This window comes from Thermobia domestica, chromosome 7 (assembly GCF_964235325.1).
Source record: "Thermobia domestica chromosome 7, izTheDome1.hap1.1, whole genome shotgun sequence".
NCBI lineage: Eukaryota > Metazoa > Arthropoda > Insecta > Zygentoma > Lepismatidae > Thermobia > Thermobia domestica.
The window spans coordinates 131,766,713-131,910,891 of NC_137460.1; the positions used below are offsets into that span (position 1 = coordinate 131,766,713).

General features: G+C 35.7%; 1 protein-coding gene and 1 pseudogene across 1 annotated transcript; one reads left to right on the forward strand and one right to left on the reverse strand.

The window, feature by feature from the left end:
- The first annotated feature begins 16,349 nt into the window (after nt 1–16,349).
- Nucleotides 16,350–16,652, forward strand: LOC145689336 (protein GVQW3 pseudogene; annotated as a pseudogene).
- A 15,249-nt stretch (nt 16,653–31,901) lies between these two features.
- Nucleotides 31,902–103,348, reverse strand: LOC145689337 (putative glutamate receptor). The gene is made up of 9 exons (XM_081763484.1): nt 103,253–103,348; nt 88,964–89,275; nt 83,458–83,558; nt 71,755–71,928; nt 66,113–66,348; nt 62,279–62,496; nt 61,394–61,653; nt 41,602–41,695; nt 31,902–32,054 (listed from the first exon to the last, which is right to left on the reverse strand). The coding sequence occupies exons 1-9, from the start codon at nt 103,346–103,348 to the stop codon at nt 31,902–31,904; spliced, it is 1,644 nt and encodes a 547-aa protein (XP_081619610.1).
- Nucleotides 103,349–144,179: the final 40,831 nt, after the last annotated feature.

A 144,179-nucleotide genomic window follows, 5' to 3' on the forward strand; every position in this document is an offset into this window, starting at 1 on the left:
AGACTTGACTGACTCTTATGATGAAGTACTTTTGGGAGACTGGGATTTATGGAGAGAAAAGTGGAAATTAGAAGAAAAATTTGGAAGTGTTCTCGCTGCATTAGACGAATGCGATGAAATTATTTGACCAAATATAAGCATATTATGAAAAATACTTGCTGTGCTTCCTGTTTCTACAGCTTCAGTTGAACGAAGCTTTTCTAAACTAAAATTAATTAAAACACACTTGAAGAGCACAACAAGTGAAAATAGATTGAATGGAATTGCGTTAATCTCTATTCATAGAGACTTGGCTTTAGAAATCACAAATGACCATGTCATCGATCATTTTGCTGGATCTGGGAATCCAAGACGTTTGCAACTCGCTTTATAAAACCTACGAGTATTTTATATAAAATGTTATTGTTTTCTACAGTCGTCTTTATACAAGAGCTTACATTATCCATTACGATACTTTGACCAATTGCCTTCGTTGTATACACTATTATAGATATGGAAACAAATTATACTAATGGAAAGAGGATTTTGTTTAAATAAAAAAAAACTTTTGTTTTAGATTAAGCTCGATATTGTTAATTTAATTTTTAAGTGCACAGTTGTTTTTCGTAGATAAATGCTAAATGGAATTATCACTTTACAAAGTTACGTTTTTGTGAGAGATCGTTGATGTCGTTCTGAATGGTTGTAGCAAATATGCCGAATGTACTAAAGATTTTATTGTTAAGGCTACTTGGTTTCTTTCCTAAATTACAAAAAAAAAGTTGCACATCAACAGGTAAAAATATTTTCAGGGGGATTCATCTAAGCTGCGACTAAAGTAGGAAATGTAATGTTATACTAATTGCCCCTAAAATTATGCTAATTTAGTAAAAAAGGAGCCCGAAAATATTTTTGTGTATGCCCCTGCGCATCAAGAATGTGTGTCATCTCTCCAGCGATTTATTCCAATCTACTGTGACATGTTATTTGACAAAAGTTCATTGAACTACTGTATGTACTATAATCTTCACAACTGATTTCAGCCCCCACCAAAATAAATTCTGCGTACGCTACTAGGCCAAACGTAAGAATGCTGCACATGAACACTTTAAATCTTTTGATCAGCAATTTTGAGATTAGCTCCCAATGCTGTCCTACTAGCCAGCGAAGCAATTGCAGCCTATTTTTTACTTTATGCACAAGTTTCTGGAAATGAGCACTCCATTGCAATTTATTACTGTATGTTATTCCTAGATATGTACCTAATTTCGATGGTTCTAATCTGTGTGTTCCGATAGTGATATCGAGCAGATTATGGTGAACTTTACTGCGACATTTAGGTGATATGATAACTAGGGTCTGATTTTAGGGGAATTATTCTCTGCTCGAACATATTTGGCACAAAAAGTAGATGCTAGCGCCTGCGAATGAATAAATCTTCAATTAAACCCTTCAAACATTTACAAGCAAATTAAATCAGAAATTAATATCCTTGGATTATTGCAAAGTTTCCCCAAAGAAATTCGTACAGTTTCATTATTCATAATCTTAGTTATACCTACATTTCCAGTATGTAATAATGATAATTTTGCATGTTCTTATTGAAGTTCTTTTATTTTTGATAGAGTCAGTGACTTTATAGAGATATGACTCATATTTGGAAAGGAAAGCATTACACAAACACTACATTTTGCACTACTCGCCCGTAGAAATAACCGCCAGCGATACATATGTTTCTTTAGACAGGATAGTATTCTCCCTAATTTCTTCAGTAATTCGAACACTAACTAGAGAATTCGATATTAGTCTATATTTGCATCTGTAACAAGTGTACGTACTTTATAATGCGTAAATAACCACATTAATTCTGTAATATAAATTTGTAAATTCTGTGAGAGGACCACTATCGTTTGTGCATAAATAATAATATTGCACAGATGTCCATGTTTTAAAATGTTAACTTCATTATCCAGAAATGAGACATAGCCCTATATCAATGCATAGATCATGTAATACAACAGCATGAAAACCTTGAGTGTAAATTATTATGTGCAGTTTATGAAGAAATAAGAGAAACTACTTTAACATTGCTGTATTGTAATGTATATATCTACATTGTCTGTGTACGTTGTCACTAACAACTTATGACCTTTATTCATCTGAAATATTTTTTTGTGCAAATTGCATGTATCGTACTGTATATCAACGTTGACGAGCATGCTCCTAATAATAGTCTACTAAAATTGACATACACTCGTAACTGATGCATATACTCTTACTATACACATAGTCCTGATGGTGACGTAAATATACTCCCATCCGTTACGCATATACTATTGTAAAGTGATAACGGAGGGTATTCGCATATTTGTACTACTTACATAAATTATTTATCAGGATTTGGCACAAGTAACTACTAACATTAAAGTTTTTTTTTTATTTCGGTTATCTTCCCGTCAAACATTTCTAGAGTAGGAAACTTCTTAGCTTTTACTACCAGGAGTCAAGTTTTCCACATAAAACTAGTAATTAATCATACATTGTAATAATGGGACTAATTTGGTAGTAATATTAACCTAAACTAGATCTCCATTTCTTACGTATCGGTGGCGGGTATTACCAGTGACCCTAATGTACGCTACGTGTATCTTCAAGAATTCATTCACTTTAGTCCTCCTTATATTAAGGCGACAACTGGATATCTTGATATGAAAATTTGTTAAAATATGACAACACTTTGCTTGCGACTAGGTGCACACGCAGCATATCTTTATATGTTGCTTCACTGCTACAAGTGTTAGAAAGTTGTCATGGGATTTGTTTGCAATATAGGCATAAAAATCGGGAATTGGATACATGAGAAAGATGACAGCTTAGAATCACTTCAATACCAATAGTACAAAGAAATGTTAGTGCATTGTTTTATAGGTACCAACATCCTAGTCAGAAAGAAATTAATATGATTTCTGCTTATCTTGGAACTTCTCTGTGAGGCTATTAAAACTGTATTATTTTGCTTGCGTTGAGTCTTAAATTTCAGTAACTGAACAGGTAGTGTATATATTGACCCCTTTTTGTTTCTATTCATAGATTAATCTGTTGCATAAATCATCTAGGATTGACAGGATCCTTATCGTGAAAATAATGAATGAAGTTAGCATTTGTAAGTAAAAGAAAAATATAGCAACAGATAAAACATGATAGCATTTATTCTACATAATACTAACAGTATATCTGTTGTTACTTAGAAGTAAATGCTATCACGTTTTATCTGTTGCTATTTTTTCATACCTACAAATGCTCATCTCATTCATTATTTTAACGATAAAGATCTTCTCAATCCTAGAAGATTTACGCAACAGATTAATCATCGAATACCTCAACCTTTATTTTCATCTGCGTGGCTACATGGGAAGAAACTAATGGCTGTCTTCCTACGATGAGACTTACTAAGTAACTACTTTTATGAGAGAAAAATATGGCTTTAGAAAAATATTTAAAATATCACATTTTAAAAGAATTAAACAAATAGCATTATGTATAGTATCACTTCTCTCAAATAGATTAAACTAATTTCAAAACAATTTTAATTTTCAGTTTTAGTCATTCTATAATGTAATCAAATACCCATATCAAATCAACAACTCATACAATAAGATCGTAAACACGCACAAAGCCTATTATGACTTAGCCTACTTCGCTTTCTAGTGATACTCACTGATTCTCTTCTTCAAAGTTTAACATAGCTCCTCACATATTCAGTGCTTGAGACGTTGCGCGGTGCTATCGAATTTGAGGTGACAGTTCAGATCCTATAAAAGAATACTATAATAATTCTCAGCTTGGGTTTATAGGTTTTTCAATTTTCCTATAGAAATACTTCTCCGCTTCTAACTTTGAAAATCAGTATTGCCAATATAATTATCGTTTAGACCTTACCAATAAATTTTATACATCAGTAATGTTTTGTTTTGTTAGTCACTAAAACCATGGTGAAATTCATGCATTCTCTGAAAAACTGATACTGTTGATTTCGTCCGCTTCAGAGACATACCACTGAACATTCTTTAACATAGTTGTGGGAGTTTTGGTGAAAATATACAGTTTCCAGAATATGTTTTGTCCTTAATTAAACAATCTGAAGTGAGCCATTGCAACTATGACTACCTCACAATCCTCATAAACTTATTCAAGCGCAATGTCAGATTAGGAAAATTTTAGGAAAAAAGATATGAATCCATTATTAAAAGTATTTTTTGTCTACAAAATTTCTTTGTCGTCGAATGCCTCAACATGGTACAGAAATAAGTATTTTTTCGCCAGGGGCAGCATAGATCAATTTTCGAACATCGATTTATCTCATGTTCAGTGGTGTTTCTTCCAGTGTTGAATTCATTCATTTTTCCCTGATGAGGGGGGAATATGAACTCTTCAGGTGAGGTTCTTTTTGTATTTTTGCAAGAAAGCAGCATATTTAACAATTCTATCTACATGCACATCTTACGTAATACTAACACTAACTGCGCATAAATATTAAAAGTAAGATTATAATTAAAAGCAATCTTTTATCTGAAACATCACGCAATCATAAAGACTGATAAAAATGTATTTTGGAAAGGTACTAGAAAACAGGTCCCCACATATATGTTAGTAGCTAGGTTGTTCTTTTTTGTATCAAAGTTTAATATTTAATTCACATAGTATTGCCGAGAGAACGTTAGCGAGTGAAGGCGGGTTAGAGCCCCGCAAGACACGTTGTTTTCAGTCTTTATTACAGCTAAGTGGGAAGGGGGACCTGTGTTCTAGAACCTTGCCATGTATTTTAGAATAAACTTTAAATGCTGTTTACAGTTATACTTGTTATTATTTCGTATTTACAGTAGTTACTGTTTGTTATTAATGTAGAAATTTGGTAAAAGATAATTAAAATAACTCAAATATTTTAATTTTCCCGAAACAAACATGCATAGAAATATTTTAATAGAAAAGTTCTCATTCTTCCTCATACTTCTGATTCTTTCTAAATCAAGCGTATTCGCCTTGGCTTCTTCGCTGTATACACATCAATAACTATGTTCACGAAATCTTCAGTATTACCTGCGTCACCTTCAATAGCAATCTTCATACAGCAGTGAAGAGTATCCTGTCCCATTCTATTCCTTAGTCAAGTCATGATTCTGTTCATTGTGCTGTTCATCTTTTTACACCAGCTATAGCCACGGGGATGCACATTATACATTCACAAAGTTTTTTTCAAGTTAGGATGTCCAAAGTTCCCTTTCAGAAGAAATGATGCTACGCTGACATCACTATCATCTACATATTTGAACAATATATTTGAAAGATTGTATATCTGTCTAAACAGCATCATCATCTAGACCAAAACACCTAAAAAGAACTTTTGTATTGTCTTGAGTTAAATCACAGAGTTATTGAAATGATTAGAAGTATGGCGACAATGTTATTAACTAAGACGATTTATCATTAAACCTATCTTTCATTTGCTGCAGAACGGAATCAACGAATCGTTTTGCACTTCTGAATGTACACTGTTCTGGTTCATCCTCACACACAAATATTTTACACTGTTTGCAGCAGTACATAAAATTTGTACTTTCCGATGAATAATACTGTTTTTGTTACACGGTGTGCACTCCTCTGCTATAGAATCTAGATGACTCATAGTTCCAGAAAGAAGTAGAGACAATTTCGACAATTACAGTTTCTTTTTGCAAAATTGTACTCAAATTGGATACGGCACATAGCACTTAGTTTAAAACAGCCACACTAATGATGACACTTGAGTTCATCATACTCAGTAGAATTCCTCCTGCTAAGCTTGAGAGATTAGCACCATCTTTATAAATTTGTTCACATGAAATCATCACTGATTTATGGGATATAAAAACAGCATGCACTCTTCGATATTAACTTAACCAACAAATGTCAGTAGCCTCAGGGATTTTGAAGTTTTTTTCTCGTAACACAGAGAGAATTTCATGTAGGATTTTCTCTCTCTTTGGAGAACGATGAAAAAGATTATAAATATTTTTAACTACGTAAAGAGTGCGTTTTACTGGAGGGAAATTGCACCTTGCACTCGTGACAGCAAGTGATAAGACATGAGCTCTACAATGTATAAAAGGTATTTCTGAACTTTTCTTTTCTGACAACTTAGCCCGTACACCAGAAACCGAACGAAAAAGATTTGAAGCACCATCAAAACAACATGAAACCATATTTTCATATTTTAAGTCTCTGTTTTTCATTTCAACATCTATAGCGTTTGTTGTTGTGTCAGCAGATGTGTCATTCAACTCTGTTATAGTTACGAATCTCTCTTTATTTCGCCTCAATCAGTAACATAGCGCACCATTAACGATAGTTCACTGACATTGTTAATGTTTGTTGTTTCATCGGCCATTAAGGAAAAATACCTATTTGAGAGAACACGTGAATCTTCATTGTCAAGTACTTCTCCTATGCAAGTCCAAAATTCACTTGCTGTTGCTTTACTGACGTATGTTGACGTGTCACTATTACTGTCAATCCAACTGCCTAGAGCGCTGTTGTGTTTTCTGATCAATCTGGAAATCGAGGATTCATATTTTGAAGTGTGGGGAATGTTCTCCCTTGCAAGATAATATACGGTTTCAATTAACGATGATAACGACGCCCGATTCAACTGTGTCTGAGATTCACTTTGTTGAATAACTCGCATATGAACTGGATGTTTTTCTCCCTGAACCCTACATGTTTCCATATCTAGAGATTTCTTATGTTTGTCAGAATTATTATGTTTCTACAATTTGCCTGAATGTCCAGTGGCTTTCTTAAAATTAGTAAATGGTGCAACAACAAAATTACCACCACTTTTCTGCAATGCCTCCAAGTCATTCTTCATATGCACTTCGCATACTTTACACAATGCACCACCGCACACTGCATCGAAGTATAACAATCCATAATTTGCTGCCCATGTCTTTTGATATCTAAACGTCTTTTGATATCACCGTTTAATTAACTTCAATTTAGTTAAAGAAAGGTTTGTTTAACAATCGTAAAACTAGGGATGCGTACGAGACAAGATTCGAGGCTAACTCGTCTCTAAAATTTGCTGAAAAAGTGATTTCTTGACTCAAATTTTGTCAGGAAAATTCTGTCTTCTAGTGTCGTGCGCAGCCCTATGTAAAAAAAAAAAACACTGACTTCTTTTAAGGCGAAAAATGGAATTTAAATCAGTGTATTCCAAATAATGCCAGAACTGTTTATTTTCAAGAACCGAAGTTTGTTGACGTCAGAGACATATGGAATAAGAGAAGGATTTTCCCTGTTTTTCTTTCCTATCTCAATTTGTGCTAGTGGCACCTACTAATACATACCTATAATGTAGGGGTAATTTTGTACTTACTAAAATATAAGTCTTTTATCAAGAGTTGACAATTCCATGGTCGGCCAAACTGTCCCATAGCGTTAAGAAACAAAGGCTCCATATACTTTTGGTATTCTACCTTACATGTTATAATGCTTAATATTTAGATAGAGTGCGTCTCCGTCATTTATATATATATGTATGTATTAAGAGATATGACTTCGTCTTCGGGGCCGCGGTGGCTCAGTGGTAAAGCGTTCACCTCTGGTGCTAGGGGTCTCGGGTTCAAACCCTGCTCCCGCCAAGTGAACTTTGTGGTGGACAAACACCGTGTGCGTGGGTTTTCTCGGGGTTCTGCCGTTTCCTCCCACTTTCTTCATTCCACCATTTCATTCATTACTCATTATCACCGTCTCCTTTAGCCTAACCGTCATAATCGTGGGACGTAAAACTCAAAATTTCATTTTTCATGTTTTTTCATGATTCCGTCTTCACGTGCACGGAAAGAGAGGCAGGTAATTGGGTGAAGTAATTTCTACATTTTGTGATTGAAATTTTGAGAGTTTCTCCGGGGGGAGATTCTCCTCGGGCTACCCCCTGAATTCATCCCTGGAGATATTACTTCCAGAGGGTTCAGGCACAACTCCAATGTTTTGTTACTACCGCTCCGGGACTAATAATATTAGATTGCGAATACTTGTTACTCTTGTGTGTAGTGTTTTCCTCAGCAATTAGTTTCCCAATGTAATGCTCTTACATCTTGAAATTCTCCTCAAGGCAAAATTTTCCAAAATAAAATCTGGTTCTCTTTCAATTCTTGTTAGATTAAGGCATATTTACTGCAAACCATAAAAATTGTGCTATTGAGTTCAATGTTTTGCCATATTTCTTTTATTATTTGTACTTCATATCTAGTCTTGGGTTTGTGGACCATAATATTTGTCAGAAGGTATTTCATCAGTAAATAAAGGGAGATGCAGTTCTTTATAGATGGTAAAAACAAATAAAAAAATACATATTTTTCGTTGTCTTCCTAAAAGTCATTCTCATTGCTCCTTCAGTATTGATTTACACCGTATGCCAACTTTAACAATGTGGGCTATGCCCATATATGTTGCAATTTGAGAACCATATTATTAATTTTAGAAAATTCATATATAAATTGAATACCATATCTTCATATGACAAACTTACTTTTTCTTACGATTTCAATTTAATGTATGACGGAAGTGAACTGTTCTTGATGAATAAACAATACTTAAACAGAAATTGGGTAGATAAAAGAAACTGATAGTGGAAGATCATAAAAGGAGATAATCAGAAAGTGTGCATTTAGTTGATGTTAGTTTTACCCTCTATCCGATAGAAAAAATTAACTTGTAACTTCCTTAGGAAGATTCTTCACGGAAGGTCTTTCGTACAGTTGCTAATATATAGTCAGGATAGGTCATACTATTATGGTGGATTCCTTCTTTCTATACGGATAGTTTTACCGAATGATTCACGTGCGGCAAAATTAGAATTATTTAGTTGTACTGAATCGATATAGTTAAAAATTATATGCTTTTACTCCGAAAATGATTTTTTAAAGTTTCATTTACCTTAATTCTGCCAGATAGGCTAAAGAAGATGTTGATGATAAGAAAAGATAAAGCAGTAAAATAAACAAGGTGGTCAATCCTGAAAAAACAGAGAACTCGGTGTTTCTCCACCATGTAATTCAATTACCGCGATCTGGGAACTATACAGTTACCTCAGGAACTAGGGATGAATTCTCCGACTTTGAGCTTTAATGACCCCACATTATGAATAGAATTTAAGAACGTGGACTCTAAACAAATGCTTTTCCGTTGAGCCTTAAAAATGCACTGTTTAACATGTTTAAGAATTCTTTCTGCTACATAGAGATGAAAGGGATGTGCAACTTGATATACTGGTTTCCATATCTACTAGTCACTACCAGAGATGTTCACCCTCGCGAGGGTGGCCCTCTCGAGGGCATCCTCACCCTCAAGTTCCCTCGCCCACAGTGACGCGAGGGCGAGGGAGCGCGAGGGTGAGGACAAGTTTTGGCCGCGAGGGCGAGGGTGCGCGAATGCGAGGACAAGCTTCGATGGCGAGGGTGAGGGTGAGCGAGGGCGAGGACAAGTTTTGGCCGCGAGGGCGAGGACAAGCTTCGATGGCGAGCGTGAGGGTGCGCGAGTGCGAGGAAAAGCTTCGACGAAGAGGGCGAGGGTGCGCGAGGGCGAGGACAAGTTTCGGCAGCAAGGGTGAGGATGCGCGAGGGTGAGGACAAGCTTCGATGGCGAGGGTGAGGGTGCGCGAGGGCGAGGACAAGTTTCGGCAGCGAGGGCGATGGTGCGCGAGGGCGAGGACAAGTTTCGGCAACGAGGGTGAGGATGTGCGAGGGCGAGGACAAGCTTCGATGGCGGGGGTGAGGGTGCGCGAGGGCGAGGAAAAGCTTTCCCCAGTCAGAATTTTTAAACTATCCTTTATCTTCAAGTCAATAATTGTCTGTTTTGCATTATTACTTTTCAACCACAGAGCAAAATAATTCAGTCACTCTACTCCTGTTTTAATGATGTATGGCAGCGTGTAACAAATTGTTGCGAGGTCCTGGGCAAGAAAAGTTTGTGATCACCCTTTCAGTTTTTAATTGCTAATTATAATAAAATTTATGTAAATCAATTAATCTATTCATTTAATTATTTGTGCTAAAGAAAACAAAGGTTTTTTCTCTTACGAGTACTTTCCCGTTCCACCATTTCTTTCATCATTCACTTGCAATTTCATCCATCTCCTTTAGCAGATACATAACTCTGGGGCGCTAAACTAAAGATTTCATATTTTCTTTCATTACTACAATCTTAAAGTTTGCACGTATTAAAGTTTGCACGACATTATTAATTGTTGAATTGGTGGATTTATAAAAGTCAGTGCTAAATCATTTTAGGCTCGATAACCTTTCCAAGGCCCCTGGAGGCGCTAAGCTCTGAGCGTGCCATTTAGGGAGGAACGGTGGCTCAGCGATAGAGAAATTACCTTTGTTCGAAGGGTCGCATGTTCGATTCCCGTCCAAGTAAGTTCGTGGTGGAGGACATCGTGTTCGTGGGTATTCTGGGGATTCTCCAGTTTCCTACCACATTCTGTAACGTGCCTTAGGTATGGCTCCGTCGTGGGCCACCGGCCGTTAATGACCAGGACAAATATCTATAAAGGGAAACATGCCCTACAATAATAATAGTTAAATGAGGGAAATTATGTGAGATCCTCCTAATGCAAATCTTAACTATATTTTCTATATGAATTCTCATCTATAGGATTTCTACGTATTTCAGCTTAGCAAAACAAAAAAACCATAATATAAATAATCAGAAAGATGCCATTAGGATATTGAAATAAAAGGTTATATATGTGAATTGAAAACTTTATAACAATAATTCAATCAAGCAATATCTACTTTCAATGGATTTGAACAAGAATAGTGGTTTCAACATATGTAAATTTATATCCTGATATATATATTTTTATACTGGATAAAACTGTTTTTTACTGTAAATATATTTAAGGAGTCTAATAGAGTAGCAGCATCTACCCTACCACAATTCCATATCATTAATTTTCTTTAAAAAATTATATTCAGAATTGTTTTAATAACACACCGTTCTATAATTCAAATAGATATAAAATATATTTAGTCCTAATTAATGTAATACCTTAAATCAGAGAATATAACAATTTAGTATAACAACTCACCCATTTACAAAAGTGATATCTTATTCCATTCACTCCCGATTTAAGTAAGTGGGTGTCACCGTACAGATCTTTTCATCCACACAATATCACCAAACCGAAATAACACTATTCAGAAATTAGATACCAATACTTTAGAAATATCCGAATATAGATTTCTTTTTCAGGAATAAACGGTAAAATTCACTAATTCTGAAAACCCGTAATATATATATATATAATAACCTTGTACACAGTTGAATATAGTAGAACAGATAGTGCCCACTTGCACAGTAGCAATCGAATGGCTAAGCCATCCTCTTCAAGCACCGTCGTAGGTACGTAATTCACCACTTTCCGCCAGAGGCGCTAAAAAAAATGTACATCTTTATTTCGGGTTGCATACTCGTCAGGCAATACACTCCAAGATTTTTTTTTTTTTTTAAGTGTGTATAAAATTTCCGCACGTAACAATTCTCATTCAACTATTTCTTTCATCATTCACTTCTGTCTTCTTTAGCACTTAGCTTGCATAATCGTGGGATCTTAAACTAAAGATTTCATTTTTCATTTGCCTTTACGTATTTGTAGTGTAAGGAATCTTTGAGACAACGTTTGAAAGATATCATTTCATAATTGTGGGAATTACTGAAAATAAACTTTCCAACAATGATAGCTGTCAAAAATGAATCAAGACCAAAGTGATAAAGTGCACAAATTGGCCCCTAGGGTAGTTTCTTAACACAAAGTTTCATATTTATGGCAATTATTGAAAAAAAAAATTTAACATTGTTAAGATAGGACAAATGTATCTCTATTAGTGGTGAATATTAACAATATTTGAGCATCGAAATTAACCTTACAAGCACATTGACACATTTCAGTTTATATTTTAAAATACCAATTAACTTAGATTCACATTTAAATCAATGAAGTCATTCATGTTATAGGCTAGAGTGGGTATATATTTCCGAGTTATAGTTCAACAATAGTGTTCTGAAGTATTTTATTTGTTTGCTGACGGAGTTTCAAAATTAAGCTCTTTAGATCTTTCACTTTGAATTTGTTCAAATTCCTCAATTACGCTACATACATCAGGGAGGGCCAACGTGTTGACTGTCAAATTCTGACAGATAGTCCGGGGCAGTCACTCTACCGCCACTCATCAAACCTTGATTTCACCCTCACCCTCATAAGAGCCGCCCTTGTGTGGCTGAATACTTATGCATCGTAGTTCAAGGAACATTTTGAAGTAAAGGCATTGGATACTGTTGATAAATGATGTAAACGTCACTATCGACCGAGATCTCCATTGTAACAGTTGTTCCATTTTAGGTGTTCCACAGTAAGTTATACGATGATATGTTTAGTTTCCTTTCTTTAGGACGTATGTTAAGCAAGGGCGGATCCAGGACGGACTTCTGGTGGGGGTGGTAGGTTGTAATACTGCTACTTAGAGCTACTTTTAAGAGCTCCAAACTCTGGGATGCGTTTTATTTGTATATATAAAATAAAGAAGTTTCTTCTTCTGGGGGGGAGCTATCGTTCCGATCGCCCCCCTGAATCCGCCACTGACGATAAGGAAATAATTCAACAAATAGGTTGAATAATTGATGCTATGATCCCCACGAAGGAGGCCCTCTCGAGGCCTCCTTACCCTCAATTACCCTCGCCCTCAATGATATGAGGGCGAGGAAAAGTTTTGAGCACGAAGGCGAGGGCGAGCGAGGATAATGGACAACTCCTATCGCGAGGGCTAGGGTGCGCGAAGGCGAGGACAAGCTTCGATGGCGAGGGTGAGAGTGCGCGAGGGCGAGAAGCTTCGACAGCGAGGGTGAGGATGCGCGAGGGCGAGGAGAAGCTTCGACAGCGAGGGTGAGGGTGCGAGAATGCGAGGAAAAGCTTCGACGGCGAGGGCGAGGGTGCGCGAGGGCGAGGACAAGCTTCGATGGCGAGGGTGAGGGTGCGCGAGGGCGAGGACAAGCTTCGATGGCGAGGGTGAGGGTGCGCGAGGGCGAGGACAAGCTTCGCCGGTGAGGGCGAGGGTGCGCGAGGGCGAGGGCAAGTTTCGACAGCGAGGTAAGGGCGCGCGAGGGCGATGGACAATTCCATTCGCGAGGGCGAGGGTGAACGAGGGCGAGGGCCAACTGCTACTGCAAGGGCAAGGGTGAGTGAGGTCGAAGTAAAATGAACATGTATGGTCACTACAAGCCGGTTGGTTTATGAAACCCTCTGCTTAGTTTTTCCGAGCCACTCTCATAATAAATATTTCACATAAATACATCCAGCTTCTACAGACTAAGGTTTGAAAGTCCCTGACTACATTCTAAATTTGTAATATAAATTCATTTTACCACACTGACGAACGGGTTTTAATACAAATTTCGTTTCCAATTTAAACTTCCGTGAAAGTTCTTTATCATCAACCTGTGCAGAATTTCGTAAGGGGGGTTAAGCTCCCAAGTTTACATCATTTTAAAAATTTTCTATTTATTATTTATTATAGTAAATGTTTTTTTCTTCTTATTGTCCTAATAAAAGGTTGTTTAAAACCCGGAAGCTGTATATCCATGTTATTTCCTTTATTTACGCCACCGTTGTTAATAGTTTCTGTAACGATTAAAATCTGTAATTTCTTACGTATATTATAATGTAAAGGAGATAAAAGTTTCTAATGAACATTATTGTTATTTTAATCGACTTTTAACAATAGCTTGCCTTCCTCAATCTCTAAGCTAGAAATTCACATAATTTCTTTTTAGAAAATATCTACCTATTATCTAAGTATCTTAAAACATACAACAGTCGCACATTTTTATTAATTACTTTAAATCTTACCTAAAATCCTACATGTACTAAGAGTCTGCTAGATCCCAGTGAATAATTGGAGTAATTTTTTATTTAATTTCATATATTTAAATCTATATTAAAGTTGAAAGACACTATGTTTCAGACTCTTAATCTCTTGAACCACCCTATCGATCTCAATCAAATTTGTAACGTAGATATGGTTCTTGCCTGGTAGTGTTTTGTGTACTCACTTTGATTGTAGAGGTGAGGGAGGAGGAGGAAATATATAAAGATCAATCTGTATAAAATAAAAGTGACTATGTTTGTGACCTAATAACACCCAACCGATATCAATCAAAATTTCAAAACAACTGGATTTCAGGCCTCGAAAATATATTGTCATTTCACTTTGATGGTAAAACTTAAGAAGGGGTAAGGGCTATGTATAAAAATATATAAAAATAACTCTTGAACGACCGCACGTATCTCGATCAGATTTTCAACATAGATGAGGATCGGGCCTAGGATGGATTTTACTATTTTACTTCGATGGTGCAACGTAGAGGAGGTGGAAGGGTATTATATATATATTATACGGGAAGGGTATTATATATATACGAGGACCGACAATAAGATAATGAGAATTTTTAAGCTGATGCTGGTAACCCTGCAGACTGAAACCGAAGCCAGCGTGTGAACTTACGCCTGCTTCACTAGCACAGCATGTGGCACTCATGAAATATTACACATTGTGAAGTTAGAGCAGTGCGGGAATTAGACAATTTATATTGGGGAGGATAAAATTAGGCCAACTTGACGTAAAGTCTGAAGGTGCAATAATTCAAAATGCGATAATAATGCCTCACCCCCGTCCATACTCATATAAATATGATATGACATATGTAACAGATTCATTAATCCAATAAATATACAGACAACAACTATGTAGGCCTATATATTGTTTGACATGCTAACATTCCTGAACGTGTTTAAATGTTGTAGTGACTATTGTGCTCGTATCTCTGTAGGGTTTCTTTACATAATAATTCGGCCCGAGTGATAGCCATGATCACAAGCATTTATTAATTTTTTGCTCATATTAAAATTGTGCTTTATTACACACTCTCTCGCGAAAGGAAACCTCTTCATTGTTAGGAAAACCAGTATAATTATCAATTAACCCGGACTTACTTTTTAAAAAATCTACGTATTAGCCTACCATACGAAAAATGGATTGTTGCTGGTCCCGATTTCTGGCATCAAGGTCAAATCGAAAGCCAAATATTTAAATACTCTCAATTCAAATTTCGGGCTTTCCTTCTACTTCTCACTAATGCTGCGATCTCCAATTTTTTTTAAAATATCGATTGCATGACGGAGCTCAGGAATTAACACTTATAATTACTTTACTGTTAGGTTACAGCTGAGTTGATTCACTGTGTGCTACGTTATAAAATGAAGTATAAACATTACATTGAAATTTTCCAGAGAGCATTATTGGAGTGGACAGCAAACTGTACAGCGAAAAGAAAGATAAAAAGTGATGGGTTAACTTTAAAAAGCCCGCTCCAGTTGAAGTGCTTATATAGACACGGACAATGAATGACACGGAGAATCAGTCGTATTAGTAAATGCTGAAACAAATCTTATGCGCTTACTCACCTTCACTTACGTGTCTGCCCCCTACGGACGCATCCTCAGCATGTACGTTAACGTATAACCACGAGAGATTATATAACTCAGATTTTGATTTTGAGTTTAACGTCTCGTTTAGAAGCCAAGCTATATGAGAAACTCAGATTTTGAGTACAGATTCAAAAGTTTATTTCCGTAAACTGTTCAGACAATAGTCGGCCACTTATGTTATATTAAGTCCACTTGTTCTATTTATTGGATATTACAAATTTTATGCAAACTTGCAAACCAAAATAAAATATAACAAAATTAAACAAGATGATAATCGATACAAATGTAGAAGATGGATATGGCATGCCCAAGTATGTTAGAAAAAGCTATTTGTTGGCTTCTTGGCCAACCGTTAAGAGCATTTATAAATCCATATGCTACTTTGTTACGCGCAATTCCTACGTTCAAATTCAAGAACGATGACGAAATGAATGGTATGAGGATACCGTTGCAAGTAACAACTGCAGTTATAATAATATAGATCAACTAACCGACAGTGAAAATAATGTTGAAATTAGAAATGACTAAAACTGAATAGTTTACATCGCTCATCTCAAAATACGTCTATCAGATTAAACTTACAAGAAATGGCAAAAATCAGTGAAATTTGGCGTTATACTAAGCATTGTTTGGTGGGGAGAAAGCGAGCATCCCCAGTGGTGATACTTCAGTTGATTTCTTTGGGGAAGAACAAAATGTGATTGAGGGGGAAAATCCCCCTCAATCTCCGGTAATTCGCACCCTGAGTTAGAGTTTTAAGAGTGCGGTTTGTTTAGCCCCCGTCACAACAATGGAAGCACGTAATATTGAGCAGCACTATCCAATCTTCTTATGTGTGAAACTTGGTGAGACTGACGCGGTAACGTACCGGAAGCTTCAGCAGGCCTTTGGGAAAGGCAGAACAAAAATCGAAACTGAACACCACAGTAGGCGACCCACAACGACACGACAGGAAGAGAACTCAGACAAGGTGATGGAACTTCTGCGAGCGAATAGACGATTAACCGTGAAAATGATTGCGAATGAACTGAACATGAATCGACAAAGAGTGCGTCTGATATTAACTGTAAATTTGGGAATGCTAAAACTGTGAGCCAAACTGATTCCGAAAAATCTCACACAGCAACAAAAAGACGACCGGAAGACTGTTGATTTTTGTTCGACCAAGTGGAATCTAACCCGGATTTACTGAACAGAGTTGTCACTGATGATGAAACCTGGTGTTTTCAATGACACCAAACGAAACGTCAAAGTGCGCAATGGTGTTCGAAAGATTCACCACGACCAAAAAAAAGGCCGCATGTCGAAGTGGAAGGTGAAATGCATGGTTTTGTGCTTTTTTGACTCCAGGGGAATTGTCCATAACGAGTAGGTACCTACAGGACAGACAGTAAATAAACATTTCTAAATAGAAATTCTCGAAAGATTTCGGAAACACGTCCGTCGTGTCCTTTCAGGTATTGCTGACAACTTGATTCTCCATCACGATAATGCACTAGCCCATACTGCCTTGTCTGCTGGGCAGTTTTTGACTTCAAAAATTGATTACAGTGCTGCCACACCCTCCATATTCACTGGATATCGCCCCCGTGTGATTTTTTCTATTCCCAAAGGTGAAAGCAGTTCTTAAAGGACACCATTTTGAAACAGAAAGAGACATTTAAACAGCTGTAACACGTGCTTTGGCAGGCATCCCAAAAGATGACTTCCAGAGATGATTCCAACAATGGAAATGCCGATGGAGTAAGTGTGTGGAGGCACAAGGGGGGTACTTTGAAGGTGACCACATTGTGGTTGGTTAAAAATCTATGTAATATTTTTACAATTCTCGTTACTTTATTCTCAAACACACACACACACACACACACACACACACACATATATATATATATATATATATATATATATATATATATATATATATATATATATATATATGAAAATATAAATGAAAGTATCTGATGTTGTGTCTTCATTACTCTTTAAATATAAATTCAACCATGCAACTTGAGAGAAGAGGAGATATAAAAATGACGAAAATGAATAATCCATATTGTCGAATTCATAGTTCTTGATGTCGCTGAGTTGAACAATGACTTTTTCGATCCCCTTTATATCTAAATTCAGCCCCGGAACTTGGGCATGAAAAAATATCAATATTAGTGTCAAATCCATAGTTTTCGGCGTCGCTTAGATGAACACTGACATTTCCGATTCCGTTTAGGTCCAAATTCAGCCATGCTACTTAAGAAACGGGGAGGAAGGAGATAAATAGAAATGATTTTAAAAAAATACCAATATCAGTGTCAAATATGGGAGAGTGACAGTTTTGGGAGAAGCTGAAATGAAGAGTGATACATCCAATTGAATGACACGCAACATGCAGGAGGGGCTATATAAAAATCGAAAATTACCCATATTAGTGCTCAGTCCATAGTTTCTGTAGTCGGGGAGATGAAAACATTTTTTCTTTGCCGTTTAAATCCAAATTCAGCCCAGCAATACATATAATGATCGAAAATGACCAACACCAGAGAGCGCTTTAGTAATAATAAAACGCAACTGACTAACGGAACATATTACTATTTACTTAAGTTAACTCAGCAAAGAGGGTAATTGATGCTAGTATATTACTATCTTTTATCAGAATTAGACCTTACAGAATTTACTATAATTACTAAAGTCGTAAGCACATTTCTATTATTCGTCTTCTTACCTTCGCTTTACAGCCACTGATTGTTGAGGAAAACCAACTTTAATGGGTTTAGTTTGAAGAGAACAAATCGATCTTCATTCCACGGTTCCGTGAACCGTTTCTACGTGTTGAAATCGATCTTAGATATCATCAAAGGTCCTTTGAAGAACATGATAAAGGCAGTACCTATTATGGATATTCATGAATTATTTTTGTCGTATGATAATATCTGGAAATATTATTACCAGTATATAGTACCTGAGTATTGCATGATATACAGACCAAAAAGTTAGATTTTCGTTCCCTATTGTCTCCCTGTAAGATTATAAAACAAATTACTTATTTTATACGTACAAAAACATTTATAGAGTGTTTTCGTGTATCAATAAACACAAAGAAAGAGCAGACTAAATCAATTGAAATTAGGTCACATATTGTTTTTTTTATATATATACAGAGTGTTTCTGGAGCAACCAAAAAGTAATTATTTTTATCATTCTCACGTCAATATAATAAGTAAGTAAAACTGCGCAATTACGCGTTTCAATTGCCCATTTTGATCACAAGCTCATAATTACGTAGGTAAGGACACACGAGAATTGGTTCAAGCCAATTTCAAACATGATATCGACAACTAAGTAGGAAATATCCGTATCAACCATTCTGCCATCACAAAATCTGATGTGGAGGAAGTGCACCCAAATTTCCGCTTCCCATATAATTCAATGTCTCTTCGACAAAATTTCAAAATCTTTTTAACTTTTTCAAGTTTGCAGGTGGACTTCATGGTGATCAGCTCGGTCTCATTGTTTCTTCAACAACAGCTCAACTTAGAAATTCCTCTTAAGCATTTCAGATATGCAATATGTTAAATATACAAATATGTCAACGTATTTCAATTACGCATATCCAATAGCTGAAAATTAAACAAACAGTTCTGTAACACGAAATTTTATCTAATTTTTGGCGCTTTAAATTAACAGTTATTTGATGTATCGGAGAAACGTTGTTTTAATGTTATTTCACTAGGGGATTTTCCTGCACATCATACATTCCAGGCTTACTCGGATTCATTTCTAGTAGAAATATAATATAATGATCCGGATGATCATATTTAATATGTTCAACCAAGATACCCTTAAATACGAGACACACTCACTTTAGCTGGAGCTTAGTATTCTTAATGAGGCGCCCACTAGAGTTCCTATCTATAAACATGCTTTCGCTCATTAACTTTCATCGAACTTTGCTCGTTTGAACTCCTAATTTATCTCGTTTTATCAATTTACAATGCCTGTGCTAAGACGTGTCCATGTCCAAGTATTAAACTCGAGGTCCATTGATCATGTCCTTGAGAGAATATAAAACTGACCATTATTTAAAATGAAATTAAAAAATGATCTATGTCCAACTCATCCAAATCTCTGAGAACGTAGTGGATGATCCGCATCGTCAAGGGAACCTTCGTAATACGTATTGATCTTCATGCACTACAGACTTTCTTTTTTCTCGTTTTCTCTTCGAAGTTTATTACTAAGCTATCCCCCTTTATATATTCCATTCTCAGTGTAATAGTTGTTCGTTTATAGTTGTTAGAAGTTCATAGCTCAGAGCATTTTAATAGTGATAATTCTGAATGTATTACTTGTACTATCAAAATTCAACGTATTATTGGACCATTTAAGCCGGTATTTGTGTACCACATATAGCTGACGGTTCTCTGCATTACTTACCAAATAAAGCAGTAACATTGAATAAATATCTGTTACACAAGAAAAACATATCTCGAATCAACACAATCGCTATATAGGGAGCCGCGGTGGCTCAATGATAGAGCGTTCACCTCTGGTGCATGGGGTCTTGGGTTCAAAACCTGTTCAAGTCAAGTGAACTCTGTGGTGGACAAACACAGTGTGCGTGGGATTTCTCGGGGTTTCTCCCGTTTCCTCCCACTTTCTTCATTCAACCATTTAATTTATCTCTCATCACCACCGTCTCCTTTAGCCTAACCGGCATTAAAGTGGGAGGTAAAACTCAAAGATTTCATTTCATTTGATTTTACAATCGCTATATGTCAGGCAAATAATGATCAAATTTGGCATCAGTTTGTTACTACTTAAACTCCATTGCCGTTTGCAGTGAAGTCTTGGAATGCTGGTCTCTTAAACCAACCTTCTGACGTGATTAGATGTACTTTTAATAACTCTGCACTGGCATTGGTTTATATATAATTCCCAGCACTACTTCTAAAACGATATATTTTTTAAGGGAGGGTGAAGGCGTGTTCCTCAGCTGCTCACAATCCCTGCGATGTGTGATATCAAGTGCTTCTTACTTGTTGCTTATGAAACTCCAGAGAGCATTGTCTGGTGGTTCCAGATCGGGACTTCTTGGAGGCCAGGCAAAGGCAACTGGTCAAGATGCACAACCTCTTCGAAACCCGCGGCCAGGAAACGTCTGATTCAGGTAAATGCGCACGTTAATCGCAAAGTGCGGTTGTGCTCCAACCTGCTGTATCACAACATGTCTTTGAAACCATTTTCTTCCAGTTGAGATACCAACCACTCATTAAGAATCTCCAGCTAAAGATGTTCATTAACATTTTCTTTGAAAAAGTAAGGCCCAAAAATGTGTGTTGCATTCATTCCAGCCCACACTATCATGTGTGTTGGGTTTCTCTCCATCTCTTTGTAAAGCCGGGTTTTTCTTACACTACATTACAACGTTCGGAGAATGCATACTCTTGTAGATAGCACATTCGTCTGTGAAGAGGATACACCACGGGATCGTTTGGAAGGCGACGCTTTAAGGAGAGTTCTGCATGCCTGTTTCCACGCATCCATGTCTGCGTCACTCAGTTAATTCACAGGGATTGGATGGTAAAATCTTCAATTTTTGATCTTCTTATATGTGCCTCATCATGGTGGTCCGAGGAATATCAAGCTCCGAAGATCTTTTACGTGTTAATTTTCAAGGCGACTGCTGCACAGACGCTTTCACTTCACGGCCCGTTTACCTCCGTTTTATTGGTCGACAACCTCGCGAAAGGTTTTTCACAATGCCCATTGCATGTTTTCCTCACCCCAACATTATCGCTTTTCTTGGTGGATTAATACCAAAGCGATGTGTGAATTTCGTTTTAACACTTTACATGTTGTCACCTGTGTAACGCCTTTCGTAAAACCAAACAGGAACAACTAATCTTTGTTCAATGCTATATGGGCTTTGATCACACATCGTTGATTATTCCAAAGTCACTGCAAATAAATATTACCAAGCGGAAAACGGCAGAAAACTAATGAACATGGATAGCAATGTTCCCAGACAATGCCAAGCAATGTTACCAAACAAATGTGAGTAAAATCTAAAACCGTCAGAAAACGTTAATTAGAGGCACGCTCACTTTCGGATCACGATATATATATATATATATATATATATATATATATATATATATATATATATATATATATATCGTGATCCGCATATATATAAAGATTGCCTTTTTACTATATCTTTCTCCGCATTTAATAGTTTATTCACCTTGTTCTATAAACTACTCCAACATCGTCTCCGTCTCTCTGTCAAATGGTAACACAAAATTTCTGTAAACCGCACCACAAAAGTAAAATCCAAAAGGGGAAGTCACTATTGAAGCGCTGGACTTTTAGCAAAGTTGGGTTGAAATAGTAACACCACATTTTAATATGCATGTTGGTACGAGTTCCTCCACATTCGCACGTTAAGATAAAATATGTGTACTCTTTTCCTTTTTTTTCACTGACGAGGGAATCTATCCAAGTGTAACTCTGACTTCGAGTCGGGACTAAGGCCGTTGGATACCTTGTTCCAAAAGAACATGAAATCCAATGAAATGGTTATTCTATGGTCCATTGGTCATTCGAAATCACACTTATACTTGGATAAGGTTCGTTGTGCGACACTGTGAGAGACTGAAGCAATTCGCTTTACTTCAATACCTTGCACTTTTAAACGTGATTTTCTGTTTTGCTATTGTCGCAACTTAACGAATTTTGAAGCGCATTCATAGATTGTCTGATGTATGTTGTATTGACATTTTGACCAGTTGATCGTTTGTACAGGGTTATCGTAGAGAGTTGAGATTTGTTCTATCTTCTTTTATTTAACAATAGCTTTCATACAATATGTACTTGACCCCTCGGTTCCATTTGCATATTTTGAGTTGGACCCCGCCTGGGACCCTGCGAGTGCCCCGAGAACAAAAATTTTTCATTCAAAAGGTGCTGTGCTCCCCTCACTAATTTGATATGTATTCACTGAGTTTCCTTACTCGACCATTTCCGAAAAATCTGACTTTATAATGAATAGTATGGAGCTCAATTTCTAACTTTCCACGTTTATATTTCCGCAACGGTTGCGATCAAGGTTGTATTACTTTTCTTGTTATGTTCTTTTGGGACAAGGTATCCAACGGCCATAGTCTCGACTCGAAGTCAGAGTTACACTTGGATATGTTCCCTCGTTAGTGTATTTTCCGTTTACACACAGACTAATATGGTTTATCATGAGTCAATTTTTTTATGTGGCAAATTGTACTGCTTTTAAACCACCATACCAATATGACCGAACAGAAACGTGGTAACATTTTGGTTTCCCAATATCCGGATTATTGTTGTTTTCATAAGGACGTCAGTGAAAGGCCAGTATTTCGGTAACGAAAATTAAAATGGGCAACATATAGTACTCATGTTACAAAATGCCAAAAATGTGATAAATTAGATTCAATAAGACAACTTAAGGTTTTCAACCTCTAGCCACAATTAAAAATTGAATAATCTATTAAAATTAATTAGATATCGTGAAAAAGCTAAACCAATAAAAAATTAAATCAGTGAAACCTCTGAATAATGAACACCAATGGGACATGAATTTTGTCCCTTACTGATAGGTGTAGGTTACAAAAATTTAATTTTTCACAACGGTAATTATACCCAGTAATATACAGAAAATACATTATTATGAGCGTAAATACGTAAAATTCAATATGAAAATAGGGTATTTAGTACGTATTTGAATTACTGGGAGGGATGAAGGAGAGATTCGTTTCGTAAAACAATATTATTGCATGCATGGGAGGGGGAGTTTTTCATTTATTTCAAATTCTCAGAACATTCCCAAAAGATGTTAGGAAGCAACTAACCAGGTAAAGTTCTTTGTTTAGCGAAAAAGGCATACTTTTCCTCTACAAGTGTAACAAAACTCATTAGCAAGTGTCCTCTGAGAATTGACGCGGTATTATTCGTTGACGGAATCGATAAAAGATAAGTTATTGGGATTGTATATGTTTATTGACCTAAAATAAAGCCGGAAAAACTCCAACCCAGACTTGTTCCTGTATCATAAGTAAAAGAAAAATGTTGCTTTCCCCCCCAAAAAAAAAAGTACGAGAGGAAACATTCCTCTTTGAGAATGTTATTGTAAAACAATCAATCTTTGTTTTGTTATCTATGAAATTGTCGGGAAACATGCAACGCCCAGAGGAAAAAGGACTAATAGGAAAGGGAAGATCTTTCACATGGAATTCTTGGTCATACAACTAACCCTGTATGAGTGTTATTGCTTATTGAAGGTTTTCTGGGATTTCCAGAAGAAAACAGTTTATTGCGGGCAGGCAAAATAAGAAGAATTTCAAGTTCAGCTTGAAACTGTTCTGTTTGATGGTCCACCAGGTCTAGACACATGATAGATACACTTGTGGGGAAAATACTTTCCTGGCTACTGTAACATATCGCAGAACCGAGAATAATTCCTGTCCGTTATGAAGAGGTTATTGAAACTTTTGGGGGGAAAAGGACTGTCCGCGTCCGTATGTGAGAGTGTCAGTAAAAAGGGAGTGTTTTGTTCCATAATAGAACATATACTTATGCCGGGACATAAAAATCTGTCCGTATTGTAGAGGTGTCCGTTATTGAGAGGTGTCCGTTAAGGGAAGTTTCACTGTATAAAATATTTTACGAAACACGATTAAGATAATATAAAAATACGTAGATAATTTTCAAATCCACGATAAAGGAAGAAAAGGCCACTAAATGTCTTTTTTTCCCACAATCTAACATTTTACATAAACCCGAAACGTTTTCTGACGTCTGTGATTACTGTATGAGACAATTTGCCTAATATTCAGTGACAGAATACGTTCTTCAATTTTTTAGCGATACGAGATAGATAGAAATATGAGATAAGAATCCTCTTTAAGTAAACAAGTCATGGTCAATAAAATTTTGGCAATTAGTATAAGATGAAGTATGCAATCTGTCCTAACTCCTTCCGTAGAATAGGGCCCTTTCTCGTCGGAAAACAGTTAAAATTCTCAAGAACTGTTCTAAACCTGCCAGCATTCCTGGGTACAAGTGTGTTGATCTATATGGGGAAGGTATAATCTTAGAGCAGTCAACGGTCATGATGAAAGGGCAAAAATCTGTAGCAAACATATAACACCTTACAAAAATTACCAGCAATCAGAAACTCATAGACAAAAACATTCTATTATAGTCTAGTCGGAGAATGCAAAACATACCTGTTGTAATGTTGACCACTACTCAAAGGATATCGGAAAGGGGAGAAAGCGCTGAACAAGAGATTTCTCCTCACAAGGCAGGACTATGAACAATGTAGAAATCAAAAATATTTTTTATATCTTTATCATAGGCACAAGACAAAGGTTCTGACCCACTAAAGCAATATAAGGAAGTTTATATACACCAAGATACAATTGACAATATTCACTTGCACTCTTACAACTAATTTGTTTATGGTGGAATAAGGGCTCTCATTGTGATGAGAATCATACAGTTCTCAGAATTTATGAGTTGAAGATAAATCACAGTGAGAACAGAACTTACAACTATGTTTATGAAGTAAGTGAAATAATTTCCTTAATTCAACAATCGTAATTGTTGTTTCCTAATCAAGCTAGAAACAGCTTGAGTGTTTCGTAATAAGCCAAATTGATGTACAATCTGTGATAGACAGTATAGTTTGCTGTAATTCATGTATGTGATTTTTGGATCTTTTTCAATGTCACTTTAATAATAGGTTCAAACATTTAAATAACTCTTGTTTGTTGTTCTTCATCTAATTGGTATTAGAAAAGTTGGAGGTGAAGATGATACTTGTCATTGCGGTGAATCTTGGCATGCCATATAAGCTTGAGAAATATTTCTTTTTCGATTTTTGAGCTATGGACTGTCGAGTTTTAAGTCACATTTTAGAACAGAGAAAACACTCACTTAACTGAACTAATCCCATTGAGATCAAACTTATGATCTTTCCTGATCTTCATGTGCTACACAAGTACTTTCAATATTATGTTTGTGGGCTTTTGGTTTTGATTTATGAGCAGTCAAATTTAGAGTCTATTTTTTTAAAAAGAAAAGGAATTATACTGAAAGTAGCAGATTACCATCAAACTTAGTGTGATGATAGAAGTTGGCACGCCATGTCAGCTAGCAAAAATATTAGATTGTGAAAGCTTTTGGTTCCCGAGTAATGGCGGTAAAATTTAGGTCAAATTTTCGATAAGAAAAAACAATACATTGAATTTATTCGATCGGACCTAATCTTGTCATGACAGACCTAGCCTCACACATAGACGGGTTGAATATTATGTTGTGCGGTATTTCACTTTCAGTAATGTGGGCTCTGACACGTTAGTTATATTTTAGTAGGCAAATAATACATCAAACTAATCGAATCAGGATTAATTTTAGATGGAGATAGAAATTGATATGCTACCTAAACGTGTGATATGTATACAGGGTATTGCTGCCCTGATTTTAATGGTCCGATTTTAAGTCATATTATCGAAAGCAGTACACATACACCATACATATCCATGTAGGACAGATTTTAACATGGTTATATAACTTGACTTGTTATAAAAGTGTGATTATTATAGCATGCAGTTCTTCGATTTCCAAATAAAACATAGTTAAATTTCAGCTACTTTTCGGAAACGAAAAATACATCAAAAGCACCTTATTGGAATGAAACTTGGCTTGGTAATAGATTTTGGTTTGCTATATACATGAGTGAATTATGATGATCAATCTTTTGCTTCCCTAGTTATAACCTGTAAAATCTTAGATCACGTTTAAAAAGCATTTCAATTAAAACCCTTATTAATGCACGAATAATGAATAATGAAGTTCTTCATTGTAAAAGAAATGGAAATTAGGTAATATTTGGCAATTAAGCCTTAATATAGGAAATATAGAAGAAAATAGAATACATTTTACTGAAATCTAAGAAAATCTCATAAACTTCACTGTATTCATTTCTGAAAATATATTTAACATTAAAAGATTGGCATTTTATGCAACATTGGTTTTCCATACGTTTGTGCTCGACAGCCCAATAAGAAAATAATGCTCTCGTCATAGTGATGGGCAGTGGGAATATTCCAGGTGGGAAGGAATTTTAAAAATGGGAATATTTCCGGGTTTTTTCCTTGGCCTATAAATTCCCGGAAAGGAATTTATTTCCATTTCCTTACTTTATCTTCTAAATTATAAGAACTCTATTACCAACTACTTTATTTTAATATATTATGATTTACTTCTAGGTTTTAAAGAATTTGGAGGTTAAAATATTTAAAATTATTTCACTGTACTTTATATAACTAATAATATGAATTTTTAAGTTCCATTTCCATTTGCACTAAAAGTAGAATATTTTTTTTAATATTGGGGGCAAAACTAGCAAACAGTAGGATGACATACGGAAGAAATGGGTTGATAGTAGTGTTCAAGTAGTCACGAAAGTATAGAACACAATATTTTTAGGGCAGTAGGGGATTTGTTCAAACCGTAAAGGTAAGTGGAAGTGATTTATGTGAGAAAAGAAAGTGAATTCTTGGTAAGGAAGATAGAAAACAACATGCCCTCTGGGGCTCTAACCCGCCTTCACTCGCTGACGCTCGCTCTGCAATGCTGTCTGAATTTAACGTTCGTAACGTAATTTTTAACGTAAGAAACCATAAAACTATCGCATCGGAATAGAATATTGCAAAAAAGTATCTGGCCCCCCAAAGCCAAAGTAGCAAAGTACTAATTTACAAATGATGAAAAGGAAACATTTTGTAAAGAAATGTAGAATTATGTAGAAATAGAGATGAAGTACTATTAATAAACCCTGAACCGCCGTTAGTAATAGACGTCGGTCTGTCTTCTATCTCTGACTCGAATTTTTGAACAGGTACTCGGACTTCTTTTACATGTGAATTAACGCATGAAATTTCGAGAAATGGGTAGCAAGAAAGGTGGCAATGTTACATGCAAAATTATAAAGATAGAAAAGTACCTTGCAAATATTGTGAACATACATATTTATGTGCAAATATTGACAAATGGTGGGACATGTGTGTTCTGGCTGTTACCCAACCTAATTTGTTTTCTAACATTTAAAAATTTAATATGTTTTTAATATCAGTAGCAGAGTCAAGTTTAGAAAATCCACTTACATCTAAATTTAAACTGTTTAGCGGTTTAAAAGTATGCGGACTTACTATACCATTTTTGAAACATATTTACTTTCATAGAACATATTGTAAATAAATATCCATTTATGTGTACTCTCTAAATATAATAAAATATTAATAAAATAACTTAACATCGTTCATAATATACATTTTAAATATTCCTCTCGGGACAACAATAATAATATGCCGTGATATAAAAACGGATTAAACTTTGAAATCATAATATAGTAATAGAACGCAATTTTCTTTCTGATTCTACATAAATTCTGGGAAAATTCTCATTTTTGGGAATATTTCCGAAAAGTATTTTCCCGGTAGTTTACCCATCACTATCTCGTCAAAAAAATATAAATCATTGTAGTGACGTTTTTATGTTTAATATAAAGAATCAATAAGCAAATTTAATATAAAATACACGGGCCATATTTTCAACCCCTTTTAAGCTACCAGAGGAAACCAATGTGAGTTACAAAGGGGAGACAAGACGATGTTCTTCATTGGACGTTGCCCTACTCCCTCACAGATAGGCAGACACTGCCGTTCAATTGTTGTGAAGTAACCATACTTACAGCTAATGGAGTGCAACCAAAGGCTTGAAAAGTGTAAACTACGTGATGTATTGTGATTTCTCTATACGTTAATCTTGAAATACTAGAGAATTGAGCAGATAGTTCAGCAAATGGAAACTACGCCTTTCAATAACCATATGATTCGCTCGTGCAGTAAAGTCTTCTAACATCAGAGATTCTCACCCTTTGCCACCCTCATCGTGCATTTTACTAAGTCCTTCTTTAAACTCTCTTCAGCATGCAAATTCCCATTGTAATCCTTACTTTCGCCAATGAATTGTGGTTGTATTATGCCCTTTCTATCTTCACATTTTTTACTCCACAATGACTGAATGGCAGATTTCACCCATCCGAATGGGGTCCTAGAATGTCGAAAACGTCTTGTCTTATTTCCATTTCATCATTACATGTGGTTCTCCTCCACTATCTGAATGGAAATTGAGGAAAATATTACTCGCATGTTTCTTATAATTAAAATGTCATTATGAGTGATAAACTGGAAACTAATATACAGTATATAGTAGAATTGAAGGTAGAAACTTTCGTAATGTTGAAAGAAATAATAAAATTACTTGAAGTATATGGAAATTTTAGGAAATCCCAGTAAACTTTGGAAATTTTACGTTCTATTACGGGGACGAAAATAGAATCACTAATTAGGAACAGAGTTTAACGTACACAAACAAATAATATCAGTAATTAAACGAGTTGAATTTTCAATGGTAGCATTTGTTTTATTACTCTTAATGATCGGTGGTTGATATTATTGTTTTATACGTGCATGGCAGAACGGAAGATAAAGATAATGAAATAAAAGACAATTCCTACAAACACGTAGAAAGGGCAATTGGCCAACTCCCGCTAAGAGATGCGTTGTCGACATTATTCAACTTTGTCCTGAAGTGTGCTACAAGAAAAATCAAAGCAACCAGGACCCAGAACCCGGACCCAGGAAATGGGAATAGAAATCACCAGATAATGGCATATCATGGTGATGTAAATATAATAAAGAATGATAGGAGAAAAGTAGAAAGAAATGCAGAGATATTATTAAATGATTGCAGGGACATGGGTGTGGATGTAATTGCAGAAAAAAACTAAATGTAAGGAAGTTCGCCGGTTTAGCATTACTCCAAACTACGGATACGTCAAAATACCAAGTAATACTTTCGACAAAGTGGATACTTTCAAATATCTAGGATCAATTTTGACAGATCCAAAACATTTCCAAGAGGAAATTAAATGCCGACTGAACGTAGGAAATTAGAGTTATTATTCAGGTCAGAATGTTTTGTTGTCGCGAATTCTGTGGAGGAATTGGAAGCTTAAAGTATGTGAAACGATAATCATGGGTGTATGGTTACGAAACATGATCGCTTACACTGGATCGCTTACTTTCGCTGGAAGAACAGAGACTGAAAGTATTTGAGAATAAATTCCTGAGACGAATATTCGGAACCAAGAGGAACGGGAATTGGGAATGGGAAAACTTTATAACGAGAAACTTAATAATTAATACCATTTACCTAAGATTTTTCGGGTTATTAAGTCTAGTAGGCTCTAGTTGGCAGGTCGTGTAGCCAGAATAGAAGAAAGTAGGAACGCTTTGAAAGTTTTAACTGGAAATCCAATCAGAAAGTGATTATTAGGAAATCCTTGGCACAGATGGGAGGTAAATATTAAGATGGATGTCGCAGAAATACAAATACAAAGTAGAAACAGGATCCAATTAGCTAAGGACAGAAATCAATGGAGAACTTTTGTAAACGTGGCATTGAACCTCCGGGATTCATGGGCTATCCGTGATTTCTATCATTACTATTACATTTTGGTGAATGTACTGTCTCTGACATATATATGATTTTATACTTACAAGAAAATACACTAGAGCTATAAATAACATATCCAATTTGAATGCAGCTTAAGTAGTAATGATCATTATATGACTGTTCTGGGGCTGCATCTTAATAACTTACCGCACGGTTTAGTATCTTTCTTATCTCATTCAAGTATTCTCCATTCGATTGTCCCTTTCAATATTTCATGCTTTCTTGTTTACAAGGGTACAACAAAAATGCACCACATTTCTACATTTATTTCAAAATGTCATCTAGTACTTTGGGGAGAATTAGTGGTAGAAAAAGTGATAATGTATAGGAGAAAAAATGCTTTAAATATTGACAGCGGTCATGTTTAATAATCTTAGAAGAAAAAACTGGTATTAATAAGTTAGATGTTTTGTTTATTTACAAATATCATTGAAAGAATGTATATTTTATATTAGTGTTAATTTTTGTTTATTGGAAATTGTAGTCTAAATTTAACACTACTGCTAATACGAAATAGACGTGTGAATATTTATAAATATGATTCAGACGAAAATATTGTCAAGGTATCTGAAATTGATTGAATCTTTGGAGGGCAAAATAAAAAATACATTTATAATTATTTTAACACAAAATGAAGAAGAAACACACACACACATATATATATATATATATATATATATATATATATATATATATATATATATATATATATATATATATATCATTTCGTGCATGTGTAAACTCGGTTAAGTCAAAAAATGAGAAATTGAGATTTTAGCAAGGTCTTATGTAAAAGAAAGAATATGCATCTATGTGTTTAGTCGCTAAGTCATAGCTTCATATCTAAGCGAGATATAGAAGTGTGCATTGGCAGACAAATGGGCAAAGTAACTGTTTTGCGTGTGTAAAGACGGTTAAGTCAGAAAAACATGGCTTGTCTGACTTTCCACTACTCTTACTTTATGTGCGTAGTAGGTTAAGTCAAGATTGAATGACTTCTCTGATTTTACACCTGATTTACTGGTATCATGTGTGTCCAAATATGGTTAAGTTGAATCGATATACTGTATGAAATTTGATATTATTCCTTCTGTTGTAGAAAAAAATGTTTTAATAGTGTATATGTAAAAGTATACTACTACATTTAGGGGTGGTGCTATTATTAAAAGCCAATAATAGTAATAATACAACAATAGCATCATGTACTTTTCTTTGGACTAAAAAATAAAAGCAGAGCTAAAACTAAATGTCCGTTGCTTTACATATTCTCATTTCCTTTTTAACCTGAGAAAGCTAACGTGTCGTAAATTTTACAAGCGAGCTGTATTATTTTGATGTTCACTCGCCCTCGCCCGGCGAAAATGGACTCATCCGCTGATTTCCGTTCTATACTAAGCCTAAATTGTTAGACAGTATTAACTTTGCTCAGTTTCCGACTGTATTTCTACATGAACTCGTTAACGCTTGTAAGATTTACGATACGTTAGGAATAACGCTTGGAGTTTTGTATTATTTAGAATTATTTTCTACTTCTAGAGTGAACTTACATTTTAGTGAAAGTGTTGGTTTTATTTTATAGTATTTATTCAAGGAAAGTTAAAAAAATAAATCGAAGGGTATTGATGAGAGTTACCTTATTTTAAAATATCTAAATGAGTGTTTTTGAGCGATATTTCGGATCAGGATATTGGATCGGAGAATGAAGAAGACTATGTGGAACATGATATTGTTATAAACAGCGATGATTCTGACAGTGATCCAGACTGAAGACCTGAAGAGCTAGAACTGACGCAAGTTTCAAGTTCGGATGAAGAAGCACCTTTACCAAAGAGAATCCGTGTGTCGACCTCAGATGTTTCACAAGAGACTCCTTTTTTCTTTCCTATAATTAGAGTACAACAAAGCACCAGCACTGTTGATTTATCTACTCAGCATTCTACTCACACAGAAGCTCGGCCTGTTCCTGACCCCTACCTAGTAATTACTGATAAAGTAACCCTTAGAGCAGCGTTTCCCAACCGGTGTGCCGCGGCACACTGGTGTGCCGCGAATGGGCCGCTGGTGTGCCGCGAGAAAATCGAAACAAATTATTAATTCTATACGAACCAAATTGCAAGACAGGGGAAAATGTATATTTATATTTCACATTACTATGAACCTCTACTATAAATCTACAATTTTAAATTTTCTGTACAATTTTAAATTTTCTGTTACTTTTCTGTACATTTTTAATGTTGAAAAACGTATTTATCATTGTCATGACCATTATTACTTCTTTATTGTTGCAGACTATTTCGTAACTTGAAATTTTAACATATCATTCAATAAATTCAACAAAGCAAGCATGCATACAAATTACCTACATTTGTGTTTTAAAAGTATAGGAGATTTGTTTATTTGTTCGTTATTTAGTGATCTTTCCTTTTAGTTAGAGGTTAGATACAGTTTTCGAAAGAGAAAGTGGATTTTTAAAAACCCGAGTCCTATATTTCATTGCTATTGTTTTCTATTTTAAAATTAGAATGAAAAATAAGTATAATGATTTAGCACGGGGGAAAATCAGTGATCGAGCTTTCTTCTCTGTAAGAAGGAAATTAGTAATCACATTAAAATACCACGGTAATTATATATATATATATATATATATATATATATATATATATATATATATATATATATATATATATGGGTGTGCCGCGAGAATTCAAGTTACACCTGTAGTGTGCCGCAAGTTGAAAAAGGTTGGGAAACGCTGCCTTAGAGGAAAAGATGGACATCGTTGGACAAACAAGCCAACGCATGCTGGAAGTAGAGCGTCGGCTGCAAGAAATGTCATTTACGTAACCCATGCCCCACTGGTATTGCTAAAAACAAGTTGTTACCTATTGAAACTTTCAACCTTTTTTTTCACTAAGGAAATTAGAAATAAAAATGTTTCTTATACAAATCTAAAAATTGCTGAAAAAGTGTTAATTATAAGAAACAAAATAAGACTGTTAGTCAGTTGTCCGCTAGTGAGTTTGATGCACTGTCGGGACTACTAATTCTTTCAGCAGCACAAAAGCATAATCATTTACCATCAGAAGAGACGTTTAACCAAGAAATCAATGCTGAGAGATACCACGCTACTATGAGTTGTGACCGATTCGATTTCTCGCTAGAATGTTTACTTTTTGTTGATTCTGAGAATCGAACTGAACAAAGGAAAACTGACAATTTTGCACCCATAAGGGAAATCTGGGAAAATGTTGTTGCCTTATGCCGAAGTTCTTACAAGCTTCCTTCTTAAAAATTGACGAGCAGTTGCTCGCGTTTAGAGAACATTGCATATTTAAGATGTACATTCCTAACAAACTCGACAAGTATTGGATCAAACTTGCTTTGATGTGCAATACTACTACTAAGTACATGGTAGATACTAACCAGTACACATGAAGAACAGTGGATACAGAAGGCTTACCTCAAGCGGAGTTTTTTTGTCAGAAAGTTCTCAACTACTTGTCACGGCTCCAACCGGAATATAACAGTTGACAACTGGTTTACCTCAGTACCTTTGGCAACCTCACTTTTAGAAGAACCGTACAAACTTACACTTGTTGGCACGCTTAGAAAAGACAAGCCAGAAATCCCATAAGAAATGAAAAATCCTAAGGGCAGAAACATTGGAACAAGCATGTTTTCTTTTGGCGGGATGAAAACAATGGTTTCTTACAAAGTAAAGAATACAAAAGTGGTTTTGCTGTTATCCACTTCCCATGTAAAGCCTGCCATTAATCCAGTTTCAAAGAAACCTCAGATAATCGAGACTGATAATGCAACGAAAGGAGGCGTTGATGCACTGGACCAAATGTGTCATCAGATGCCATGCAGCCGTAAGACCAAACGATGGTCCTTCTGTGTCTTCTTTGGGATGATAAATATAACCCTGGTTAATGCTAACTTCATTATGTTCACAACGTTGTGAAAATGGGTCAAAAGCCTCTTTCTAGAAAATATATTCGCCATGAAAATTCACAGCAGTCTTTTGAGCCATGGCTCCAAGAACGGATTCAATACTCAAATTTGCCACTAAAACTCCGGCGATCCATTGCTGATATTCTGAAAATACCGGTGCCATAGAAGAATGTTGGCCAGTCCAAAAACGAGCCTCGCACAATTTGTGGGATTTGACCATCACTCGAGAGGAGAATGACGTCAGTGTATTGCTGCCTCTCCAACAGGCCGATCTGCGGAGAACATCGCGGGAAATGCTGTGTGTACTACGCGGGAAAAGTTTGAACAACCAGACTGGCTGCAAAAATGTTCGCTAATGTGTATTCGTACCAACTGTAGTCATTAAAGTCCCATTTTCTAAAAAAATATGTACGTAACTAAGTTTTTGTAACCAGGCGTAAATTTTACGATATGTTAGCTTTAACGTAACTTTCTGAACATGTTAGCTTTCCAGAGTTAAAGCTACCTTTTGAAACACTAAACTGAAAAGGAAATTCTAGCTTTAAATTTCTAATGAAGCCACCGCAGGTACAATAGAAATTTTTCATTCGAAACATTATTTAATCAGTAATATGACTACGGTCAGAAAACTGACTTATTTCCTTCTGTACCTGAAATTCGTAACACACTCCTCATCAGCAGTTGTTAGAAATACTTTCCAGAAGTAAGATAATTGTCAAGTTAACTAGAAAATGTCATTGAAGATTATTTTGATGACAATAAGATATCTTAAGACATAAAATTGAATGTTTTGATGACAGCGATAAAGATCCTCTTTTTAACCAAGACGACTATTCAGAAACACTTTTGGATTTACATCAAAACATGGATTAAAGAAAGATAACGAGAGAAAGAAAATGATGGAATAAAAAACGAAAGAAGATTAAACTTCGATAACAACGAAACAGAAGATGGTAGTACTCTTACGAAAGAAGTGCGCTATAAGACAAACTCTAAAATTTCTGTAGAATGACATGAACATCTACCCAGCAGTTCTAATCAAGATGTTATGCACGGTCAAGATCTCTTTAGTCAAATTCAAGATATTGGTTTTGAGAAAGAAACGAACGACTTAGTTCATGAAAGCATAGAAAAGAGAGGAAACAAAGGGGATACTAGAAAGGTACGGCAACTAAGAAAACAAACCCGAAACACAGCAAGAAAATATACAACAAAATTAGGAAAAGTAGTGAAGAAAAACTATGGAACTGCTAGGAACATGGCGAATGAAGGGTAGTGAAAGAAAAAGGACGAATACAGAGTAGAACTACAGAAAGACTTTTTTAATATGGGAAGTTTCTCCAAACGGTTCTATATAGTTCCAGTTTGGTCGATATTCAGGATAAGGTTAATAAAAGAATACAGACAAATGATCGTGATAAACACCTCTTTAGACAGACTACTGTAAACAAAACTTAAGTATTAAGGGAAAACTTTAGGGAAGTTGTAAATCATGTTTTAAGGAAACATTCGATGAAACAGGCAACAGAAGCAGAGAGAATAGAAGACATATTTTCTTCATACCAACTTACGAAAGTCAAAATACTAGAAAAAATCTGGCAAAACTTATTTAATAAATTACCTTGGTGTCAGTATGGTGATACTCTTTTGAGCACTGAAATGTCTTCTTTTATCCGAACTGTGTGTATTCATTTAACAATTTTTTATTTATATTAAAGTTTCTATTACACTTTATATTACACACTTACGGCAGTGTATTATATGTTTTACAGTAGTACATTAAATCCCCAAATTTTTGTGCTGTATGTTGCAAAGGCTAGAGTTATATAATGAGACAAAATTGTAAAAATCATCTAATTTGTAATTTATAGAAAGAAAGCAAAAATAAATAAGAACGAGTAAAAGGAAATAATCGGGGGGAAAAGCAACTATTCCAAATTAATTTTCATTGCATAGAAACGATAACTTTTCTTACTTCATTAAATCGGCCTTCAACATTAGACGAGAACAGACATGCAGACAGAGCATAAGATTGAAAAAAATTCAACGAAACTTAAGATAGAAACGCATTGAACAGACTGTTATCATCACCAGGAAATCAATTTTCCGAGATATGGACGCTTCATCGCTCGACAAACGCCATGCAAACCTACAAATAAAACCAACGATTTGTAACATTAATCTTTCTGCCTCCAAAAGTCTGTCGCGCAAGATCTCCGTGTGCGAGCTCATCCTATTTTGTTCAACTTAATCATCGAAAGACAAATTTAATATGAGGAACAAGATATCCAATACGTAAAAAGACTGTTTTTCAATTTCTTTGGAACCTTCAGAGTATTTAGAAAATATCCTCGACGTCCTCCCAGAAAGAGGGAAGTCACCGGAAAACATCGCCCTCACAAAAGAGAAGGGAAAAGACGATTGCTAGCCGCCTATGATGCTGGGACCCCGACTCCTCATTACTCACTGCTCAGGATTGAACTTCTAGCAATTTTGATGTCCAATGAATTAGAGGACTTTCCATTCATCTTTATGGACTAAACAAGTGCCACCGAACAACTTCTACAAACTGTGTAGTAGCGAAATATTTGTGTGAGTGTTGGTGCCAATTACGATAACTGGAATAGAAAACTTTAAGTCCGTAAGTAGTAAGCGTTCATTGACATAAATCTGAATCTATTGCAGTTTTTTACAAATGCCTATAACTCTGCTCTCCCGTCTCAATGTCTGTTTTAGGCTAAGTGTTGTTTTCAGTCCGACTCTAATCAAAATTTTCGTAGAAACTAAATTCCAAATTAGGTTCATTTTAGAAAACAAAGGTACTCGCATTGAGCCTCACACACTACCTTTGCTATTAATGAATGTTTCGTTTTGCTTACAAGTTCCTCCACGAAATTTGTGTACCCTTTATTTACTCTCATCATCTCTTTCGTAGAATAAACTTGAGGATACGTTCTAGATTTGTAGGTATGGAAACCTCATCTGGAAAACAGCGTCTAGTGTGCGCTGTGCCTCAGTAGCATAGGCACACAACGAAATAATCAGTGTAAACAATTTAGAATATTAAGAAAATTGAAATCTGCAAGTGCCATTGTACTAATATTGTGATGTCTTGAATATGATACGCAGCTTCTTCCTAAAGCATAGTGTCTGATTATAGTATTCGTGTGTTCAGTGACGTTAAAGTTTAAGTGGATGATGTTTTAAAGTTTATGTTATACTACCAAAGAACTGCCGAATTTTGCAAGATATGATGTTTAAGTGATACATAGAGTTATAACTTAATTAGAGTAAATTATTTAGAACGTATTTTGCAAAGTCGAGATATACACAAATTCATAGCAACATACAAATCGTAAGTTCATATTTAAAAAGATACATCCATAATAAAACTGATTGTCTAGAATTCAGTCACTTCAGTTTTATAACGTGTTTTATCTTTTTTGCTGAAGTATTATTTTGAATGTTGTTTAAAGATAATTTTTATTAAAGACATACAATTATGTCCTTCATATCATCGAAATATACTAAAGTAAAGCGATGGAAACAAAAGTAACATAGATTGTATTCCGTGAACCGTACCTTAAATCTTGTGTAAAGTAAGATAAGTTACATTGCTTTTCGTGGAAAGTCGGATAAGTCCAAGGTTCAATTACAATAGATTTCTTAATTATTGTCTAAATCCCGAAGTAAGTTTCAGGTTGCCAAAATGAAAGTGTAAAATCGTTATTCTTGCATCAAAATAACAATAAAAATAAATAAAATTATTATGGTTTCATTTAAGGATTTACTGCGATTTTCTCGTTAGTGCTTTTCCTGAGTTATCCCTCTTTACACAAGAACTTCATATATATATATATAATTTTGTTCAATAATATTCAGCAATTGTTCCGGTAACAACATAGAACTTCTGTAATTATTGGTCAAGAGGTTGTAGGGCGTAGTTTTCACACCCTTCTTTTGAAACTAATTTAACACTATTCAGAGATCTGTCGAGCTCACACCAAGTAGTAATCGGATAGTGCTAGGTACATGCTATACGTTGGAGTCCTTTACAACTCCCAACAAAATTCTCTCAATATCTTACAGAATATTAAACATGAATTATGTCTGGCGCCATGTCAGTGTGGAATACAGCACCGTTTTTGTTGACCAATACCGGACACTTCATTTAACTTATCTACACTACAGATCCAAGTCTATTATTATGTTTGGCGGGGGGTAGATTATGATGCTTAATGTTCTTCTAATCCACCCAAATGAGCAGTAATATGTTCCAGGATATCATTGTTTGCCTTTCCAGAGACTCTCGCTTCCTCAGCTCTCCCCGCTTCAAGCATGATCGTTTTAGCATATTGTTGTTATATTTGTTCACTTTCATCAATCATGATCAACCATGTCATAACTGGATATTGTCCTTACGTGTCAATACAAATTAGTAAATTGAAATTCGATCTAATCTTTTTCACTCAGATCATGTGGCACCCAAACGTCGAGCTTTTTTTAATTTCATGACTGCCTAATGCTGATCTTGTAGACTGTTGTAAGAATACCATCCACTTTTGTTGTGATTAGTCATCCACTTGGAGTAGCATCCATAGTATCAGAATTTCTACAACAGAGAAACTTAGCTTTTGCTTTTGATAACATATCTTGCTTATAAACAGAACAAATATCTGCGCATTAGTGCCTTCTTTACCAAAATGAAATTGTAAAATGTTGCGCATTTTAGAGAAAATTTCACTGATCTTCACAGCGCAGTACCTTACGTTTGATTAGAGGAATTATAACCTTTCCTGTACATTACTAGCTTTAACTGTCAACCGTCGAAGAAATTAGGCTGATCCGTTGTAACTACATCCTGAGGTTTAAAACACTAATATAATTACGTGCGCGAAAGGTTTAATATTTTTACATTACTTGATAATAAAGATATATTTAGAGAATAAAGTTTTATATCATAATTATTTCCAATATTTAGGCCTAAACTAGAAACTGGCGTGTTTAGATTTGCCAGATTTCACAAACTAGAAAGGAGTAATTTTTGCCCTTTCAAAACTAAACTGCTCCTCCTACCTGGGTATATTTAAGTTTATGTTCATTAACCCTCTTGAATTACAGAGCAGAAAACTTCTTTTCTACATTTTGTTTTCTTCTTCTCTTTCTCTTCTAAGGAATTACAAGGGTAAAACGAGTGTAAAGAGCAATTTGTATATGCTTGTGATCCACGAAGAAAAGCATGTCAACGTAGTAGCGCTGTTGCTTCTCACTTTCAGCTGCCTTATTGGCATTCGTCTTACATAAGATTTCACTATATATTATAGCACAATCATATGGTGGAAAGAATATAACAGCCTCTTTGTTTGTATAAATTAACCAAGAAAGTTCTGTCGCTTTTTCACCCACCACCTTCTATCACCGATATGTCACCTAAGACGTACCTGGAAGATCAAAAATAGTCCCAATCAGCATCGACGATCTTCTGCCAACGTTTTGGAAGGCCATGGATTCCATCGAGATAGAACTTGGTGGGCCGTGAAGCTAAGAAGGTATCAAGTACATTTTGCATCTCTACTATGGATTTGAACAGGTGTCCTCCAAGGTGATTGTCCAAGGAATAGAACAGGTGATAATTGGATGGTGCAATGTCCGGTTAGTATGACGGATACAATAGTGTTTCCCATCCAAAGCGTAGAATGGTGTCTCGGGCCATCCTAGCCATGTGGAGTTTGCGTTGTCCTGTAACAAGAGGACCCCTTTGCGATTCAGAAGTACTGGATCCAGAGTATTGAGTTATTTCGTACCAAGGCTCAACTGCTGGCAGTACACAGCTGCATTGATGCTCTGACCAGCTAATAGTAGTTCCCGATGCACAGTGCTGCGAGCAGTCCACCTAATACACAAAGGATCTTCTTCTGGTGCTGTGCTGGTTTCGGCTGTTTTGTAGCCGGTTCGTAGGATGCTAACCAATGATGACTGCGCCATGGAATTATGTATAGGACCAAATTCTTATCACATTTCAACACTCTGTCCAGAAATGGATTCTTGCTCAGACGAGAAAGTAAAGAAACGCAGGTGTCTGCTCGCGTTGTCTTCGCGTTGTCGGGTCTAATCATGTGGGGCCCATTGACCTGGCCACTGTTCGCATCAATTCCTGGCGTAAGTTCTTCATTTTCTACATATGTTGGTCTTCCGCCACGTGGTGCGTCTTCCAGTGTTTCATCACCGTTCTTAAACATATTAAATCATCACTGCACTGTCCGTGTAGTCACAACATTCTCACCAAAGGCCTGACATATCTTCCGCCCCGCTGAAGCGGTGTTTGATCCCAGATAGAACTCGTACAGCATACGACGTCCTTTTGATGCTCTGTGTAAGCCCCATGTTTACTCTGTCCTTATTTCTGGTTGGGAACTGTCACAACCAGGTAGTGTGTTATACATGTCCACACCAACAACTTTGCTTTGATTATGCTTTGCAATCATTATGTTTTCAAATCATTTGAAGCTATGCGTCCCTCGAAAGCAGATGCAAAACTTAATTATACATCGAAACACACAAAAAAGTTTGTGTACCGGTCCGCAGGGTATGGATTCGATGTATTTTGTTACGCAGAATCCAAATTTCGAAATCCCAAGACAATCGACCGTGTCTATTTTTTATGGGAGAAAAACTTCAGCGAATTTTCGTACGTATGCCAGCACATACGTTTCCCATCCATAAAACAGAATTGACTCAGTCAATCGTCATGGGATCTCGAAATTTGGATTTTGTGAAACAATATATTTCGAATCTATACCATGTGGTGCGGTGTGCAATACTTCCATTTTTTGTGTGTTGCTGTGTTATCATGCAATCATTATGATAAAAAAATACTTATATTTATCTTACTTTGGAATTTAATTTACCTACATTTTGGTATTGTTTTTCTAATCAATTCTATAAATAATTAGTAAAAAGTATTAAACAAATTCAAACCAAACTTCAAAAGCTCAAAAGTTCAATTGTAGCTTAAAATTATTTGTTTTATTCTGCTAAAATTACACTTTAGATAAGCATATAGGTTACTAAAATATTAAGTTGATATTATTATACTTTCTTCTTGATTTGTTTTTCAAAAACTGCAATCTTAACTTGTAGAGTAAATGTCCATTGTTTATTCTAACATCAGCTTTATTTGTCATATACAACAAAATAGCAGTACAGTATGAAAAAAATGTTATGCAAAGTTCCAACGCCATTACTATTGTCTTACATATGGTTCACTTTAATTTAAATTACCATCTAGCGTTTCGGATTGTCAGTCGATGAGCCACAGCTTTTGAATATTTAGCTTTTGGCACTATCAATGCACGACGTTTCTTTCTTGAGATACTTTTCAATATGAATAATTGTTCACCGAGAAAACAGATGATAGCCACTAAGACACCCACAAACGGCAGCATTAATATCAACACGACGTGACTAATACTCACACTCATTAAATGAATCTCTTGAGTCTCAGGTGGGTAAGAAAACCAACGATCTTTTATTTTCTTCAAAAACCCTGCCTCATCAAGTCGTTCGATTCTGTAAAGAACAAACAAGAGGAGAACTTATTATACAGCATGGTATCTATTGGAAACAAAGTAAAGGATAAACCTGTAATTCTACTCAATGAAGCGGTTGAAAATAAATGCTGCAATTTATTTGGTAAATCAGAGGCGTACCCAAAGTGTGATAATTCCCGGTGATAGAACAAGGTATGGAGAAATAAACGTTTACCATGTTAAGATAAATATACAAAAAATCTCAAATGATATTAACTTGGAAGCAAGAATCATCCCCTTCGTGAAATTCTGTGTACACCACTGTGGAAAATAACAGGCAGAAACAAAGCGATGTTACAAGCAAATCAACTAACATAGTTATCCACAGATACAAAGCAGTGAATCATACATACATGTTTAAGTTTTTAATCCAAACTATAATTAGTTCATTTGTTTATTTCAACTGCCCGATCTATGACGAAGAAGCACGCTTATACAATCATAGAACCAACAGAGAGGTAGAACAAAGGAGGGCAGAGAACTAGGTATGTGGAACAGATTAAAAAGAGTTGCTAATACACAGTGTGGATGACTATAAACGAGATTTAGAGAGAGGGTAATAATTTTCCTCATCGTCGGGAAATTTGTTTGGTGTATCTTTTGATGTAGTATAATTTTCGGTTGAAACATATTAAATAAACAAAGCTTTCAATGATAATGATTTTTTAAGATAATATTAAATCCCTCGTCGGGATGTACCGTTGATATATGTTTTGATATTGTATCATTTTACATTGAAACATTTCAAATAAGGAGAAATTTGAAGAGGGTAATAATTCCCTAGGGTAATATTAACATTCTTCTTGGCGTGTTCCCTCGACGTCTTGCCGTATAGTATTATTTTCGATTGAAGTATTTTAAATAAACGGGTATTGAAGGGAGTAATAATTCCTTAGTTAATTTTTGCCCCTTCTTCGGGATTTTTACTTGATGTTTCTTTTGCTATAGTATGATTTTCCGCTGAAAAATATCAAATAAATAGAAATTCGAGTCACATAATAACTCTCTAAGTTATTATAACGCCTCTTGACGGGGTGGGTATTAAATATATATGTTTTGATAGTGTATGATTTTCCGTTGAAATATTTCAAATAAACGGGAGTTAGAGTGGTTAAAAATTTTCCGGACCATTATTACCCCTCCTTGCAACATTATTTTCATGTATATTTTGAGGTAGTGTGATTTTCTGTTGAAGCATTTGAAATAAATGGGAGTTTGAATGACTATTAATTCCCTGGGGTGGTAACTTCCGGGTATAAAAAAATTCGCTGTTGTACCGGCGCGGAACAGAAATATTTTATACATATATGGTTTCTGAGTCGAAACTAATCTTACGATCAAATAGCTTATGGCCTTAAAACTAAAACGAATGCTGAAGTGGAAATGAAATTACATAGAAAAAATAAATTAGTTTTGTATCAAAACCACTGTACGTCTATCTCCCCAGTCATTATTTCACGGTTATTCAGCATCCACTACAGTTAGTAACGATCTTGAGTTAACGAGTTTTGGAAAAAGTTTTGATGTGAAAATATATTTTGGCTCTCGTCTGAAACACACCGAATTATGGTTCTAGGTTTTCAGAACAGCACTGACATGTCAAATGAATGTCGGTTCTCCTCGTGAAGCACGCCTAGTTAATAAAGTTTATTTAAATTCGGGAAAAGAACCCAAAATATTTTCGATTCCGTTATCAATAACAATTCTACTATAATGTATGCTATTAAATGAAAGATTTGTATTATATTTATCAAATTCAATAAACAATTAAATAAACAGTTTTCTCAACATATAAAGCACGGCACAATGGAAGACTTTGGAGCAAAAACTCGTTAAGTCCAAAAAGTGAAAATGTAAAGGAGATACTCATCTTCCGATATTTTTCAAACTTAGCACCTATATACTAGACCAAAAATAAATCAACACGTACTTTTTAGTTTCTTCCGGAAAATAAGTTAAGTGGGGCAAAGGGCCTGTTTTCAAAAAATGGTCCCCTTGTTTAAAAGAGTCACTTTAAAGAAACGAAATTCTGGCGATGCAAAGATGACTTCAAAGTAGGAAATACGGGTTTTGTCGTTTTTGCGAGAAAAGGGTTGCAGGGGAATTATCCCCTTATAAATGACAAAGAACTGCGCACAATTTCTACGGAAATTGGATTTCGGTGGAATTGCTAAAACCGTGATATGTTTTAGATATGGTGTTCCTGACGTCACGATGAACACACTGACAAATCACTGACCGTTTGCAACTACAGCGCCGCTTCTTAAAAACAACCGAAAATTGTGGTACTCTGAATTTCGGTTTTAAAAAATGACTGAAACAGTGATATGTTGCAGATATTGTGATCCTGAGAAAACGTCTTAGTGGGCATAACCATCAATCACTTATCGTTTGGCCACTACAGGCCACTTTTTAGGAAACAGTCGAAGATAGTGATATTCTGAATTTCGGTAAAAATAAATGACTGAAACCGTGATATGTTGTAGATGTTGTGATCCTGGGAAAAAGTGTTAATGGGCATAACCACCAATCACTGATCGTTTATCTACTACGAGGCCACTTTTTGAAAACAGCCAAAGATACTGATATTCTGAATTTTGGGGGAAAATGACTGGAACCGAGATACTTTGTAGATATTGTGATCCTGAGAAAAAGTTTGAATTTGCACAACCATCCCTCACTGACCGTTTGACCACTACAGGGACACTTAAATAAAAGCTGAAGGTGACAGTATTCCGGATTTCAATGGAATTGCTTGAAACCGTGATATGTTGTGGATATTGTTATTATGAGAAAAAGTCTCAATTTTCACAACCATAGCATCACTGACCTTTTGGCCACTACAGGGCTATTTAAAAAAAGAGCTGAAGGTAACGCTATTCCAGATTTCGGTGTGAATGAAACGGTGGTATATTGTAGGTGTCGTGAACTTGAGAAAAATTGTCTAGGACTTTCCAGGTTTTTCATTTGTCCCGCAAGATTAACATCTGAATGTGGTCTATGCTTAAATGACGTTGGCCGCTACTCTCCCCATCACTTTTCTGGGTTGTGGGATAGGACTTTTCAGGGTTACATACAATTCTACAAACATTCCAGAGTACCCTTACTTCTGCTGTTTTAAAATATGTGGCCCCGTAGTTGCCAAATGGTCGCTGATTGGTGGCTGTGCCTCTTGAACCTTTTTCTCCGGATCAGAATATCTATCCTGAAAATATCTAACAGAATTAATGTTACAGTCTCAAGTAATTCCACCGAAATCCAGAATACCGTTACCTTCTGTTCTTTTTGTTTTTATTAAAGTGGCCCTGTAGTGGCCAAACGGTCACTGATTGATGGCTGCGCCTATTAAGGCTTTTTTCAAGATTACAATATCTACAACATATGACGGTTTCAAATAATTCCATCTAAATCCAGAATATTGTTACCTTCAGCACTTTAAAAAAAACAAGTGGCCTTGTAGTAGCCAAACGGTCAGAGATGGGTGGTTGTGAAAATTGATACTTTTTCTCAGGATCACAATATCTACAACATGTGACGGTTTCAAGCAATTACACCGATATTCAGAATACCGTTACCTTCTTTTTTTAAAGTGGCCCTGTAGTGGCAAAATGGTCAGCGATTTGTGGTTGTGCCCATTGAAACGTTTTCTTAGAAACACCATATCTACAACATATCACGTTTTAAGCAATTCCACCGAAATCCAATTTCCGCAAGGTATTATGACGTGTCTTTTGCCATTTCGAAAGGGACATTGCCCCTGCAACCCTTTTCTCGCAAAAACGACAAAACTACATTTCCTACTTTGAAGTCATCTTTGCATCGCCAGAGTTTCGTTTCTTTAAAGTGGCCCTTTTAAACAAGCAGACCATCTTTGGAAAAGGGTTCTTTGCCTGCCTTAACTTATTTTCCGGAAGAAACAAAATAATACGTGTCAATTTGTTTTTTATTCAGTATACAGGTGCCAAGTTTGAAGAAAATCAAATGAAGAGAAACGCTTTGAAGCTATCTCCTTTACACTTTCACTTTTTGGACCTAACAAATTTTTGCCCCAAAGTCTTCTATTGTTTCAAATAAATACTAAAATTACGTACAAATATGAAATTTGTAAGAAAATAAATGTTTCAGAACAGTGACCAAATCTCAAATGTAATTATATCGTCGGTGATAAACTAAATCAATGTTGTTTTTTTCTCTTTTTGGCTATTTTCAATTATATGTTTACACTGATTTAGATCTGGTATTTTACATTATGACCAAGATATCAATGTGAATTATATTTTGAAGATTTCCCCTCAATAGATTTTCAACAGTGAAAGACGAATATATGATTTCTTAAAAAGCAATAAGAAGTTTATGCGCCATATTCCCAGTTCATAATTTTAATTCTTGGTATAACAAACTTTATACATATTTTCTTGCAGCATTTATGTAGGCATACGTCTGGCGGGAGGCAGATGTGGTTTTCAACGCTAATAAATTGCAATTATTCATCACTTGTGGAGAGCGCGTTTTTTCGTAAATACTGTCCTGGTGCAACAGTTTGTATTTTGATTTTGTCTTGGTGGAAAAACAACTAACAATCTTGGCAACACTAAAAAGGCCAAAGGTTACTTAATTTGTTCTTGTTACTAGAAGCACGACATGATTCCATAATTATTTATAGTGTGAGAGCTAGCCCATGTCACGTGTACAATTTTATGTGACCTCAGTTTGACTGCTGGATGATATTGCCCACTTAAAGGAGAGTAAATTTCTCTTTTTCACGTGATCTGGTTCATGTTCACTTAGTCGCCATATTGGATTCAACATGCCGGATCATGACCTTCTTCAAATGCTCTTAACTCGCTCATTTAGGAACCGATTTTGAAAATCTTTCCTCCCTTGGAAAGAGAAAAGTATACTCTCAATTTTGTATTCTTGCACTTTTTGCGAAATCTGCGCCGTTTTCCCGAAAAATCGGAAAGAGTAGAATTGAAGATAAAATTTTACTGCATTTTCGTAATTTTCTCGAAAGTGGCTAATAATTCAACATTTTAATAAGACACAGAAAATAAGCAGAATTTAGTAAGCTTTAAAACGGCATACAAAAAGCTGGATTTAGTTTTAATATAGGCTACATATTTTAAAGGAAAACTAATAGCATGTATGACTTTAATTTTGTTACAAAATAGCTTTTCCGCCATTTTTACCTTCTAGTAATATACCTCCGAAGTTCTATGTCCACTAAGCTTTGTTGCGGAGTTTGTTAAACACTTATACGAGTATTAAAAACGGTCACATGATCCAGATGATGGCCGTTTCATTGCCATATTTAAGAATGGGCGCCAAATTACTAGACGTTTTGTTTAAGTATGTCTCCGTACCCAGTGATTCGAATTTACAGCCTGATTTCTCATTTTACTCGTTTCTAAAGTAAATCTCGTAACTCCAAATTACAATGTAATTAAAGAAATGGAACAATGATGTATTTTCAGATACAACGTAAAAGAAGTTGATTCAAAGAGCAAGAAATATTTTTAAAATAGAAGGAGTGTGTATTTTTAAAGAAATACGCCATAGTGGATAATACTGGTTCAAATTGATGACATTGTGTCAAAAATTAAAATGCAAAGTTTTCAGGGTCGAGATAAAGACTTTATCAAAATTATTTCTGAGGGTTACTGCATTGGTCCAAAATAGTATTTATACATTTACATAAGTCGCAGCACATTATTTCTAATTTTCTACATGGACATACAGTTTCTCTGAAGCACATCTGGTAATAACATGGCTTAGGCTCCGATGGATCATCTGTCACTTGCGGAATTGAAGTACCGTCTGCCTGTATGTAACCAAAGTCCATCTTCCTCTATGTATTGATTTTCTCAGACGGTTCCAAAGCATGAATCGAATTATAGCATTACAAGCAGCTCTTTTCTGTGTGAAAAGTGACAGATCTTGATGTAGGAGCTAAATCTTGAAACTTTCGTACTTTTTCGTGATGGAACAGATGGAAACGTAATTTATCCATTGTACCTAAGTTTGGGTTAAGTGCACTAACCAAAAATTCTTCTGCTTTGTTTAATGTTCTCACTTAATGGTCCTTTGCCAAAATTTAACAAGAGATCTTTTGCACATGATTGTGCTGCTTTCAAAGCTTCTAACTTCGTACTTAGACTTTGCTTGTAGTGTCGAAGAGGTTTAAAGACTGAGTAGCTGGTAAAGCTGTTAAAACAACAAGCGGTACTCTACTTTTAAAGAGTGAAGTGGGGTATACTGCGATGACTTTCCTACTCCAAAGTACTTGCAGAGCTAAACTTTTCTACTTTTGTACGTAGTGATAATGGGCACGAACAAAACCATCGGTACGAATAGAACAAACAACCACGTTGCTTACTTTTCAAGTCAGTGTCATTTGAGAAACATAGGCTAGAATTCTCTCATCTGCTTCTTCGTGGCAAGATTCCAAAATAAGTTCGTTCTCAACAGGAGCGGATCCAGGACGGAGTTCTGGGGGGACGGTGGGTTGTAATACTGTTAATTAGAGCTACTTTTAATAGCTCCAAACTCTGGAATGGGTCTTATTTATATATAAAATAAGAGCGTTTTCTCTTCTGAGGTCGATCGCCCCCAGGATTCGCTTCTAGTTCTCAACCATCTAATTCTTTATAGTAACACATCTTTTACTACACCACCAAGATTCACTGAAACAGATGAAGTAACATATTCTCTTTCCCAGAATATCGAATCAACTAAGCATGACTGCAACAATCCTTTGTTTCTAGATGAGGCCCTGTAAGCGTTAGTATCTACAGGAAGTGGTGTGCTGTCATTTGGGGCTCTTATTCTACTTCTTGTTTCCGTGATCGCTTGGACTTCTCAAGCGCTTTTACACTTTTCGTCTTATAAACGACGAAAACAATGTCGATGCATTCACATGTATGAGAAGCTTGGCAGATAGCTTTCCAAATGCTTCTTACAAACGCTTCATATGTCTTCAAGTATGAAGATTTCGTTAGAACCTTCCTTGCAGTTGCCATAAATTTGATTTGATATGATTGTTTAGTTTAACGTGGAATCCGAACCACAGAAGCTCTCGTCGGCAATCAAACCTGAGTTTCCCCCGAAAGGCGCATACGCTAACGAGCAATTACCATAAAGTCTATATCCAGGTGATTGAGGAATTTCGAAATTTGGCAGTGTTCATCAACCAGTTGTGATTTTACTCTTGTGAACCTGTCCCCCCTCCCCGTCGCCTCTCGGTACAAACGATTTCCGCATATCAATAGAAAGTATTTCGTTTGTACTGATTTGTACCGCAAATATTTTTGTTTGTACTGTACTGCAGTGTGAGGAATTAAGAAAACAAAGTGGGAGCTAAGTTTACGCAGCAACCTCCACAATGTCCTAGGATGGTTTAATTGGCTCATTTGAAAGACCTTTCTTTGTACTTGATTGTGCCGTAATTTATTTCCTTTGTACCGTCCTAGATTATGAAAAATTAACGGCACAAAATGGGGGCTCAGGTTAAGCAGGCCCTCAAATCACGACTTAATACACCGGTTACACATTTCTTTTGTATATCATATGAAAGTACTTTGTTAGTACTGTATTGTACCACAATGAGTTTCAGTTTAACCATAACAGATTATGATAAATTAAGAAAACAAAGTTGGGAGGCTGTGTGAACCTGCCCCTTCCCCCACTACCATCACCACTACATTCTACAAACGATTTAATAGACTCATTTGAAAGATTTTCGTTTCTACCGGATTGTACCGTAGTATGTTTCGTTTGTACTGTGCTAGATTATGATAAATTAACTTAACAAACTTGGGGCCTAATTCAAGCCACTAGCGGATACAGAGGGATCGTTTGGGAGGGGCGGTTCTCTTCCTGGAAGATGAGTGTAGCCTCAAGGTGACTAAAATTTTAATTTGCAAGAATAGGACGCATATAAATACGCGGTTGGAGTGTGTGTGTGTGTGTGTGTAAACCTGATTCCCAGATTCTATTTTGGGACCCGAAATTGTAAGGGTTATTATTATTATTATTATTATTATTATTATTATTATTATTATTATTATTATTATTATTATTATTATTATTATTAATCAAAGATATTCTTTCTGTAGATTTAAATTAAAAACGCACTTCCGCTTCGGAGGCGTGGCGGTGTCATGATTCACTTCACACATAGTCACTGCAATATATCAGACGCATTATCTTGCACAGTACTTGCACAAAAGAAAATACTGTATTGACGATGACATTCATTTTAACGAAAGAGTTTACAATTTTCTCTAATCATTGAAATTTTGAATGACAATGTGGGACAACAGTTGGAAAAAAGACAGGCTCGGTCTACGCATAAATAGGTAACAAAAGTATATGCATAAAGCATAATACAAAATTCATCTATCTATATTTCTCGAACCACGAAACATAGTATAATTATAGATGTGGGTTACAACAACAATAAAATTTTATTATACTAACCTTCGCCTAGGTGGAGCTTGGCCCCGAGATCCCCCAATTTGCTCGGCATACGACCTCTCATAAAATAGTAAATGCTCCTACTTGCTACCGTGACACAATATTTCGAGTTCTTCCTTCTGTCTTTCATATAGAAAGGTAACCAAAAAAGTTCTGTCTTTTTTTTTTTTTTTTTTTTTTGCAAAGGTCTGTGTTCAATTGGCCCTCACACCGTGATTTGAATGGGAATGGAGATAAGGCGAAAGTCAATTGTTGATGTGGATATCCAACATACTACCTGATTGCGGCAGTTCAGGTACACCGTAAACTTGCGTAAGGACAGAGTGAACATGGGATCTCCACAGAGCATCATAAGGGCGTGTATGCTGTACGAGTTCAAACTAGAATCAAACACTGCTGAAGCCGGGCGGAAGATGAGGACACATCTTTGTTGAGGATGTCGTGACTGCGCGGACAGTGCAGCGGTGGTTTAACAAGTTTAAGGACGGTGACGAAATACTCGAAGACGCACACGTGCTGGAAAACCAACAAATGTACAAAATGAAGATCTTCAGGTAGTAGTTGAATCGAACGTGGCCAGACATGTGAGGAACTGGAGGAACTATTCAGTAGAGATGCAAGGGCTCGGAAAAAAAACCGGCTTTTTTGGGAAAAAACTCGTTTTTTTTCTGCTTCGCTTTTTTGCTTGGGAAATTTTGGGCTTTTTTGAAAATTCTGCTTTAAATTGATAAACCAGATTTTGTTTCGCTTCTCTACAACACAAAAAGTCATTTAATTAGTGGTTGATGCCGATAATAATATAAAACCTCGAAAATTAACCATGAATTTCGAAAAGATATTTCAAACAGTTTTACTTCTCAACATATTTACATTATGAATTCCAAGGGATTAACCAATGTATATAATAAGATTTTTTTTAAAACTCCTACATACAAAAGTAAGCAGGGCTGGCAAGAGCCATGGTTGTTTTTGAAAATGCGAAAAACCCGTTTTTTGGGGGGAGTTTAAACTAGGCTTTTTTGGTTTAAACCAGGTTTTTTTGGGTTTAGATATTTTGCTTTATGTATTTATATTACATATTGACAGAAATAAGTTTGTTTCGCCTTGGTATTATTATGCAACAACGGGGTTATGCTGGAAGAGGTCACATAAGCTTAAAGAAGTCCGGTCAGTAAATTTCTTAAATTGAGAAACTCCCGCCCTAGCCATCAGGAAAATCCCGTCATTACTCTAAATGTAAAACAATAACGGAAAAAATCCTGTTATTGCTTTGCATGTAAAATTTAAAGGTCAACGTATCAGTACGGTAAAACTGAGGTATTAAATTACAAATTTAGTGCGTACATATCATTGACAATACAATCCAAGCTAATGTTGGAAGCTACGTAGGCAATCGATAAATTTTGTCAATTTATATCAGTATATTTAAGCAACCTTGGCTTCTTTATAAAACAACAGGCATTCAGGCATGCAGAAATATACAATTTAGTTTTGTTTCGTATGTTCAGGCTTAACATCCTTACGCAATACCGAGGTTATCAAGGAGAAGACTTTCGCTTAAAGTGACATCCGAACCGCTACTTTGTTTACGCATGAAAGAAGGGTTGTGGTTCGACCGAGAATTGAACATGGGACACCTTGATTAAAAGGTGAAAAGGAAATAAAACTAATGCAGATGGTTTGATGTATGGAAACGTCACCATGAAGTTCACACGATTCGCATTTTTCGTACCTTTTATTTTTTTCGGTTTAAACCAGTTGTTTATTTAAAAAAAAGAAGAAAAACAGCTGGTGTAAACCAGCCAACCCTAAAAGTAAATACTTCTTTTTTTAAAAAAATACTCAAATAAGTAGCAAAAAATTCTATGTAGTATTTTTACTTCAAAATTTTCCATACCCCCTTTTTGGAACAAAATAAAATTAAAATAAAACATAAGAAAAATACTTAGATTTATATGATACACTTAAAGGCTGCACACCTAGAGCTTTTGGTTTTGTATATTCTTGAAATTCTACAGTTTTATATAAGCACCATCACGGTTTATTCAGTTCTCAAGTTTTCTGTATTTTTAACAAGAGGGATTGAACATGAAGGGTGTGAGATAAGAACATGGTAACCCATAATTTTACTATTTTAAGAAATTAGAAATTTTCTGCTGCACAATCCATTTTGAAAGTCGGGAAGCTGATTTTTCACATAAGTCTATACATGAGGGATTAAACGAAGCGGTATGCGTTGCTGCCTATCTGATGCTGCGTAACTCAGCAATTGAAAATTTGTTAGTTACCATGTTCTTGGCTCACACCCTTCATATCATTGTGGAACTCTCCCCACCCCACCCACACACACAAAAAAAGGACTACGGAACATATTTAAGTTAAGATAAACATGATTGACTGGAGCTTTTGCGCTTCTATCGAGAAGTCCGGAGTTCAACTCAGCATTCGACCATTCTGACAAAACTTTTCTTCATTCCATCTATGAAGTAGAAATAGTACGTGACGGTTTTGCGAAGGTTAGGGGGACGGTCTTTCGGACTCAAGCCTGTTCCCCAAAATTACGGAATGTCTAAAACAAACGAAATATCTATTAGTTATGCCTTTACTCATAAACTTTAAGCTGCCGTCAAATAAAACTTACGAATGTTTAGAAACTAATAGATATTTCGTTAGTTTAGAAAATATCTATTAATGTTTAGAAAAACTAAACATTAGTAAGAAAAAAACCCTCCCAAAATACTTTTCTAAATCCGCCACTGATTCTCAGTATAAAATGATCTTCAAGGTTGTATCCGGAAGATTATCGCTAAATATATAAACGAAACGAAATACAGTATTAGTTATGCCTGTACTCATAAACTTCAAGGTCCTCCCAAATAAAATTAGGAGATTTTAGAAAATGAAACAATCAGAAAAACCCGTCCCAAAGTACGTTTCTAAATCCGCTACTGATTATTTGTATAAATTAGTATTCAAGGTTGTATCCGGAAAATTATTGCTAAATCGTTGCACAGCTACAGTATAACAGAAATGTGGAAGTACGGTTAGACGGATATATTGAAAAACGTACGCTTTGACGGATATATAGAAAAACGTAAGTTTAACTTCTGCGTTAGAAGCTAGAGTACTAAGCTCTTAGAAGTGAAACAGACGACAAACTGAAATGATATCGAGAAGAAAAAATATCGATAACTCAAAAGTTAAAATAAAGTTAAATAGCCTCTAAAATTGCCCTCAAATACTACATTCTTCATGTTAGCTTTAATTCGTAAAACATGTGCTCCATCCATCTTGATGGTGAATTTTAGAGCGAAATATGGCATTTAGGTCATGGAATTCTTATCTAAGTATAGAATATACTATAAGAAAGCTATTTAGATAGAAAAATCATGAAAATGAAAAGGCCAAAATTTCCAAAATTCTCGTTTTTTTTTCAAAAAAGCCGGCTTTTTATGTAAAAAAAAACCATCGATTCAAAAAAGCCGGCTTTTTTTGCATCTCTACTATTCAGTAGCACCTCCATCAACTTGGGAAGCACTACAAGTTGGGTCGATGGGTCCCACATGATGTGACTCGGGCCAGAAAGCAACGCGAGCAGACACCTGTCTTGCCTGAGGGAAGAGCTATTTCTGGACAGGGTGTTGACATGTAATGAGAAGTGGGTCCTCTACGAAGATCCACGGTACCATCATCATTGGTTTGCATCTCATGAACCATTCCAAAACAGCCGAAACTAACACTGCACCAAAAGAAGGTCCTACTGTGTGTTTGGAGGACTGCTCGCGGAATGGGAACTGCTACCAGCTGATAAGAGCATCAATGCAACTGTGTAGTGTCAGCAGTTGAGCCCTGTTCAGGAGAAACTCTAAACTTTGGAGCCAATATTTCTGAATCGCAAAAGGCTCCTCCCGTTACAGATCAACACTAAGCCCATGTGGCTAGGATGACCCAGGACATAATTGGAAATGGGAAACACTATTGCATTCTTCATACTCTCCGGACATTGTACTGTCCGATTATTGCCTGCTCTATTCCTTGGACAATCACCTTAGGGGACACAAGTTCAAATCTCTAGTAGAGGTGCAAAATGCACTTGAAACCTTTTTCACTTCACGTCCCACCAAGTTCTACCGAGGTGGAATCCATAGCCTTTGTCGTCAATGCTAATGGGGACTCTTCTTGATCTTTCAGGTGCTTCTTAGGTAACATCGATGTTCATAGGTGGTGGGTATTTTAGCGACAGAACTTTCTTGGTTACCTTTATAGAGATGGATTGAGCTAAAGCTTTGTCACGAAATCCAAACACCTCGTAAGGCATTTTGTAAACCACCTCCACCTCTTTTCCTTCCCTTTTACGTTAAGTGAAAAAAAAACGCTCAAATACATGTTGAATTATTTTAAATAAAAAATCAAACTACGAACTTTCATGTTTCTAACCGTAAGGGATCCTGAAATATGTGCATCTTATAATAATAATAATAATAATAATAATAATAATAATAATAATAATAATAATAATAATAATAATAATAATAATAATAATAATAATAATAATAATTCCCACTTCTTTTCTTCTATTTTAGGTAAAACATCAACAGCGCTGAAATACGTATTGAATTATTTTAAGTGAGAAGTCCATATACTAAATTCCATGTTTCTAACCTTCCGAGGTTCGTGGATATTGATATCTTAGTATTATAATATTTGCAATCCCCGATCCTTTTTCTTTCCACTTCTTTCTTCTCCATTTTACTAAAGTATCAAAAATCGTTGATACGCATGTCAAATTATTTTAAATAGGAAATCCAAATACGAAATTTTAAGTCTCTAAGCTTAACTGATTCGGAGAGATGGCCATCTTATTAAAATAATTTCCACCCCATTCCCCCTTCCTTTCTTCGAATTTCTATATCAATCAATCAACCAACCGAAAAGTCTTATCTGAGATTCAGAGAGCTTTTCGGTAAGGAAAACTGGAGATTCAATATTTCTCTTTATTCAAGGTAAATGTAATTAAAGTTTCGGAACCCGAATTCCATTTCCATATCCTTTTTCTACGGCACAATTTTAAAATATACAGTTTTATTTCAAAGAATGATGCGTCTTGCCCTCCTTTCTACAGCTGTACGTCCAATGAATGAATAATATATCGTTCCTTTGGGGCTTATGATGACCGTCTAAAGGAACTATGGATAGAAGTATTCACAATTCAAACATGTCTGTATTAGGTACTATTAAGTCCCACACATTTTGATTAGACTCTGCTAGGCTTGTCGCACAGATTGGATTAGTCGGGGAAAGACGATATTAGTATTTCCCAATGGTGAATACTGGAAGAAAATAAAACCTTTGGAGGGGGCTGTCGCCCCCTCCGCCCTCCCCGTTAATCCACCAGTGATTCAAGCAGGCACTCAAATCTGGTTTTAGAACACAGCGTACATATGACTTTCGAGAAATTTGAATTTCTCGTGGCAGCTCAACATGGCCCGCACATCTTAGTTTCATTTCCAATTCGAATCAAAACATCACCAAAAATTTGTATCCAATATGTACTAATTTATAGTACCAAGGTCAAAATTTGTACCCGCATCAATTTCGAGAAGTATGAATTTTTGATGACGCGTCAAGCTTGGCCGGAAAACTTATTTTACTTTCCATTTCGAACAAGAAAGATACCAAAAATTTGTATTCAATATGCACCAATCTGTACCACAAAAATTAGAAATTGTACCACGAATAATATCTAGAAAATTCCATTTTTGTTGGTCAGTGAATCTGGACAGGACAACTCATGTTGCTTCACAATTCCAATCAAACCGGTACCAAAATTTGGACCCAATATATACCAATTTATAGTACCAAAAGTAGAATTTTTACTACCACCAATTTTGAGAAACATGCATTTTTGATGGCGGGTTAAACTTCTTTTTCTTTACAATTCGAATCAAAATGAGACCAAAAAATTGTACCTGATCTGTACCAATTTGTAACAACAAAATTATTATTTCTACCTCAACTAATTTCGAGAAATTAGAATATTTGATGGCGGGCTAGGTTGACTAAAGCTGGCCCAGACAACATATTTTCTTTCGAATTCGAATCAAAACGGTACCAAATATTTGGACCCAATAAGTAACAATTTGTACCACACAAAATTAGAATGTGTACCTTCACCAATTTCCAGAAATTTTAATTTTTGTTGGCGGTTCAAGCTGACCTGCACAACTTCTTTTCCTTCCCAATTCAAATCAGTATAGTATCAAAAATTCGTACTCAGTATGTACCAATTTGTACCACCAGAATTAAATTTTCACCCCCACCTAGTTCGAGAAATTTCAATTTTTGAAGGCGGGTCAGCTTAACGTCACACAGAACTCTTGTTTTCTTTCGAATTCGAGTCAAAATTGTACATATTTTTGCCAATATGTACCAGTTTATACCACTAAAATAAGAATTTGTACTCCCCATTAATTTCGAGAAATTTGAATTTTTGGTGGCGCAGTCAAGCTGGCCCTCACAACTTATTTTCTTTCCAATTCGAATCAAAGTGATGTCGGAAATATGTACCTAATACGTACCCATTTGTGCCACAACAATTAGAATTTGTAATTTTTTCTCCAATCATTTGTGATCATGGACAATATTATTATTTATTACAAAACTCGTTCAGAGGATCAGTTCTGTGAAGTCGTCTCCATCCACTCATATCTCCGTTTCGATAACAGTCTAAGTTCTAATTTTGCTTTTACAAATGGTTATAAATTCAGTTACCATCAATAATAAACTCCATAGTTAAAATGTTATTGGAATCAGTCAAAAATTCGTTTGCGAAGTGGTGATGTAGAATTAAAAAAATACGATTCTGTTGTTTGCCTTGAGACCAAATAGATCCACATATTTGAGTAAGCATTTCAAATTTATTAAATTGGTGCAGGCACAATGTCATTTTTTGTTACAAATTGTCTAAAATATTTTTGGACAGTTTTCATATGAATTCTAAATAAGTCTTTGCCCTGGAAGAGTTGACTTGGTGATAGATTGGCCGTTTGTTGAATAACAATTTCTAATCTTTATTCGTACATGATTGCTCATGCTCATGCAAGTTAGCAAATTTTTCTTTCCCTTTTTTTATAATTTGAAGGGAAATTTGTTTACACGTGCTCGTTCAATTCGAATACCATTTTGATTCAATACAAAAAGAAAAGGTTTGCAGCGCCCAGATAAATTGCAATAAAAAATCTAATTTCTAGAAACTGATAGAGTTGGATATTATAATTTTGACAGTACAAACTGTTACTTAATACTTGGTACTTGGATAAATTTATAGTAACATTTTAATCCGAATTTGTAAAAGAAATGTGTTGCGCGAGCGAAGTTTCGACATCAAGTTGGCTCCAGCATTCAAAATTCAAATTTATCCAAATCGGTAAGAGTACAAATTCTAATTTTTGTGGTACAAATTGGTACATATTGCGTACAAACTTTTGGCACCATTTTCATTCGATTTGCAAGGAAAACTAAGTTATGCGGGCCAGTTTTTCCCACCACCAAAAATTACGATTTCTCGAAATTGGTGGGGGTACAAATTCTAAATGCGGCGGTACAAATTGCTACATATTAGGTTCAAAGTTTAGTGTGGTTTTAATTCGAATTGGAAACAAAAATAATTTGGCCAGCCAGTTTAACCTGGCATCAAAAATTCATATTTCTTGAAATTGGTGGGTGCACAAATTCTAGTTTTGGTGACACAAGTTATATATTTGGTACAAATTTGTGGTACACTTTTGATGCGAATTGGAAAGAAAATGTGTTGTCCGGGACAGCTTTCGTCAACCTGGCCCGCCATCAAATATTCCAATTTCTCGAAATTAGTGGGGGTAGAAATTCTAATTTTGATGTTACAAATATGTACGTCAAAGGTACAAATTTTTGGCACCGTTACGATTCGAACTAAAATGAAAAAATAGTTGTGCAGGAGAACTTTACCCACCACAAAAATTCAAACTTCTCGAAATTGGATGGGGATAGACTTTCTAACTTTTGCGGTAAAAGTTGGTACATATCGGATACAAATTTTTGTACAATTTTCATTCAAATTGAAAACAAAAAGTTTTGAGAGCAAGTGTGACTTGGCAAAAAAAATTCTGCCTGACACGACATGCCACGCGTCACGAAATTTCTTGGGATACATATTCTAGTTTTGGTGTTACAAATTGTTACACATTGGGTAAAAAATCCTGGTACCGTTTTGATTTGAATCGGGGAGAAAAAAGTGTTGTGCAAGCCTGCTTGACCCGCCATTAAAAAATCAATTCTCACGAAAATTGGTACAAATTGTTACATATTGTTTACAAAGTTTTAGTACCGTTTTGATACGAACTGAAAAAAATATGTAGACCAGATTACCGTCGTAATTATCCTCCATAAAAATTCATTTTTTTTTCAAAATAAATAGGTGTACAATTTCTAAATTTGTTGATACAAGTTGGCGCATACTGGATATAGTTTTTTGGTACCGTTTGTGATTCGAATTTGAAACAATAATAAGTTGTGCGATCCAGTTTGACCAGTCATCGAAAACTTAAGTATATCGAAATTGCTGGAAGTGCAAATTCTAATTTGGTAGTCCAAATTGTTAAGTATGGGGTACCAATTTTTGGTGCCATTTTGATTTGAATTGAAAAGAAAAAGAGTTATGCGTCTCTGCTCCACCAGTTATCAAAAATTCAATCTTTTCAAAATTGACAAGGGAACAAATTTTAGTTTTAGCGATACAAATTGGTACATGTAGGATACAAATGTTTGGTACCGTTTTGGTTCGTACTTTAATGAAAAATAAGTTGTGCGGTCCACTCTAAATCGCCAACCTAAATTCAAATTTCTCGAAATTGGTGGTTGTACATATTTTAATTCTGATAGTACAAATTGGTAAATATTTGCTACAAATTTTTGATACCGTTTTGATTCCTATTCGAAGGGGTGCTAATTCTATTTTTGATGGTATAAATTGTTACATATCTGGAAAAAGTTTTCTTTCCGTTTTCATTCGTATTGTAAAGAAATGGTTTGTCCAGGCCAGCTTGTAGTCAACCAGATTCACGAAGACCCCCACTTTTGTTTTCTTAATTCTCCATAATCTATTATGGTTAAACTAAAACTCATTGTGGTACAAAACGGTACTAACCAACAACTTTCATATGACATACAAAGTCATGTGTACCCGGTGTGTTAACTCGTGATTTGAGGGCCTGCTTCCATTGTCGTCCATTCTTAAATATGGCACTCAAACGACCATCATCTGGATCATGTGACCGTTTTTAATATTCCTTTGGGTGTTTAACAAACCCCACAACAAACCTTAGTGGACATCAGACTTCGGAGGTATATTACTAGAAGGTAAAAATGGCGGAAAAGCTATTTTGTAACAAAATTAAAGTCATACATGCTATTAGTTTTCCTTTAATATATGTAGCCTATTTTAAAAACCATTAGGAAGACCTAGGCGCAGATGGGAGGACAATATTAGGATGGATCTCGCAGAGATAGGAATACAAAGTAGAAACTGGATGCAATTAGCTAAGGATAGAAGTCAGTGGAGAGCTTTTGTGAACGCGGCACTGAACCTCCGGGTTCCATAGGCCATAGAGTTAGTTAGTTAGTTTAGCCTATTTTAAAACTAAATCCAGCTTATTGTATGCCGTTTTAAAGCTTACTAAATTCTGCTTATTTTCTGTGCCTTATTAAAATGTTGAATTATTAGCAATTTCCGAGAAAATTACGAAAGTAGAATAAAATTTTATCTTCAATTCTACTCTTTCCGATTTTTCGGGAAAACGGTGCAGATTTCGCAAAAAGTACAAGAATACAAACTTAAAACTATATTTTTTCTCTTTCCAAGGGAGGAAAGATTATCAAAACTGGTTCATAAATGGGTGAGTTATGAGAGTTTGAAGAAGGTCATGATGCGCCATCTTAATATAATATGGCGACTAAACTACCACAAACCAGATCACGTGATCAAGAGAAATTTACTCTCCTTTAAGTTGGTAATAACATCCAGCAGTCAAACTGAGGACACATAAAATTGCACACGTGACATGGGCTAGCGCCTAGTCTATGAAGGACGAACAGAATGTGTTCATTATATGATTTTAGTATAAAGTCGTCTACTAATGCTATAATTTAAGAAGTAAATTATGAGAAAATAATAATACACAATAGAAAAATTAAGTAGGCGTAAATAAAAAGTAATGAAATTTTACAGATATAAATTTCATTTAAAAATAGTCACTTTACATTAATATTTCCGTGATCGGTGTCTTAAAAGTTTAGTTGTATAAATTATGCTATCTTGTTGTTCCATTAACAGATTTCTCGTGTAAATATATATTAGTTTAAAGTTCGTCTCACGTTTATGTGTTAAGGCGAAGAGAGATGGTGATGATGAGGCTGATGATAATGGTCAAGTGACGAAAGTGGTACTAATCTGCAGAGCCCTGAGATAATACAAACACAATATATTTGGCCCCCGTATGCATATGAAATCTAAAAGTATCCTAAAGTCTGTCAAAGGATAACCGAAAATGCATTTATTGCTTTATAGTGGACTGTGTTTAATATGAAAATGAATAGTAAGAAACTGAATAGCATGATAAAAGTGCAAATATTACTTATATTTGCTGTGTTTGTTTTGTTGATATAATAGGCTTTCATTGAGTTGCGAGTTCATGTGTCCACGTCCTTATCTAACACCAAAGTTACAGAAAGCACAGGTAGGCTCTATACTACGACCTGCATTTCAATCAGGTGCAGTTAGTAGGTGGGGAAACTACTACGCATGATCAACCTTAAGAATATAAGTCGTTCATCATTACATTATTTCGCTTACTATAGAGCTGAATAATAGAACCAAGGCGCCTGCTGTAACAGTAGAATTTCATGTGAGAAAAGTATCTTTTTATTTTATAACTTCCTTGGTTTCACGAAGGAACGACATGGGTAATCGTATCGGCAGACATTGCCGAATCATGACAATTGTTCATTACACATTAAAGTGAGAAAATTTTATGTTCTTGAAGACTTCGTGTTGACACCTATAGAAACCTTACACATTATTTATTCATAATTAAATGACATCAAGATGTTTATATTTGTGCTTTTAGTGCTTTACAACCCAAAAGAAAATACTGGGTCTTTCACTTACCCATAATTTATGATTCTAGCATAACGAAAATTCTTAGCCGTCGGTATTCCAATTGCACTATTGAAATAATCTTTGGAGACTGAAATGATGTCACAAGGTGCTTCGGGCAGCAGACCTCGAACAATGTCATGAGCATAGACAAACACATACTTTTTTCTACAAACAAGATCCAAGGCTTCGTTCACGGATGCAGGAATGTTTTCTGGGTTCACGTTCATTAATTCTTCGAAAACTGCTTTTAACACAGGATCTGTGGAATACTTGTAACAAGGAAACAAATAAAATGTAATTAATTCAGAAATATAATTATTACTTGTTAATATTTTACTATATATTACAAAGAAGTCATGTTCCAGAAACATTTAAATATTCGTTTCATTTGAGAATATAACGTATTTTCTTAATTGTTCTTTTCCTTTAACCGACTAAACAAAGAAGACAATATGATTAGGGCCGCAGACGCCACAGGGGCTGAAAACAAAAAAATAATATTTAGAGTAATTTTTCCTGTAAATTATTATTCTAATGTTATACGTTTTGTTTGATTTGGATGAAATGTTTTGATGGTGTTATATTCCTATAAAAGTTTTATATTTGATATGTTATATTTGATATATATTAAATTTGTTTCTTTTGTTTCGAACTTAGAATTAATTTTAAAAATCATCGAAATATACAAACCCACAAAAATACAGTGATTTATAAAGTAAACAGTAAATGTTCTGTAAAATAGTATGTGGCTAAAGTAAAACTTTCAAGCCTCCCAAGATTTCATTATTGGACAGCTGACCATAAAGTGGTTGTAGTGGCGGGTGACGAACCTCCGGCCGTAAACCATTTAGGGCCGAAAGAAACCTAAATCCATCTTAATTCTTTGCCACTCACCTTAAATATATTATATTCTGCTGTACCACCTACAACGCCAGCTTCATATGTTCCGTCTTCCAGCAATTCTTGGAAAGTGCTAAATGGTATGCTTTTCTTCTTCACGGTTAAAAAGGCAATTAAAACGGCAGAATATGACGTATAAATAAATAAACCAACTAGGTAGATTAAAATGTAAATGATTCGTGCAGGACATGAATATGGAGTTACTTCATGACCTGTAAAATAAAAAAGATAGCTCATTAACGTCCACTGCACTTCTTGTTAACAATCTATTGTTTGCACCTATGTTACACATATAATTAATTGTATAATTCTCATATAATCGGTGAGCATTCTCGCTTCCACATCTGGAAATCTCACGATCAATTTATATGGCTGGTTATTCTTGATGAATTGATATAATAATACAAGAGTCGAGTGTATAAAGCATGTATGTACCTTATGGGTAGGTAAAATGAAGTGCCATTACGTTTGCTTCAGGGAAAAAACAGTTAGTAATTAACAGTTTCAGCTGTAGATGCATAAAGACTAGTAAGGCAGTTAATGTTGCTACAAGAGTAGATTGTAATAACAGGACACAGCTGTCCCCTTTGAAATGTATTGCTGTTACTTGTTTCAGTTAGTAACAATTCTGAGCAATATCAAATGAAATCTGTAATAGTATCTTTCAATATAAGTCATTTCTAAACTCACTATATTTTCCCTATACTTAATTGTTACATAAATGCCTCCAGTGTGAAATCCCTTAATATTTATAAACATGCTCAAGCCTCTTAATAATGATTGAAAAGTGTTACTAAGAGTGATAGGGAATTATGTTATTGGTAATTAGGATACAGATTCAGTGACATTTTGTAGCAAATCGTCTTATGGTGCAAAACTTCACGTGGAAAATCATATGTATACTCCATTAGGACGAAGCCTTCAACTGTAAGAAGCCTTAATTATTACACAAAAATACAACTCTTGATCGTTTCTTGAAATCCAACATAATTCACGGGTTGACGGGTCTCAACAGTGGAGATAGTATTTCAGAACAGCTTTAAAAAATTACGATAGAAGAAATTTTTATCTAAGATCCGATGTTACCTCTTTAGTAAACGTCGATCGGCATGAAGTGTACCTCTAATATCTACTTTGAGAGGAACTTGATAGTTCAGCTTCTTGACATCTTTAAACGCCAATAAATAAAACTATGTCCACCTAACTATGTTCTAACCATGACATGTTATTCTATATATCATATATTTAGTGTGTTTTTTCCTATCATACTCCCACATAATACTTCATGCAGAGCTTCCAATTGTTTAGTCCTTACTTACTCTCAAGATCAAAATATAGAGCTTCGCTGTTAGAAATTCTGGTTAAAATAACTTGTTCATTCTTACAGTTTCACTAACGTATATATCGCAAATCCATCCAGAACCAGTGCATGTAATTTCAATTTTCTACTTTCTGAGGTTCTGCAGCTCTTTCAGCATCGACGCTGTATGAAATATGGGCTATAGGTTAAAATGGTATTCGAACTACTCTTAGACCTCCAAGAATTCAAAGGTCACCAACTCGGAATGAAACCCGGAACCGCATTTACCAAATGCATACACGCTAGAAATAATAAACATTCCTTTCCATGATTGACTTCCATACTGAGTAGTATTTGGTAAGTTTTGTGTTATATCTTAAAGGGGTTATATGTTGTGTAAGGATATATGTTAAACCAAATTACGTATAATCTGTCAGAATATGAGAATTATTTCAATCAGAAATATTTTTGTTTAAAATGGGCATTAAACAACAGAAAAGAATATAAAGACTTACATTATCTTATCTTTGATTTTTATAGTTATTCATCAAACAATTTTAGATTAGAAAGTTATTCATGACTCAAGAAAATATTTAAAAGAAATCAGGTTCAAGGTTAAATTATAACAAAATGAAATATTATCCTATTTAACAGTATATTTTATAGATTTTGTTATACATATTTTGTTTCTAATGGAATTATTTTTCTACCTTGACAATACCTTGACAAGAGAAATAAGACCTCTTGTATGGTTAGTTCTATATAAAATTGCGTTACCACATCATAGTACGCTTTCCTCTGTGGGTAAAGAATGCATGAAAATTTTAGTTTTAAAAGTGTTCAAAGTTTGTAATGTTAAATATTATACTAAACCTAATTAAATTCGCTACCTCCATACTTTATACCCAAGCTAAAGTTACCCTTATTTTACGAAACATTCATAATTTATCACAAACGCATCAGTGTACTTATTACTATAAAATTTACTTGGTAATCTTGAAGCATTTTCAATTGACAACGCGTTTTTCCTAAGATCTGTCATTTCTCAGAAATTGTTTTAGAACTAGTGTTAGTATTGTTGCATGACATTCAAAATACACTTCAAAGATATACCACATTGACTTGACACTTCGTCTTCCGTTCCAGGCGCTGCTATCGACTGAAAGAATTCCACTCCCTTTCGCTAAGATTTTCTTGCTTAGCAACAGCTGAACCCTTATTGGCTCAACGCGTGAGTGTGTCGAACTGTGAGCTTTCCAAATGAGCTTTAGTTCGCATTTTCGCCATGGCTCAAGACATTGTGGCAGCACAATAGTATTGCTTTTTAAGACTGTTGTTGGCAAATAAGTGCCGATAGGCGTGTCCTTGCATCAACTATTTTAAGACATTTGGAAATCTAGTGTACTGAAATTTGTTTAGATTTGTTTCCTGTTCATATATCAAGCATATTGCGTTTTCTGAAGACTTATAGGGGGACGAATGGTGAAGGGATGCATTTACATAATGCAAAAAGGAGAATAAGAAAGAAAATAACCACGACCATGCCTTATATTCCTTCTCCAAGGTAAACTTACATTTTCATGATAAATGTACAATTTTTGTTAATCTGCAATCAAACGATGGCGTTTATTCTCCGCTATTTAGAGAAATGAGGAAGGATGAATGGTCAGTGAACATTGTGAAACTGAAAATCCTTTCTCCTTATATCGACAAAGGCGGTAGCTAGGAAATAACCTTTCCTACAGTTTCGGAGGTTGGCATTATGTGTAAATCACGGTTTATATGAATAGGAAACTAAGATGGACATTTATTGCATACAAGCATGTTGCATTGAGAACCTATTTTACTATATATTGTTGGGTAAAAACTCAGTATTTCTAATGGAAGTATTTTTACATTACTGCTCAAACAACTCTTGAAAACAATGAGCACACATGAGAGCAATGTTCACATTATAATTATGCGTTCTTTCTTCCAAATAGAGAAAATTTGTGTGTTGTGTTGGAAATTACACTAATAAGCTCTTATCATTCTTTAAGAGTTTGAGAATCCAGAAATTCTTTACGGTTCCGGTTTCGTAAACCTCTTCATATAGAACTGAATTCACTTGTACATTCTTTGTTTTTCAAATAGTAAACTAATGGACACTCGGGATCATTCATACATTGGAATACATTCATCATAAGCTAATCATACAATCATACTGACACTTATGTGTGCATTCAGTCATTCATCAGATTGTATTCGAGTCTCGCAACAGATGTTTTCATCTTAGCAGAGCGCAAATTGATAACTATCATTACAGAGATGTATTCCTAAGTCTCGTCCTTACGATAACTCACAAAAATCTTACAAATTCACTTAAATCAGTAAGTGTCTTATAATGTCTGATAACGTTATCATTTTTTATTAATCGACGACTAACTGTAAACGTTCTACCATAAATTAGGCACTAGGTTTTCAATTTGATTCATTTTATGGAATGTGTGGAATATGTAATAAATTCAAAACTTCATAAAAACACTTGCCTTGCTGACAAAATGCTCCATACACATAAAGAAAACTATTATAGAGAGAATAAATATAGCGTCCACGCATCTCTTGGAAAGTTATATACCGGCCACAGTAATAGGTGACACTTAGGAACACCGAAAACATAAATTGAACACCTAGTAGTGTAAACCACAAATGATCAGAAAATGGTGCCAGAAAACCTGTCCAGTTTAAAGCCTCATTATCAGGGTTGGCAATAAACAAACGGTTTCTGAAAATAAAATTTAATAGGAATTAATTGAGGAACAGATAACCCTAAATAAAAGCATGAAATAATGACGCAATGAATTAAGCTTCAACTACATAGAAGGTTAAGCTTTAGATGTTATAATAAACAGTGGAACCAGTATATTTTACTCATCTTTAACGCAATTAACCAAATTGTATGACCTATATTAACAGGAGTACCCAATACGTAAGTTCCGATTGACTGCAAAAAAATACGTACATCAGAAAAATTTAATTTATTACTGTGGAGCTAGTGATATATAACTACTTTTCACCGCACTATCCTTGTTCAGATATTTATCATAACGTGGTACCAACTTTTATACTCCCGTGTCAAAATAATTTTTCCGCTGAAAACAGAATCCAGGGTGCCATACTTGTATGCAACTCAGTTGTGTACTCGAAACATTGTCCATCCATAAATAGTTTTCGATATTCTAAATCACCAGTAGTGACGAATTGGTTGCTGCACACTTTCTACCAGTTTAAGTATAACCATGGATAATCAGGCACTACAGTATTCATTGTCCACAATGACGCCTATTGTAACTTGTCTTCACTATCTTTTCATCTAATCATCACTAGTGACATCCAATTCTAACATTTAACACACCGTATGTGTATCTCTCATATTGAAACCTTCTTAGCGTATAGAAACCTAATTCCCACGTGTATCTCACGCTGCTAATTGATACAAATATATTGAATTATATTGTATATTATAGTACTATGATTTTCTAATGCTGAGTATAGCTCTTAAATACGAGAGCTAGAACTTTAATAGTTGCTACAATTTATTTACAAATGATTCAAAATATACATGTCATCTTACAGTCCTCAATGTAGTCATTAACATTGTGTAACTTTTGCCAGCGACGTGGAAGTCGTTGGATACATGTAGAACACCTGTTGTGTTGAAAGTTCTAACGGACCGGTCTACTGCCTAAGGAATCTCTTGAATAGTTTTAAAACGAATGCCACGAAGAGATTCTTTCATCTTGGGAATCAGTCAAAGTCACAAGAGCTTAAACCCGGGAAGTGGGGTGGATAGTACAATACTTCCCACAACCATCAATAGAGCAATCAATCGCATCTTGTTCTTAATGTACCAGAACGCTGTCCAGCACAATAATGGATGAGATCTGCAAAAATGTTGCTGCCTCTTTCTCAAGGCTGGTCTCAAATTGTCTTCCAGAAAGGGACAAAAAATAATGCGCATCGACGGTCTGATATCAGTAATGGTATTCGTTAGGATTTCATCAACTGAGTCATATACAAGACTCATCTCTCGTGAATGGGTCCCTGGTACGATCCCTGCTTGCTAAAAGTGAGCTTTGTGATGGACAAACACCGAGTGCGCGGGTTTTCCCTAGGTTCTCCTACTTTCTCCATTCCACCATTCTTTCATTTATTTCTCATCATCACCGTCTTCTTTAGCCTAGCCGACATAACTGGTACGTAAAACTTAAATATTTCATTTAATTTCTTCTTTGTCTGAGCTGCCACTCCTGCCAATAGATGCCTATTTGTTTTCCAAAAATGTTATTTTAACTATAGTTAAGGCAATGCATTTTATTGTAAACACATATTTCTTCAGGTGAGACGTAATGCTAAGACCTCTCTGGCAAACGTTGAGAAGTCGTATAAATTATTTCACTACTTTGCGAACTTGGGAAAGTGAAACAGAAATGTAAATAGCAATTTTAAGTGAAGTAAGGTAAATAGCAATTTTAACATATCCAGGGAGGTTTATTCCGAAATTATCAGCTAAGCAGGGATATCAAAACGTTGTATTTTCAATTTCATGAAAAGCGAGTTAAAGTTGTTATAAACAATAACAAGAATGATCCAGATCTTAAGGCTGAATTCTTTAATTAGATTAATTTGGTATTTAATCTTACTTGTCAATATACCATTCTAGTGACGATTAAGTCGACGGAGACATGAATAAACAAAACATACACTACTGTTCACCTCAAAATCCTCATGTTATATTTTTCGTTTCTTTGTTTTTAAGACATGTTTCACTTCTGGTAACAGCTGTTTATTTTTCCTAGAATTCTAATAATTTTTAATGTTATCACTAAATATGATCTTAACATTTCGGTGTATAGTAAGTAAAAGAATAGGATATAAAAACTTCCGAAGAAATTAGTTTATATCAGTACAATAAAATACTATATATTGTGATTTAAAAAGTGTATTTAGAAAATCGCCTCTTTTTTGATCTGAAAAGCTATCGAAAGTGAATGAAAGAAGATAAGTTTTCGAAGTTCACTAGATTTAAATATATCGTACGATAAATCATACGGAAACTTTTATGTATGGATATATACAGACACTTATAACGATAAACGTTTAATGTATTAAGACAATCATCAATAAATATGTCCTAAATAAGCTTTATCTAAATATTGTTGTTTCAAGTGTTAGTAATTTCTACTTACACAAGAAAGTTTCAATGTTACAGCTAACTTTTAAAAGTACTGCCAAGAGCTACTTAACTTGTTCCTCTGATTTTATCTTACCAACATAAGGTGTTTAAAAATGTGTATTTAGATTGAGTTAATGTTGGTTTGTCTATGAGTTTTCGAAGCACTTTCTTCAGCTTTATATATAATATTCGGACTAAGAAACCTCAAAAACCTCTTGTTCCTACTTGTTCCACCTTAGAGGTATGAAAAAACTAGGTCGAAGAAGTTTTCTGACGAGTACAGACCACAGAAGCTGTCCACCTATAACTATGAAAAGCAGCCTAATGTCTGACCAACGAAGTATTCACGAGAAATTTCTACATATATAAATAACAATCAAACTCTGATACTACTTTCCTGTAGATATGAAAATCAAGTTATATTTGTATCTAAAACTCATTATACAGTTCCCTATTTAAAATCAAATGTGTTTAGTTAAAGAATTTGGTTTCCCAAAACCACTTCTTTATATTTACTCTGTCCGTCCGGGAGACACAATCTCAAGAACAACTTGATTGGTCACCATCAATTTTGGCCACAGTTCAGGGCTTCATACACGCAGACACATGAATAAAGAAACCTTCCAACATGCATGAAAAGTGAATCACAAGCAAGTTGATTGTGTATGGTCTTGTTCATCCATGGTGAAAGTTTTCAAAATCTTCTGTAAACATGAATGATGGTTTTGTCGTTCTTCATGCATGTTTACCGTGTATGTGCTTGTTCATACAAGTTGGTTGTTTTATATTTAAGTCCGCCAATTACGACAGCGAAAGAAATCACGTGACTCTTTTCTCCGATTCAATCTCCTAGTGAGTTGGACAGGAAGTTGCTACGTGTGTGGGAAACAAATTCAACATGTATGATGAAACAAATCTTTCATGCACGTTGGTCATGCAAGTGTGTGCGTCTATTGCTCCCTTTACAAGATGGTGAAGATGATCTAACCACCGCAAGTGATAGAAATCAACCATTTCCGGTTATAGCATTGATCATTCTAGAACAAAAACAGCAATATATATAGCGAAAAGTGTTTCTTGTAATTACTTATGCATCCCAAGAATACTACGATCCCATAAAAATACTATCATATTTTTAAGTGTTATTACGTCGCTTTGGATAATGGTATTTAAATGAAATCGGTCACGTTTGAAAGAAAATCTTAAACATTTTTGTGCATGTCAACAACCGATAACAATGTCAATAATGGATGGAACCAAACATATTAAAAGTAGTCATGTTTACTTTGTGATTAGTCGATATGGCTTCACTGTTGGATATTTAGCGGGCAGTTTGTTGTTTCTGCTGGAGGTCAAATGGGAAGCATTTATGCTTTGTACTATTATGCTGGAATGTGCTAACGTAAATTTATTTCCTTCTGTTGTGCTTTGTTGTGTTGTTATTAAAGAATAAGTTTTAAGGAGTTATGGCGACTCCACAACAACGAAGTTGGTGTGTTTTAGAATATCACAGCACGCAGGTGCAGGTTTCAGTGATGAGGCAACATTCCATGTTAGTGGAAAAGTGAACAGGCATAATGTTAGGATTTGAGGGAGCGAGAATTGACATACCATTTTGGAAGTTGAAAAAGACTCGCCCAAAGTGAATATCTTTTGTGCCGTGTAGAAACGTAAAGTCTGTGGCCCATTTTTCTTTCGAGAGGCAACTGTCGCAGGTTCAACCTATCTTGACTACTCACTAATTGGTTATTTCCACAATTGGAAGAAGATGGCAATCACTTTATTTTCCAATTTGATGGAGCACTTCCTCAGTGGCATTTATACTTTCGGGAACATCTGGATAAGCGACTTCCAGGAAGATAGATTGGGTGTGCCGGAAATGATTATAATGTCTTCTACAAATGGCCGGCGAGGTCAACTGACTTGTGAGTCTGTGACTTCTTTTTATGAATTTACGTAAAGAATTGTGTCTACGTACCTCCATTACCTCAAAACCTGCAAGAAATGCAAGTTTATATCAGTGATGTCATTCAGTCCATTTCATGAGATATGTTGTAGCGTGCGTAACGTGAATGGGAATACCGTCTTGATGTCTCTATCGAAACTCGTAGGCTCACATTCCATGTCTATGAGGTATAGTAAAAAAATGAGCTTTTCTTTCAAATATAATCAATTTCATTAAAATACGATTATCCAAAGTAGCGTAATAGCACTTTAAAGTATTATAATATTTTGATGGGCACGCTGTGTATCACTTTTCCAATGTAATATCCCTAGTGAAACCAGAAGTAGTCGAAATTTACTATTACACTTGGTTTCAATATTAATTGAGGAACTGTTGGCAGGTAGACGGTGTCAAAGGAATTTACATTGTTGAGAAGTTAGAAAAAATAAACTCAAATTTCGGGTAGTGTATACTGTGACAAACCAAACTCCTTTACGTGATGTATACTGTGATACTGCTAGTTAAAATATGTATCAATGTTTACTATAATAATTTGACTAAATATACACAATATTATCTCTTTGAATGATATGTTTCTTAACACTTCAAGCTTGTATATATTCTAGAAGCATAATCAGTATATTTATCATTGGGAAACAACTAGCTACCCAATACCAATATTAGCCTATGTTGTAATTCGTCGAGCATTACCCAGCATTTTCAAACCAACTTAATTGCCAATAACTGTTACGAAAGAAGTAAAATTTCAATTAGAAGCACAAAATCAAAACTGTTGGATATATGACGGCAAATTGTAGGTTAGCCAACATATAAGTTGCTTATGTAATTTTCAACTTCGTTATTTGCAATTATCAATCCCCATACATCCTAACTAACAGCTTTCGTATGGGATACAAAATGTGCTCCTAGGGAAAAGTTTTCATAATTACTACATATCCAACTAACAGTTTGAAATGTTATTAAGTTATTTCAAAATATTTCTGTCTTACCCTGAGTCAAGAACTGGATACGTGAAATCAACGACCTGTCTTCTTCGTGAGGTAATAACAAAGTCAGAGATAGCGACATTTACTTCTCCTCTGTGGATCATCCCAATCATTCCATTCCATTCACAATTCTCAATTGAACCCCACTTGCCATCTACAGACAATATATAAGTGGTCCTGTGAAATAAATGCCAGGTGAAAATAAAAAACAAATATGGACCAATGTACTGAGTCCATTTGTTTCCTTTATTACTAGTGTTTCCACTATTATTTTTATTCTAGTACACTATAGATCTCTAATTAATAACATTATGTGGTATCTTTCAATTAAAATGTGCATTGGTCCTTACCATTTTGTATCTCAACGTGGTACCAGCATCTCAACGTGGTTATATGTCCATAAGGAAGACACATTGCAGACGGAGCCTGACATTAGTAATAGACCATTGTAACATATCACTTGGCACCGACACTCACTCTCCCATCATCACTCTTTATAAAGTGTCCAGATCACAGAGGTTCTAATCAGATAAAGCCATGTTCCACTTAGATTGCTTTGTAGGTCACTATGACTCCAATAACTGGATCCCTAATGCAAATAATTCTGGTGCTACAACTCAAGAATTTCAGACACATCCTTCGTTTACTAAGGGTGTGGTATTCGTAATAATTACCTTCTTGGTTCGTAGATTCTTCGTGCAGCAATGATTACAATTTTTGAGAGACCTTCATAGATTGCATTGTTACAATCTGAGATATTGTGGGCAAGATTCACTTTATATTTGATGCAGCACCTCAATTTTGCATTGATTTCATGAGTACGGCCAGGCAACGCTTTTCCAGGCCATGCTGTCAAGCCTCGCAGAAATATTTAGGGACCACCGGGAAGTATAGACTTAACACCACTGTATTTCTTTCTCTGGAGGTACTTGAAAGAGAAAGTGTATACTAGAAAGCCTTGTGATTTGGATACATTGGCAGCAGTTATTAGGAAGAAGTTAGTGCCCGTGCCTAGCAAAATCTTGCAACGCTCTATCTCAAATGTTCGACTCTGCCTACAACGATCTGTTAACTTAAACTAATTTCCATACTGAAGTATTAAAATTCAAGCACCATAGAGCATCGTATATACATTTGTAGTGTATTAAAAATAGGGATATAATAGTGAATCAAGGAAATCACCGTGTATAACAGATATTATTAAATGTAATAGAAGCAAACAGATTGGGACTGCGTGTGAACACTAACATGGAATACATGTCTGTAATCCGCGTCACCCGAATTGGCGTGTGGCATCAGCCAGAAAGCTTGCAGTATGCTGTTGCTAAACCTTCAGGGTGAAGCAATAGCAATACCACAGGCCAATTCGGGTGAAGCGGACTATAAAATTTACGTCATACGAGTAATATTACGCCATACTTCCATACCATACTAGCACTGGATAAAGTTGGTTTATTTCCCTATTCTTGGTTAATTTCTCTGTGCCTTCGGAGAGAGGAACTGTAAGAACAAGTGACTTCAGAGACTAGTTATTGTTGTCATTGGAATTCATAAACAAATTTGCAAACGTCTCTTGAACTAATGTACCCTTTGCTCTTAGTAACACGATTTTACTCGATCCTTCTATAATTAAGTTTATTTATAATTGTGTTTATTAGATGATAATTCTATAAAAATTCTATAAAAAATATTCTAATTATGCATTTCTTAACTGGATTAAGATCAAAGTATATTTTTGAAGAATCGAATAAGATAGATGAATTTTTCAAGCACGACTCCCCAGTGTTGAATTGAACATTACTTGATCACCAACAAAGTATTGTGATAGTGTAGAGTGTAAACGACGACTTAATTTGCTATTGCTTCTTCAAAAATGTCATTAGACGTTATAAATTTGGCCACTGAAATGCAATATTAGTAATCCTGATTTGAGTGTTAAAAACTGCCTTGAAACCCAGAGAATGTTAGAATTGTCTGTGAGTCAGTAAAATAAACAGTTAATATAATTCAGCTTGCATCCGATTAATTTCTCAATCATTCTTACTCATAATTTGAAAAACTGTGTTTGTGCGAAATTAAGATTGTGCAGAAAGTTAATGTCCAACATTCTTAAAAATATTCAGTTTGCAAAATGAGTCCCTTGTTCTTGATGAAGAATCAAATTTACACAATAAACTTACTACTAGTGATGAAGTCAACTTCTATATAAATAAGTTTGTAAGCCATTAAAGTTATCCTATTTCGGTGCGTGACTATGAAACATCCCTTGTGGATTAAGGTGCTATTTTCTGGTATGACACTGTCACTTATTCTATGTTTCTTTCTTAATTATTGTTATTGAGACACACGAAGAAATAGATGCTAATGTAAATATCTGACGTTACCGCTAGACACTGGAGACGTTTGTGGCCATTGTTAGAGTTATTTTCAGTAGGGAAATTGGGATCAATCTTTCAAAGCGCAAGACATTGCATAATTTTAAAAGATATTTGGAAATTGTTTAACGTTCCTAAGTTAAAATATTAGCTACCCTAGGGAATCAATAGTTTAGACAGTTTGAGATTTATCAATCTGTGACTTCTGTCACTGAATACAAGAATAAACAATGAATATCAGCTGCTCTGGGAGAAATCATATGCAGGTCAATTAGGAATTTCTCGCTTCAAGCTCTAGAGATGGTCCAGGAAAATTTTGTTTTATTTTATTCATTATTTTCGTGGCAAAAATTGTAGCATTGCGTCTATGTTATTCCATCCAACTGAATATCTTTTATGTCCAGAACAATACATGTTTTAGCACATGCTTTAGTAGTAATAAACGAAACGAGCAGGATCACTACATATTGAATATTCTGCATAAAATGTAAAATGAATATGGTTGCATAATTGAAAAGAGGTAATAATAAAAAGGCATCCTATATACGTTGAAAGAAAATTTTCAGTTACGTTTTATCTATCTGTTTATCTCAATAATGTGTGATGTCTTGTAATAATAATACAAAAAAGTATCATGTTTGAAAATAGTTACATTTATAGATGTCAAGCAATTACAATAGAAAGAATACTTTAGAATAGACTAAAGTAGAAAAATCTTTTCAAAATGGCAATTGGATGGCTAACGTTCTAATGAAATTTTACAATTCTCAATACGAAATTCCATTTGGCCATACATGAGTTTTTTGTCATAATGTACCTTCTACGATTTTGGGGCAATTATGACCAAATTTGCACGATATTAGGCAATACTAGTGTAAAATAATTTACGAAAAGACTAAGGATCGGCTGCTCCTTTAAAGAGTCGTATCCAGAAAACCCGTTAACATCCAAACGTATTTATTATCGACTAAACTAATTTAATACTTTAACTATAATGAACACTACCTAACAGTAGAGTAAATTGAAGTTTTAAAGATACAAAAGAAAATATTACTTCTATCAAGTCATACATGAGTTAACTTCGGAAGACCTGTAGTTTGTTTACGTGTGTTATCTGATGGCGAAGGACTTTTCCAAGCAATCCACATGCTTGCTGAAACACAATCTTGTTATATAGACTAAGCTGAGTGTTTTCAAATGGAGATGGGAAACAATCATTGAATTTCCTTTTAAATGAAACGGGTAAGCCAGCAATAGAATTCATAAATAGTACCTTACTAATATCTTATTACTTGTTATAATGAATTTAAAACTGAAAATATTTATATTGCATTTCCAATAAGTCGTATCATTGGTGAAAGTGAGACCAGATAAAAGTGCTATTTGAAATACAATTGAATGCAGTATTGGTTTACAGCTGTGAAATGAAATGTAATCTTTTGTTTAACATCTCACAAATAGGCTCTGACAACTAAAGGAGAATGATGATGAGTAAACAAGATAATGAAAACAGTTTTGTCCGCAAAAGGTGTATCTGTTTCTGGTATACAATTTTTTTATTATCTCGTGTCTCGTTTCATCTCCTCCGAAACATTAATTATTGCACACTATATTACATTTGTGGTGTGTGATATAAAATTTTATTTAAAAAATTGTTGAAATACATTTTGTTAAAAAACTAATATTAATTTGAAAATACGAAATGTTTACCTGTATAACGAAAAAGCTAAACATCCGCAACTGCCCAGCCCGATTTAAATGTTTTGTTTCAGATGAAATAGGCAGTACAGAATTCAAATACGTCATTTGGATCTTCCAAAACGCTGTTTAGGCTTTCACACGCTCAGCGTCATGGAAGAGGTATGCTATTTTTCTCGTAGTGAAATTAATGTGATAGTTCTTTTTCTTTTTTTACGGTGGAGGTAAGCAATGGCATCAAGACTATCTACTCGATAGCATTTGGAGGACCGCAGTGGCTCAGTGGTACAGCGTAGTAGTAATTGCATGACCTGAAGACAGTTTTGGCCCCTGGGTCCCTGCCTCAGGACCCATGGTCCCCGGCACGGGGTCAATGACCTAGGTGTACTTAGAACCATCCCCTCTAAATTTTGGCAGAACCTTGGCCCACCCCCTAGATTTTGGCAGGGGTACATACGACCAGCACCCATAAATTTTGGAAATTGCCAAATCTAAAAACTGCGTATGGTTGCCTAGGACGATAATATGTACCTCTCTTAGTATCGGGGGTCCATCTCGTTCACTTTCATGGGTAACAAATTACCAAAAATTCAAATTTCGGGGTTTTGACCTAATTTATCCCCTTTGATGAGGTCCTATTACCTTATATGGTTATATAGTCATGTAAAGATGTTCATTCCCTATCAAAAACATAGGTACATTGATGCACCCCTGTAAAATGTAAGTAAGAATCGTATAGCATAGAATACAATATATATAGGAAATATGTTATTATAACTAAGAAATACAGTAGAAAATAATTATAAAACATAATGTTGAAGTACAAGCTATTTTTAAATAATCATACTTGAATGTAAAATATACTTTTAAAACAATTTTCCATTTATGCAAAGCTACAAACAAGTGAGGAGTGCCATCTGGTAGCCACTATTCATCTCTTCGAACCAGAAAACTATGAATTTGACACCAATATTTTTTGTATTCTATTACTTGTTTCTTACATATAACCCCTTTCCCTCCCTGGAATGGTTTCAGTGTCTTAGCCCCTACAGTAGATTGTTGAGAACGTAATTTATACGTACAGCAAATTCGTTTGAAATTCCTCCAAGAGCCAATGTTGCACTGTACTTTTTTTCTGAGTCAAACTCTCTAAATATATATACATACATTAAAGTAAGAATTGAATTTTATATTAACGTTTGACTGTCGTCGTTGTGCAAACATTCATGATGATATGCCGTAAAGAAATGAGTTACATTAAGGTTGTAATATTTAATATCAAGTTTGAAATATCGCAAGTTAAAGAAACGCATGTAATAAATATCATATTTGAAAATAATTTCGAATTAAACTAGCTGTGACTACATTACTTCAAAATTGAATTTGTGGAATGCACAGTTTGAGCGTAGCTCAAAGAAAATAATCAATAAGAAAGGTCTTGATTCGAACCTCGGACCATACACGTAGGAGTAACTTACATTAATCATTCACCTAACAGACAATGATGCACAGGGTTTGGCACTATTTTATCGGATGGTTCTATCAAATGTAACCTAATTAACACAATAGTAACACATTTTACTGCCCTAAAAAGTGTTCTCAACAAGGAGAAGTTCATTATGCACATTGTAACTACGTTACAAGAGGTTTATATCCTATCAGAACGGCGCATCCACCAAGTCAACTTTTGGAATATCCCATTAATTTAGCTTTCAGCGTAACTAAGGGAAAGGTATGTGCATGAGTACCGGGTTCTTCGTAGCAGAATGGATAAAGTCACGGTTCGATAACTACAAGGTTCGCAGTTCGAAACCCCTCTCGGAAACTGCAGATATTTTAAATTCTTAATTCCTCATTTCTCAAGATCTTTTTCTCCATTCGTAATCATCTGATGCTCTCAAAAGTGTTCTCCACCGTAATTTGAGAACTGCCTAATGTGATCCTCGCAGTTCGAAATCTTCCCTTCTTCTGTTTCACAAAATCACAATTTTTGTCATAATACGAATGCTGCCCGATCATTTTCTCCAGTTCTAAATCTGTGTATATAATTTATTCCTCTCTCTCTCCATATTTAATCTCTATGTGTCTGTCTCAATGTCGCCCAGGAACTCATAAGGCATGATATCAAACCTGCGACTCTTGAAACCAAATGTAAGCTCTCTAGCAATGTGCTATCGTAACTCTATAGGTTTGTTGCTAAAAGCAGTGTCATTTTAGATTTTATTCGGGGGGAGAGTCTCCGCCTACAAAAATTATTCACTTTTTTTATTACTGTATTACTATACATTTGCTCAAGCAATAAGTATTTAGGAAGCGCAAGGGAGGGGAAATTACACCTTTCTGTCCTGCCCAAATGACGCTCTTGGAACATAAGCTTGCAATTACTGAAAAGGAATGAAATGAATCATTGAATAACATTCATTTCTCTCAGTAGATATTCTCGAGTTCTGTGCGTGCAATACAGACTTTAGGACGTACAAAATTTATTGCCGTTATTGGCAATTTCCATAGATTTCTTAGGGAGCATCTTACTAAATTGCAGTCTTTAAAGAAGGGAAAAATGAAACTAAATGTATTAATGAAGCTATGAGAATATTGTGTGACTTTTGTTTAGAAATATGCTCTTAAAAGACCTTTCAGAACAAACGAATGAAAAAGAGTGTTTTAGAGATATAATATTGTAACCTTGATTCCTTTCTCAGTGGAAAGAGTATACTACTTGACACACACTGCTTTAGATAAGGTGAGGTGGAGGAAGAGAAGAGTTGAAGCAACTAATCGATTGAGACATGTATTTCTGGACGCATAAGAAAACGGGGTAAGAGTTTGATATTAATTTGGACTTAGATTTTTTGTAACAATTTCTATGCCACGAACTGTACAAAACTGAATAAGACACAGGAATTTAACCATTCGTTTGTTTACATATTACAAAAGGTATAAATTTCTACGCCAGTTAAAGATGGCCCTTCTTCGCTTTTTTTCTCGTTGGTACAAAAGGAAATAGGACACCCGTATTTATTTATTCATTTCTTTAAATGGCACAAAAAGGTATAAAATGCTGAGTTAGTTAAAATGGTCCTTCTTTGCTTTTCTTCCGATTGGTACAAAAATAATATAGACCACTCAAATTTATTCCTTCGATTATTTGAATTGCATAAAAAGATATAAAATGCTGAGTTAGTTAAAATGAACCTTCTTCGCCTTTTGCTGGTAAGTAAGAATTTATTCCTTCGTTTATTTGAATAATACAAACATTACAATGGCCCTTCACTTTTTCCAGTTGGTAATCGTCCTTCTTCGCATTTTCTTCTTCCTAAAAATTGAAAACCTCACTCAAATTTATCCCTTCGTTTGTTTAAATAATACAAAATGGTATTGAACTTCTGAGCAAGTTAAAATGGTCGTTTCTAGTTACTAGAAATTTATTCCTTTGTTTATTTAAATAGTTCAAAATGGTTTAAAATACTCAGCTAGTTAAACTGGAAGTTCATTTTTTCTCATTAGTATAAAAGTAGGACAACCAAATTTATGCCTTCGTTTATTTGAGCAGTACAAAAGTTTTACATAAATTCTGTGTTCTATTTCGCTTTTTCTGGTTAGTACAAATTTATCCGTTTTTTACTTAAATAGTACAAAATGATTTAAAATATCAGCTAGTTATGATGGCATTTTTCCTTGGTACAAAATTGAATAGGTCACTCAAATTTACCCCTTTGTTTGCTTAAATAGCACAAAATGGTCTAGTACAAGAGAACGTTTATAGTCTTATGTAATTTTTGCTATGATAAAATAGTGGTGGAAAAATAAGCCATACTGATTTATTAGCTCTGCTGTGTTACATAGTCTTATGTAATATGTGCTATGTTAAATAGGTGGTTGGAAAATATGTTCCTTGTATTTTACCGATCTGCTATGTTCGTAGTTTCTGTGTTCACCGTGTTATATATTCCATGCTATGTTAAATAGGGGCCGACAAAAGGGAACGAGTACACCCTTAAAATGGGAATCGAAAAAGGGAACTAGTACACCCCTATTATTCTCTGTTATGTCACATATTTGGCAAGTTCGTAGTCTCGTTAAAACAGAGGTTGAAAAATAAGCCATACTCTTTTATTAGCTCTGCTATATTACATAGTTTTATGTAATATGCACTATGTTTAACAGGTGGTTGGAAGATGTGTTTATTGTCTCTTATCGATCTTCTATGTTAAAATAGGGATTGAAAATAAATCATACTCTTTTATTAGCTCTGCTATGTTGCATAGTGTTATGTAATATGTGCTATGTTAAATAGGCTATGTTCATTTTCTTTTATCGATCTGCTATGTTCGTAGTCTCTGTGTGATTTCTGTTATGTTAAAATAGGTATTGAAAAAAGTGCTCATAAAAGCACTCATAAGTTCTATGTTAAAATAGAGGTTGTAAAAGGGAGCGTGTGCATCCTCTTATAATGTTGGTAGTCTTTGCTATGTTACATATTCTTGTGTAATTTCTGCTATGTTAAAATAGGGGTTGAAAAAGTGGTCATAAAAGAGAATGAATACACCCCCAGAAAGCAGTCATAAAAGGGAATTAATATACCCCCAAAATGTGCTAATAAAAGGGAACGAGTTTTCAGGGTGTTCGATTTTCCATGGCTGGACGGTACGTGGGTCATGGCGTATCGACAGTGGACCACCGGGTACTTCGGATCAGGCGGGACCTGCATTGGCCTAGTATGTTCCAGATCGGTAATTTTGCCTCTACTCTCCCACTTTCTTCATTCCACCATTTCATTCATCTATCATCATCATCGTCTCCTTTAGCCTATCCGGCATAAGTGTGGGACGTTAAACTCAAAGATTTCATTTCATTTTTTCGATAGCATTTGGTCTATGTGGAAGTAACACATCATACAGCAGACTAAAATTTCGACATGTGTCTATAAAACCTTCTGAATTAGTTGCAAATAATTCTTCTCTTGCGTATGATTTTGGCGAAGATATAATTTCTTACTTCTCAGTGTAAGTAATAACAACCAACGGGAAACGCTCAAGACAGGCAATTAGTAAATTAAGATATCTAAAACAATTTCCAGATACACCCGAAATGACTGAAAAGACTTTTCTATTCCACTCAAGAATCGCATTTTTGATGCCTTGCGATACAATTATGAGCTTCGTGAACTTTATTGGATGTCTTGGTACAGAAGTAGAAATCTTAGATGTCAACAGTTTTTGCATAATTGTTCGGTTTTGATTAAAACAGACAATATTCTAGCAATATTATAATCAGTGTTTAATGTATTGTTAAAAAATTAAAGAACGAGAAATTTATGTAGATACAATCCAAATTCATCGTCTTATTGGTAAGTTAAAACATAGAAATACTTATGAAACAGCTTTCTATGAGAAAAATTGGAAAACAGCGTAAAAGCCTATTAGATCATACACAAAAAATTCTGCACGTGGAGATCAGCTGTATCTTTGATATAACTAGAAGTTTATGGATTACACCATAGACTTAATATAATTTTACAGTAATTTACATGTTGCACGAGGTTCTTTAATCAGTTTAGCTATCTCAAGCTAGTAATTTTAATGCCATTTAGTTTGTTTAATATACGGGTATCAGTAATGATTGCTTCCTTATCATCTTTAGATGATTAAATACCCCATAAACTGAATCAAATTACACTAACCAACAGTGAAAATGTAACTAGAATGAAATAAATGTCTTTAACTATATTAACCACGCTGATAACGATAACGGCAATGAAAAACACGAATTAGCTTTCGTTTAAAAATTAAAGATGGGTGCATTTAATTATAACTATTATATTTTATTAACATTCATCGTAAAACCCTTCCAATATAGACTTCGAAATCCTGTTGATGGTAGACAGAGCGATTAAGTTACCTACAGGGAACCATAGCTGTGGATATTTTGTCGCAATTTTTAGCTTGGGCTCGTAGCAACAAGGAATAGTGGAGGGGAATAGGTAGGGAGAAGCAGGGCATGTTTCATTTAAGCGTAGTTTCAGTCTGTTATAAGCTCTGTTCTGTTCTTCTGCTGGAAGAACGTGTTATTGAAGTGAAGTTAGTGCATGTGGTCATTGTAATTCTTATGATTCAATATGCCACACAAATGCGTAAACAGCGTTGACAATTTTTGCTACATTCGCGGACAATATACATTGAAATCGCAAAGGTAGCCAATAGCGCCATATGTTAAAAATAGGCGTACAGACTGTACTTTGGCTGTGAAAGCGTTGACCAGTACAAGACCTGGGCTCGTCATGTATATTGTTTATTTTGTATCTCGAGTCTTCGTTCGTGGTTAAAATGTAAAGGATCTTCCATAGCCTTTCCTATATCCATGATCTGGCGAGAACAATCAAACCATGTGAATGATTGTTACTTTTGTATGATAACTCATTAACTCATGATATTTCAAAAAAGAAAGTTTTTCTTGAGATATCCTAACATACCGTTGGCCATGTGACCATGGCCAGTGCCTTACGGAGACTGACTGCCTGTTCTTGTCCTACCTGCCTTTGTTCAAGTGTCAACAAACTTTTTAGAAAATCAGAGGGCAGAAAACTATAAGGATTTTGTGGTAAATCTTCCGCACTGCTACGATAGATTAGGGTGCAACATGTTCATAATGTTAGATTTCTTAGATTCCCAGTCGGACTTCTTTGTTGACAACTGTGGTGTTGTAAGCGACGAGCGATGAGTAAGCGACGAAAACTCATCCCCCAGCAAATTTCGGACATGGAAATGAGATATCAGGAAAAGTGTTGTGCATCAATGTTAGTCGATTACTGCTGGACACTAAGTAGGGAATCACTAGCATACAAACGCCAAGCAAAGCGGTTGCGCCTTCAGTGACCTTTCTTCGAGGAAAAACAAGAAAATTAAACCTTGCAGAAGCTTATATAAGCAATAAAGTAAAGTTATCATAACTTCAAAACGAGAGCTAATCTTGCATTTTCATTAACATTTTCGTTTTCAGCACACCAAGAAACATAAAGATTAGCCGTTTTGATACCAGTTACAGAAAAAAAAAGTAAAATTTGGTTGGCTAGTGCTATTCGTATATCTTCTTAACTGAGACAATTTAGATTTTTTTTAGAAAGCGGAGGAATGAACCGGAAGTACACATTGAGTTGAAAGAAATATATGGAATCCTCGCTTAGTGCAAGAATTTCTAAATAATTGGGAAAAGAATATTAGTGGCTTTCTGTCATGATACGGTGCAATAATGAATACCTAAAAGAAATATCACCAATCATTAGGGTATCTTAGACTAAAAGACAGTGTATTGAGTGATTCTAATGTTGTATTAATGTAGTTATTGCTGAAGGAAAGATATTTCACTAATGTTAGCTACTTGTTCGGTAATTTCTTTCCAATTAAGAATAAAGTATCATAAGAAGAGTGTTTTGTAGCAATATTTTTTTTTTTATAATTTCTTTTCTTGTGTTGGCTCCTTCTACAATCATGTATTAATTACATATAATTATGAATTGGTAACTAAACAATTAGCGTTAATAAGTACGTTTGAAAATCATTAGTAATCTCATTGAAGAAAAAACAATTGCTCTTTGTTAAAATGTATCTCCCTTGTTTTTAAAAAAAATACTTACGTAAAGTTAAACATCTTCTCCAGTTCGTGCCAAAGTTCTCCAATATAACCATCCACTATGATACTGTTACTAACCTTTCTAACCACAGTTGCAGGTGGATTCTGGAGAGCAAAAGTATTGAGTAAGTTATAATCAACCTCAATTTAGTTCATAGTTAAAAATAGAGCTTTAATTTTAATTTCTATAAGTAAAATAAGTTTGTGGTCTAATATCGACTACGTCTTATACCTTGGAATAATATACAGATATTTGAATTATCTCCATTAAGTACAGAAAAGGATATATAGCTACTGCTAGCTCTTCTGTATATGAAACTATTGAATAGTAATTGAAGGAAGAAAGTGCAAATCATCTATGTACATATAGTAATTGAACAATTAGTAATTGTGGTGTTTCATGAATTACTAACCTCTTCGGTCCTGGCTTCTGGAAAGCGCATCAAAAATTTTTCATTGTGTTTCTTTGAAAGTCTCTGGTGAGCTGAACATAATAAAATTACGCATTTTTGTATTTGGTGACGCTATACGGGTATAGCTGATGGTCCTCATAGGGGACCTTCGTTCTTAAGTAGTACTAAAATTTACTTATGTGGTACTGTATGCTTAATTTATTACGTTTGAATTTACCACGATAAATACTTGCTGTTGAATTAAATGAAAACTCAGCGCATGCGAATGCAAGTTGGCAGGACCGTATTCAAGGGGTTCCTATGGGGACCGCGCCCCCAAATTTTTACTACCCCCCAAACAATGTTCACTGTAGGCTTGCAAATGAAATATAATATGGTTAAATCGACACTCCTACATTTTTGGGTTGGCTCGTTTCGGCAAATTGGTTTTGTTTATTGCAAAAAGAACGTTATTTCAGGTAAACAAAACTACATCGGGGGTTGTCAGACTATGGAAATCTATTACTTGGGGATCAGAACATATGGTGTTGATTTTAAGTGGATACTGTACATCCATGAAGGAAGATTATTTTAGTACAGGAAAGTTGATTTACATTTGACATAACACCGATTAGGACACTGTTTGTACTTTCAGGAGAATAGAATGGTGCCACTTGAAGCATTTTTTGACCAATTGTGTATGCGCAAACTGTTGTGGTTCCTGTTCCAGTACCTGATCCGGATCCCCCGGAGCAGACTACGCAACGAGTAGTCTTTTACGACTATGACCTATTGTAGAGATTACACAAGCATGGACACCACATTGGAAAAGGCATGCGCAGAAACATTACAGTTTGAACTACACACAACAGCTGTACTATGAACATAGTAGAACGGCCCTGACACTGCCAGTAATGTTTTCTCAACAATTATAAGGGGCCGCGGTGGCTCAGTGGTAGAGCGTTCATCTCTGTTGCTTGTTGTCCCGGGTTCCATCCCAGCTCCCGCCTAGTGAACTTTGTGGTGGACAAACAGTGGGTTTCCTCGTGATTCTCCCGTTTCCTCCCACTTTCTTCATTCCACCATTTCATTCATCACTCATCATCACTTTAGCCTAACCGACATAACCGTGGGACGTAAAACTCAAAGATTTCATTTCATTTTTCAACAATTATAATATCAGGGGTGTACTCGTTCTCTTTTACGAGCACTTTTTTGATGTGAAAAAACATAGTAGAGCAAATATTAAAAAAATAACAACAACATTTAACAATATAGCATAAGTCTGGTTATTCACACACACATTTGGTGGAGCATGCGCAGTTCCAATTTAGTAGAAATTGCACTAATGCCCAGAAAAATTGTAGTTCCACTTCCGGTTCCGATTGAACTTAGCAGCAGTAGCAGACTTCGCAGCCCCTATTTACCAGCTGAGTTTGAACATAGCACATACTTTAACCCTACGTAACATAGCAGGGTTGTATTTTTTCTCTTTGACTAAGACTGAAGCCTATTAAGACCGCTTTCTTTAAGACTATGGCACACTTAGGTATTACAGTAGAGCAGAGAATAAAAATAAACACACACGCATGCGCTGAAATATTACACTTTCAACTACACACAACATTAGCCAACGAACATAGCAGAACGAGTATGACATTGACGGCTGTGTTTTTGTAGCCTTTTATGACCACTTTTATTCATTCCTTAAAACTCATACAATGTATACCCGTATTGGTGTGGAAAAAACACAATGGCAACATAGTAGGAGTACAGATATTTAAAAATAACAACACAATTTAACTATACAGCACAAGTCTGGTTATTCACACACACAGACACGGTTTATGGAGAAACTAATCCCGTTCCAGTGACCAACACACACATCGTTTACGGTGAACTTAATCCCACTCCAGTGACCATAAAGGAATAAAGCATAATATCATTAGCATCAACGGTGGAAGTTGAGAACTTATTTAAGAAATGTTATAATGAATAACCAGATGCACGACATGCTAAATACAGGAAACACTAATGTCCACAAAATTGGGGTAAGTCACCTTGAATACGTTTATTGTTCCATGTATAAAATACGAGTAAGTAGTTGCGTTTTGGAAACCTTATATGATATGATATATACGATGGAAGACCGTAAATATCGAAGTGTTCACCAACCCCTAATTTTGAATTATAAACGGCAACGCAGTGTTCACCTGGTTTATCACTAGAATCAGTGTTTATAATTATCGCAGTAAGAAATGTATGAATAAAACGTGGTAATAGATCTGCACAGTATACACCGATAAAATGATCGTTAGGCATATTTTGTTGTAATGCCTCATAAAGTTGAGGTGTAATTAACATGTTAATCAATATATATTTTTCTTGGAAATCAATTTCTAGTTCTGTAAAAAACTCACCGTAAATAATTCCTGTTACAGGAAATGTCAGTTCTTTGTTAAAATGAACCTCTAAACGTACACTTTCTTGACGTTGTGGACTAGTATAAAATGCAGTACTATCACTAGAATCAGGAGTTAAATCAAATATCAGTCAAGTATAACAATTAGGATATTCGGCAAGCGAAATATCATTACCTCGATTACAATAATAAATATCAGACCCTGTAAATAACGTAGAATATGCTTCCAAAAATAGGATATTATCAAAATCTGGCTGTAACGGTTTGGATGTAACAAGCGTTCCATCAACATACAATGTAAAGAAGTTCAAACTGAAATGCTTAAAATTAAAAGGATTTGTCGCATACGTACCATTAAACTCAGCATTAGTAACAAAACTAATAATAATACGTTTAAGCACTATTCTGGAAAACAGATGTGGAAGTGTGCTATCCATAATACCCTGTCGTAAAGTTTCTGTTTTTACCTGCACCTTTGTTATAGGATATTTCACTCTAAATTTAGCATTTTGTAATACTTTATTTTGTGCTATTTTTACAGCTCGGGATACATCAACCTATTCCACCAGCAGTGTTCCATCTGCAATTTTAACTTTTCCCTCAGCACCAGTTTCGCCCATTAGACAAAACGCCGCTTTGGCAGGAACTAACTTATTACGCAGTTGTACACCATTCAATAGAATTTTTTTCCTGATTAAATATATCACCATGAATATATCACCATGAACCCAGTAATTCAAATGGTTGACTTAACCCTGTGAGAAGATGACGCAGTTTAAACCCCACATTACTATCGGCCACACTATCCATATGACCTGCAGTATCTGTAAACCACATAGCAGTCTGACGATGTGTTGGTTTTGCATCGCCATTATAGTTTAATACTTTTACTATATAGGATCAATATGGGTATGTATGCGAAAAGTAGGATATCAGTTGATTATTCAGATATATTTATACCTCACTGAACATTGCACTGGGAAAGTAATTTGCAGGTCCAATTTTTTTTATCGGCAGAAGTTAAATTAGAATCACCAAGTTTAGTAATTTTACCTTTAATATGTAATATAGTGTGCAGTAAATCAATATAATCATCACCATGACCGGGGACTACAAACTTTATTGGAGCATTATGAGATAATGGCGCCACAGGTTTATATGGTATAATTTTTTTTACCTATAATATTTTAATGAGCGGGCAAACCCACAAATAAGTCTAATTCTGATTTCCTACGCTCACACTACATTTTTCTTACTATTAATACTTTTACTAGCTTATTTATAAATACCTTATGATTATTATTAATCGAAAATGTAATTTTACACATACACCATCATATTGAAAGGGGAGTGGATTACCTGTACTATTTCTTAAATCAATAACAATGTGATCAAACTGTTACACTGCACAATGACATAATGAGGATTTTCAAAGATATGCACATTACTAGCACCGTACTCTTTAATATTTGTAGTTATAATACGTAACAGTGGTGCAACAGCATCGCCTACCAGTTGTGGTTTATAATATTGCTATAAATATACATGTTTGCAGGTACTGATTTATGTAAATTAGGTTGGTAACGCGCGTGATGAACAAGTGTAATATTTTATGTACATGAACAAAACCTAGTATTTTGGCTAATTCGGGAGATAGCCGTACTTCTCTAGATTAGACCCTGAAAACTATGAGTTCGACACTAGTATCGGTAATTTTCGATTTTTTAAATATATTTCTCCCCTATCCCTCCCCTAAGATGCACCGCCAAAGTAAAAGGATAAAAACCATTGCAGGTCCTAACCTTATCTATGTTGTAAATTTGATAGGGTAGTTCAAGAATGATTAAGTCACAAACGTAGTCATCATATTTTTATGTATGTATGTATGTATCTAGATAGAAAGATAGATAGATAGATAGATAGATAGATAGATAGATAGATATAGATATCCTTACTCCTTCCCTAAGTTGCACCGTCAAAGTGAAATTATAAAAGTCATCGAAGCCTCGAACCTCATATTCATAAAACCTTTGCTTTAAAAGTCCATCAAAATACAGGAAGATTTTTTAAAACTTACGAATTTCATATGGGTCTAGAATTCCTAACAGAAGTCCGATTTCCTAGTAAACGTAGTTCCTTGACCTCTTTTCCGTCCTTGGTCATTGCCGCAAACCACATAAAAATCGAACTTCAGTTAGAAATTGTAGACCCAAATGAAATCCATGGGTTTAAAAAAATCACCAAGTATTTGCTATCGCTATTCCAATTGTAAGTCCAAAGTAGTAATTAGTATTTTGCTTTTGTAGTGCATCAAAGGAAACACCATTAATATTTGTATTTTTCCTTTAAAAGACGATCCAAAGTTACATTATGTAGAATAATAACTAGCGATTCAATATTGTTTTATATATACTTCTGACGTTAACTTAGGCCGTTAACGTAGGCCATAGGCTGTGTGATTTTTCTTCCCAGCGAACGCATTGTGTTCAGACCTCATGTCGATTTGAGTTGTTTGAAGGCATCTGGGAGAAAACATGCCGTGTGTAGATATATTTTTCTGAGACTTTGGAAGAGGTAAACACATAGTTATGTCATTACCTTTAATTACTCGATTCCATTATTTAATGATCCTATGTACATTTCTCAACATACATTTTAAGATAAGTCCTACGCTAATTATACAGGAATAAACTTACTTCGTAAGTTGCTGCAGAAATGACAACTCCTTGCAGATCTTTTCGTCTGCTCCACATGGGTTCCTGTGTGAATTCGAGTCCATGCCTCATATTCCATTCTCCTATTCTCCTTATTGTCAGAGGGTGGACTTGACTTACACGGTAAGCTTCGAAGAAAGTAACGGTTGAGTTTATTGATAATGGCTTTAATGCCGAAATCAGGAAACAATCCAAAGGTATATTAATATCGGCAAGTAATGATTCCATATTTGAATCAGGTTCGAACACAACAAACCAATCATTATTGTAATTGAAGAGGTCTCTCAACGATGCCTACGAAATAAAAAAGTAACTAATTATCAAAATATAAAGAACATTCTAATGTTTTCTATTTACTATATATATATATATATATATATATATATATATATAGTGGCGGATCCAAGAGTGGCTATAGCCCCTCCCCCTTGACGCTCGGGTATACACTGGATACAATGGGCTTCAATTCTGCTTTACACTGGATAAAACGGCAAAATATGGTTTAACCCCTCCTCTATCCTGGATCCGCCCCGGTATAGAAATATCTTATAGAATTTATTTTAAAGTTCCTCAGCCTTAGATAAGTTTTAATAAGAAGTATTGATCTTAGAAATTAAATATTTCCTTTCCAAAAGTTACAAACTATTTTAGCAACAATACCAAAATCGCAAAATGTCACAATTGGGGCGTACAGGGTACAAGCGATTCAAATCTAATTACCAAAATTATGAGAAAAAACGAGACATAAAGTTCATACGTTCCACTAAAATATACGGAATTATATATAAGGATTATTTATAATATCTGGATACGAATCACTTGAATACTGAAAGGAGCTTTACGTAGAGATCTTAAATATGAAATAAATAAGAAATCACAAAAATTAAACTTGAAACCATTGTGCACCAGATACCCCCAATTTTAACATTAACGTTCATTTACCTTAGCTACTTACATTCTGTATTATTTATATTGAGATTTCCATTTACAAGGATCACGTTACTAGTAGGTCCACGTGTTATTCCACATGTTATTTAAAATCAGTTGTTACTCACATTATATAATATCTAACTCTGCAATACAGAGACGAGAGTTGTGACAACTCTTTTTTTGTTTGTCTGTTTGTTTGTTTCCTATAGAAGTTGGACTGTACGTTCAAGTTTACTGTTTTTATTATTTGTTTATTCTTAGTAGAAAAGATAATACACCATTGTCCTGATGCGTTTTTTAAATCTAATTTTTAGTTGCTTTGTTATTGTATATATTTTCCTTGTGGTTCTCTCGCATCCTTCCCGTGTCGCGTGTTCCACATCAGTTAGAAATTCCACTTGAAACTGTGATGAAAAGAATTTAATATGGCCCATACAAGAGATAACATTTCAACACTGGAAATTATTTCTAGAATCCATAATTTCCGTATCTTAGATGAGGTGCTGCAGTGGCGGTCCCATCTGACAACGTTCTAGAAGGTCATGGATTCTATCGCGATAGAACTTGGTGGACCGTGAAACGAAGAAGTTATCACGTGCATTTTGCACCTCTTCTAGGGATTTGAACTGGGGTCCTCTAAGTTGATTGTCCAAGGAATAGAACAGGTAAGAATCGGACGGGGCAATGTCCGGAGAAAATGATGGATGCAAGACGTGATTTGGAGTGGTGTTTCCCTTCCAAGGCGTAGAATTGTGTCCCGGGTCATAGTAGAAACGCCTTATCTTGTAACAAGAGGACCCCTTTACGATCAAAAGTACTGGCTCCAGAGTTTTGAGTTTTTCTTGAACACGGCTCAACTGCTGACACTACACAGTTACATTGATTCTCTGACCAGCTATAGCAGTTTCCGATGCACGATGCCGCGAGCAGTCCACCAAACACACAGTGGAACTTTCTTGTGGTGCCGTGGGGCTTTCACCTCATTTGAAACCGGTTCATGGGATTCTAAAAAACGATTACTCCACCGTGGTGCTTCATACAGGACCCATTCTCATCATATATCAATACTCTGTCCACAAATGGCTCCTTTTTCAGACGAGACAGCAAAGAAACACATATGTCTGCTCGCGTGGCCTTCTGGCCAGGAGTCAAATCATGTGCAACCCATCGACCCAACTTGTAGTGCTTCCCAAGTTGATGGAGGTGCTGCCGAATAGTTTCTCCACTCACACTGAATTGTAGTCCCAGTTCTACACATATGTGGCTACTTTTAGCCCGAATTGCTCCTGAAGATCTTCATTTTGTACACGTGCTGGTCTTCCAACACGCGGTGCGTCTTCGAGCGTATCGTCACCGTCCTTAAACTTGTTAAACCACCGCTGCACTGTCCGCGTAGCCACAACACCCTCAGCAAAGTCCTGGCATTCTTTTCGGTCTGCCTCAGCGGCAACTGACCCCAGTTTGAACTCGTGCAACATTCACGCCCTTACGACGCTCTGTTGAGGTGCCAAGTTCACTCTGTCCTTACGCAAGTTCACGGTGTAACTGAAGAGCCACAACCAAGTAGTGTGTTGGATATACCCACACCAACAACTGACCTTCGCCTTATCTCCATTTGCATTCAACTCACGATATGAGGGTCAATTGAGCACAGACTTCCACAAAAAGCGACATAACTTTCTTGGTTGCCTTTTAATAACACGATACTGAGATGTTGGTGAACCCCAACTATTTTCTTCATATATGAAGAATCATTTAATAGATTTTCACTTCAATTACGTGTGCTGCTCAGTGTATGTATGTATCTTTTTTTTTAATTTGGAGTTCTGTAGTAACTGTTATATTTTTTTAAAAAAAATTAACTTGTTAATCATTTGGAGACTACTGATAATAACTTTAAATATGTTATACAAAATATTAATGGTGAAGTAAGTTACTGAGGCAGTTTTGAATACCTAAATGGCATTGAAGATAACATCTAAATTCCACCCACCGAGATTCAGTTCAGAATGTGCATCTTCCTTAAAATGGGAGACATTGTGGTTTAGTGAACAACAAACTATATCCTTGGTGTTAACAACAATATATCCTTGGAATTTTTGGAGTTTATTTTATTTTCTGCCTCATTCTCATTCTGCTAGTTAATTTATAACGATTGGCTTTAATAATGATCCATCTCTATTCTACAGAGTATAATAATGGGACGTATAGTAAGAAATTACTTATTATTCATATTCTTAAAACAATTCTGAAGACAGAATATTTTCTCTTTCGGTTTATATTGTTAATGGTATTGCTAACAAGGGACGTATGTGAACCGTGACAGCTAACTGTTTATGAAAATTGGTACCTTGACTAGCTGTGCATCTCTTTTTATCGTGATGATAGTCACACGGCGCGGAAATGCCACGTTTATAGCTATGTATAATATATATACCAAACAGTGACCGGCCCATTCTGTGAAGAGTTATACCCCAAAAATCCCAAAAATACCGAAAAAGGCAAAAAATGAAAAATATGTGCAGGTAACCTGATATCTACTGGAGGGGAACACATGAACAAGAACACGGCAGTAGTATCACACAATCAGTGTAGCCATCCCAATATAAACCTATAGTTTCTCAAATAGAACATATTACATTTTATGGCATTAAAACAATTGGCATAAAATGTGAAGGAAAATAAGCAAGAAGTGGGTTGTCAGTGTTGCCAAATAAGGGAGATATGAGGATCTAAATCCCATACTTGAAAAATTATGGGGTCCGTACAATGAAATGTTCAAATGTACAACAACAACAAGACTGCAGAAGGAACAAATGCATAGTGGGGAGTAAACCACAGCATGCACAGTAGTCAGTGACTAAGGACTTGATACGTCATATCGAGTGTCCCGCTAGGGCGAGAAATGTACGTATTTTGCCATACTATCTATGGTTTTTCTGTTGCATGTATTTGTGTATCATGTTAAAATATTTTGCGCCTCTATATTACTGTTAACCTGAATGCAATGTATTTTGTCTTCATCGTTGTCTATAATGCTAACGTTTCCTATACTCAAGACTGAAATCTACCACAGGTCATTAATCTTTGCGAATCGATTCGGACGTACTTTTCTGTCTTGGTTTGTTACCTTTCCTGACACACTTCTCTGTAATCTTCTCAGACACTGCTTCGTCGTTTCTACGGTTTGGAAAGCATTCAGGATTTTATACAGTGTTGCAACCCCAAGACAGCTCATTTTATAGCTCTCGGGAACGGCTCGAAATATCGATTCCCCACTAACGCCATTGAAATTGTTGCACTACAGGAAGTCTTCCTGTTCACATTTCGGCATTATGTCACATGGGACCTCTCCTTTCTACGGCTACTCTAACATGTGCCCTTTTGGATTAATTCTATAGCAAGCCTGTAAGTCACTGGATGGTGAGAATGCTTTGGTAAACTCCTTACTGTACATTTCTTTCTTGAAGTCTTGTTGTTTTGTACACTTGTTGATTTCTCTGTACGGATCCATAATGTCTCAACTGTAGAGCCTAATATCTCTCTTACTTGGCAACACCGATAATCCGACTTTCGTTTATTTTCTTTCACGTTTCACACCAATTGTTTTAATGATATAAAATAGAATACGTTCTATTTGAAAAACTATGAGTTTATGTTGGGATGGCAACACTACTTGTTTGACACTACTGCCGTGTTCTTGGTCACGCGTTCCTCTTCCGTAGGTATCAGGTTACCTGCATACACTTTTCATTTTCCAGCCTTTTTGTGGTATAACTCAGCACAGCCCCACTTGGTCACTGCTTGGTATAGCGGGTTAACAAGTCATTTCCGCACCAAGTGACTATCACCACGATGATTAGTGATCCACAATTAGTCAGAGTACCAATTCTCATAAATATCTAGCTGTCATGGTTCGCGTACGTCCACTGTAAGTCACTCTTGTTACGTCAGCAACGTCACTCTTATTTTATGTTGAACGATTTGTAGAAATTTTATTTTTTATCATTTCTAATAGATTTATTCTGATAATTTCATAAATGTCATGTAATCTGTTTGTTATATTTCTTAATTCTCAGTTACTAAGTTTTACCTGTCCTGATCAGGAACTCTCTAATATCCAGAATATGTTACAGAATACTACACTTACACTTTGCCTGTATAATTTCCTAGGATGCCTATAGCGTTGGGGCGATGAAGAGAGAACATGGCGCAAAGTAGTCAATTGGGATTTGGATTAACACGTTTGAATTAAAGCATTGCGCAAGGGAAGAATAATACTGAAGGTCAGAAACATACTCATCAGATGCCCTTCCTAACCTGCTACAAGCAACCACGGAAATGCTGCAAACTGATGTAATCTAGTATTGTACCAAAGTAAGCTCAACATTACAAATCTCCGTTTGAAGTTTAACATCTCGGGCAGGGAATCTTACAATTATAGTTTAATGCTACAGTGATCTTATGTTATGCACAGATAGAAATGTGGAATTACAATTTCCGTATATCATACATAGACGTCATAGACACGCTTATGGAAAGAAATAAATCAGTAAAATTCAAATAATCTGGGAAATGCGTCCTCAATAAACTAAATTAAATAGATGGATTAATGATTATTCAGATAATTCTTATCAAATGTTCATTCCTGTAGCAGTCCGTCTTAATATTAGTAATTATTTTTTCTTCTAAACAGAAAGTGATACCCTCTCGAAGAAAATTTCTTTTCCCTCTGAGTATAATAGAACTGTTTATTATGATTATGATTATGATTATTATTATTATTATTATTATTATTATTATTATTATTATTATTATTATTATTATTATTATTATTATTATTGTGACAGATGCAAAGTTGAAAATTGTGATGAGGAATTACTGGGAACAATATTAATGACATAATGCCTACTTGCTATATTTTTTTATTCTGTAAACGGTTTTATTTATTCTTCTGTATAGTATAGTTCCATACAATGAATACATACCGGTACTGTTAATGTTGATAAAGAATCCGTGAAGGTTACCGTGCACCATTTACGAAAGACGCCCTTGAGAAACAACATCAAAGATAAGTTTTATTTATTCTAATGTATAGCACAGTTCTGTACAATAAATACATAGACCCTCTACTGTTGCTGTTGATAAAGAACCCGTGAAGGGTACAGTGTGCCCTGTGAAACATCAAATTATAGATAAATTCTTTTAGATGTTCTTCTGTAAACCAGTTCTGTATAGTAAATTCATAAAGTGGTTGTTGGTAAAGAAGCAGTGAATGGTACAGTGCGCCCTTAAAAATGGCGATCTGAAAAATAACACATTATATATATTTTTTCAATTCTTCTGTATACCAGTTTTGTATACCATTCATACAGAGAACAGGTAAGGAGTACAATCACTTTTCAAAAAACAGTATAAAGCCAGTAAAGCAATTAACATGTAAGTCTGTTTGGTAAGATAATATGGGAGTTTTTCCTGCTGCTAGTCATATCTTGCCAAATAAAACTCTCAGAAGCTAAGCACAATCGATTTAGCGCAGTTTAAATGGTTCAAGTCTATAAAAGCTCTATATTTACAAATTTGATTCTTCCTGTATTTTTAGAGCAGTGTTCAAATAATCGGTGCCTATATTATTTGTAAAATATAGCTATATCGATTTGTAGATATTTTAGCTTCATTTTGTTCGGCCAAAACAAAAGAAAAATACAAGAACTAAAAAATGTTTCTCGAGTAGACATTTCCACACTTTAACTCTTTAGGATACTAAATAAATTTGGTAATTTTAATACATAAAATGGCGACCGTCAATGAGTATACCGAAAAACTTTAAGAGGTGATACCTCACATCAAAATAAGAGAAACAAGTTCATATGGATCTATGGCGAAAAATGCATAGTTTCAGAGTTTGGGCTGTCCAAAATCGCGAAAAAGCCAAATTTCAAGAGGCCCTATTTCGAATCCGAGAGACTTTGGATGGTGGCGTAAAGGAAGTCACGCATACGCAATCAAAAATGCATATTTCAGTAATGCTCAATGGGTGCACACATTATTAACTGCAGGGTAAAATTCCCAGATATGCCATCAACCAAATTTTGAGATACGCTCTGACTTTATGATTGGTCCAAAGCAGGCAGATGATAAGTCTTGATAGCAGTGAACACGGAACCCTTTAGCGTAGTGTCTGAAGAGTTAAGGATCGTCAGCAGCACGGTCTCTCGTACTTGGGAAAACGCAAGGTGCGATGTTTTCTTTCACGCTTATGAGTGAAGAAAACGTGAAATATACCGTGACGAAATATACATATCATCACACGTTATTCCGAACACAAAGAAATTTGGATCTGCCTGTTCCTAACACTTCTGCTTTCCCTGAGAGGCATTGGATGTCCATTGTTGTCAAGGTTTACTGCATGTCTACTTTGGACCCTTCTTGAAATCAAGGTATATCTGAAAACTCTACTCAGAGCATATCTGAGAATTATACCCTGTCGGGAATAGCCTCTACACCTATTGACAATTGATCAAATATGCACTCTCGGATATTGTGTACATGGCTTTCTTTACATTGATAAGAACCACCATCCACAGTTTCTGGAATTCGAAATATGGCCTATTGAAATTTACCTTTCTCGCAATTTTGGACAGCCCTAGCTCTGAAACTATGCACTTTTTTCCATAGGTCCATATGAACTTTTTCTCTTATTTTTATGTGAGGAACCACCTTTTACAGTATAGTTCATTAATACCCTGTATATATCTATATATATACAGGGTGTAACTTAATTAATATAAGAAATATCTGAAGGTGATTCCTGACACTGAGATAAAATGAAAAGTAAACACCAATCTGGGTGTAAAAATGCCTTCTTTCGGCGCCTTGATCACCTGAAAATGTGTCGAAAAAAATGAAAAAACATCCTAATTCAAGAACAAAACGTCGGATTGAAGTCGGAGGTAAAAGAAAATGTCCATAATTTTTGGTCGTAGATTTCATTAGTATACAATCAGATATAGCACAATGGCGGCGCAACAGTTACTCCCAAAGAAACTGAAGTATTTCTTTGAGTAATTTGTCAAACATTGAATGGGGAAAATAACAATCAGGTACAAGATTTTAACAATAAAAAATAATAGCACATCGTTCAAAGTTAGAAGAACACTTAGAATTCGAAGGAAAGAAAGAGAGATACACATGTGTGATTGATCTATTTTGTTTCAGTACAGAATAAACTCTCGGAAGAAGAATTTAAATGAAACGAAGTCTTTAACGTATATCTTCTAGGATAATGGTGATATGACAAATGAACGGCTTTCTGTCCAAGTTACGAGTGTGTGAAAATGCAAAAAACAACTTTGATCCAGATTAGGTTTAAAGCGACTGTGCATAGGACAGTCAGGAGGCATGTGAAGAAAGATAACATGTAGTATACCAAAATGCAAAGATCATATGTGACGAACGAATGAACAAGGAATCCTCCACATGACACAGGGATCCCCCCCAAGTATTGCATGAACACATATTGGGCAAAAGTAAGCTGCATTAATGGGTTTCCTACTCGTAATATGTAATTACGTGGAATATGACACTCGTGTGCACAGAAGCAAGGAAAATGGATGAAACACGAAATGTTATAAACGTTGTATAACGATACAAAGAAATGTGCTGGGACAGTATGCTTGATTTATCCGTTATATGAATCTTCTTCCATGGCCCTCCCTTGGAGTTGGCAAACCGCCTCTCACCCCTGAGCTACGAAAAACTATATTGCTATTGTGAAAATACCAAAACAGTGTTCTAGTGTAACTCACTTACATTTTGATTTTGTTACTGTTGGAGAAATTTGTCGTGATTACGTCGGGAAAACCTTTTTTCATCGTTCTAATGCATCTTGGAGATGGATGGAATACCTACACTGAAAAAACAGAATGTGGCACGTTTGCATACACGTAGCAGCACGTACGTAGCTCATAGTACTTTCACTAAGGGCACTAAGGACACTTTCACTATTGTCCATTGCTTGCCAATTGCGACCGACTCACAGATGGCTGTCTTGTAGTTTTGTTCTGGAATGGCGTCGACTAGCGTGGCTGTGTTGTAGTAGGCATTTACGCAATTTGTGAGTGATATACATAGTCCGATGCTCTGGTGTTACGTATGAAATTGCCGTATAACAGGATAGGAAGTGTTGCGTTCAATGGTGGAGGGTTGTGTCCAGATATTCACGGTCGTGTAAAAGTGTGGACGTTGTGTTTGAGTAAAATTGATTGTGTTAATCTGTACGTGCCTGTACAATGGCAGATTATCCTGTCAATGAGCTGTCAGATATGCAACTCATTTATAGAGAGGCAAGGGAAAATAGTCCAGAGGCGAGGCGTTTATATCGTGACCGTCGCCCTCAAGGGAGAGTAACTATACCTGTATTTTTCCACGCCTCCATATTCGCCTTTGAGAAATAGAGTCATTCAATTTCCCCTACGTGAAATCGTAGGAAATCGCACCATGTGGACAGTTGAATTTGGAGACATCGTACTGGGAATGATCAACGACTGTCCTGAAGCCAGCAGTATCCATTCGTAGGGCGTAAAAATCCACATGTAAGTCTAGTGAACGATTAGCAGCAGAGATTTAGATTGAGCGGTATGATGAATAATTTTGCCCCCTGTGTGGGAATACATATCTTTTAATTTTACGTAATGTTCTCCCAAAATTGTTACATGTACTCTTGAATATAAGACAGCGGATGTCACCCCAACATGATAGAGCAACTGCACATTTTCACAAGGATATGTAAATCTACCTAATTAAAACATTCCCACAATGTTGGATTGGGAGAAAAGGACCTGTGTTATTACCATCTCGTTCACCCTACCTCATGCCCCTTAATTTCTTTTTGGGGGTTATGAAACGCTTTTTGTATGCAACACCAGCCACGACAGTCGAAGACTTGTTGCTCGAGTTAATATAGCAGTCATGTCCGAAATTTCAGGTATATTTGACCGCACGCGGAAAAATTTGCTTCGCGGATGTTACCTTTGCAATGCGAGCAACGGTCGACAATATCAGACTGAAATGTTATTCTCCACAGCTGTCTCGTGTATACATGCTGCATTGTAAAATACTGTACAAGGCACCTCAGAGTATTTCACAATTATTCTACTTTGTACGAAACGGAATAAATCAGTAGTTTAAAACTGTATTTCTTCGTACCATTGTGCAACACGTGCAACAGCTTGTGTTTCGTTGAGTTTCGTTACGTGTGTGCTTGGAAATATTCCACAGAATTACGTATTTCGAGGAGGATATCTTTTAATGCATCTTACTTTCGCGAAAATTGTATTCACATAATTTGTGGGAATCACTGTTATGTGATGAATCCCTTGCACTCTCGTTCATCATACATGATCTTTGCCGCCTGACTGTCTTATGCACAATCGTTGTAAACCTAATCTGGATCAAAGTCTTTTTTCCATTTTCACACACTCCTAACTTGCTCAGGAAGCCGTTCATTTGTCATATCACCATTATCCTAGAAGATATACGTTAAAGACTTCGTTTCATTTAAATTCTTCTTCCGAGAGTTTATTCTGTACTGAACCAAAATAGATCAATCACACATGTGTATCTCTTTTTCTTTCTTTCAAATTCTAAGGATTCTTGTAACTTTGAACCATGCACTGTTATTTTGATTGTTAAAATCTTGTACCTGATTGTTATTCATTTCTCGCATTCAACGTTTGACAAATTACTCAAAGGTATAATTCAGTTTCTTTGAGAGTCACCCTTGCGCCGCCATGTACTATATCCGAGTGTATAGTAATGGAATCTACGACAAAAATAATAGACATTCCCTTTTTTCAGATTCCAATCCGACATTTTGTTCTCGAGTATGGCTGTTTTTATATTTTCGGGCGCTCATAGCTCCGAGACATTTCTACACCCAGGTTGGTCTATAGTTTTCGTTTTATTTCAGGGACAGGAATCACCTCCCGATGTTTACTACATTAATTAAGTTAATCCATATGTGTGTGTGTGTGTGTGTGTGTGTTGTATGAGCGCCCTTTTGGTAGACTTGTCCACCGCCCTCGTTACTATCCCAGTACGGGCCTCCTTACATCCCTCGTTTTTCCATATCCCTTCTCTCTTTTTGATTTTGCTCTTAGTCTCCTGTCTTGATTTACACATAGGCCGGTGTTTACTACAATGTGATTATCTCTATCTTATAAAATTTGTTCACATATGAAAGAAATTCTGTAGCCACAGAACAAATAAAAAATATTATATTGTGGTTCACACAGTCATTTACTCATCTCATCGACGGCAGTTAGATACCAAAAATTGAAACGTTCATTGTTTAAAAAGGGACATGTACAATATCGTCGGCGGCAATTCAAAACCTGCTATGTGCATTTTGCAGGAGAAGCGAAAAACAGTATCCTGGTTAGATTTTTCGCTTTATAAAAGTGATGTTATAAGTAATATTTGATGCTGCACGTAACTGGTACCTTCTCAAGTTACTTGAAAAGGTATCAAGTTACGTGCAGCATCAAATATTACTTATAACATCACTTTTATAAAGCCAAAAAGCTAACCAGGATACTGTTTTTCGCTTCTCCTGCAAAATGCACATAGCAGGTTTTGAATTGCCGCCGACGATATACTTCAAGTGAAACATTCCCTTTAAACAATGATACTTCCAGATCGAACACATCGAAATATTATTGCTGTTAGTATTGGAATTAACAATACTACATTAGGTAATGAAACTTAAATTAAAAGATTGTTGAAGTTTCCATCATTTAGAGGATGCCAGTGCTCAAATGTTTGAGCGCATTTTTGACCGCTTTGGCGAGAAACTTGAAGAGTGCATGAGGAGAAATGAATACAACTTCAATGACATTATCTTCAAAATTTAATACTTTTTTTCCAAGATTTTTCAAATGCATGTTAAATGGCACATGTACTCCATTATGTAAGTAAATAAACATGTACACTCCACATCTACAAAATTGCTACTAACGCCGTGCAGCTAGGCCAAACAATGTAAACCTTCTTGTCCCATGATTGTGTCTGGTAACCTCTGTCTCCTTCTTTCCTCTCTCCCATATTAAAATCAGCAACAGCATGAGTACAATTCCAATTTCAAAATATGTATGTATTAGTGTCAATAAAGTGAAAGAATAAAAATGAGACAAAACGAGATTCATAAGTTAATGGAGGGAGAAACTTAAACAAACACAATGAAAAATTGAAACCAAAGGATGTCTATTACACAGAGGTTCAGAAATAAGGCAGAGAGAGAGAGAGAAGGAGAAGATGAGAGAAGAAAAAAGAGAAGGGAGAAGAGATAGAAACGTGGAATGTAAATGTAGTCAGAAAAGAAACTAACATTATAAAGTTCTGTTTCCAGAAATCCAACAGTAATGTAGAAGTAACGTTCGTTTTTATATATTTTTCAGGACTATTCGAATATATAGAGGATGCTTGAAATATTCATTATGTCATTTTCAAAAAGAATAAAGTAGTGAATTTCCAGTAGAACTGTAGATCTCCGAGACAGTCAAAAGTTTAACACACATGCTTTCTCTCCATGTGGTTCGGTTGCTAATTCGGTAGTGTTCATTGGACCTACTGATCCAAAATACGTTCTAATAAACCCAGTAGGTAGCGTAGGTCATATCTTGCATTCCAGACTACTAATGCTAAGAAACAAGAAAAGGGAGAAAGAAAAAAATGAATGAGTGCTATTTTACTGGTAAATTTCCATTAGAAATACCCTATATTAAAAGTCCAAACTGTATCATAATGAAGACCTAGAAATGTTCAAAAGGAAAACTGGATATCCCTTATAAATGTAGCAGACCTTGGATGTTTCAAATTTCAAACGTAAATAAAACACATTGAAATATAGGAGGGAAACACATTTTGTGTCGAAGCAGTATAAATAAAATCTTGTTTTCGAATAACCAAAGACGGAGCCACTTTCTAGTCTTCTCCGAACATTTATCTGCTTCAAACATCCAGTGTCGATTTCAAGTATTGCGTATATAACGTTATAATTCTCGCAGATAGAATGAACACCCTACAGATGAAATGGTCATGATGATATTGGTTAGGTTATGGGTCGAGGATTCGAACCCGGAGTGACCCGGTGATTCGATTGAGACTCGGTAACCCAGAGAATAAAAAAGGGATTTTATTTATTCCCTTGCGTTTAAACAGTATTTCCTTCAGAAGTGATCAGGACTAGAGATGTTAGCTCTAGAGAACGAAAAACATGACGCCGATGTTCCCAGTTAATTAGATTTTCCAGTCCGGGTCGATCGGGCTCTTGCTTCGTTTTAACTCTGGAACACGCACACGCACATAAAGTGTGTGTGTCTCAGAGAGCGTAGAGAAGAGAAAAATGCAAAGTCATGATAAGGAAACGACAGTAAATACAGAGAGGGAGAGACGAATGTAAATATGAAACGTACTTATCATTACAGTGTATGATGAAAAGCGCACACACTATTTACTTGAATTCTCGCCAGTGATACCTTGTACGCTCTTCAATAGAAGATGAATCTCTGTTTGCACTCATTATTTTGTGCGAAAACATTATATTAAATGACTGGAAATCGAACTGAGATTTCCATGTGGAAGTCGATCACGATACCACTACTCCACCGATTGCTCTACCAAAACTTTGTTTAACAAATGGTGCAGTATTTCTTTCTGAGAAAGATAACACGAAAAGTGTATACTGCAGATCAATGAGGTGTTTCGAATGTCCTTCGCCCTTGTTCTACTAACATTCTTAAATTGTTTCTATCATAATATAGGTGTTTGCTTCCACATTCTTAAGTAATGCGTCTAGTATGAGAAGTTGGTTCTTCACAATGACTTTGTAAAAAAAACTTTGGCGTGAAAAGGATTTGATATGACTGAATATTTTATTATTGTTTTCGTTTTTCATAAATCGCTATATACAACAATAACAGGGGGAATATGTTCAGAAATGATTGGAAATAAGTTCAAATGGGGACACCACTTGCATAGAAAGTTTCCAAGATTTTGTGAGACAGTCGCACGTCGATAACACAGGCTGCATCATTATAAATTCACGACCCTGCAATTAAGAAATATTTTCTCTCCCATTGGTCTAGTGGTTGGGGCGCGCGGGTTTGGTACATAAGATTTCGAGTTAAATTCTCGGTGAGAGAATATTGAAATTTGAAAGCATTATAATGGTTCAGATTCTACCATAAAGCATATATCCACGTCTCATATAACCGAATTGCTGAAAAAGGATGCTAAACTCTGACAAATCAACAAGTTGAAAGCATTGTTAGCTACACTTACCTTCTGTAAAAATCTATTGACGAGATTTTCCTCACCAATTATAACATTCATTTGACGATTAGAACTGATTTTAGTTGAGGCTAGAATGTAATCCATCTTGGTCTGATCAAAAAATCCGACCTGAACAAAGTTACTAGTAAATTGCTTCTCCATACGTAAAATGTTTTTCAATTCTTTGAAATTTACTGGAAAGATAAAAATTATTACTATTATCTTCGGGTATTTATATACTAAAAGTTAATAGTTAAGCACATTCATTTAATTATTTCAAAAAGTGAGTAATCATGCATAAGAAATTTGGTTCTAAGCTATCAAAAACGATTTAAAAACACAATTCTAAAATAATTATTTAGTATTCATATACTAATTTTAAAATAAAATATTAACATATAAGAATAAATCTACTGTTAATTTGATGTAAAAACTATCTGCTAAAAGAAAGAATATTCCAGGAATGTAGAGAATAAATATATCAATTTTCAAGGAGAACGGTAGTATTCAATCTTGCAATAGTTATAGAATGTTTAAGTTGATGTTTTGGATGAGGATTTGGGAATGAATCATTGAAAGATTTCTTTGCAAAGTGACACCAATAGGAAAGAAACAATTTCGACTCATGCCAATTTTGGGTAAAAGATTCGGCTTTCTGAAATTGGATAAATGATGAGAAAATTCAGGAAAGAAGGAATTATATGAGTGTTTATCGACATAGAGAACGCTTGTGACAGAGTAAAGCATCTGGAGATTCGTGAGAAGTAGAGGTGTAACGGAAAAGTATGTTCGCCTCGCCATAGATATGAATGAAGAAAGTATTACAAAGGTCAAGTGCAGCATAGGCCTGTCAGTGTAAGACTACATCAAGGAGGTTTCTTGAGCCGAAATACAGTATATTGGACCTACAAGTAGTTATAGGTGTCCTATCAGCAGATATTAAAGAACATCACCTTGGCATACGCTGTTTGTAAATGGCATTATCTTATGAAAGATAAAGAGGACAGAGTTACAGGAGAAATTGGAAAAGTGGAGAAGAGCTTTGCAACTCAGAAGATTAAAATCCCTCCTGATGATATCTCTTGTTTATCTGCTTTCTGCGAAGTTCCTACCACATAAAAACTTTTAGCTGTGAAATCAGTTATCCCATCCGCTGGTCTAGTGGCTACCTGCCGTGTGTGTATTTAGTTCACGTGGTACCGGGTTCAATTCCCAGTGAGGTAGCACAAATATTAATTTCACGTTAATTTGGTATCAACATTCATTTGCCTCCTTAAACCTAAAGGCCATAACCGTGAAACATTGAACTGAAATTTCATGTCGTTTTATTTCCCAAAGAATTATCTCTAGAACTGGCCAGGATCTGTAGTGTGCTTGTTTAGGCCATCTCTCTTGGCAGGAAGATAATGTTGCGGATAATGGCCTATGCTGTGAGGGTCGATTCTGTGCATCCGCGAACTGGACCTGTTGTGGTCTCGAGACCGCATCAAAGAGTAGGACCAATTCTCATAACCTTGATGTTGCATAAGAATACAAGACACTAAACCTCATACTAGAACTAGATCATTAAGTAATCGCCCCAAAGGATTCCCTTTCTTTTACTCGAATGACGGAATTATCACCATGAATTCAACTTTTCAACCAAATCTCTGGAATTCCATTATGTTTCATATACCGTATTTCATAATAATTTTAAATATTGTCAATAGAACATGTAACTTCCAAGATAATAAAAACTCAATGTTATTTCGATATTTTCAAGTGAATTATATAGAAGGGTGGAAATAAACTCAAATCGATATTCAAGTGTTTCCTTCTAGATGCCTTGAAGATCTCTTTTCCAAATTACTCATATGAAACTACGCGTATTCTAATAGTATTCATTGTTGGTCGCATATTGAGGAAACGAAGAAAAAGAAGAGCAAGGAAGGAAATTCACTGAAAAACAAAAACAATATTATTTCAAGCTTCTCTAAAACAAGTTATAAACATAAAGTAGAATAACTACGGCGGAAACCGTGGATCAAATTCTAGTTATTTTAAGCAAAATGTCCACACAAATTCTTTATGTCCACAACTAGCTGAAATGCCCGTTTTTTACACGGGGAAGATATGTTTATGGAAATTATTTCAGCCCTTCTTTAAATATGATTGACACTAATTTGAATAAAAACGCAATGATAAAAAATCCTAGTATCATCCTTTTCACCTACATCCACAACGTTGGAGATAAATTGTACTTACACGGTACCTGCCTGGATTGTAAAAGAATTGCACACTAATATCAATGGTTTTTCTATTATATTTTACATGTCGTCTTGTTCCGACCCACCCTCGCTCTTTCTCTCCTCAATTGATGAAAATGAGACCAAACCCTAAGTTAGGCCTAATGAGATCTAACACATATAATCGGTCCAGCGGTCTACGAGGAATTCGGGGTCAAAATCATATATCATATTATTAAGTGTCACTATGATTAGACCCCTAATCTTAAAAGAAGAAATAAATATCGAATGAATAAGACACTAACACTCTCAAAAATAATTCTACTATTAATTGCAAATGGCTGCAATATTACTCACTTACAAGTCTCGTACTTACGCTATATTATTTCACTTCTATATAACACACGAAATAAGAGACAACAGAAAATATTAAACAACTTAATTGGACAGAGGGTACCTGTATTGGCTTTAAAAATAGATTTCAGGATTTTCTGGTTTTAATTAAATCCAATATTTTTGTTTATTCCTAGTTATACATATTCATTTATTTTATATAACAACTCTTTCCTACATTTTCTCTTACATGTGTCCCGCAACTGATATTTTCTGCTCGTAGCAGCATATAATATAATTTCTTTTACAGTCCGATGCATGCGAACTTTATATAACTTCCGCTTTTCGGTAGCATTTGACTATCCAACTTTTCTTCGAAGTTTCATATGAATAGATTTTGTACTTCGTCATTTCAAATTTTCTTTCATGCTTCTCTTTAACTTACAATTCATGACCGGTGTCCACAAAGCTTTAAACTTTAGTTTAACTCATTTCCTAATGTTATACAATGATTTGCGCAGAAATATCAGTCAGATGACCAAACAAACATTCGATTGTATCATTTATATATTTATATATTTTAAAAATTGGACCTCTTGTTTAATTTTAAATATCGATATTAGCGTTTTTGGTACGCAACCAGCGTGAGTAAACGCGATTATCTAGTACAATGATTTTCTTCCTAATTCCTATCACGACTAGTGTTGTAACACTTCCGGAAAATTTGAACCTGCTGGTAAAAAACAGTTGTTTCTAGTTTCTTTCCGGAAAAATTGGGAAAATAACGAAAATCTTTGTATTACGTTAGTTTTACTTGGAAAGAATCAATCATTGTTCCAATTTACAAGAAAGGCGACAAAACTGACTGTAATAATTATCCAGGCATTTCCCTTCTGTCAACATCCTAAAAAAATTCTTTCAAATATTCAATTAGCAAGATTGACCCCATACGCAAATGAAATTATTGAAGATTATCAGTGCGGGTTTAGACGAAATCGATCAACTATCGACCAAATATTTACCATTCACCAAATACTCGAAAAAAGTGGGTATACAATACCCCGATACATCAACTATTTACCGGTATTGAGTTTAGAAAGGCGTATGACTCGGTTAGGAGAGAAACATTATACAACGTTCTTACAGAACTTGGAATACCGAGAAAGCCAATTAGATTAATTAAGGTATGTTTAAATGAATCCCAAAGTAAAGTCCGGGTAGGAACATTTTTGTCCACGAGCTTTCACGTCAAAAATGGCCTGAAACAAAGAGATGCGTTGTCACCATTATTATTTAACTTTCTTCTGGAATACGCTATAAGGAAAATCAAAGATAGCAACCAGGGCCTAGAATTGAACGGTATTCACCAGGTCATGGCATATGTTGATGTACATTTAATAGGGGATGATAGGAGAACAATAGAAAGAAATGCAGATATCTTATTAAACGCTTACAGGGACATGGGTTTAGAAGTAAATGCAGAGAGAACTAAATACATGGAAGTGAGTCGGAACCGTAATACAGCAAATTATAGGTGCGTTAAAATATTAAATAATACTTTTGATAAAGGGGATAGTTTCAAATATCTAGGATCAATATTAAAAGAGGAAAATCATATTCACGAAGAAATTAAATGTCAACTAAAAGCAGGATTTCTTGTTACTATTCGGTTCAAAATCTCTTGTCGTCGCGAATTCTGTCGAGGAATTTGAAGCTTAAAATATACAAAAATATAATCATGACTGTTGTTCTGTATGGTTGCGAAACATGGTCGCTTACTCTGAGGGAAGAACATAGACTGAAAGTATTTGAGAACAAGATCCTGAGACGAATACTCGGACCCAAGAGGAACGGGAATAGGGAATGGCGGAAACTTCATAACGAGGAACTAAATAATATATACGGTTTACGGTATATAGGAACTACATAATATAACATTGTCAGGGTCATCAAATTTAGGAGGCTTAGGTGGGCAGATCATGCAGCTAGAATGGAAGAAAGTAGAAACGCTTTCAAAGTCTTGACTGGAAGACCAATCGGAAAATGACAATTAGGAAGACCTAGGCGCAGATGGAAGGACAATATTCACCTTCTCGCATAGATTGGAATACAAAGTAGAAACTGGATGCAGTTGGCTAAGGATAAAAGTCAATGGAGAGCTTTTATGAACGCGGCATTCAACCTCCGGGTTCCATAGGCCATAGAGTTAGTTAGTTAGTTTAGTTAGTAATAAAACAGTTTTTCATCGAACGCGTGAAATATGTAAGTTGAGAAATTTCGATGTTATGAATATTTAAAAAATAACCATTCGAAAATGAAACTGTTGTAATTATTCTTGAAAATTAATAGTCTGAACTCATTTCCTTTATGTGCCTTTTAGTCGTTTACTCCTTGTTATGCATTAATTACGAAACTTTAACAATTGTATACACATCTACCGTCATGAAACTTTCTGTTGCTTCAAATAGGCCTCTTGAATGAAACAGTTCTTAATGTGTTCTTTGATCTGGTGAAATTTTGTTAATTTTAAACAAATTACTACTTAAAAGAAAGAGCAGTAGGCAAATTTCACTAATACTCATGCATGCACTAAAACATAAAATTACTATTATTTAATATTCAAATACAGATTTTAATATAAACTAGCTGCACCTGTGCTCTCTACACAGCGTATCATTCGCATATGAGCATAAATCTCCTTCTCATCCCTTACAACATCTGTACATGTCCCTTTACAGACACAAGTGAAAGACGTATTGATTAAAAAAAGGCCAAGGGGTATCATAAAGGGGAGACTTTTTTCGATTATTTTTTCTCAATATCTCGCACCGTTTCCAAGATTTGAGCCTGCTTCCGGTTGGAGTTTCTAATTCATGTATGATTAGTGTTTTCTTCCGTATTGCATGCAGTATGTAATAAGCAAATACATTACATACACAATTAATTATAATGTCAGTTATATATGGTGTTTGTTGGGCAAAACACTCCCCAAAAAAGTTCATCTTAGACTGGAGAAATGGTTATCCTTCCTTTTCCATTACTATTTGGCCATAAAACAAACGCCTGAGCCATATACAACAGTGTGGTGTTGGAATGTATAGTCCTTAGGATGTGATGCTTTAGTTTTTTTTTTTTTTAATTTCAACACTTCCAATGTACCCGTAAAAATGTAATAAAGAAATAGTGTCCATGTTTTTGTAAATATTAAATTAGAACTGGTCAGTCTACATGGAATTTGCAATCGATTAGTGAAAACGTCATCTTTCTATAGCCTGTAGTTTCCTAGATCTCATTGTCAAAAGGATTGGCCAGAAACATATAAACGTAGTTTAAAAGAGCTCCAAAGATAGCAGCACAATTCATTTGCATTTATTTAGGAGAAGGCTTATTAAAGTGAAAGGCCTTTGAAAAATAATTTAAAAGGATAAACTTTGTGAAAAATATTTCTTTAAGTAATTCACTTAAAGTACACTCTTTTAAAAATATTTTTCTTTGTTGTAAACATGAAATCACAAATAACCGTAAATCAAAGGTTTGAGAGCTAAGGTTGTAAGTTAGAGCTATCCAATCCATCAACACTGCTCTACAGTTAGCAATTAACAATTTTCTTCGCTGGTGCGACAAATGGCAGCTAACGATCAACGCCACAAAAACACATGCCATTGTCTTCATTCCTCCGAAACGAACATCAAGAGTCAGAAGAAATCCTAACTGCCTTTCACTACAAGTAGACCAAACTCCCATCCAGGCACGATCAACTGTAACTTACTTGGGGCTCACATTCGATAAACATCTCACTTGGAAACAACATCTTCAAACAGTCACAACTAAAGCATACAATAGACTTAACTTATTAAAAAGGCTCACCGGAACGTCCTGGGGACTAAAAGCGAACACAATTCTGAACACATACAAGGCCTTTTTACGGCCTGTGCTGACTTACGGAAACGTTGCATGGATTGCGGCCACCCGCACAATTTATGAAAAGTTATTAGTGTTAGAACGACATGCTTTCCGCATTGCACATCGAGTCAAACTGCCTAGTCCCACAGCAGACTTGTACAACCGAATTAAGTTTCCTACACTTCAGTTTCATCTTGAAACTTTACGTCTCACATACATATGCTCTCGTTATAACACCCAACACCCTTTACTTCTGAATACTATGCACCACTTAGCTCTCCATCCTTCTCCATCTCGATATTACCCTACACCGCTATCGTTACTCTATACTCTCTACTGCTACACTCTACCTCCTGACGCCTTAGACCAGGAACTCCTCATAGACTATCAAGTTCATGACCATCTTCCACTCATATTTCCATCATTTGCACGCTGAATCCATCTGCTACAAACAGAACTCCCATTGTCTACTTTGAAGCCTAGAGCAGCCCCTAGGCGTGAAGATGATTTCATCTGTTGGACTAACACTTTTAGTGTTGTAATGTGATAGCACGCCTCGCCTCATCCTTCATGCTCATCATTCACAATCTATCTATCTATGGTATGCCTTCTCACCAGGTACCCATATTACTTTGATATATCAGTTGCTCCAGTTCAGGTTCGGAAAGAGCCTTAAGACCTTAGCAATTATTATAATAAAAACTTCTCAGAGACCGTCACAAAATCAATTAAATCTTCCATTTACACAACACTCTTCCCTAAGAGAGGGCGTAACCCTCTAAAAGGGTGCTAGTCATTATGACTAGCTAGAAACAGACGACTGACTGACTCGCTCTTAATCTGTATTCATCTCTCATCTCATTATCCCGTGGATGAACTCCTAGCTTCAATCTCTCGCCGCTAATAGATATCTAAATGATGCCTTCCATATTTGAAGAGTACGATATATGAAATGGATGTCCTGAATAAGTAAAGAAATAAAGAATATGAAAACCCAACTACATGAATCGATGCAAATCCCAAAATAAAATGCACTGGAAATAAAATAAATAAATAAAATAAAATAAAATCATTTAGTCCTCACCTATCCCTTAGCTTTCCCTTCATGCCCATCCCGAAGAAAGGGTGTACCCCTTGACCGGTTTAACCTTGTAAAAAAAAAACACTCTTAATTTAGATGTTTGTTGCTTTCTTGTATGCACATTTCTCTTTATTCAGTAATCTAATATTTTGTTTATTGCAATTTTTCATCACTGTTTTTTATAAAACTACTCTTAGACCATCCTACATGATTTAATTCGTCAATGTCGTAAATACTGTGCCAAAGAGAGGGCGTACCCCTCTAATGGCTAGGGTTAGGAGACATGCTGCAAAAGCATTTATTCTTTTGGAACTACAAATTGATGAATAAAGTACAACCTACCAATCCTTAACCCTATTATATTAAAAAAAAACGCTCTTAATTGGTACTGTAGCATTTTAATAGATAGATTTTATGTACAAAATTTTGTATGTAAACAAACACCTGTTTCTAGTGAGACAAATTATATATATGAAACTGACTATATTTGTAACTTAATAACTCTTGAACCACCAGACTGATCTCGATAACAATTTTCAACATAGATGAGGTTCTGGCCTAGAATCGATTTTACTATTTCACTTTGAAGATGCAACTTGGAGGAAGAAAGTGCGGATATGTATTGAAAATTACCGATCTTAAAATTGAGGGTCACGAAGTTGCTCCCATGAGATCCGAACGAGACAATTGTGTTTGCATTTGATATGTTATAACTAGACGAATCCCAAAGTTATACGTGCAACCGGGCGGAATGTCATGAGTTAAAACATATTTCGTAATTTAAAAGCTACAAAAAATTACCTGGCAGAATAGTTTGAATCGAGTCATTTGTTGGAAAACGGTTGGGTAAATGGAAAACTCGGAGAACACATATCCCATCATTTTCCAGACACATTTGGGAAAAATAAAGTTTGCCTCAGTGTCCCCCGCAGAGTTCCAGACGGGGTTCAACTCAAAATACTTCGTTTGAAAACCGTTGTAAAAAGAAAGAAAATAGAGCGAGTCTCGATTCTCTACGACATCCCTGTGCAAAATGGCGGCGTTGAAAATATAAACAAAAGCTTGATTGTAAATCTATGGCCACCTTGAATTCAAGATGGCCGCTTAAAACTTATATCAAAAGGATAGGCATACCAAACTGCTGAAGCTAGGAAAACGAGATTTGGCATGAATGTTGATCAGTAGGTGACGGAAAGGTGCGAAATGTTCAAAATGCGACATCTTCAGTTCAAAATGCAGCACTATGTATCGAACGCATGTCCAGCTCAAACAACTGGTGTTGCAGAAGCGAAATGAGGTATTTACGTTTATGGTTAAATGCAGATATCCACAAAATATCAAAGAGTATAATCTGTAATCCAATATAGCTGGCAGCGTGAAAAATGTATTTGTATATAAATATGCTATTTCTTGAAATATTGTGACAAACCAACAAAGTTTATGCAGCTCGATGCACTGAAATGATTTACAAGTGGTTTGGTACTGCTCGCCAATCTTGTAAATGAATGTTTTTTGTATATTTGATACTTGCTTCAAATATTGCGATAAAACCAACGAATGGCAAACAAATGTAACCATCGCGAATACGTTACAATGTTTAGCATACCTACTTTTTTGTTCTTAACAGTATGTATAAAAATAAAATATTCCTCTGAGAACAAAGTTCAAAATAATATTTAAAAATATTTTCATGTATTAGATTCTAATTACATTTCACTCTTCCACATTTCACTTATCTTTCTGAACAACCATGAAATTCTTTAAGACCCCTAAGGATCGCGACCCTCAGGTTGAGAAACCCTAATGTAGTACACAGGTGTTAGCATTCAGAAGTTCTAATAACATTTCAGATTTTTACTATTTTCCTTAACACATTTGAAAATAAAATATTTATAAAAGTATGCTTCACTTTAAAAAAAAAATTAAGCGACAAGATTAAACAAATTCTACTAAAACGTAAAAATAAATAAGCTCATGTTTTCCGAAAACACATTTTCATTCAAAAATCTTTTTAACCAACAAAATAAAGAAGCCGTCTAAACTGTAAAACGTATTTCATTCTAAACGAGATTACTTATAAAATATTCTATTTAACTAAAATAAACGTATCGAGTGCACTCTCATTACAATCAATTTAAAAATTCATCAATTGTCATATAAACCAAATAATGTACATGACAGCGCTTCCCATATGTTTCTGTTTAGTCATCCAAAGTAGATTTTTTTCTTTCAAGAAAAGTAATTTCCTTGGAAACAAAATCATTACTTTTATTTACTTTTTGGTATAATTTATTTAATTTTGTTTATTTACTTAAAGAAAGCATGCTTCTCATATTACATTTTACTTATTTTTCTTATCCAACTTACATTTTCAAATTCGGAAACCAACAGGATTAAACGTGAACTTACTTCAATTCCCGATTGATATTTGTTTGCAAAATTAAGCAATTGAGGAATTAAGGTAGTGAGGGGTAATAGTGGATCTGAAAAGGTAGGAGGACGCACGACTTCACGCCGTTCCCTGAGCCTACCTTTATCCATTGTAATGTTTTTAAGAAGTGGGCGGTCGCCATATATTTGGAAGTGGGGGAACGGCGTTTATCCCTGTTGATAGTACTATTTCTTAACATATATGAACATTCAGTTCAAACCTGATTTAGTAGATTGTTTATAACTACTTTACACGCAAAATTACGAATCAATGAAACTATGTCGACTCACGAGATTCGGACACCGAGAAAGTTGACTTTCTTTGTTAATGTGTTACTAAAGCAATATTCTTTAACTTACCTTCGTTTACTTTGTTGGAATAAAATAAATTTAGAGCAAAAAAGTTTCTTTCTTTCTGTAACTCTCCCAAAATCTCTCTCAACATAATGCTTTCTAGAAATGAACACTCAGCACACGTAATAAATAGTATCATTATGGACAACATTTTTTCAAATTGTTCCATCATCTAGACCTAAAGAAGAGAAAATAACTTATTTAATACATTTAATAATTTTCTAGAGCTGATTGCTTACATATAAATATAAATGGTTAAATTTAAACTGACTTACTGCCAGTATCTATCTAACAAGAAGGGTAAAGTTCATTTCCATTGTATGGGGCTATTTTTGAAATGAAACTAACTAATTAGACAATAGATTAACGAAAAGGATATATTGACAAAACACTGCAATGGAACTGCATTTGAAGAAAAAGGTGATGAAGAAGATGAATGTTACATGCAATCACCGATAAGATCGTCGTTTTAAAAAATATCTGAGTTTGGGATATCCAATTCTAAAACATTTATTGATCCTAAAATTATAAATAAAATCACTAACTTAATGGCCAATTTGCCCATAAACAGATCTCCAATTTTTTTTTTTATTTTTTTTTTTTTTTTTTGTAGAATCATAAAATTTTGTACAAATGTTAACATTGGGTTCTGGGTTTTAGAACAGGACTTCATAAAATAGGACCCCTTAAGAGAAGTAACACGAATTGAGTGATTTTTTCGTTTACCACATATCCGAAACTTGAAATCTTGTATAAATATTATACTTGTAATTTAAGCTGTAGAGAAGACATGAGTTTTTGAAATTCCTCCCAAGGGAGAGATAACCAGCCCTAAACGATTATTGACGTTTCCCAGATCTCCAAAGCTATTAGACATATAATCTTGAAATTTTTTACAAGTGTTCTTCTTGAATTACAAGCGGTAGATAAGACGGGTGTTTTTTTAAATGAAGCTAAGGCCTACTGCTCACTGGCAACATTTTGTCGGGCAACTATCTTGTTGCTGTGTCTAAATGCACTGAGTCTTATGGGAGTCCGCTCACTGAGGCGACAGCGGCAGAAAAGTTGCCGAGGTGTCGCCAAGCAGGGCGACAGCAGGGCAACAGCTCGGCGACGGAACAGTTGCGCAACATCTAAAAATACATTGAGTCTTATGGGAGTCCGCTGACTGAGGCGACGGCGACAGAAAAATTGCCGAGGTACCTCCAAATAGAAAGGTAAAAAATAAATGTTTTCTACAATTTTTTTCACGTAACGCGCGTGAAAACAAGTGTTCTCAATGGAAACTAATACATTCTTTGATTAGTGACTAGCATGTCTTTATTGATAAAGACTATGAAAAATTAATTGAGGATATAGAGAAACGCTCAGTGTTAAAGAAGAAATATATATAAAGAAGAAATTATGGAAGGAAGTGTGTTTCCCTGTTATAAGAAACTAGAATGAGCTTTCCAGCCAAGAAAAAACAACACAGATAGGTACATTTTTCGATAATGGCATATCGCTGTTATACTACACACTACTACTTTCATTAATTTCCCACAACTAGAAAAAAATACAGATAAAATTATCATTTTCAAGTTTCTTTCCATTTCAAATATAAAAAAGAAAAAACTGTACTGTATAAAAATGGCCGATTTAAAAACGTGAAGAATACGAGGGAAGAACGAAGAAAGCCAATTTTTATTTTATGGCTATACGTAGAACATTGCGAGTACAGTTACTGTACAGTGTTGTCGGATTGCCGCTTTTCTTAGTTTCGTTCTGTTAGTTATTTCCAGTCGTTTTATATTTTCGTTATTCTTGTTATCCTTTGATTCGAATAATTGTTCCCGTTCATATTATCATACACAAAGCTGTTAGTTTTGTCACTCATTGTCGTTCAGGGACGTCATTTAGGGGGGTAGGAGGTGCAATTGCTCCAGAACAGTTTGAGGAATACATATACTTTAATCAATTGTCTACTAATATACTAGTACAAAACGTGAAAGTCTTATGTCGGTGGTGCTCTTGCCCCCCCCCCCTCAAGTGAAGTCTGAAATGACGACCCTGTTGACGCTACCATCGAAAGTTTATTTAAATTTATTTATTTAACCATTGGAATGGGCGGTAGTTTTTTCTTTTTTTTTAATGTCCAAAACCAGCGATTATGTGAACTGTTCCGGTTGCCGATTATGTAAATTGTGATATCAAAAGCTTGGCCACTTTTCTGTTGCCGTCGCCAGTGACGAGGGTATGGCAACAAAACTGTTTTGTCTCCGTAAAGTTTCTGACTGCAGGCGACAGCGACGAGATAGTTGCGCAACTGTTTTGTCGCCAGTGAGCGGTAGGCCTAAGAGTGGATAACATGGCTTTTGGTTTTTAATTTTTTGCTGTTAAGCAGATATCCAAAACTATTCCGTGTATAGCTTTGAGATTTTTACAAATGTTTTGCTTGCAGTTTAAGTTGTAGATACGAAGGATATTTTTTCTTTAATGTGACCCCTAAGGAGAGAAAACGGAAATTGAAAGATTTTGTTGTCGCTCGCTACATCTCCAAAGGCGTTGAACCTTGAAATGTTCTAATAACACTTTAATCTTTCTATAATACAGTATTTTCCGAAATGCGATCCGTAAGGAGGGATAACGAGGTTGGAATGATTTTTTGCCATTCACTATACCTCCGAAACCAGCGGACGCAGATCCCTAAAATTCCATACAAATGTTCTCGCAGAATCTTAAGTTGTAGCTAAGTCGAGATTTTTTTAAATGCGTCCCCTACGTGAGATAAAAAGACTTGAATATGTTTTGTTCACCAGGTCTCCACAACTAGATAGATGAGACACAAGTTTTCCAATATTCTGGTACGCCACATATCTGAATTTGTTAAGGTACAGTGGGAGCAGATTAACATTCAAAGTATAGTCCCTTGTGTTGAATTGTCTGTAACCAACTTCCAGCCAGTTAGTCAGACTCCACGTCGATACCACTCCTTGTCATTACAGGCAAAAATGACTCTCACTGCTGTTCCATCTCCTGTTAGCTAGATTTCCCTCAATGGCGTGTTTTGTGACCTCGAAATTTGTTCTGAGGGCGGCTGGACCTTGGCTGGTTTTCGATATTTTTACAACTTGCACGAAATTCCCGGAACCAACAAATTGCTGTGTTGCGGTCCACAGCACCTTCTCCTCTGTTATGAAAAATATTATGGGGTGCTGCTGCAGCGTTAAGCCCGAGTTCGAACCTGTATAGTAACAGCCCACTTATCAGACATTGTTGGACACTCATCGCCACTGTCACTAAAAAGGACTGAATAGACTGGTGGAATGGCAACCTCCATGTTAAATAGTCCGGCTGCTACACTACATCTTGGACCATTTTGACGTTCTACTTACTGCCTTCAGGGTGTATACACGTGCCTGCTATTTGAAGCGGAGAACAATGCCTTTAACTTACTCTTGAATTACGCAGTCGTAGAACCTTAAAATAGTCTATAAGTTATCCCCTTGCACTCTAAGCTGTAGATAAGACAATACCCTGCGAAACACGCTCCCTAAGTCAGGAAAAGGGATTTAAGTGAAATTTTCTGTTCACCAAATATCCGAAACCAATAGATAAAATATCTTGATATTTTTGTTTACACCCTTCTTACAGTCCAGGCTGTAAAAAAGTTAACTTGCGAAATGTGGTCGCATGGGAGAGGGGAGGTTTGAATATTTTTACCGTTTCCAGATCTCAGAAACTATTAGGCGTTGAATCAAGTAATTTTGTATAGAAATATTTTCTTTGTACCCCAGACTGAGCAAATAAAGAAAAGTCAAATGTACCCTTAACCACTTCCTTCAACGTTTGTAAGATCGTCGACACTCTTGGGCACAAGACCTTAAAGCTTTACATATGTTCTCCTAGAACCTTAGACCAAGGATCATGTAGAAAATTACGAAATGTCAGTCTTATAGGAAAGAAAGAGGCTTTAAGCGTGTCTTTCCAAGTCATAGGTGTAGAAATTGAAATTTTGTACAACTGTACTAATTGAATTCTAGGTTGAGGATAGGACGGAGTTTTACAAAAAGTGAACTTAAGAGGGGAAAGAAAAGCGTACATGTACTGCTTTTTGCTATTCACCAGACCTCCAAAACAGTTGGACTAGGTAACTGAATTTTTCTCAGATTAAAATATAATAGACATTTCTGAAATCTGTGTTCTAAAAGAGAAGAAAGAGGAGAATAAATGCTATCATTGATCTAGCAATTTCAAACTATCTAAGACGAAGTAACATTACTCCGAAATGTACACTCATGTCCAAAATGATTTCGCATATCTATAACTGTCTTCTTGTAAGAATAAAAATGATTTTGTAGGGTACTTTTAATACTGATACTACGTGTATAATCGGGAAATGTATATTTGGTTAAATTTTATAGGAAAAGAATTATGAATACGAAAATTAGAATAAGTGACACAAAATGTTGCTAAATGGTCAATAAAATTTTATTTTCCTTTTATTGTTCTTATTTACTGCTCTTTTGACATGAAATTTGTCACACACATGTCTTTGCCGGTTATACACATACTAACATTATAAGAACTACCGGACGAATTCGTTATCTAATTATATTCCTACAACAACATATTTATAGACTTGCGAAAATAATTTTGGACATGAATGTACATAGATTTATTGAAAATTTCAAATTATTATTTGTAAGTATAGAACATACGTCAGGGACTTTTAGTATCTATTATAATTATTCAACATACTTTTGTATACTCAACTCAAGTAACTATTTGAAAGAAGCTCATATTGTAATTCTGACCTCTGTTAGTTTGTATCCTCCTCGCCAGAAGTGCCTTTACATTGCAGTGACGGGTATGTGACCGAGCAGTACTCCAAGGAAGGGATGGTTGTATAAGAATTTTTGATTAATTTTGAAGAGTTTTTATTTTGACTAGGGAATTAACATAGGTATAGGGAGTAAAGACACAGATTTGAAGCATCAGTGCACGAAAAGATTCGTATTCTCAGTTTTCCTATTTATTGTTTTATATGTTAAGTTAAACACCACGATATGTATCACTGATATCGCAGATCGTATTATTTTGTAAAATCGTGTCTGTAACCTATTGTCAAAACATTCATCTCCAGACATGATGTAGAGAGAAGAGAAAGAGATAACACATCTGTAATATATGTATATGTGACACATTAAGTAATTGTAGAAATTAGTTAAAGGACACGTAAGAAAGCGAAAGGGAGGTCTAGAGGTCTGAACTTTTTAGAAACGTCCTAGATTGGTGAAACTTTAATTAAAAATTGCAGAAGGTACTACTATGAGCAAAATAAATGACGAGTCTCTTTATTTTGAAGTTTTCTCAAAACATCTCCGTTTTCTTTATATGTTCGAAATTTTGGAAGGTTTCCCCAGCAGGAAACGTTAATGAAAAACTCGTTTTTAATATTTGTGTTAGATATTAGCTTAAAATAAATAAATTAGAAGCGAATAACATTTAATCGACCAAAATTACGGGAATTACCAACTCTGCTAAAGTGGGAATTTTTCAAGAACGCGAGGGAATTTTGCAGTTCAACACGAAGCAACGACATATATTTCATTGAGAGAAATGTGGATTAAATCTACAAACTAAACCTTTAAAGAAACATTTCTAATATGTCTTATTACGTGCATTATCTGCAAACTTCAAATATATAAATCTATACTAAGTATTAACGTATAGATAGAGCATATAGTGGAAATTGCCTATGGAAAAGGATGAATTGGTAGCACGATCGTAATGAAAAATCATCTTTACTGTAGAACATGTTCAGTTTGCTTAAGAAAACAAATAGCTCAGTTAGTGAAAGCAACGAGTCTGTATGCCGGGGGTAGCTGGATCGAACTTCATGGAGGTACAGCTGTCCATTTTATCACTGTGGTTATTTTATTTATTTTTTATGTGGGAAAGAATCAAATTGTAACATATGTGTAAAACTCATGACGATACCAAAAGAACAAAAAAAATGTTGTTGCACTTGCATTAGTGTACCTAATTTTGTTTGCAAACAGTTTCGTAATTATTTTCCCTGTGCTCACTGCTATCAATATGCTCGCTGGTGCATAATGATGTTTCCCAGTAAACGCTAATTCTAATTTATAGATTTTTATAAAGTTTCACAATGTTTATCATTAAATAGTCTTCTATCTACTTGTTTGGACACTTTGATACCAGATTTCCCTATTAAATGTTTAATTTTCCGTAGATGTTTCATTACGGAAAAGTTTTACAGTGTATTTGTCTTGAATTGAAATTGTTTTGAATTTACCCCATGAGGTAATTAGCCCGAAGGAGGAGAACTGAAGTAACTGATATTCTACGTAAAAGCAACCAATTTTAGATTGATGACGCTTCTTAACTTCAGCACAGAATCTTTACGTTAGAGAGTCAGAGAGAAAAATCATTTTTTCCTTCCCTTTTACCAATCATCTTAAAGCTCTACATATAATGATTCGTGTCACATAATTTCGTCTCTCCAAAGACACTCATATAATAATAATAAAAATAATAATAATAATAATAATAATAATAATAATAATAATAATTATTATTATTATTATTATTATTATTATTATTATTATTATTAGTATTAGTATTAGTATTCCTGATTATGCCACCCTTACATAATGTAGGAACCTTAGACATCTTAGTTTAAAGTGCTTTCTTTAGTAATAATTTGAGCAACCACGTAACAAAATTTAAACTGTAGGAGGGGCACGACGTTTTATTTTGCCCCTCTATTTTCAGCACCTTCCCAAAAGAAAGTATTTAATTTCTGACAAGCAGGGCAGACAAAATGAATAAGAAATATATTTAGAGCATCCTTTCCTCCGTGAGTGGAATATCACGTAGCATTTTTTATTCTACCGAAGATGACTCTAGGTGGTTATGAATAGGTAACAAAAGAAATACGTAATATATTAATAGCTCCCTTTGGCTGTAATATTTCCGCTTCTTTACTTCTTCGAAGGCGCCCTACCCAACCAAGGGTGACAAAAAGAATAGGAAAAGTGTCTAAAGATTATAAAACACTTTATCTTTCGTCAGAAGCATGGCAGTGTATGCACAGCATTGCTTTCGTTAACAAGTGTTTCAACCTTGAGTCTCATAAAATTAGCCAGAATAAACTTTTGCCGATCGTTGCTCTAGAGGGATTTGTCCAGGATGGTTTGGTGTCGGGCTAATAATAATGAGTATGTTTATTTACAACACCGTTAAAGAAATATCAAACTTTCTGAAAGGAACTTACTTAGGAAATATCAAATCCTCCTTATACTTAGCCAGAGCCCATTCTGAAATATTGCATCTGGTGTTCTGGGTGAAAGTTCTATGGGACTATTAGAAAAATATTTGGTCTAGGAATTAATTCGTGCGGATGGACAAGAAAGAGATGGCGCAACGAACGGAGCGTCCCCCAGTTCCGTGTATCCACACATGTGTTGCAAACCCCTGTCATCGCGTATCGTTCGTAGTATAGGGCAGTGGATTAAAGCGTCAACAACACCAGTTTGTAGTTAAGTGAACATGGCGCAATTTGTGCCTGATAAAGTGTTTTTGCGGGTTGACCTGCTGCATTACTTTAACATGCAGAAAAGTGCGACTGAAAGTCATCGTATTTTGGTGGAAGTGTATGGTGACCATGCTCTAGCTGAGCGAACGTGTCAGAAGTGGCTTGCACGGTTTAGAAGTGGTGATTTCGGCTTGGCAGACCAAGAGCGAGCTGGACAGCCAAAAAAATTTCAAGACGAAGAATTGACAGCATTGCTCGAGCAGGATTCGTGTCAAACGCAGGAACAACTTGCAGCAGCATTAGGCGTTGATCAAACAACAGTCTCCAAACGCTTGAAAGCCATGGGAATGATTCAACAGATGTCACATTGGGTTCCACATGAATTGAAAGACAGAGACGTTGAAAGACGAAAAACCATTTGCGGATTGCTGCTTCAACGACAGAGCAGAAAGGGGTTTCTGCATCTTATTATTAGGGGTGATGAGAAGTGGATCCATTACGAGAACCCTAAACGAAAAAAGGCCTGGGTGAAACCAGGTGAACCAGGTCCATCACAACCAAAACGAGATATTCACTGTGCAAAGGTTATGCTGTGCATATGGTGGGATATGAAAGGTGTGGTGTACTATGAGCTGCTGCAACCGGGTGAAACTATGAATGGAGAACGTTATCGACGACAATTAATGCGTTTGAAGCAAGCTCTGGCCAGAACACGACCAGAATGGGAGAACAGACATGATAAACTTATTGTTCAACATGATAACGCTCGCCCACATGTCGCAAAACCGGTCAAAACCTATTTAGAAAATCTCGGATGGGAAGTTTTACCCCACCCGCCGTATTCACCAGACGTTGCTCCTTCGGACTACTACTTGTTCGATTGCATGAACAACGATTTGATTGGACAGCGGTTTACTTCTTCAGAAGATGTCGAAACATGGGTCTCTGACTGGATCGCTTCCAAGGATGAGGACTTCTTTCGCCACGGAATCCGTACATTGCCTGATAGATGGGCGAAAGTGGTGGCTAGCGATGGACAATATTTTTCTTAAGGTATTTATGTATTTTGTGTTTGTACTACAGCTTCAATGTGTGCGTACTAACCGCACGAATTAATTCCTAGACCAAATATATATTCCCGTTTCCACGCTGACGGTAGAATTTCTGAAACAGTTATTGAATTATGTTCGAAGCATTGGCGTAAATAGCGCCCCCCACAACCCTGTGGCGTGGGGACCGCACAAGCTGCAAAGCCAAAAAATATATAGAAAGTACGCAGGGACGGACCAGGCCAAATTTTGACCTGGGCAAAGTGACTTTATTGGGACCTCCCCCCTTGTATTAGCCAATATTTTACATTTTATCCTGGTATTTTTAATAGTTTAAACCCATTTTTCAAAAAGACATTCATTACTTAGGAAAATTTCACAAAGAATATGGCCTGCTATAAACAATACGAACACCGCCCCCCCCCCAGCTTGGTCTAGTGGCTAGCACTGTGGTCCCGGGTCCAATTCCCGGTGAGTTACTGTTGAACGATAAACGTGGTTCGGATTTCACTATAATCAGTATCCACATCTCCTTTGGCCATTAAGACATAACCGTGGAACGCTAAACTCAAGCAAAGAAACAAACAATACTTACTCCCCCTCCACTGTTTATTCTACATGCCATCTCCCCATTTGTCGATACAGTCCCCTTAGTGCTATGAAACTCTCTTCTTCCATGGTGAAATGGAAAAAGATTATGTAACTGCCGCTACTTTACAAGAATATAAACCAAAAAAGTAAGTAGGAAACACATTATAAAATTTACTTTTTGAGGCTCGTTCTGGCGTCCCGGGCAGTCGCCCTGGTTTCCCGGCCCAAGGTCCGACCTTGAAAGTATGGACGCAAATCTAAGGGCTGCGGACGTGAGGTTAACCTTCATGTTATGACACTGGTGTTTGAGATGTTCAGTAACTGATCGGTTAGTGAAATAATTTCGACGGTTACTGATATTTAAAGTTTAGCTAAGACAAAGTTACCTAACCAAATACATTTGATATCGCGATGTTACAATTTGATTTCTCCTCACATAAAAAATGAGAAAAACAATAGTAATAAAAACTCTTACTCCTATTAGGCTAACAACCTAATTCGTACAGACTAGTTCCTCTGACCAACTGAGTTTCGATTTCTTACGCGAAAGAAGTCTGTTATATAACGAGGCATGCTTTTCATTATGATCGTGCTGTTAATTTATACTTTCTATAGGTAATTTCCACTCTTTGGTTTACCTATATAAATAAATGTATGGATTCATATATTAAGTGTCTTTGGGCAATGTGTGTAATAATTTCGCGACAAATATACTTACTGAAATTTATTGTATGCTATGATTTGCCCTGATTGTCTGTTCATATGGTGGTTGGAAAACACGTCAAAACTGTTGGAAGTAATACAAACACAGCTTAAGAACAGGGACTGAACTGAATCATCACTCGATTGACCTTGAGGGCAAGAAACAACAAAGGGTAGCTATAAACGAAAGTAGAGCTCTGTTCAGTATCACGGTGCTCTGGCAAACATGTTTGTTCTTAGGAGTATATATTACATACCTAACCTTTCGATAGAGCGCATTGGCAGAGAACCAAAGTAAAGAAATTCTTGCCCTGGTTAAGTTAGGGTACAACCATGTGCACTAAAAAATATCGCGTCTCCTTGAAGTGATTCTTTATCGAAATTAACTCGTTTTCCTTTATATATTCGAAGTTTCTGAGGGTTTCAAAATGAGGAAACATTACTGACAAACAAGGACGCATTTAGGGCTGGGTTCAGGGGGTCCAGACCCCCTCTGAAATCCCAACTTTTCTGTAAATTTAACCTAATTTTGGGGGTTATTTTTTAAAAAATATTATAATTTATCCTAATATTGAAGTCGGACCCCCCAGATAACTTCGGACCCCTCTCGAAATAAATTCCTGCATACGTGCCTGCTGACAAATATATTTTCAATGTATTCGTTAAATAATAAAGTAAAATAACTAAATTAGGAACAAAAAGCTTCAACACGGTCCAACTTTTGTCCACTGCCAATATTGTTAGAAGGGATATTAATAGCAAAAACTCCTAGTCAGTGCTGAACCTTGGAACTTCATCCCGAACACAAGCATATTTTCGAAACACACTAAGGCCTAGCCAGAAAGCATTGTAAGCGAGTTACGTTTGGCAACATCGCACGGAAACAAATGAATGCTGAATTGCATTATAACCTGTTCCTACTACTACTATTTTTACTACTAACTTTGCTATGGATCTGTATAGTACAGGGGCAAACCTATTTTAATGAAAGAAGTTTAATGAAAATGATTTAAAAAATAATTGTTAAATCACTTTTTGAATATTATTTTAAATCTTTTTTTAACGAAAGAAGTGTTATAAACTTTTTTAAAAAATAATAAAAATAATTCTCCTTAGGAAGTATTTGAACCCACGCCAAAACCAATCCTCCTTACTAGCATGCTGCGCTAGCTCACTTAATATTTATTGTACTCTGTCACTAATATTACATAGCAAAATTACATGGAGACATTATAGGTGTAATCTAGGACCGACCACTGGGAAGAGAGTCCAAGATGTGGTTCTGAGCGAACCTACTCAACTGTACAATGATATTGGTTATGCATCACAAGGAAAAAGTTCACAAGCACAATTCATAGCCTCCCGGTCTTTCCCGACAGGTGGGACAGAGCTGCTTGCAAAAAACCACTGAAAGATTGTCTTTTTAGATCGACTGAAAAATATCTGCGGCGTTCCCGTTGTAAAAAGTCAAAATATAAGCATTCATCATTCCACGGCATGGAATGATGAACATATGACAATGTGGTACCAACTAACCAGAGGACCGTATTATGTTTGGTTTATGGGTAATACTGAAATGCAGGAAAGAATAGGAGATCTACGGTAAATAAAGGAACAGGTGTACGGCAGATCAAGCTCAACATACGAAGGAGGAGGTTCCAAATAATATCGGCTCCTGAACATGACATGTAGCGATGGGGTAGTGTGTCGGAGGGGCCACAATATTTGCAGGTGAGGGTTGTGGTACGTCCAATGCGCAGAAGTCTTTCTTGTGTGGCAGGCAGTTGATGAACTATTGTCGTCCATACCGCTTGTGTGTGCAAAGGGAGGACATTGGTTCTTAGATTTTGCCAAATATGGTGCCATTGTTTATTGGGGAACATATCCTGTACCCGGAATCTCACATCTACAAGTGACGCTCCCCACAATTGCTGGTATAAGGTTTGGTGAGTATATGTAGTAGGGGAAGCAAGCTCACCAGAATATGCCCATGCTTGAACAAGATTGGTGACATATGTAGGACATAAGTTGCCAAATCTGCAGAAAGGCGGATTCCTTGGTTGGGAGTATTCGGGCCAGAAACATTCGATCCACACCCGTGTATAGTCCATGTGGGGCTCAACGTCCTGATACACATCTAGCATGTATAAAACTTGACTTTTAAGACGAATGTTTACGAGTCCAAGGCCCCCTTCGCTGCGAGGAAGATGAATAGTGCTGTGGCGGAGGCGGAAAAAGTAGCCCCGCCAAAGAAACCACATAAATACAGATTCAATTTGGCGAGCGTAAACAGAAGGGAGGGGAAAGATGCGCGCGTAGTACCAAAGTTTAGCAGCAACATACTGGTTGCGATATTGAATCTTATGTATAATATGCAGACCTCGGAACCGTTGTAAGTATAGCATCTCCTTAATCTGATGAACGATAGGACGCCAGACAGCATCCATTTGTTTGCGTGCATCGTTATGAAAAGTTATGCCGAGTACTGTTAAAGCATCAACCGTGGGAATGTGAGAGCGTGAATCAGGTAAGGAGGGTAGGGAGAAACCGTGAAATGACAGGAGTTTGGTCTTGTGTTTATTGTATGCCAAGCCGGAGCACTGGGTGAATTCGTTAGTTACGCGGATGGCGGTGAGCATATCTTCGGGCGTAGTTCCTATTAAGGTTACGTCATCCGCAAATCCAAAGACGTGTAATTGATGGTATTCCGGTATACAGGGAGAGGTAATCTGAGCCAGAGCCCGGAGATAGGTATCTAGAACTATCACAAAGAGGCTTGTCGAGATGCTATCGCCTTGCCGTAATCCGCGTTGCAGCGCAAATGTGCCAGAAAGATGACCATTGATCTGTACTCGACATTGGGCCGATTGGTATAGTTGTCTTATGACTTGTTGAAATGCATGAGGAAATCCCCAAGCGTCTAAAGTTTGAAGAAGAAAGCCGTGATCAACGCAGTCATATGCGGAAGAAAAATCTATTCCAAGGACCCCTGCTTTAATGCGCCGAGTTTGCACGTACGCTATAAAATCCCGTAACAGACGTAACACATAATAGATGTTATATTTGGGGTGCGTGGCTGCCTGATATGGACTAATATACTTTTGCAATATGGGTTTTAAACGTGCTGTCAGAATTTTTGTGAACAGTTTCAAATCGGTAGGCAGTAAAGTGATGGGTCTGTACTCCTGTACAGTCTTGGAAGTGGCGGATTTCGGGATAAATATTGTGATTCCGACTTTACCACGGATGGGGCCTCCCTTTAAATATGTATTAAATAACTTGACTAGGGTATCTGAAAGAAAGGTCCAGTATTGTTTATAGAACGCGTACGGCAGACCTTCATATCCTGGCGCGCCCTTTCCTTTTGTTGCCTGGAGGGCCATCCATATTTCCTGAGAAGTTATGGGGCGCATGAGATCACGACCCTCTTCCTCCGTAATCAGTTTGGGAATAATCGACAAAAACTGTGTTGTAACATTGGTGTCAGAAGGTCGGGGTTGTACTAATTTATGGTAATGCTCACGGAAAACATTTAGGATCTGAATCGAATCACTAGTCATATTACTATTCGGGAGACGGAAAGCTACTATTGTAGCCTGTTTCCGCCGGTGCAATAGACGTGCAACGTCGTAAATAGTGACAGTTTCCTGGGCAAGCCTATAATATGTGGTCTCATTAATAAAAGACGGCATGAGTGTAGGAGTCTGGAGATTTTGGAGTCGTAGTTTGGCTGTTGCACTGTGCGTTTATTCTGTAGTGAGGGGGCCGCACACCATGCCTGACGCAATGCCTCATAGAGGAACTCAAACATCAACTGCCGATCGTGACGTGTTTCGTGTCCTTTGCCTTGGAAGAACCGAGCAATCTTAGGTTTAAGAAATGTTGTCCACCAAGAGGCGAGATCTGGAAAATATTGTTGCATCCTTTCCCAATAGGAATATTGTTGTGCCAGTTCCTCCCGATAACCGTCGTGGTGAAGTAAGGATGTATTTAACTTTCAGTATCCTCGCCTGCTAAGGGCTGGCAAGGGTGGGTCTGTTTTTATGTGGAGCTTGATCGCTGCATGATCGCTAAAAGATGGTTTAATAGTCTGTACGTCAATAATAGTGTGAACTAAGTCAGGAGTGACGTATATTTTGTCAATCCTTTTTTTTCGAATGTGAAGTACAATGGGTATAGATCCTCGGTGAATTGGAAACAATGACTACATCCCTTAAGTTATAAGCCCGCAAAAATTCCAAAAATGCGGGACAAGGGGGGGGGCGGAATTGAATCTGCGCTGGTTTCAGTGGTATTCCAATCAGCCATTATTACCATACGAGAAATATTAGGAGGCAGGAATTGTGGCAAACTTTGGCCATAAAATTCAGCCCTTTCCTTCTTAGCTGTATAGCCAGAAGGAGAATATAGTCCGACGACCAGGTGCCCCTGTATGACACAATGAATAATACGTCCGTCAGGGGAGAGAGTAAGATTGGTATGCCCCAATCCTTTTCTGATAAACATCCCTACTCCAGTTGTGGGTCCTAAATTAGCAAACACATCATAGTCCAGCATATTGTGAAATGAATCATGTATAAGTTCTTGCACAGAAACTACATCCGGTTTATGACATATGAGGAATTGTTTTAAATATGCTTTTTTATCGTCATCTCACTCAGCTACGAGAGCCGACAGCACTTCGTGTTTACTTTGTGCTATATTCACGTCATGACTTGTGATGTCACCAACAGGATCACGATATAGACGTCATTATTTTTCCTACATTGCAGTCCCCCGAGATTTGATCATTGTCTACTCGGACTGGAATTGTCATTTGGAACAAACACTTGAATATGAAGCCAAAAATTCCTTTAAAGTAGACGAAAACTTCGAAAGTTTTAACAATTTTAATATTTTTGCCTTTTCCCATAAGGGGGTCATAGCCTCTACACCGAAAAGCCCCCCGAGATTTGATCGGACTCGGACTGAAATTCCGAGTCGGACTCGGATTCGGACTCGGATCGGACTGAAATTCCCATTTCAAACCAAAACTTTAATATGAAGTAAAAAAATTAATTCGAGATCGGATCGGACTCGGACTCGGACTCGGACTCGGACTGAAATTCCCATTTCAAACCAAAACTTTAATATGAAGTAAAAAAATTAAACTTTTACATCAATTTGAACTGACTGGGTTCCGGTTAACCACACTATTATGTTTAGTTTAGTTAAGTGGTAATTTCTGACAGCTTCACATCATCAAAAGAATCCTTCACTTCACCGCTTTTCCCCCTCAGGAGTCCGTGCTGGATCAGCCACTAGAATCAATAGACACTTTTCCTCTTCTTTTTGTCACTCTTAGTTGTGTAAGAGCTTTCTCGAACAAATAAAGAAGCGGTAATATTACAATCAAGGGGAGCTATGTATTAGGTATCTCTTTAGTTACCTACCCCTAACCGCACAGGGTTATCTTCGGTAGAATTAAAAGTGCTACGTGATATTCCAATCATGAAGGGGAGAGGGTGATATAAATATATTTCTTATTTCTTTTGTCTGCCCTGCTTATCAGAAATTACGTAACGTTGTTTCTGTTTGTCAGTAACGTTGTCCTTGTCTGTTGGGAGGGTACTGAAAAGAGAGGGGCAAAAAAAAAGTCGTGCCGCCTCCCACATGGTTGCTCAAATTATTACTAAAGAAAGCATTTTAAACTAAGATGTCTAAGGTTACTAAATTAGGTAAGTATGGCATATTCTGGATTATTATTATTATTATTATTATTAATATTATTATTATTATTATTATATGAATGTCTTTGGAGCACCGAAATTGTGTAAGACGAACCATGATATGTAGAGGTTTAAGATGGGTGGTCATAGGGGAGGAAAAAAAGAATTTTTCTCCATCTGACTCTAACGTAAAGATTATGTGCTGAAGGTAAGAAGCATCATCATTCTACAATAGGTTGCTTTTACGTAGAATATCAGCTACTTCAGTTCTCCTCTTTCGGGATACTTACTTCATGTGTTAAATTCAAAACAATTTCAATTTAAAACAAATACATTGTAAAACTTTTCCGTAATTAAACATCTAGGGAAAATTAAACATTTAATAAGGAAATCAGTTATCAAAATGTCCAAACAAGTAGATAGAAGATTATTTAATGATCAACATTGTGAAACTTTACAAAATTCTCCAAATTACAATTAACGTTTACTGGAAAACATTCGTTATACACAAGCGAGCATATTGTGAGCACGAAACTGAGCACGAAATAATTACGAAACTGTTTGCAAACAAAAATTAGGGACACTAATGCAAGTGCGACATTTTTTCTTTTTTAGTATTGTCATGAGTTTTACACATATGTTACAATTTGATTCTTTACCACATAAAAATGAATAAAATAACCATAATAATAAAAGTGAGAATTGCACTTCTATGGGGTTTGAACCAGCTATCTCCGACTCGTTGCTTTAACTAACTGAGCTATTTGTTTTCTTAGAACTGGATTTGTTCTACGGTAAAGATGATTTTTCATTACGATCGTGCTACCGATTCGTCCTTTTCCATAGGTAATTTCAACTATTTGCTCTATCTATACGTTAATACTTGGCATAGATTCATATATTTGAAGTTTGCAGATAATGCACGTAATAGGACATATTAGAAATGTTTCGTTAAAAGTTTCGTTTGTAGATCTAATCCACATTTCTCTCAATGACATAGATGTTGTTGCTTCGTGTTGAACTGCAGAATTCCCTCGCGTTCTTGAAAAATTCCCTCTTTAGCAGAGTTGGTAATTCTCGTAATTTCGGTCGATTTAATGTTTTTTGCTTCTAATTTATTTATTTTAAGCTAATATCTAACACAAATGTTTAAAACGGGCTTGTTATTAACGTTTCCTGCTGGGCAAACCTTCCGAAATTTCGAACATGTAAAGAAAACGGAGACATTTTCAAAAAAACTTCAAAATAAAGAAACGCGTCATTTATTTTGCTCATAGTAGTACCATATAATTTATATTTCTTTTCTTATATCCAAGTATACTTTTTCTTTCACATCCAAACATCTCTATTCAGAATTACGAGATAAAGGTGAAGAGATAAACATTTCCATCTCAAGAATTATATCACAAAAGAACCTTTTGACTTAGACTAGACTCGAAATCGCAACCCTTAAATCCAAGAGTCTGCGCTCTACCGATTGAGCTAACTATTGCTGTTGCAAAAGCCTGATTTCTACAACTACCGATTGCTGAATGGTGTGTATTAACGAAATTGGACGAGATAATTGCTTCATATAGCTATTGCAGTAATAATAATAATAATAATAATAATAATAATTATTATTATTATTATTATTATTATTATTATTATTATTATAAAGAAGAAAAAGAAGAAGAACAGAATTTAAAAAGTTGCATTTTTAAAAGTTTGGTGTGCTATGTTAGTCCTAAAATGAGATTTTATTTATTATATATAATAAATGTAAGCGGGGTTTATTCATGCGTGCTACTCAAACTGCGCAACTCACTACTGTAGTCTCATAAGGGTTGTACGCGTATGGTACAGTAGCCTTGCGTCCCCCAACCGTGGAGAAAGTTTCGGTTTGAACCTATGCGTGTCCTAAGAGGAAGGAGGAGATTCAAAGAAAGAAAAGTGGTTTAGAAATTATGCAAAAATAGAATATCTCACGGGGTGAGGTGATATAGAGTTCAGCGTGTCTTTCAGCTGTGACTCTATACAAGGTGTGCATCTACGACTTAACGTGGAACCCGAACCACACGACTCCTGCCGGAAATCGAAACCCGTATCATCTCTAGCTCTATCATGAGAGACACACAAGGGCGCCCATATTGTGGTTTTCAAAGGGGGCAAGTATAAGCGACATTTCAAATATAGTTGCAAAGTTTGGGAAAATATTCAAACAATTTTATTGGGCTTTCGATCTTGCAAAGTATAATTTCCTCTAGAGGGGGCAAGCGCCCCCTCTTACACCCTTAATGGGCGCCCCTGGAGACACAGGGACACGCAAAAATAATCGAAAAGAAACGATATTAATGTTAAATCCATAGCTTTTGAGTACATGAATTATGAAACCTTCTATATCGTTCACATCAAAGTTTAGCATTGTCGGCATTTTGGTTTATTGGGAAGGTTGAAAATTTAAAAATTCTTAATTGAAAGATAGGAGTGTCTATTCTATAGTTTTCGGGATTGCTGAAATTAATAATTACACTCCCGATACCTTTAAAGCGCAAAGCTTTACTCTTTCGTTAGCAGGAAGGTTATTCATTTACTTAACTCAGGAGACCTTAAAGTTAAGGATATGAAACTCGATGCATGTATTTCTAATTCAAAATTATTAGATACGTATTGTAGCTTAGACTTCTAAGGAAAGGAAGGGTCAATTTATACAATGATTTCCTTCACATTCGAATAAAATACTGTTCCATTACATTGCGAAAACTCATTTCGAGTAGTGTCATTGCTAATAGTTTCCCGTATTTGTTAAGACCCCTACTCATTTATAACAGAATCTCACTTTTCCTGTGACGAGAGTAACACCTAAGCAAGCACTCAGTAAAGTAAATGCCATTAAAGTCTATATTCATAGGACAGTGGTGCAAATGCAGTTGAGCTCTTTGGCAATCTTTAGCATGGAAAGCGAAAAAAGCCACCACATTGATATTGGAAAAGTAACTAATGATTTCCTCCCCGAAAAAGATCCCTGCACATTTATTTTAAAGATGTTGGTTTCTAGCTATACGTAAGTTTGTTGAAATTGCTCCATAGTTGTGGGGGCGAGACACTGAAGCCATTCGTAATAAGAGGGGAAGTGGCATGTAAAAGTACTCAATATGTACAATATTAATATCGAAATCGTTATGGTATTAGTTTTCGTGGTCGCAGATGAATAGTGACGCTGTCGATGTTGCTTAAGTTCGAGTTAAGCCTTGGTTGGCATGGAGGTCCGAGTGGGAGGGTGACAGGCAAAATAAATAAATAAATAAATAAATAAAATCGAAAACGTCCTTTATTGGTGTCGAATATATATTTTTCGGGATCTCTGACATAAACGGTAATATTCCAGATGTGGTATATGACCAAGGTTGGCCCCATTCGCACGCGGTTTCAGAGGAGAGAACCGGTGAAGATTTCAGAACAGTTCCTTTGACTTAAGTTTCAATACACTGAGAGTGAAGAGTGGTAATACACAAATACTGGTGTCACATCCGGACCTATCGGAGGTATGATTTCTGGGGAACTGTCGTTGCTCCAGGGAGGCATTACCCCATGATCAGTCCCTAAAATTTCTACTGCTTTACAGGAGCGTAGGCAGGAATTTATTTCAGTGATCGAAAGCATTTTTAGGGTTAAATTGTTCAGATGATAATGTATACGTATTATTCGTTTGAAATCCCTCTGTACTTTTTTCTGAGTCAAAACTTTCTCTCTCTCTCTCTCTCTCTCTCTCTCTCTCTCTCTCTCTCTATATATATATATATATATATATATATATATATATATATATATATATATATATATATATATATATATATATATATAAAACAGTAACAGGATCGGTTGTAGAAATTTTGTAAGTGTAAATAAACAATATTTAGTCGCCCCCCGCCTAAATGATAATAAAAGAATAGAATGGTGTAATGGACAAAAATTCTTCAGATAATTGTTACAATTACAAATTTCTTCAGTATATAATAATTCAGTCTTCCTGTGAGTATTAAAAGAAAATGGCGAAATTAAACCTAATTAACTGTGGATGAATCATGATTAAAGTTCCAGTTTTAATAATTTATATATTTTTTTATTAAATGAGCACAGGAAACAACTAAAATGTATACCTAAGATGTATTTTGACAAATATAGTTGAAACATAAAAGTCGAAATAGAATAAAACTCATGAGCTTCAAGTCTAAGATTATCACAAGTTTGATTTTGACAAAGAGATATCCTCTTACACTCCATTAAAAGCATATTTAAATAGTGTTTTCTAGTGATACAAATATGGTAATTAGCTTAATTTCTCGTTTTCTTTGTTACTGAAAAGTTCATGTTATAAAGACATTTTTCTGGCTTCCAATTTGGCAAAATCTCTTATTATTGCATCAATATCAATTTCATTCAGAATGTAATTTTCAATGGCCATCAAAGCTAGTCCATTTAATCGTTCTTGAGATATACTCGATTTCAAATAATTCTTTATTAATTTTAGTTAAACTAGTTCAATACACAACAAATGACAAAAGTGTCTGTCTTAATTGATATTTAATTTGTCCTCGATCCAGTGGCAGAACTTTAAAATCAGGTTCCTTCGCAAAAATTCTTTTCAGGGCCCCTTAATCCTATAGAACTATTCAATTCTTCCATGTTCCTTTCGAACATAGACGTACGAAATCATTCAGTAACACAATGTAAACACGAGCAAAGATGCACCCAAGATTTATCTTTGGGGTCCGAAGATTTTTCGGAATAGCCTACAAATGCAAATAATTTTGTGTATCTGCCCCTGACATTGTGCTAATTGGGGGATCCAGACTCTCAGACTACCTGTGTAGTGTTTCCTCCACACATATTTTTAGGGGGACACTTTCCCCCGGGAGGAGATCAAAATAATACGTCTGTAATATAATAATAAATAAAAGAGTAGCAGCAGTGGCCCTCTGAATACTAAGTGTACCCCCCCGGAAGATTTTTTTCTGAAAGGAACACTGCACCTATTAGGGATGGCCACGAGACAAGATGTGTAGCTGTCTCGTCTCGAAAATGTGCTATAAAAGTGATATCTCGACTCGGAAAATGTATATTTCTCTATTGGAAGAACCGTGTCTCGACTCGAATTTTGTCTGGAAAATCCTGTCTCGACTCGTCTCGTGCGCATCCCTAGCACCTATGTCTTTGCATCCCTGAACACAAGTAACTAATAATCAAAATTCTACTTTGCACTAGAATTATTACTAATTTAAAATATCGCTCCGTCTAAATTAAATACCAGAGAATGGATTAATAATTATTGTTATACTGTTTAATGTAAAAAAAAGCATTGTATACGCTGCTGTGATTGGAAGTGAGAGTACTAAAAAAACTACTTGTCATCCAAATGACCTTTCATCGCTTTCAATTATATCCTTTCAAGCTATATACTTATATGCCGCGTGAAAACAAATTGTATTCAAATATATTTTGAAATACATGAAATTTAATTCAGACCTGTAACCGAAATGACCGTATCGTCCCATTTTAATTCAACAATTAAATTACTGCAATCAGGTAAAATAACCTTACAGTTTCAAAAGAATGTCAACCAGCAAAGGCTTCGTTAACAGAGACTGGTATTGACAACTCCGCACCTCAACATTTGTATGATTTTGTCCAGAACGCGAAAAAAAATCTTTTAGAGCCTTCGGTTGCGCCTTATCTTCTTTCATGTTTTGTAGCTTTCTTTTCCGATAAAATGCTCACTTGGTTTTATATCGTTGCTCATTATTATTACATGAAAAACAAACTATTAAAAAGTGAAAGCACACATCATTATAAATTTAAAAAATAAGACAAAAACGAAACGACTTAGGATAGAAATGAAAATCTTGACGAATGACAAATGAACCAATAGATATTAACAAAGTGAGCATTAAGCAGTGGACATTACTAATGGCGATTTGAGCCATTAGTAACTCAAGTTAAAATTTCCCTCAGAAATGATTTTTAAAAAATCCATTTGTACCGCCCGTCTTTTCTTAGTATTCGCTCCACTCCCTGGGCGAATGGATAAGCAAAGCCTACTTGCTTGCATGAGGGCCCGAAGAATTTTTTAGGGGGTCATCTCCCTGGTTGGTATATTACGTTTGATATTTTTATTTGTATTTAAAAAAATCTTAAGAAATTATACATATACATTATACTTGTCGTAAGCCAGGTGGGGCCCAGCCCCCTCGTCCCCTTTTGGGCGCCCATGCTTGCTTCAACTTTGGTAATGTGAATTTCATTTACGGTTATCTTTCTCCACCATTAACTGTGGTCATTGAACCAAAATACTATGCGAAGACACTGTTTAAGACAAGATGGAGGAGCACCCTTGGAGACATTTCTTTCTACTGTGATAATGTCACCCAATCCATAAACAATACTTGCGATTGAATTCCTTTCGTTTGTTGATTCATTCGGATTTTAAAGACATATTTGGCAATGATATTCTCTAGCAAGGTGTCGGAAGGATTGTTGAGGGAGGAATAAAGAGTCTGTTATATTTGTATTTTGTGCATATGGTGGGGTCGTGGAAAGAATACCACTGACTTTAGCTCTACGGTCATAGTGCTTAATACAACATCTATTGGAAAGCTAAATTTACATTCATTTTTTCTCATATTCATAAAATATCCCTTTTCCCTCTTTAAAAAGGTCTATCCTGTGGCGTGGAAATTTTCCTCAAACTAGCATCACTTGTGAGTGTGGCATTGGCATCAATTGATATAGAGCCCATTTCATTTGTAAAGGAGTGTTTTACAGCCAACCACGCAAAGATTCGACTTTATTATCCTTTTGATGTATTTTATCTGTATCTCAGTCTGTACAATATTTATTTGAAGCTATATGAGGAAAATGTTTCATCATAACATTTTTTAAACAAATATTTACATTTAAAACAAAATTCACTTTTCTAATTTGGCTCCCTGTTCACCTGGCGCCTCCGGCCATGCAGTAACGATGAAATTCTGTATTACCGCAAGACTATCGTTGTTGTGAAAACATTCATCATGATATGACGTAGGGAAATGAGTTACATTAGGGTTCTAAGATCTACTATCAAAGTTGAAACATCGCAAGTAAAACAAAAACACGTAATAGCAAATAGTTTTGAAAATAATTTCAGTTTAAACTAGCTGCGACTACATTTAATTCAAAATTGAACTTCTGGAGTGCAACATATGAGCGTAGCTAAAAGAAAAAATCAATAAGAACAGTCGGGATTTGAACCTAAGCCATACAAGTAGGAGTCCCTTGCACTAACCATTCATCTACTATGTTTTGTTTACTAAAAATATTTTCCATGCAGCAAAATGCCATTTCACACTGAAACATTAACAACATAAAAACAAAGATTTCAAGAAAATTTGCCAAAGCTTATATATTAAAAGTATCCCGGTATTCGCCCAGCGGTATTGCAAAATCTCCACTCAGGATGCCTCGTATCGAAATTTGAACCGGGAGACTTTCAATTACGAAGCGTCAACACTAACCAGTAACCTACGTTCGCTCAGTAAATGTCATCAAATTACTTTCCTGTAATTCTTTTTCAAAAATGTTTATTATTTTCATGAAGCAAAGAGTGCGCTTTCTACTTGGGTTGAGAACTATATCTACTATACTTCTAACAGTCAACTAATACTTGATGTTCATTATTTCTATAGATTTTCTAAGTCTACTAAGTTATTTCAATTTTTTATAAGTTTCCCTTCCGGTTATGACAATGATTAGAAATAAAGGCTCCTCTTCTTATACAAATCTTGATCATTGTAACATTTTTAGTCAAAATTCTGAATTATTGAAAATATTTAAATTAGTTAGAATGAAGAGGATAATACTAAGAAACATGGTTAGAAAAAAAGAAACATGTTGTTTAACGAATTGATAAAATCAAGCTTTTTCAAAACATTAAAAAAATACTGTATGGTATGGGATGATCACGGAAAAAGTAAAAATATTCATCGAGGACACACTAACCAACTACTGTACGCAGATAAGTCAAGGTTCGTTAACTTGGTAGACGTATATGAAGAAACCACCAACAGGAAATAGCTGATAGCTTTACGCCTAATCATCTCAGCGACCTCGAAACTATGAACTCTACATTAACATCGGTTGTCGTTTTCGATCATTTTATATGTTACTCCCTTCCACTGTCCCAAGGTATGCAAGGTGTCTTCCCCTTATCCCAATGCATGAAAATCAAATAATATTTTCGCAAACACAGCCAGGGACAGGGAGGAACAGAATGCACACAGCTCGCTGTATAGCTTCAGGGCAAATACCTAAAGGCATAAGCAATAGGCCACTTGACCAAGGGCAATTATGCCAAACGTAAGACAAGGTAAGCCCACGCTCAGCCTCTCTCTTCGCGTGACACTACCTTCGACACAAAATCACTGACCCTTCGAACAAGATAACATTGTTGCGCTCTCAGAGTCAGGTTTTAATTGAAGAAATGAAATGAAATCTTTAAGTTTTACGTCCCATGGTTATGCCGGTTAGGCTAAAGGAGACGGTGATGATGAGTAATGAATGAAATGAAGAGAGTGGGATGAAATGGGAGAACCACGAGGAAACCCACCCACACAGTTTTCGTCCGTCACAAAGTTCAATTAGCGGGGGCTGGGATAGAACCCGAGGCCCCAAGCACTAGAGGTGAAAGCTCTGCCACTGAGCCAACGCGGCCCTAAAGGAAAAGAAAAGAAAAGCGCACCCAAGACAAGACCTCTAGAGTTGTGGAGAAACTTATCAAAATGGACTTTTCTTTTTATTTACATTTAAAAAGAAATAAAATATATTTCCATGATGGAATAAAATTCCACTAATATAACTAAATTAGAAATAGCAAAGACAGCTGAAAGTGAGGAGAAAGCAGTAATTTCACATCAGGTTCCAAAGAGAATACACAGCAGCAAGCGAGTAAGCAAACAACAACGTTAGTCTTCCTGTGGTCCTGTCCCGAACATGTGTCAAAGGTAACGTCATTGCACGAGTATGACGGAAACGCGTTCAGTGATGAACTTACCAAGCCAGTAACTACTGTATTTACGCCACGGAGTCCGACACTTTGTAAAGTGCCTTTATCTATACAGGATTATGCGCGATCAACATTATAACTGTTATATTTTTCATTCTCTGTTGCAAGGAAATAACGCAAAATTACATAAACGGTCTGGTAGTTTTAGTTAGAACGATCCGTCAAGTGGAGGTGGGGTAAGTTCTCAAACATTTAAATATACGACGTCTTATATACTGTAGGTGCACTACGCAACCAGTTACTAGCCCAGACAACACGTACGTGTACGACACATGTGCACTATCCATGCATAAGCCGTACATTTGCACATGTGCATTTGTGTGGATGATGGACACATACATAACCCGTGCATAAGCCGTACACGTGAATTTGCGTGGATGAAGCACACATACATAACCCGTGTATGTGCACATGTGCATTTACGTGGGTTATGCACACGTACATAACCAGCGACTAATTCGTGCATGTGCACATGTGCATTTGCATGGATAAAGTACACATTTACATAACCCGTGCCTAAGCCGTTACATACACATGTGCATTTGCGTGGATCCAGCGCACGTACAGAACCCGTACTTAAGCCGTTATGGGCAGATGTGCATTTGCATGGATGAAGCACACATTTATATAACCCGTGCTTTAGCCGTTATGTACACATGTGCATTTGCATGGATGTAGCGCACGTACGTAACCCGTGCTTAAGCCGTTATGTGCACATGTGCATTTGCATGGATGAAGCACACACTTATATAACCCGTGCTGTAGCCGTTATGTACACATGTGCTTTTGCGTGGATGCAACGTATGTACATAACTCATGCTTGAGCCGTGCATGTGCACATGCGCGTTTGCGTGGATGAAGAACATTTAAATTACCGGTGTTTAAGCCGTTGTGTGCACATGGGTATTTGCACGGCTACTGCACGTGTGTATGAGACGTCCATAATACCGTGCAAGTGTATACTTTTAGTATCATTCTTTTACTCTCATTCTCATCAACAGAAAGTAACCTCCATTTTTGTAGGTGTCGTTTTTCCTCTAGGCGGTGTTATAGAGACTTTTCGACGAATAACAGCTGAATGATTGTAAAAACTCCATAACGTCCACTGAGCTAGGATACAAGATTAACAGGTGGCAGCATTGTACTGATGTAACTACAGTCAGACAGTTCATAGGTTTACAAAACTATTTACGTGATCTATTACAGCAGAATATGTTGCGTTATTTGTTACTTGGTAAACATGTCAAAGATACCACCTAAAGCTTAGCTCGTTGTAAATAATAAACTCCAAAAGTAAAATTCTCACTGACAATTATTAGTCACTTGTTATATACTTTGAAGTTGATGTTTTTGCAGTTATAGATGGTGTTACTGTGTAAGACACCAAATATATAAAAATTCCTTTTTTTCGTTGCATCTCGAATTTGCTTTTACATCACCTCTGTACTACGAGGAAATCACCTGTTCACTACATGTAAGTCATCCAGGTACTGCTTCAAATCACCTCTATCGTATATGTAAATCATCTGGGTACTGCCTGTAAATCACCTCTGTCCTACATGTAAATCACCTGTGTGTTACGTGTAAATCATCTCTGTCCTACATGTAAATCATCTGGGTACTGCGTGTAAATCACCTATGTGCTACGTGTAAATCACCTCTGTCCTACATGTAAATCACCTGTGTGTTACGTGTAAATCATCTCTGTCCTACATGTAAATCACATGGTTACTGCGTGTAAATCACCTGTGTGCTACATGTAAATCACCTGTGTGCTACGTGTAAATCACCGCTGTCCTACACGTAAATCACCTCTGAACTACATGTAAATCGAATACGTGCTACTTGTAAATCACCTACGTGGTAGGTGTAAATCACTTGTGCAGGACGTGTACGTGTGCATTGCACATGTTCTGTGCACGTGAAGAAGTTGAATAGGACCTGGCATGTATATGTGCATCACATGTACAGGCGTGCATTTATACAGATGATGCACATGTTGCATCGGTGCAATTGTACATGTACTATACGGATACTGCACGTGAATTGTGCTATCTGGGAGAGAACAAACCCCAAAGTAGGACTGGTATCAAAACGAGACAATACGAGACTATTTACAGTATTACCTAGTCTCCTTTCAACCGACAAATAGCGGTCTCAGTCTCGTCTCGATAGTTTCGAAATAAATTGTGTGAAATTATTCCACACTAAATTCGACAGTAGATATAATAAAATATACCTTTAATATTTCTCCCTATTGCTTCAGAATATATAATGGGTGCACCATTTTCTACTAGATAAAGTATGAATTAGCAATACATATACAACATTCAAAAATGCATATGTCTGTTTCCATTAAATATACTCATTGTTTCTTAAATTATTTATTTACTAATTGAAATTTTTACTCGGCGTTGCACGGGAAGAATACGTTTATATTTCAAAGATATATTTGAGATTAGATTTCCCAGTAGAATACATATTTCAATCGAAATGAAATAGTACGAATCCATTTCCAGCAGGAGCAAAAGAATCAACTTGCTGCTAACGAAGAATAAAAACATGGGCTTTTATGGTATCGGGAGTGACATTATTCACTTCAGCGACCCCAAAAACTATTGAATAAACACTCATATCTTTCAATTAGGAATTTTTAGGACCTCAAAAGCTATGGATTTAACATTAATATCGTTCAGTTTCGATAATTTTTACATGTCCCTGTGTCTCCCATGATAGAGCTAGAGGTGATACGGGTTTCGATTCTAGGCAGGAGTCGTGTGGTTCGGGTTCCACGTTAAGTCGTAGATGCACACCTTATATAGAGTCACAGCTGAAAGACACGCTGAACTCTATATCACCTCACCCCGTGAGATATTCTATTTTTGCATAATTTCTAAACCACTTTTCTTTCTTTGAATCTCCTCCTTCCTCTTAGGACACGCATAGGTTCAAACCGAAACTTTCTCCACGGTTGGGGGACGCAAGGCTACTGTACCATACGCGTACAACCCTTATGAGAATACGGTAGTGAGTTGCGCAGTTTGAGTAGCACGCATGAATAAACCACGCTTACATTTATTATATATAATAAATAAAATCTCATATTAGGACTAACTTCGCACACCAAACTTTTAACAATGCGACTTTTTAAATTATGTTCTTCTTTATTATTATTATTATTATTATTATTATTATTATTATTATTATTATTATTATTATTATTATTATTATTATTATTATTATTATTATTACTGCAATAGCTATATGAAGCAATTATCTCGTCCAATTTCGTTAATACACACCATTCAGCTACCGGTAGTTGTAGAAATCAGGCTTTTGCAACAGCAATAGTTAGCTCCATCGGTAGAGCGCAGACTGTTGGATTCAAGGGTTGCGAGTTTGAATCTAGTCTAAGTCAAAAGATGTTTTTCTGATACAATTCTTGAGATGGAAATGTTTATCTCTTCACCTTTATCTCGTAATTCTGAATAGAGATGTTTGGATGTGAAAGAAAAAGTATACTAGGATATAAGAAAAGAAAGATTAATTACATGGTACCTTCTGCAATTTTTAACTATATTTTCACCTATCTAGGACGTTTCTAAAAAGGTCAGACCTCTAGACCTCCTTTTCGCTCTCTTACGTGTCCTTTAACTAATTTCTACGATTACTTAGTGAGTCACATATACATATATTACAGATGTCTTATCTCTTTCTCTTCTCTCTACATCATGTCTGGAGATGAATATTTTGACAATAGATTACAGACACGATTTTACAAAATAATACGTGTTGCGATATCAGTGATACATATCGTGGTGTTTAACTTAACATATAAAACAATAAATAGAAAAACTGAGAATACGAATCTTTTCGTGCACTGATGTTTCAAATCTGTGTCTTTACTCCCTATATCTATGTTAATTCCCTAGTCAAAATAAAAAAAACTCTTCAAAATTAATCAAAAATGCTTATACAACCATCCCTTCCTTGGAGTACTGCTCGGTCACATACCCGTCACTGCGATGTAAAGGCACTTCTAGCGACGAGGATACTTATGGCCGGTGATCCATGGTTGGAGAACTTTACAGTCTTGAAGCATGGGTTACGTAATATCTAATATTGGCTCTCATCTACGGGCTATTTTAGGGTAACAATTTCTAAAGTCCGGCATTGTATTCGGAAATATTTTCCTACAATGGTATCTTTTCTTTATACTGTATAGGGTACAGCGGGGTAATTTGAATAATTTCAGACATTTTCTCATATATCTCGGAAACTGTAATTGGTATTCAAATATAAAATTGTGAACAAAAACTTTGAACCTTACTATTACTTAACAAATTTTTCTTAAGATAATATCTGAGATACATCATTGTGAAATTTGGGTATTCAATTTCCCCGCCGGAATTTCGAAAAACGTAAATGTGAGGGGCAATATGAATAACGAGTGGGGTAATATGAATAACCAACAAAATAAACAAGTCTTATAGAAATAATGTATAAACCATTTAATAGTTAGATTGCAATTTCTACGGTAGTTGAAATATGCTAGTTTTGAATGAAAAGAAGTAGGCCTACATAAATTGTAAATATGCGTCCCCTATAGCTATCTTTTTGAATGTAGGCCTACACTAAAAAGAATATTCAGAACACTGTCTAAGGCAAGGAGCCATAATTGGTTATTTCATCTTCCATCGTTCGTATTTAACGACAACGACAACAGATAAACTGTTTTCGACATTCTGCACCGACACAGACTTCGTAGAACTATGTCTTACACCGCTGGGAACGAATCCAGCCTCCCCTTCTAGCAGAACGTTCAGAATAGTAATTAAGAAGACAAAAACAGCAATTTCTTGTATGACTTTCATTGCCTGCAGCCATCTTTAGACTTAGGCCTACATTTTCGTCACTAGAAGGGGCAGAGGATATCAGTTTCTTTCGAGCATTCATTTGTTTTTTTTTTCTTGGCAGGTTCTGTATTAGCACTCTTCTTTCTTGTAGTGTCTTTGGATTTTGTTGCACCCGATGCTTGAGTCTTTCCTCGGAGGTGTTTTATTCTCAATGGCCCGAATATTTTCAGAAATTGAGTGGCATGGTTTTCCTGCGACACGACGTCTCTTCTGCACACAAACTTTTTCTGGGCTGGGAAGCACTTGTATGGGTTCATCTATAGGCTTCGTTGGGACAAAGTTTTGAGAGCCATGACCGGAAGAAGAAGGCGCGTTGTTAAGATCTTCTTCCCGAGAAGACTGCTCCTCAAAATGTATAATAAGGCCATACGTTTCCGAAGGGGCGAATCGAAATTCTTAAATAGCTTGTGGACTAAACGGGTAGATACCAGTACATGAAAACCCATTAACTGCCAGTCCAACAGAAGCTGTCCACTTCTAGGCTTCAGTGAACAAAATGCAGAACTGAGATTTACTAATCACTGACCTCGGGTTTTAGTGAATCTAGATAGTTGCCTCTTGGTGGTAATTGGCTTTAAGGGCCGTAAAAACAGAGCGATCGAGTGGTTATAATACGTGTGTTGTGTCTGGAGGTAGGTAAAGCATTTCGATGTCATGACTTTGGTAGAACTCTAAGGACAAAAGTTATGAGTGAGATTTTGGGTTTTAAAGTCGGGATTTAGGCTTAGGCCTTTGACTATTACTGCAGGAGGTATAAAAGACCTTCTTTCATTGCAGCATGCTATCACCGTAACTTTTTCCCCTCGCTCAACAGATGTTAAACTTACCACCTCTTTTCTACCCTTTTCTGCAAACATTTTAGGGGTCTGTTATTTAGAGGAAGATTACTTTCGTCCATATTATAAATACGGTTACGATGGTTTATGGAGATCATACTCGTTCATTAATTTCCCCAGTAAGTCAAAATAAGAATTCGCAGTTTCCTTGTTAACACTAGAAGCTTTCGCTTTTGACGAACAAAT

Bases quoted from the DNA above. Each gene is read 5' to 3' on its own strand.
- LOC145689337 (XM_081763484.1), bottom strand. From the start codon at position 103,348: ATGGATTACATTCTAGCCTCAACTAAAATCAGTTCTAATCGTCAAATG. The intron at 83,559-88,963 runs GTAAGTTTATTC...TTTGCTCTCCAG, and splicing joins TTTCTGCAGCAACTTACGAA to AATCCACCTGCAACTGTGGT. The intron at 41,696-61,393 runs GTAAGTGAAAGA...TGTTCTTTACAG, and splicing joins GCTAGAATCATAAATTATGG to AATCGAACGACTTGATGAGG.